The 144,179-nt window shown below is 30.9% G+C and overlaps 10 protein-coding genes across 18 annotated transcripts; 9 read left to right on the top strand and 1 right to left on the bottom strand.

Moving 5' to 3' along the window:
- The first annotated feature begins 22,586 nt into the window (after window positions 1–22,586).
- Window positions 22,587–27,940, top strand: LOC129309974 (uncharacterized). 2 transcript variants are annotated; one of them, XM_054951775.1, is made up of 9 exons: window positions 22,587–23,267; window positions 24,714–24,917; window positions 25,014–25,256; window positions 25,615–25,681; window positions 25,769–25,951; window positions 26,111–26,202; window positions 26,683–26,862; window positions 26,941–27,080; window positions 27,214–27,940. In XM_054951775.1, exons 1-9 carry the CDS (start codon window positions 22,770–22,772, stop codon window positions 27,398–27,400), a joined length of 1,794 nt encoding a protein of 597 aa, XP_054807750.1. In that variant the 5' UTR covers window positions 22,587–22,769; the 3' UTR covers window positions 27,401–27,940. The 2 variants fall into 2 exon arrangements, with proteins under 2 accessions (XP_054807750.1, XP_054807751.1); XM_054951776.1 differs by lacking the exons at window positions 26,941–27,080; window positions 27,214–27,940 and having other exon boundaries at window positions 26,111–26,206; window positions 26,683–26,848.
- Window positions 27,941–29,616: 1,676 nt separating this feature from the next.
- On the top strand, window positions 29,617–31,324 carry LOC129309975 (histone H3.3). Its single transcript, XM_054951777.1, has 5 exons — window positions 29,617–29,704; window positions 30,365–30,436; window positions 30,537–30,613; window positions 30,705–30,795; window positions 30,889–31,324. The coding sequence occupies exons 2-5, from the start codon at window positions 30,365–30,367 to the stop codon at window positions 31,057–31,059; spliced, it is 411 nt and encodes a 136-aa protein (XP_054807752.1). The 5' UTR covers window positions 29,617–29,704; the 3' UTR covers window positions 31,060–31,324.
- A 2,183-nt stretch (window positions 31,325–33,507) lies between these two features.
- Window positions 33,508–35,186, top strand: LOC129309976 (histone H3.3). Its single transcript, XM_054951778.1, has 5 exons — window positions 33,508–33,595; window positions 34,176–34,247; window positions 34,361–34,437; window positions 34,549–34,639; window positions 34,724–35,186. The coding sequence occupies exons 2-5, from the start codon at window positions 34,176–34,178 to the stop codon at window positions 34,892–34,894; spliced, it is 411 nt and encodes a 136-aa protein (XP_054807753.1). The 5' UTR covers window positions 33,508–33,595; the 3' UTR covers window positions 34,895–35,186.
- An 11,530-nt stretch (window positions 35,187–46,716) lies between these two features.
- LOC129308807 (pentatricopeptide repeat-containing protein At4g02750-like) lies at window positions 46,717–50,818 on the top strand. The gene is made up of 3 exons (XM_054950198.1): window positions 46,717–46,833; window positions 46,972–47,914; window positions 48,622–50,818. Exons 2-3 carry the CDS (start codon window positions 47,074–47,076, stop codon window positions 49,572–49,574), a joined length of 1,794 nt encoding a protein of 597 aa, XP_054806173.1. The 5' UTR covers window positions 46,717–46,833; window positions 46,972–47,073; the 3' UTR covers window positions 49,575–50,818.
- Window positions 50,819–52,608: 1,790 nt separating this feature from the next.
- Window positions 52,609–55,157, top strand: LOC129308808 (L10-interacting MYB domain-containing protein-like). Of its 2 annotated transcripts, none has more exons than XM_054950199.1 (3): window positions 52,609–52,958; window positions 54,051–54,372; window positions 54,453–55,157. In XM_054950199.1, the coding sequence occupies exons 2-3, from the start codon at window positions 54,055–54,057 to the stop codon at window positions 55,062–55,064; spliced, it is 930 nt and encodes a 309-aa protein (XP_054806174.1). In that variant the 5' UTR covers window positions 52,609–52,958; window positions 54,051–54,054; the 3' UTR covers window positions 55,065–55,157. The 2 variants fall into 2 exon arrangements, with proteins under 2 accessions (XP_054806174.1, XP_054806175.1); XM_054950200.1 differs by lacking the exon at window positions 52,609–52,958 and adding an exon at window positions 52,970–53,653.
- A 1,291-nt stretch (window positions 55,158–56,448) lies between these two features.
- LOC129308981 (transcription factor RAX1-like) lies at window positions 56,449–69,385 on the top strand. Its single transcript, XM_054950332.1, has 3 exons — window positions 56,449–56,515; window positions 68,545–68,674; window positions 68,767–69,385. The coding sequence occupies exons 1-3, from the start codon at window positions 56,449–56,451 to the stop codon at window positions 69,383–69,385; spliced, it is 816 nt and encodes a 271-aa protein (XP_054806307.1).
- Window positions 69,386–77,623: 8,238 nt separating this feature from the next.
- On the top strand, window positions 77,624–81,194 carry LOC129309160 (serine/threonine-protein kinase SAPK2-like). Of its 2 annotated transcripts, XM_054950563.1 has the most exons (9): window positions 77,626–77,897; window positions 78,015–78,089; window positions 78,182–78,283; window positions 78,554–78,607; window positions 78,683–78,775; window positions 78,869–78,961; window positions 79,125–79,229; window positions 79,395–79,493; window positions 80,749–81,194. In XM_054950563.1, exons 1-9 carry the CDS (start codon window positions 77,778–77,780, stop codon window positions 81,031–81,033), a joined length of 1,026 nt encoding a protein of 341 aa, XP_054806538.1. In that variant the 5' UTR covers window positions 77,626–77,777; the 3' UTR covers window positions 81,034–81,194. The 2 variants fall into 2 exon arrangements, with proteins under 2 accessions (XP_054806537.1, XP_054806538.1); XM_054950562.1 differs by having other exon boundaries at window positions 77,624–77,897; window positions 78,683–78,961.
- An 11,773-nt stretch (window positions 81,195–92,967) lies between these two features.
- On the top strand, window positions 92,968–102,228 carry LOC129309217 (uncharacterized). The gene is made up of 15 exons (XM_054950653.1): window positions 92,968–93,285; window positions 93,372–93,460; window positions 93,729–93,795; window positions 93,884–93,999; window positions 95,074–95,140; window positions 95,287–95,335; window positions 95,532–95,617; window positions 95,812–96,062; window positions 96,167–96,222; window positions 97,489–97,574; window positions 98,676–98,768; window positions 99,912–100,239; window positions 100,446–100,960; window positions 101,482–101,716; window positions 101,804–102,228. The coding sequence occupies exons 1-15, from the start codon at window positions 93,106–93,108 to the stop codon at window positions 102,058–102,060; spliced, it is 2,475 nt and encodes an 824-aa protein (XP_054806628.1). The 5' UTR covers window positions 92,968–93,105; the 3' UTR covers window positions 102,061–102,228.
- A 2,504-nt stretch (window positions 102,229–104,732) lies between these two features.
- Window positions 104,733–107,594, bottom strand: LOC129309549 (ras-related protein Rab11A). Its single transcript, XM_054951160.1, has 2 exons — window positions 107,188–107,594; window positions 104,733–105,373 (listed from the first exon to the last, which is right to left on the bottom strand). Exons 1-2 carry the CDS (start codon window positions 107,424–107,426, stop codon window positions 104,929–104,931), a joined length of 684 nt encoding a protein of 227 aa, XP_054807135.1. The 5' UTR covers window positions 107,427–107,594; the 3' UTR covers window positions 104,733–104,928.
- Window positions 107,595–119,237: 11,643 nt separating this feature from the next.
- Window positions 119,238–129,371, top strand: LOC129308407 (polyadenylate-binding protein 2-like). 6 transcript variants are annotated; one of them, XR_008592609.1, is made up of 9 exons: window positions 119,238–119,446; window positions 119,673–119,775; window positions 120,365–120,435; window positions 123,334–123,525; window positions 123,615–123,742; window positions 125,071–125,228; window positions 126,504–127,348; window positions 127,531–128,482; window positions 129,035–129,371. XR_008592609.1 is itself a non-coding variant. In XM_054949518.1 (7 exons), the coding sequence occupies exons 1-7, from the start codon at window positions 119,324–119,326 to the stop codon at window positions 129,112–129,114; spliced, it is 855 nt and encodes a 284-aa protein (XP_054805493.1). In that variant the 5' UTR covers window positions 119,238–119,323; the 3' UTR covers window positions 129,115–129,371. The 6 variants fall into 6 exon arrangements, 2 of the variants coding, with proteins under 2 accessions (XP_054805493.1, XP_054805494.1); XR_008592610.1 differs by having other exon boundaries at window positions 126,504–126,860; window positions 126,943–128,482; XR_008592608.1 differs by having other exon boundaries at window positions 126,504–128,482.
- Window positions 129,372–144,179: the final 14,808 nt, after the last annotated feature.

Here is a 144,179-nt window from a genome sequence, read left to right on the forward strand (position 1 = left end):
TCTTTCTCTTCTTGTCTGAAATCCATCATCTGACTCCTCTCAATTTCTCACTCTCCACATCACTTGTGAGCTCCTTTCTTGAGGGGATCACCAAAGTGATGAGATTTGAGATTTAAGGGCAAGCTAGCTCTCCTTTCCCCTCTAATGCCCATCGAGCAGGCGTCATTGAGATTTAAGGGCATAGAGATGTACATGCGTCAGAATGATAACAAGAAGAAAAGGGACGACGCATAAATAGATAATATCAAAGAGAAAACTGAGAGAGGTCCAATATCTGCACATTTCACCAAGGCATGAAAAGAGAGGAAGAAGATACTGTAGAACGCAGAGAGCGAGAGACAGAAGGAGTAGATGAAAGGTTGAAGATGAGGCCGTCTTGAAGGTTGAAGCACGGAAGGGGAAGCGAAATGACAAAAATATTTTTTTTAAAAAAAAAAAGCCTAGGCAGATGCAAAAGGGAAATCTTGTGTTAAATATTATTTTAAAAGCACGGAAGGGTAGCTTCATATTTTAATTTGTTTGTCTTTCTATTCAGCTTGTCAAGGAGCTGTGTAAAATAATTCAAGTTTTAGACAGGTTCATATTTTTAAAATTAGTTGTTTTAATAATCAATTTAAAAAGCCCATTAGCCAGACAATTTAATTATGAAATTGTCACCGCACTTATTTTCAACTGGTTTCCTAACAAACAGTTTAAAAGGGCGCAGCTTTAGAGAACCTTTTTTACGCTAGTGGACCAATCTAGTTATTTTTAGATTATATATATAGTAATATATTGATGTGTTGGCGTCGTGGGACATAAACCTAAAGTAGGAAATAAGGACCAAATCTAAAAGATTAAGCTTGGAAGTCTTATTTAAATAAGTGTTTAGGTTTTAAAAATAATTTTTTAAAAAGTAATTGAGCTTGAGGGCTTGACCCTGATAAACCTTGTAAAATAAGGCTCGGGCCCGGGTGGTCCTTCAAATTCTGTTATATTATTATTATTATTATTTTTAGTTGAACACGTGTTTGAAGCCAATCACCTGCTCACCCGATTCTACACACATTATCTTATTATTAATTTTAATTTATTCTAAAATTAATTTAATACTTAATAAATATCAATATATAGTATAAAATTTATGATATTTTTTATTTTTTTATAATTATTATGTTTGTGTATTTATTAAAAAAATGAACTATTTTTTAATCAAGATTTAAATTTTATTACTAAACTTCTAAATGTGTGTTATTTAATTTCAAAAAAATTATAAGGATTTTAATTTTTTTTAATTTCAAAATATTTTAATTAATTTATAATGTTTAATTTTATTTTAATTTTTTTATTTTTGAAAAAAGGTTTGCGGGTCTGGCTCTGAGCCCTAAGCATAAGGGCCGAATTTGAGAAATGAGATTCAAAATGAGGAATTGAGTTTTAAGGCTCAGGCCCTTTAGGGCCGAACCCGCCCGTATTTCCAACTCTACATAAACCATAATTTTCACTAAAGACACCAAATATTTTAATTTCTAAAACAATCATTCTTGTAAATAACAAAGTTTAGGGTTATAGTTCCTGTGCAAGGATAGAGAATCATTACTTTCCAGGCCTCCTCGTCATCTTTTTCCACCATTTCTTTGTGGAAAATTAGTGGTTTTGCTTTAACAAGTGTTTTTTAAGCCATTATTAAAACCACACACACAAGGACAAGTTAGTGTCTAAATTAGAGAAAGAGCGTAAGAATATGTCTCAGATTACATGTACAAGTGAGTTCTATGTTACAGTTGTGGCCTTTAAAAAAGTAATGTGCAAAACCTCATCATCCACAAGTACAAAAAATAAGAAAGATAGTTTTATGAATGCGCAAGTTCAGATGCTATCGAAAATCAATTCAAAACCAAGCATTCTGCTGGCAACTATGAGGAAATCATGATGCTCTTCAAATGAAAATCAAAAGCTTTACCCGGAAACGATTGGAAAATCCCAGGCAGCAACAACTTACAGATAATATTGCAAACAACAAACAAACAAATAAATAAAATCAGCATCCAAAAAAATGAAGGCTCAAGGAATGAATACACACGACGTCTCGGGCATCATAATGAGAATAAGTCGGACAAGGCCAACAATGCACCAAGAAGTAGATAGAAGACAAAGTTGACATGTAAAGCAGTCTTCAATCTTTCTGATGCAGTAAGGTCACCAGCATCTTCAAAACCTTGAATAAGGGGCACCACAGCCCTGCTTAGGATAACATAATTTAAATAGATGAGGAAGTGCATCCGAAATCCATTAGCATCCATTAAAAGTATCTCTTGTTAGGCTCGGGGGGCATCTCAAAAGAGGAGAGAACACAGCTGGATCACCCAATAGTTTTAAAAGAAAATATACAAGTGAGAATAATATTACATCTTAATTTAAAAGGTCAAGACATTGAGTTTATGTGTCTTTTCTGCTTGCATACATCTTCTCTAACCCAACTTTATCCAATGTAAAGCTTTTCTTCACATCAAACTAAGTTTACTCACACTTAACAACCCAACATCTTCACACTACAAACATTACATTAACAACTCAAGTAACAAGGAAATTAGTCAAATTACCATGACGGCACATGTAGAAGGTCACCTCAATTATTATTTTAAAAAAAAAAGTGTAACAAACAGCAATATAGCCTACAGCATACTATAATGTGTTCCGCAATACTTATTCCAATAGGGTTGAATCGAATGTGTTTCAATGTAGGCTAATGAGAGCATAAAAGAGTGGTTTGTGTCACTGTTGAAAGTCAGCATTTGACTATTTGGGTCAAAATTTGTTCTGTTTAAACTCGACCAATTTTGGCCAGTTTTACATTGGTGGTTAGTCATATAAGAATGGATTATTAGTAAAGAGGTCAATGCACTGGTTGTTCATCCAGCCGTCCAATCCGGTACTGTCAATCGTGACCGATAATAAACCAGACACGTTGAGCTGAAGTTATACACACACACACACACACAACGCACACATGTCCACGTGAGGAAGGTGATAGTGATGCAAACATATAATGATAAAAAAGAAAGCATAGCGAGTGAGGAAAAACGTACTCCAATGTGACCAGATCCAAAAGAAAGAAATACTCCCATTACTTAGATCATCTGTATGTATAGGAATTTGAAAAAAAAACATTATAGCTCAAATCGCAAGAATTAAATCAAGCGCATGATTTGAAGCTTTAGATTTTAGGATAAAGAAAATAAAAGCAATAAACCGAAAAGAATTAAACGAAAGGGAGACTAGAGAGGAAATCGTACCTCCCAGATGTCAGCAGGCATGAGGATGATAGTGGAGAGGGAGTAGAAAAGAGGCATATCCAACGGTGAAGAGCACGCAGCGAGGGACCTATTGATTGGAGAGGGTGAATAGCACCAATCAAGGTATCGGAAAAAGCCATATGGGGTGAAAATAAAACTAGGCTAGACCCAAATCGAGGCCTTTTTTAAACTCAACTTAATCTATTTATTAAATAAAATTAAATTAATTTCACGTTTTTGATTAGATTTATTTAATTAAATAAGTCAAATTTATTTTTACAAGGTCTAACGTAAGAATCTAATAGACCTAACTATATATATATATATATATATTATATATAATAAATTACAGACATATCAATTTTATCATTTATTTTTTAATCAATATATTCTTTTTATTTTTAATTATGTTTTTAACTAATTGAACTTATATATTAATTTTAATATTTTTATTTTATTGTTGTATTGTCTTATAATTGTTAAGTCCTATTAATTATTATATATTATAACAATAAATCAAGTTATATATATATATATATATATATGCAGATTTTAATAGTATTAAACTATATTTAAGGAGTTTAAAACTAATATATAAGTCTATTTAAAATGCTTACTTTTAAATAAATTTTCAAGCTAAATCATACTTTAGGTAGGCTCAGGTCCAAGTTGTGTAAAAAAAAATAATCTTTTAATCCTTTAATTTTTAACTCACTTGTAACTCAGTCCCTCAACTATGACTCGCTGTGACTCAGTCCCTCAACTTTTAATTCACCTATAATTCGATCCTTATTTTTAAATTTTTTTAAAAAAATTCTTATCAAATAAGAGGAATAAAAAAATGTTCATATATTATTCTAAAATACCCTCCTCTTACTCATTGATGTAAGATATAAGCTAACATGAAAAAAAAATTGACAAAAGTTCAGGGACTAATTTGTAAGTGAATCAAAAGTTGAAGGACTGAATCATAGATGAATTATAGTTGAGGGATCAAGTCACAGCGAATTATAGTTGAGAAACTAAATTACAAGTGAATTAAAAATTAGAGAACTAAAAAATTAATTTTTTAAAAAAAAAACTTGATATGAGTTTCAGGCAAGGCTTAAATCTCTAATCTACCATGTAGGTTCAAACCTACATAGTTAAGGCTTAATTATTCCACCTAGCCCATTTTCATTTCTAGATATAAGGTAAAACATCCACTTCTCTTTCTCCAGTATCACCGGATGCATTTGGAGAATGCTGACTTTCAGACAATGATTCTTCAGCCGCGGCAAATCAACCAGACATTCCTGAAGCCTGGATTGTTTTGATTTTCATTTTGCCCGGACCGTACCTCTACAAGTTTGATAAAATTATTATGTATTATATTTTTTCTAAAAAATATAAATGTGTTGACAACTTGACATCCATCATTTCTTTTTCTTTTTTTTTTTTGGCCTGACATCTAATATTTCCATTATCATGTGTTAATGTTATTTTTGTATGCTAATAAATAGCTCCAATTAAAAGTTAGGTATTAAATTTGAACACCTTTTTCATTAATATTTGCACCTTAGTTTAAGTTCTATCCAATCGAATTCCCATTCAAGGTTTTTTTTTTTTTTTAATCATGCATAGTATCCTCTTATTAGAGGATATCTATGCCCTGGTGTCAATGTTAATTCTTTCTTATTATTTTTAGAATTTATTTGTTAGAGACAATTATGTTTAGACACAATGATACATCAAATATAAGCACTTCTCAATTTGAACTGAAAATTAATCACTTCTATTAATCCAACCCAATGGTATCAATGTTCCTTAACACCACAGTATCATTCATATTTTCTTGGCTAAAAAGAAAGTAGTCAGAGTCAGTTCCGGTTCTATCAGAAAGCCCATTAATGTTGAGCTCAAGAATGGCCCAATTAAGGTTGGACCAGTCTTGTTTTTGGGTCCATGTTACTGGTGTACATTCTAAGGGTTTTTTTTTTTTCGTACTTAAAATAATAGTGACAGCCATAAATTCCTATTTTTGGGAAATGTCATTCTAAGACCATAGTAGGCAAATATGTTCCAATCACATCCAAATATTGCTGAAATAACATTGTAGGTTTTGAAGATCAACATGAAATTAAGTTTCGTAGCGAAAGGACATTATTACCCCTAGTATTTAAAAAAAGTAAGCAGCATCTAAGAGAAGTCAATTTGAAAGTAACATTATACATTTAACAAATAATATATGACAAGTGACAAGCAATACGACGTTCTATAAGTAACATTAATAATAATAATTTAATAAGTCATTAATAATTTTACATAAGACTAATAGTGCACAAATAATATTTGAGTCTTAGCAATTAATATAAGAGAATTTACAAGTAAAGTTAAGAAATTTGCATTGATTTAAATAAAAGTATATTATTAGACTTTACAAAACAATTTATTTGCAAAGTTAGTAATTTAACAAGTTATGTATTGATTTACACAAGTTAGGTATTTGATAAGTAATATCTTGAACTTAACAAGTAACATAAAGCAATTTACAAATGATATTAGATGTTCTACAAGTGACATTAGTAATTTAATAAGTTATGAATAGTTTTACACATAATGAATATTACATAAATAATATTCCTATCTTAACAAATAACGTGAAGAGATTTACAAGTAAGATTTCACAATTTATATGAATATTCTCTCATTATTTGAAATCTCTTCTAAACATTTATTATTTTAAATTTCTCTTGTGTTCTCTATCCCACTCGTGGCCAAGCCTAGCAAAATTTTGGATGACAGTCCCCATTAATTATCTACCATGAAAGTGATAACACAACAGGTTAAAGCAGCTACTCATCCAAATTTTAGGTTTGCAATATTATATATATTAAAAAAACATAACTTTAAATTCTTGTACTTTACTCGTATTTTGCTATTAGTTCTTGTACTTTTTTTCGATGTTTTTTGTCCCTTTTTTTTTATTATTTTAGATCCCTCTATAAACAAAGTATAAGGACTCTGAAGAGACTTAAAATAATAAAAAATAAAAATATAGGAACCAAAAATACAAAAAATGTACATGAATCAATAACAAAATGTGAACAAAATACAAAGACAAGTATGTGCGAGCAAACAAAGTACAAAGACATTTGTGTATGTGTGTGTAAAATTGCAGACATTTCCGTGTGTGTGTTTATTACTCCTTCCGTCCCTATATATAAGGTGTTTTTAATTGAATTTTACATACTAATAATGGTATGTTATTTAGTTAAACTCACATAATAACACAATATTTTCTAGTTTTATTCTTAATAATATTATAATTAATATCATGATAATGGTAGGGAAAACATATAATTAATGATCTATTCTATTTTTCAAGACAAGGGTAAAGTTATCTCATTACTCAAAAATATTATTACCACCTTTTATATTTAAAGATAAAATAAATTTTTAAAAAATATCTTATATATAAAAACGGAGAAAGTAACTTGATGTATAATACAAATATCTTTCTCATTTATGCACTGAAATGAAAATATACTGGGCTTAAATCTATGAAGATAATATTCCTTGGATGAAGTCCAGAGTAGCATATTAATGGCCCTTTTATTTTCTATTTTTCTTTTCTGCTCTCTCAAAAATGAATAATATTACTCCTTCTAGTCTTATATATAAAAGGAAGGAATAGTATGGGTATTATTTACAAGTTCCTAAAAATTTCTGAGTAACTATCTTATTTTGTGGCACTCTTCTATCATTTGTTCAATGATATTCATTTTATCATTTTTCTTGGAAAAATATAAACAAAATATTATTATCTGTCCATTTTAAAATTTTTATTGGCCGATAAGACAGGTAAATACAAAGCAATAAAAAATTAAAAAGAGAATTTTATTATGGTAATTTGAGATTTCTTATACAATCAAAACAGAGAAATTTAATATTAAAATTTAAAATTTTTGAAACTATCCAAATAAAGCATTTGAAATACAAGGATTTGAAGTATAAGATTTTACATCCTAATTTCAAATCTAGATACACAAATCTAAACATTACCTAAGGGAATTTATATTAATTTAAAGACAAGTATATTACTAGACTTTATAAAACATTTTATTTTAAAAATTATTAATTTAATAAGTCATGAATATATTTACATTAGTTAGATATATGACGGACTTGACAAGCAACATAACACAGTTTACAAGTAATATCATATGTTCTAGAAATGACATTAAGAATTTTTTATGGAAGATGAATATTGTACAAGTAATATTTCAATCTTAACAAGTAATATAAGAAAATTTAAAAGTCAGATTTCATAATTTATAAGCGAAGTTATGAAAATTTACATTAATTTTAAAACAAGTATATCATTAGACTTTACAAAATATTTCAAACCGGTATCTATGATAGTATGTCAAAATGTGCTATAATAAAATCACACATCAATTTAAATATACAAAAAAGCTTACATATATGACACATTTAGAATATTACAACCCATTATATATATATATATATATAACTATATAGGATTATAGGTTGTGTATATGTACACAAGAGCTATTCCAAAAACCAACCAAAAAATCTAAATTGTGCTTTATTGCAATCTAGGTGTCGGCAAACTTTGTATATGTATTGGCCAAAAAAAAAATTGTATATGTGAGAGATGTGGTCCAGTTTGAATGGGAGTGGATAGAGTTACGTATTTTATATCCAAATCTCATGTTAGTGAGCTTTTATCTGAAAATGTTTGATCTATCCTGTAATCAATGAGTTATATTAACTAATTAACAACTCATATTGTGAATTTAATAACCGGTGCAAGGAATTTTACAATTAAACATAAATATTAAAAAATAATTATAATGGTTGCAACTTACACTTGTTAGCTGTCAAAATGTGATGGTTGTCGAAACTGAGATATATATATATATATATATATATTTTACACTTACCATCCCTTATGTTATCAGTCTTCGAAGATTCCAGCAACCTAAGTAGCAGAGAATAATCATACAACCTACCAGCTACTCTTGCAGCATAAAATGAGAGGGACGTCACAGCGAAGATTACATATTAAATGTTTAATATCTCCATTCATAGGTCCTCAAATCAGAGTTTTTCCAATATTTTTAAATATATCACCTTTCGTATTTAGATATTAATTGAACCTATGTGATTTTTTATGATACCAAATGTCCTTGAATAAAAGTGATAAAGTGGCAGATTGCCAAGAAGAGTGGTGAGTTCATCGACATCCCTTGTCCTTGTTGGAAGCTAATATACATTTTATATTGCCCTTATTGACCATACATGACTTCCTGTCAATCACGTACGTTACATGTTTTTCTTAGGTAGGAGTAAATAGGTAATTTCTTAACAAGAATTAATTTCGTTTTGGTCCCAAATACTATAGAATTATTTTAAAATTTATTAATCCTTTTATAAAAATATCATTACTTCAGCAATCCTACAGTGAAATTCTCCTTTTATTTTTTCACTGTGCACAGTATCCTCTTGTATCATTTTTAAATACTATCAAATACTAAATATAAGTACCTTTTTTACAAGAATTTTAATATTCATTTATCATGTTGTAAGGGGTTAACCTCTTAAAATTAGTCATAAATTTTTAAACTTTTAGAAAATGTATTTTTTAAAAAAATTTACTTGATGTTTTATTTTTTAATGCAAAAAATATTTTACAAATATCTGTTTTTATAAAGCCTATCATTTAAAAAAATGATAAATTTTAAGTTTTAAGTCTGATTTAAAGCAATTCAAACGTTATCATAACAACAAGAAGAGGAAGAGCATTGAATCATCATATCAACAAACACATGAAATGTCATAAACAGTACCCTAAATGCAAAAAGTGTAGGGGCTGTTTATAAACAATAGCTATAGTCTCTCAGTCTCTTCTTAGATCGGTCAGTTGTAACGGAACCCTGCCCATCAAGCCAAGCTTGATTCACGTTCAGCTAAGTGATCATGTGAAAAAGTGGTTCAGACTCGAGATAATCTCGTGAGGTCGGCCTCACTGTTTGATTTTGATGTTGTCCAAGTCGGATATAATTGACTTGCAAATGGGGTCAAATGGGGCCAGTTTTTGTCCACTGTGTTTTTTTCTCAACTATCATTCTACTATAAATTTAAACTGTTTAAAAGTTTAAATTAAATTTATATTTTTAAAAATTATTTAATTTAATTTAATCATCCTGCAGTGTATCCTCCTTTGCATAGAAGGAAATTTAACTCCCTTGCAAACATGGCTTTAAGTAAAGCTGATATGGGTGAAAACCAAGGTCATATATTTGGTGGGATGGGAATGGAATTAATTAAAAAATAAAAATAAAAAAATCACAATTTTTCTAATAATAAATATGATGAAACTCAATATAACATATTATAAATGTGAAAATGATCACTCCCCTCCACAATTTTTATGAATCATAATTCTCAATACTGTTAACTAAATTATCCTTTTACATAAGCATGGTTCACCTATCTCCCTTTCATATTTTAATCATTTTTTCTTTCTTTTATTTATTTGATTTATTCAATTCTCATTCTTTCTATTAATCAAAAGGACCTTAAATGTTGTTCTTTTTCGTAATAATGGTTCTGGATTTACATGTGATGAAAAAAACATGATGTTTGCCTTTAAAGTTTCTAAATGTAGTTCTGAAAATTGTGCTCTTGGTAATCACTCTCAACAAAATATGGTTTGTATTTCAAAACCGTTGTTTTCATTTTCCGAAGCAAGACCGACGAACCAACCAAACAAATAAACAGAAAATAAACTATAATATGAAGTGAAGTATTAAAAAGTAAGTTAATTTTGAAGTTAAGATTCCTGTAAAATATCTTCCGATAGTACATGCTGTGATGGTCCTGCTTCAAGAAGATAAGATTTGAACATAAGGAGGATGCTGGAAGAGGTGATAGCAATTTGCATAGCGTAAAACTCAAAACCACTTGAGCTTCACTCTTTATCTGTAAGAGAACTTTTTTCGGCTTCTTCAGGGGAATGCAGGCCCACGGGCCGTGCACATTAAATTCTGCGAGTTTAAGGATCGACACAAAATGACGAAATTCGAAGCTTCATTCCCTTTCTTCATCTTTAGAATCATTTTATTCAATAACCTTATAGCTCAGTGACATAAAAATTCTGTTATAAGTGGGATATCACGGGTTGAATCTCACTTATAACCTCAAGCTGTTGGTACTTGTTCCTTTAATTAAAAAAAAAGAATAATTTTACTCATGCCAGGAGATCATTTGGATTTTAAAAGTCAACAAGTATCATGTATTCTAAACTGTTAAGTAAATAGTATCTTGAATCGTGAAATTTTAATATGTGCAAAAACTTTCATCAATTTTTAAATTTTGAGTCGTTGAAATTTAACCATTTAGTTTTAAAAAAAAAGCAGTCATTATTTTTAAGAGTAAATGTGAATAACACATTGGTATGCAACTAGACTCTATAACTACAAAAGTAATAATTATTTTTTTCAACTTAATGATGATATTTCAAGCGCTCAAAATTTAAAAGTTAAGAAAAGTTTTTCTACATTTTAAGAGTTCATGATATAAGATACTATTCATGTAATAGTTTAGGATTTAGAATACTCATTAACCCTATAATTAATTATAAAAAATTAATTAATATGATTTATTTTAATTATAATTGATTATGTTATAATATGATTATATTTGAATATTAATTTTTTAAAATTAATTTTGACATAATTGAAGATGATTAGATGATTGTTTAGTCAAAATCAATTTTACACATACAAATTACTACAAAGGACATTGTCTTTTAATATATAAATATTAATATAATTGCATATAATATTATTAAATTTGTTAAATTCTACTTAACAAATAAAATAAGTATAATAGTGATCCAATTAATATTTATATAATATTTAACATATATATGATTAATTATGAAAATTATATTTGAAAAATCATATTAAAAATAAAAGAATCTTTTATAATTTCAATGATTAATATTATAATATGATACTATGGGGCCTTGGTACGAGAAGAGGCTTCACGGTAGCAAGAAATAGGAGACGGACGAACCTGCACATGTCTACTAGAGTGAGAGGGATTGCTTGAGAGGTTCAAGGGACACGCAGGGATCCATTTGGCAAGTAAAATTTCTGACACGTAATACATGAGCCAAAAAGATATAATTGTGAAAATCAAAAGCCGCCTCTAATTGGTTAGATGCTAAACGGAGTTTCATTATAGAAAATTGATTATTAAAAAATGAGAATGTTTGGATTCTTTTTATACCAAAACCATGCTTTCATGACACATCATGGATCACAAATAGCTATCCAAACAAACACAAGGATTTAGTTCACAACCCATGAAATTGTGAATTCAAATTCTGCAACTGGTGTGAAGGTATTATTTTATTTATAAGTATTGATATTCTTTTAAAATTAATTATAAGTTCAGAATTATAGTTTTAAAAATTTTTATCCAAACATCTCAATTTTTTCAAACTCCATTTAAAATAAGTTAAAATTTAGTTCATTTTGAAAAACTAATTCTAAACATTATTAGTTTGTTACTTTGAATAGTAAACTTATTCACTTAAAATTGATTCTAAAAAAATTATTCAAACATCATCAATTTTATCATAATTAATTTTTAAAAATTTATTCAAATATCATCGTATTTTAATAATTAATTTTTTAAATCGAAATCCAAACACACGAATCATTTCAGGGTATGCTCATTTCATGAGCTTTTTCCTTTAGGCCTTTGCATCCTCCCTCTTTTGACTCGTAGAGGCTCATGTGTACATTACGTACTTTAGAAGATTCTCAAAACCATGCTGCTTTCACTACCTGAATTCAACCCTCCCAAGGCTGCTTTGCTTTTTTATTTTGTTAGACATGATGACCATTCCGTGCTTTTAGCCTTTTACTTTCTTCCTTCCTCACGCCCATGTTTCGTTCTCACACTCCCAGCACTTTCAATATTGATGACGAAATTTAAAAAAAAAAAAGCTTAAAAATTATTAGTTCTAGTTAAAAATTAAATAAATTTTTAATCTTACCATTATTCATACTCATATAACATGTTGGGGGAAAAAACCCATATATATTGAGTAACTTTAGAAAAATGAACCAACATTAAAGAGAAGCAACATGTGAAAGATGTAACAAATATCTTACATGGTATCTTATAATAAGAACAAAAAATTCCTCCTCTAGGTACCTTGTAAAAATGATCAAAGAAAGTCATATTTATGACTTGTACAAGGGATGGATATGAGGGAGGTGATTGACTCGCACATCAAATGCTCTTTCTTAAAAAATTATGAAAATTACGTGAAAAATTTATAACATATTTAGTTTTCTATATTTATCATGCTTATTTTTAATTAAATCAAGAAATATAGACATTTATATTACTTATTTGTATTACTTAGACATTTATATTTCATTTATTTATAACGAAATCTTGTTATTAATATTATTAACACATCAAAATTTACCTTTCTTGATTTGATTGGTTAAAGGTATATTTAGTATATAAAACTAAGTGTTTACGTTAATTTCTCAAAAATTAATTTTTTTCTTGTAAAAAAAGTTAAAAATAGATTGTAACCCCTCCATTCCATATATATTTTGCAATTTAGCCCATAAAATCCAATTAGTCAATTTCTGCCTTTTAACCTGTTGCTAAGGACACACTTATCGACAAGCTTGACAAATGTAGATAGCTGTGTTATGGATGACCTAAAAGAAAACTCATTAATTACATGCCTTTTCTAGTCATAGAAAGAAACTTATTTAATGTTTAGGTGCAACCAGATCAAAGCAAATCATAAATCAAATTATAAGAAACAACTAAACATCATATCTATGGACCACAAGATTATAACAAAATCCATAACTATAGGGATAGGGAATTTTGCAATCTTGCTAATAGGGCACATCCCTTTAAATAAAAAAAGTTAGAGGTAATAGTGGCTAGAGGCAGTTAGACCTTTACAAACAAAGGTAATTAGTTAGCGACAACCAATAATGACAAAGAGTAATGATAGATGACGGTGGTCAATAGTGATAACTAATATGATAATGGCCAATTACAATGACTTGTGAAAAGTGGCAACCAATAATGACTTGGCCGTAAGCAGTAGAGGCTAGTGGTGGTGTGTGACAATGGGCGGTGGCAATAGGCATTGATGACATTAACTTCTAATGGTTGAATATAGTGTGTTTTTAAAAACAAAGGGAAAAAAAACAAAAATAACCTTGAGATATTTCTATTTTTTTACTTTAAAAACAAAAAATTAGAAATCAAATTAAACCAACCCTATGTGATCCACCTTTTTTTTTCATGCAGCCTTGTTTGATAAGATTAAACAAATCAAATTTTCACATGTATTTATTAAACAAGTTTATATTTATTAAACAAGTTTATTTTATTTTTTTGCCACATCTATAGGATTATTAAGGTCTGAAAAATTAGTTGCAAAATTTTCATATTTCAATATCAAATAAGATTAAAAATACCTTGTCTAACTAATATTAATATACAATTTACTGAACACCTTCACATTATTCAGTGGGATTTCGTATGAGCTTAATTTTTTTTTTTAAAAAAAAAACACATACTCTCTTTTTCTCCACGCACACGCATGATGTTTTAATTTCTTTTTATAAAATATAAAAGCTATAGCAACTCATTATTTATAAATCATACATGTTACCCCCTCCGTCTTGAATTATAAGACATTTTTAAAAGAGATTTGACATCCTAAAATATAAAATATTTTAATAAAAATAATGTTTTATTAATAATATTTTTATAATATTATCATTTTCATATGTTTTTTCTTTTTAATATTCTTTAATAGATGGAATATTAAACAAAAGACATTTTGAAAGGTTATATCTTTATTTTTTTAAAAAATAAAGTTTTAAAATATATTTAATAAGGTTTAATGATACGCATGATTTGTCTAAATGGGCCTTATAAATTGAGATAAAAGGAGTACTATTTATTTAAAAATTCATAAAATAGGTAGAAAAAATTGTGCTTACTTCAGATAGGTAAAAGTCATTCTTGGTGTTTTTTCTATTAAAATTTTACTGCATATTGAAACTCATAAATGCTTCTACATCTTAAATTGACTTGTTTTTGCGCCAAAAAAAAAAAAAACGCTTCTACATCTTGAATAGCTGTTGCGAGTAAAGAGAACCACAAACATTGTGCTCTGCTTAAAGTTTAAGTTTTATGATCAATAATTTATTAATAATATAATCTTTTATAAATTTTGTGTTTTAGATTGATATTGATACTTGTGTGTGTGTGTTGATATTGACACTAATAATGCTCCGTGATAATATTCATAATTCATAAAATATGGTTAATAATTTATTTTGGATCGTCACACGACTTGACATGTCCCATAAAAGGCACACAAAATTGGAGAGTAGATTGGAGAAAGCTTCTACCAACTAAAGCAAAAGAAAATGACTTGTATTGAAACTTGATAAAGAAAACACGCATTGTGGACCAAACTTGTGTGACTTTTCAATACCATTCAGCTAAATTATAAGCGTTTATTTTATATTTAATATTAAAAAACAACTTTATTACCACTCATTAGCCTGTAATTTTAACTTTTAATAACAAAACAAAACAAAAGGTTATTTGCGTATGATTTAAAAATTCAGGAAATTATTTATTACACAATCTAATGTTTATGGAATTTAATTATTAAGAAACATAATTTAATATATGATGTTGTGAAATGAAAGATTAAATTGTCGGTTATGTTTCTAATTTAGCAAATTGTCATCCTTCATTAGTGAAAATAACATATTGATTAACGCTAGTAGAGTTATTTACATAAATGAAAAACTAGTAAAAAAATAAAAATTGGTATCAAGTTTTCAACATTTTCAGAAAATTAACATGCAGCAGCTTTAAAGCTTTGGATTAGTTTGAAACGGTAAAAGAAGGACCAAAGTTATGTAGAAAAGTAGTATGCAAAACAAAGAATTATGGGGCAAAGAAAAATTACCCTAATTTTGTGAGACAAAGCATATATGTTTTCTGTCTCATGCTTTAATCAATCTTTATAATATAGACACATAAACAGAACAGAACTGCCCAATGATGTGGATGTGTTAAATTGAAAAAATAAAAGTGCATTATTTTGTGTGGGGCACAAATATAGTGGGAATTTGAATGAATTTAAGGCTCTTGATCATTGCACTTTGTTTATATCTCAAAGTCAACCCAGTCCATTGACAAATGATCAATTGCGTCCAAGACTTTCTTGGATCCCATTTTGCCAGATCAAATTTAGTCCGTTGGAATTTTGAGACATGATTATTAATTTATTAGGGTTCTTGGAAAGTAGAGGTTGATGAGCAAATACTTTTTGGAAAACTTTGATATAGTAATTTCTTATAAATTTATTATATTGTAATTTTCATGTCAAAAGGTGAAAGAGTTTTAATTAACTGTGTTGAACTAGACTTTTAAAAGAGATTTTCACTTGCAAGCTTTTTAAAGAACTTGAAATAACAAATATATGATGAAAAGGTGGGGTTGTTTTTTAAAGAGACTTTGGTATTGATATTTAAAAAAAAACGAAAAAGTACTATTGAATAATAATTGCAATGGTTATAAATATCACTGAGAAATATTAAAAAATTAATAAATAATTCCTTCAATTCTATTTATTGTATAATTTCTCTTAATCTTTAAGATAAAACACTTTATAAAATGTAATAGAATATATTTAAAACGGATTTTTTTTCAAAAAAAAAATTGAAATACCCATTCCCAATTTCATTAAATGAAAAAGTCAATGAAGTGGGGATACCATGACAGCAGCACAATGAGAATCTGAGACATTAGGAAGAAGATGCCCCTTTTTTTAACTCCTATAAAAATATGATGTAAATGGATTTTTATCTTTTAACTTGATGAAAGGTAATTCTTGATATTTATATTTTTTTTGACAACTGACTTATTTGCTTAATATATATATATATATATATATATGGAGTAGTTAATAAAACATTATAATAACAACAAGGACCAAAACTAATTCTAAAGTTGCCTATCATCCTTGACTTAAAAATAGTCAAAAGTTCAAGTGTGAGAATGGAACAACATTGATGGTAATGGTAAGCCTGGAAATATCCTATCTCACTTTAATCCGAATTAGTATGGATCTCTAATAAGTTCCTAATAGGTCTATGATATCGTATCCCCCACTCAAGCAAAAAAAGGAAGATGAGCTTTTTTATTCAGCAAAAAATAAACATCTTAATTTTTTGTTTGGACTAGAAAGAAAATAGAGAATAGAGAAAATTAAAGGGGGGGGGGAGGGAGAGAGAGAGAGAGAGAGGAAATTTTACCTCTTTAGCTTAAAGTTTTTCTTTAGTTTTTCCTCCTAGATATGGGAAAATTAGGACAAAACAGAGGTAAAGAATATTTTTTTCCTCTATTTTTATCCCTAATTTTATCTCTTCATTATGGTTTATTTATTTTACTTAATAATAGTTTCCCCCTAATTTTATCCCTTGCAACCTGCCACAATGAAAAAAATAATCGTGACAAATGGTCCAAACAGTGACCATTATCATAATTTCCATCAAAAACCAAGGTTGCACGAAGATCAAATCAAACATGGTCGAGCATCAACTCAAGATTTAGTCTGAAGATATTGTAGACTAGATTTGCGGTTTGAGGGTTGGTCTAAGAACAAACCAGGTACTATATTAGGTTGGATTTAGTTTCTTGTGTTGGAAGACCATTTTATTGCCATTGATGAAAGGACAAGAGAGGATATGAATAACCATTTACCTATATGCGCACTTGCACAATTAAATTCCTGGCAAAAACCAAAACAAAAAAAGCCAATTAAATTTTTTTTGAACTGTGTAAATTAGTTAAAATTTATTACATTTAAATACGGATGGAGTAATTGGTAGCTACCCCCTCTTGTTTGCGCACATTAATGTGTGCAACTAACAGGGGCAGTCTGAGAAAAAAATGATACATATTAGAAATAAATAAAATTGAGATTTTACATTTAAATTTAAAACAACTAACTCTTATATTTAGAACTCGAACACAAAATTTGTATATTTTAATGTCACATTGCAACACCAAAAGGAAGTTTATATGGCTGAGCATATGCTTAAAACATCAAAACTAATTACCATTGTTTCCATTAGAAACTATGTACAAAGATCAGACCCAGCATGGCTGAGCATCAACCTGAGATCTGGTCTGAAAATGCTCTAAGCTAGACTTCGCATTCTGAGGTTTGGTCAAGCTATAAACCCAGCACTACATTGGGTTGGATTTACTCTCCTGGATTGGAAGACCAGTCTCCCAAACCATTTTGCCATCTTTTTTCTTTTTAATTGCCATTGCTAAAAAGACGAGAGAGAAGGTGGACAACCATTTAACCATACACTCCCTCCATCATTTTTTGAAGAATTAAAAATTTAAAAATATAAAACATTTTAAATTTTTTAAAATATAATCATTATCTTTTTTAAAAAAGCATTCTATTAAATAATATTTAATCGAGGTAAATATAAAAAGATAAGATTAATTAAAAGATAAATAACTATTTTATTAAGAAGTAAAATTTAAATGAAGGGAGTACATGTTTACGCAATCAAATTCATGGAAGAACCAAAATAAAAAAATCAGTTAAAATTTATTAAAACGTGTAAGTTAGTTGAAATTTGTTTAAATTTAAATATAGATAATGCATTGGGAGCTACCCCTATTAATAACACATTAATGTGCGCAACTAATAGGGATGGCTTGAGAAAAAAAATAATAACTGCTAGAAATAAATGAAATTAAGATTTTATATCGACATTCAAAACAAACTTGTTAACTAATTCTTCTTACCTATAATCCTATATAAAACCCGAACATATAATTTATATATTTTGATGTCACATCACAATACCAAAAGGAAGAGCATATCGTATTCTGTCCAGCATGCAAGCATAGTAATAACAAGCGCAAGTGACAACATAGAAAATTACAGATTGGAAGCATGTGGTGGTGTGTGTGTGTGTGGTGGTGGTCGTGCGCGCGCGCGCGCGATCTCTGATAACTTTGTTTGGGTTACCTGCTTTTGGGTGTACCACACTTCCAATGGAATAATAAATAATGTGGAGCAACAGTCACATGCACAGTGCCTATTCCCATCTTCCTTTTTCCCCCCTTTTTAATTGGTTAGAATTGGATCTTCTTTGACACTACTACACAAATAATTTCTCCCAGACATTTCAAAACTGAAATTAATTCTCTGAGCTAACGTCCAGTAAAAATAACGTGCTATTATTGAGAAAAAATACTCCTTCCTTAAATATTTTTTAAGAAGTTTGATGGTAAAAAATATAAAATATTTTTAATCTTTATAACTATTATTTTTTTTTCAAAAACACCTCTATTGATAAATGTCTTTATTTTTATTATAGGGTATTTAATATGAGTAAATATAAAAAATAAAGTTAGTTTGAAAGGAGGTAGCTACTTTATTAAAGGTTGAGATTCAATTAAAAATGCTTTATATTTTTAACTAAGGGAGTAAAAAAATAATTTAGAAAAATAAAAAAGGCATATTTCTATTTTTTAAATAATATTTTTACATGTTAAACATTGCATAAAATATGTATTAAAATCCACTCTCTCTGATTGTATTTATAGGACAGATAGAGAAGATTTTTCTGATCTCATTTATAAATTATTTCATTAAATTTTTATTATAAATTTTTTCTTTTGACTTCCATTAAATGTTGGAGAAAGAAAATATATTATTAATATATATATATATATATATAATAAGGATAAAATTAAAAAATTATTAAATTTTTAGACAGAGCTAATGAGTTTTAAAATTTTTTTAGTTATGGTGAAACATATTGAAAGTCTTTTATAAATAGAATTAGAGGAGTAGTCTTTATCATTACTTTAATAAATTTTAGACTGTATTTATATTAAATATACTGAAATTTATTTTACCAATATTTAATGAGAGTTACAAAAATTTTGCAACATAAATTTTATGATCCCACTTATCAATAGAATTAAAATTCTTTCTCTATTTATTTTATAAATAGGATCTAAGGCCGTATGTATATAACTATATATATATATATATATATATTATAAATTCTATGTCATGAATGAAGGTGCGTATGGAGATTGGAGAGCGTCATTTGGAGAAGAATAATTGAGCGAGAAAGATTAGTCTTAGGGTTGACAGTTGTAAAATATTTGGGAGAGATTTTTTTGTTTTTTAAATTGTCCACCGACCATCATCTCCCATAACTTAAAAAAAGATAAAAAGGGAAGAAATGATTACTGAGAATCCGAAGTGAATGTTGAAATGCATTCCTTTACTAAAGACACTCCGTATCAGTCCATATTGGATTAAGCATTTTAGCACACAAGACAATATAGGATTCACGATGCTCCCCGTCAACTTATGGGGCTGTCTCATAGTTCAATCCCTGGAATTACTATTAATTATTAATTAATTTATTGATTGATTAATAATTAATAATATAGTACTCAGGCGAGAAATTTGAGAATGATTAATAATAATATTATTATTATTTACATCATTGACCACATTATGCACAAATCTTCATGCACCAACCCATTAGCTAGGGGCTGCCTTTATGCTTCCAAACTCATTATTGCATAAATTATACCAATATCGGGTGTCCACATGCAATTCTTTTTTTTGATACAAAGTGTTCACATGCATTTATCCTCTGCCATTTCTTCAATTTTTTTTTTTTTTGGCTGTGTAACAGTGTACTATGTCCTTGAATGAATAGAGTGGAATGTATGTCTTTGGTTTGATTTTTCTCATGCATTTTATTATTATTTTTATTTTGAATAACTTAAAAAATAATTGATACTCCTTACTATTTGTAATATATGAAAAAATTTTTTCTTTTGTTCTTAACATAATACTAAGTTAGAGTAATTAATATTTTTTAATTTTACCTCTTATTTATTTATCTATTATGTTTTGAATTTCTAAATAATAATTTATTGTGATTATTAAAGTTTGGATGATGATAGAGCAAAATGATGTCATACAATCTATTAACCAATTTATTTAATGGAATACAACTTATTGTAATAGCAGTAGTATTAATTGTAAAAGTAGGGTAAAAATGAAAAGTTACATATTTTTTATGATATTAAAACAAATTTTATTTTTTATGTAATTACTTGGTATCTAACACGGCCAAATATTCCAAATTTGGGCATCATTTGGCTTAAACAAGGGATAGTTTTTCTCAAAAAATTTTTAGTTACCATTAGTATAAGTTACATGACCTTAATTGTAAATTTCCCTATTGATTATATCTATTTATTATGGTCACGGTCACCTATGTCAATTTTTATTTCTTTTTGAAAAAAAAGGAAGGATAATAATTGGTGTTGGATTTATATATCTACATCCTTAGCACGATCTCTAACTTTTTTAATTTTAACACTAACTTCAGTGAACCATCTCTATCCTTAATAATGTCAACTTTCTTTAAACTTGATAATAGAAAGAAAACAATAGTCTTTTCTTTTCTATCTTTATTGTTCTTCTTTTTATTCCTTTATTTTTTCTTTTATTTCATGCGGGAGAAAAATTGTGCATTGTGTGAAGTTCCTTTCAAATGTCAATGCATGTGTGAAAATGACATATAACTAAAATTCAAATTAATTGATTGCAAGATAAATTTTTTCAAGGACCACACCCACCTATAAAAATTATATAGACATTTATTTATTCACGGTGTAATGAATGAATGGTGGACCAGTCAAGCTAATTCAGCATTCAAAATAAAATGTCTGGGCACTGCAATGAGTATGAGATTTTGCGTCCAGTATTTAAGATTAACTTTAAAATGATTAACCATTAAATAATTACACAATGATTTAGTATGTGATTTTGCAGTTTGACTTGGCTTATATTTGGACTACTCAGAATTTAATCTGATTTTAGATACGAGATGATTTTTTTTAAAAGAAATAAACAGTGTATATATTTTGAGTAGTTTGTTATATTAAAAAGTAATACTCCCTTCATTAATAAATGTAAGATATTTTTTAAGAAGTTAAATATTAAGAAATGTAAGACATTTTTAGTCTTTTGAGATGTAGTTATTGTCTTTTTTTTCAAAAGTGCCCCTATTGATAATGACTTTATATTTATTGTAGGGTGTTTAATATGGATAAATATGAAAAGATAATGTTAGTTGAAAAGTAGGTAACTATTTTATTAGAGGGTGAGATTCGATTAAAAATGCTTTATATTTTTGAACGGAGATAGTATATAGTTTGGCTTGGCTTATATAACAAGTAAAAAGTTATATTTTTTATATAAGTAAAATCATATATTTCAATAAACATTTATTATATATTTTTAAATCATTCCTCATAATTTATATTAATGAAAAATTAATATATGCTTGTGTTGATTAACATAAGGCATTTTAGACCAACTTTTTTATTTTCAAATATAATTATTATAAATTAACTAATTTTTTTAAATTGTATGATATAATTTTTTTTTCTTATATATAGAAATGGAGGGAATATATATGACACTTTGTAATAATTAAATTATTTTTTTAATTTTACCTCTTTTTGATTAGTGTGAAGATAGTTAATGTAGTTATATTTATCATTTAAAATTAATGATAAAAAAAAAAATACATATCACTTTTATAATATAAAAAAATTAACTTTTTTAAAGATGCATAAAATGGTTGAAAGTGTTTTAAGATAAGGATTGGAGGGAGTACAAATTAACTTTTGCTAAAAAAAAATCAAAACATTAGTTAGAAAACTATGTTATAAAAATAAAAAAAAGTCTTAACGTTGAACAAATATAGATCAGGATGTTGAATTTGGCAAGTGAACCTTGACTCCTCTTCAATTTTTTTTTTAACTTTATTTTCACTTCTCATCTTATTCTTTGAATCAAACAGTTAAAATTTAACATTTTATAAAATTAAAATTAAGATTTTTAATAATAACAAGGGGAAAGAAGCCGTCACTATATTTTCTTTTCTCTCCTATGCCCTCTCTCTTCACTCTCCAGTCTCCACCCAGACGTCGCTACAATTTTTTTCCCCGTTAAAACTAAAATTAAAAAGAAGCGAAACAATAGATAATAAACTAACAATAATTATAATAAATATATTAGTATTAGTATTTAGTAGTATTATATAGTCGCCACCATTAAAATAAAACTGCAGTTCACAACATTCACAACAAGAAGTCCAACTGCTCCTCCAACTCTCTTTCGGAGTCTTCCCTTTCAGACTATTAACTATCAAAACCTGTTTTTTTGTCAGCCGATTTTCTCCCTTGCAATTACCCAACATAGTTTTCCCATGGCCGACGGCGATAACAGCTTCTGGTCGGAGAACTGACGCCTCCGGCATGTCTGACAACGACCCTGTCTTCGAGACTTTCCGAGCTCTGGTGGAGAGCGCGGACCGTAAGTTCGCTAGGGTTCGCGACGTGCCTGCCTATGGGCGTGTTAGCCAGAACCACTTCTATCAGAAGGTTTTCAGGGCATACACGCGGCTTTGGAAGTACCAGCAGGAGAACCGCTCCAAACTGGTTCAGTGCGGTCTAAAACGCTGGGAAGTCGGCGAGATCGCTAGCCGAATCGGTCAGCTTTACTTCGGCCAGTACATGAGGACTAGTGAGTGCAGGTACTTGGTTGAAGCATATGTGTTCTATGAAGCGATACTCAATAGAAGGTATTTTGAAGGATCCGAAGGTTCGCCAAAAGATCCGGGAATCAGATTCAAGGAATTGAGGTTTTATGCGCGGTTTTTGTTGGTGTCGGTGATTTTAAACAGACCGGAGATGGTGAAGCATCTCATGGACCGTTTCATGGCTTTGCTTGACGATTGTAAGAGCAACTGCCGGGTAAACATGATTTCTTTTTTCTTCTTTCTTTCTTTTTTAAATTTCAGGTAAACAGCTATAACGCTTAGAGTAGTGAATTGCTGGAAGTGGCACTTGTTACCCCTTTCCTTTCATAGGTTTTTTCCTTCAAAGTTGGTGTGCTGTTTTGTTATGAAGCTGCTCTGTTTGTATCAATCACTTCCCGGTCTTCCTATTAGAAGAAATAAGTTTCTTTTGAGGGGTATGAAGAAAATAATAATATCTCCTATTGTTGATGTATTGGGCTACACAATTTTTGTTCAATTACATATAAAATTACTAATTTTCCCCTATAATCAGCATTGGAACTCCTGAAAGTCTTAATTGATCAGGATGTGTTTGCCGTTAAATTTGAACCGAGTGGACGTTGTCCTTGAATGGAATTTGATAGAGCAGATCAGGTTTATAAACTGAGTCACTTATGGGAATGAAAAAATAGATTAGGTACCAGAGATTGCATCACGTGGTTCGGGACTAGATTCCTTAATCAAAGTCTTCGCTCTAAATTTTGTGAATGGAAAAAATTGCCGCCGGAAAAACTTTACACTTATAGATGCAGCATGGGTTTTGGGAACTGAATGCTACTCACAAAAAAAGGAAAAAAGGATAAAATAATGGATAATAATTTTTAAGCTGAGTTCTTCATTACTGCGTCTAAAAAATATCTGTGATTCTTTATAATGTGTCTGATTATTTTCATGGGTATAATCTTTAATTTCTTTCTTGGTTATATCAATTTTATATGAAGGAAACTGGTGGTGTTATAAATAGGCCAGATCAATGTTGTCGGATCTACTCAATTTTACTTTGCTAATGAACACCAAATGGTGTTAACTTCGAAGAAAGTAGTCCTTGGTTCTAGACCTGATGCAATTTCGCTTTTTTCCCCGGATGTTGGGGTGGGTGGGGGGTGACCTGATTCAATGCCTGAAATATCTCATTCGAATAGAAACTCCTGTATGGTATATTTTTAGTGGGGGATATTACCAAGTTTTCCAAACTAAAAGTGGCAGTCTGTGGATGTACATGCAAACCAGTTTTTCTTATCATACTGATAACTAATGGTGTGTTTAACTTTCTAGATTTGTAAAACTGTAAGATAAACTTATTTTGGTCTGAAACTTTAGTCATCCTTTGAAAGCTCTGCTGCAGGTATTTCTTATTTCCAAATCTATCGCACAGCATGATGGACATGCTTAATCATTATTTTCTCCAATTCAAAATCAGAAGTTCTGCATTTTGATCCGTTATTTTTTCTATTTTCCCATACATGCTTCATTGTTAATATTAAAATTAAAGTTTTCCCGATTTATATAAAACATCCAGAATACTGTAGTACTATATACATAGTTTTTCCCCTTTTGATCCAATGAATGAAAGGTACGCATTGCATCTGTAATTTGATGAATGTGATCTACTACTTTTCAGGAAACTAACTTAAAGGAATGGAGGCAAGTGGTGCAAGAAATTGTCCGATTTACAAAAGCAGAGAACGGCTTTGCTATCAGGCCTCTACGTTATTGTGCCATAACTGATACTCACCAGGCTTCTCTTCCATATGTAGCTCGTTTTCATGCAAAGAGGGTTTTAAAATTCCGGGATGCCCTTTTGACAAGCTATCATCGGAATGAGGTTAGTTAATGCTAGTTCATGTCACCAGTGTGGTTCTCAAATTATGGTAGCTAAATTACCTATAATTGATGGAGGGTCATATGTTCTTATTTTCAGGTCAAATTTGCTGAGCTTACATTAGACACCTACAGAATGATGCAATGTTTAGAATGGGAGCCTAGTGGATCCTTCTACCAAAAGCCTATTGTTAAACCAATTGAGAATGGGGACTCCGTTGATCATTCAGGAACTTCTGGGTTAATAAACATGAACCTAGCTGCAGATGTGACTGATCCAAATGTGCCTCCTAATGCAAGAAAGGCTGTTCTTTATCGTCCATCTGTAACACATCTGATAGCTGTGAGTTTTCAATCTTGTTACATAGCCACTGTAATAATGCTATTCAGTTTCTAGGGGTCAAGCAAGTAGCATTTTTGCTTCATGAATTGGGAGAGATTTTTCATTACATGCTTATTTCCCCATGACTTGATATTCTGATATGCCTATTCCTTACTCTTTGTTTTTAATGTATTTCATTGATTTACTATACAGTTTTATCTCATAAGTGTGTTTTACTTCCTCAATGTAGGAGTGCCTAAACTAAGAATCACTTTTTAACTAGTTAAAATGGAGTCAATTATGTCTTCCTGATGTACAATCTGTCACATGATGTTGAATAAATAATTAGTCTGATATTGAGCTTCATGATGCTATGCAGGTTATGGCGGCAATTTGTGAGGAACTGCCACCAGATAGTGTGGTGCTTGTATATCTATCAGCCTCAGGTTATTTGATTTTTTTAAGTGTGGAAAAAAATTCAATCTATTGGTCTTGTTATGCTATGTTAGTCACCTTGTTTATCGCTTACACAGGGAAGGCTGGTTATAATAATGCCCATCAGTTGGAGAATTCTGGAGGGTCATTGAAACATTCTAGGCACAAAGTCCTTTCTCAGACTTCCCAAGAGCTGAGTAGTGATTCTCAAATCAATGGCAAGAGAGAATCCAACTCCTATTATGACAACCATCTGTGGTTTGGTCCCAAGGGCAGCGAAGGTGGGTCTCTGCAGTGGGTTTCTTCTCCACTGTATTTCTGTTGAGAGCGTTTGTTCCAAGTCCATTTACAAGATTTATTTTTAATAATCTTGATTTATGTTGCAGAAGAAACCTGCACTGTTGTCATCTCCACTTACTTCTTCTTTCTTGAATTATCAGGTTCAAACAATCTTTACCCTGGCGATCTTATTCCTTTCACCCGCAAACCTCTTTTCTTCATTGTTGATAGTGATAACAGCCATGCATTCAAGGCAGGTTTGTCAAAACTTGTGCAAGACTTGCTGGGGGAATTTGTTGGGTTGTGCCGTTCTCTATATTTCTTGAATCTGATTTTTGATTTTTCAAAAGGGCAAGAAATTTGTAGTTATTCCGTTTTCTGCATGATCAGGTTTTGTCTTAGCATTTCAAGATGATTTCTGAGACACTAAGTTTTGAAAACCCTGCACGTTGGAGGAGCCAAATAGACAGATCCTTAAATTAGTAAATGTTTTTGTCTAAATTCCTGGCTAATTTATAACTGCCAGAATGTCAAAGAAGCATCTTTCCGGATTAGGGATGAGGGATGCTTTTGACATTATTTTCTTGGTGGAGCTAGCACATCATAAGTTAGACTATTGTGTGTGTGTGTGTGTTACCAGCATGTTGAGTCGTAAGGAATTGTTGGTCCTTTGTGTATTTCTGAAGGAGAATGCTATACACAGAGTTATCCTAATAGACATAATTGATTGCAGGTTTTGCGTGGTGCTGAAAGGGGGGAGACAGCTGCTCTGTTTCTTTCACCTTTAATGCCAGTTTTCAAGAATCCAGCTGATGTGAATTTACATAATGGAAGCCAGTTTACCTTCTTCTTGACCGCTCCTTTGTCAGCATTTTGCCAGATGGTAGGCCTGTCTCCCAGTGAGGTTGACAAGGTTGGTTGATCTGAATAGTCCTTGATGTGTCTTAGTGCACCTTGATTCTTGGCATACTTATTGTGTGTTTAACATCAGGATGTCTACAACCAAGCGGAGAACATTCTTGCCAACGCCTTTGCTGAGTGGGAAATAATTCTGTGCTCAGCAACTACTAGCTTGGATTTAGTATGGGCTCAAATTATAACTGATCCATTTTTGCGGCGGCTTATTTTAAGGTGTTTTGGTCTTTAAGTTTCTGGTGGATTAATAGATATTTTTGTTTTGAATTTTGCAAATGACTTCAATTTTGACTATCTAATGTGCTGGCGAACTGATCAGACTTGGTCGTGTGATGTGTGATATTTCCAGATTCATTTTCTGCCGGTCAGTGATCTCTTTTTTCTGCCCGCTTGAGGAAAGCGATCAGTATCTGCCGCTTTGCTTGCCTCACTTGCCCACAGCCGTTGCACCGGGTTCTGGAGCTGTACGTTCTGCCGTCGTTCAAATTGCTACACACTTTGAAGTGGCTGATTCCTTTCGCTTTAGTAATGCCTAAGATGAGGAAGCTTAAGTTGAAAAAAAAATAAAATCATGCTTTGGGCAGGGGAGCCAAGGATATTCACTTTGACAGGGAAAATTGATAAAAATACAGATGGACTTGTTTAGTCCTCATCACAAGAAATTCTTGGTGGGGCTCTGGTTGGCACTATGCAGACCAAATTTTCGGCCGTGGTTGACTCTGCATGTTCTATTGCCTCGATTCAAGTTCAACTTCTCTGCTTCATTCGTCTATACTGTATTTGGTGGTGGTTTATACTTTTATTGTTATAGTTGGCATTGGGTCGGTGCCTGATGAGCTATTTTTCGTGTCTGGGCGTGGCAAGCTGATATTTAGTTTCGAATTAGTTTTATATTATGTATCTGTTCATATAAATGTAAAAGAAGAGTCAGGAAAGTTTTATTTGCCCCCCTTTTTGAGCAGAATCGGACAGCATTGAAACAACATTGAAGGAGGAAAGAAATGTATTCCAGTATGAATTTCACCATGGCACTGGATGATAAAAGATGATGTACATTATTTTGATCTGTCTGTTTATTTTGATATCTATTTTCATTTGAAGAATTCATTATAAGGTTGCGCAATTTAAAGCCAATATATGAGTTGTGTATGGAATCTTAAAAGTGAATACGATAGCTTAATTTCAAAACAATCCTCACAATCAAAGTAGTTTTTAAATATATTGTTTTCTTCAAAAGCCTGAGATTTGATATTTTTTGAGTATTATGTGACAAAATTATTTTTAGCTGTTTGATTAAATTAAATAATTGCTGTCGCTCTACTCATTAAGTGATTGGGTTCGTTTAGGTATTGGGTTATTTCTATCCCTCTTATATTTTACCAGCTTATCAGTCTACTATTTCATAATATTTATTTAGGCGAGAACCGAGCTTAAAATAATGAGAAATTTTTGTATAAAAAAGATTTAGGTCTAATTCTTATAAACCCTTTAAAAATTGGTTCAAGTTTACTAGCCATTTCAGGCACTATATTTTTCTCTCTCTCTCTTTTTTTCTCTAGTCAGCATATGGTTAAGATTGTTAAAAATTGTTTAGTTAAAATTGTTAATATTGCAAAATAACACGTTTGAAATTATTTGGCTTATTTTAATTTTTGAATTAATAAATGAAAATTCCAAGCAAAAAATAATAAATGAAAATGACTCAACTCGGTAAATTGTGTGTATTGTATTTTTATTTTGGGATATGCATTATTTTGATTATATGGTGTAGCTTATTATTGTTCTTTAAACATTGAAATGAGGTCCTCACCTCATAAAGCTTTTATATGAATTAGCATAACTAGAAAATAAAAATAAAAATTATGCGGGTTTTTAAGCTTGACCTTGAGTTGATAAAAGCTGCACTTGAGAAAAAAAAATGATAAATTTAGACTTGAAATAAGTGAACTTATGAACTTAAATCTTTTAAGGGTCAGGGCATTATTTGTTGACAATTCTAACAGGATTTGAATGGCGAATGCCAAATATAGACTACATGCATGGACTGAGACACTGGTTTATTGAAGTTTGAAGACTCCTATCTCAAAAGACTTATAATTTCTAAGTGGTATATGATGAAAGATTTCAAGGTTTTTTCTTTTGTGATTTCCTTTACTTTGTCTGCAACTGTACTTTTCTATTATCAACAGATTCCTCTCTTAAAAAAGAATTCAGAATCAGACGTCAGTCTATTAGTTAAAAAAAAAAAAAATTCAGATCGATTCAACGCGCTTTTTCCTTTTTGGGCTTATAGACCTCATGTTTTAGCCCAAGAAAGAAAAAGTCCATTATGCCCTTGGAGTCATGCGCTGGAAAAAAATTCTTGAGTTCTTGCCCCAGAGGCGCCCACAATAATTTACCCTAATTAAAAAGTCAAAGCAGCCGTTAATTATTCAACGCTACTTGCTTCTCACGCGTTTTATGTAGCAAGAGACGCGATTATAATTATAATTATAAATATAATATATTTTTGCCAATTCTAAAAGTGTCTATGGAAGTTGGAAGCAACCAATGGGGAGCGAGCAATAATAAATCATGATCCGTGTCTTATCTCTTTAATGAAATCGCAGCCGTCTATTTAACTCTAGAAAACACAGAAAAGCACTGTAGCAACCGTCCGATTCTTCATAAAGAAACACACGGATACTGGTTTCTAACCGTCCGATCATTCATTGGTCCTCGTCACAACACGCTATTTATAGCCCGTCAGTATGGAGCCGTTCGGAACTTTTTGATTCTTCTCAATCAGATTTAGCGAAGGATTCAGGAAGGAAGGGAGAGAGAGAAGACGCTTGCACGAGGTGAGATTGCATCTAGGATTGAGGAAGTTTTAGGGTTCAAGGTTAAATTTGTTTTGGCAACAGTTTTAGGAGTTCTTTTTCTTGGATAGTATAATTAAGTAGCTCAATTCTGGAATTGCGTTGAAATCCGCGTACGAATCTTGAGTAGTTTAGATACATTGGTTGAACGGTGATGTTTTCTTCGCTGAATCGCTTATCTTCTTGTTACTTTCTCGTATATGTCCCTTGGAATTGCGCGGATATCTTGCGTAATTATATTCATTTGCACTGCAATAGGATTCATCTCACAGATATGTATAATTTCGCTGGCAAAAGGGAGAGATGTCATTAATCAAGCATGAAAATTTAATGAGATCAGTATTGCAAATTTTGTATTCTGTGATTTTGTTGACGTGTTTGTGTTTGATGCGGACTTACGATTTCTTGTGTCTATGCGTTCTTGTGATTTCGTCCATTACTTTTCGTTCTCTTCCTTCTCCTCTCGTATAGCTTAAAATCATGCGAAGCATAATTTGTTTTGTGGCTGGGCTTCCTAATTTCCCTAATGGTTGGGATTCTTTGCGTTCTTTGCCGTATTGACGTTTTTCTGTCGGGTTAGGTGAAATAGTTTTTGTTGGTATTTAATTTAGTTGGATAATTTGTTGTCTGTGTGTTATACAGATGGCCCGTACTAAGCAAACTGCTCGTAAGTCTACCGGTGGTAAGGCACCCAGGAAGCAACTCGCCACTAAGGTTTGATTACATCAGTATTACCATTTAGAAATTTCCTTTTCCAGTAGGTTTTCGTGTTGTGTTACAACCTGCTTATTCCATGTGTTCATCATGGTTTTAGGCTGCTCGTAAGTCTGCACCAACCACTGGTGGTGTCAAGAAGCCTCACCGTTATCGTCCTGGAACAGTTGCTCTTCGGTGAGTTCAGAGAATTTTTGTTTGGTTATGGCGTTTTATTTTTAGTTTGGTATTTTAACTGGACTGACTATCGTGCTTTTTGTGATGACAGTGAGATTAGGAAATACCAGAAAAGTACTGAGCTCTTGATTAGGAAACTCCCTTTCCAGAGGCTTGTTCGTGAAATTGCTCAAGACTTCAAAGTATCGTGTGACTATTTCTTGTTAGCATTCCTTGTTTAATACATAGCTGGTCCTCATGGAAGATATTGACAGTGATTGGTTTTTTGATGGCAGACTGACCTCCGTTTCCAGAGCCATGCTGTTCTTGCATTGCAAGAAGCCGCTGAGGCATACTTGGTGGGACTGTTCGAAGACACTAACCTCTGTGCAATTCACGCCAAACGAGTCACAATTATGCCGAAGGATATTCAACTGGCTAGGAGGATTCGTGGGGAGCGTGCTTGAATTGTTTTACTTGTCGTTGGGAAGTTAGGATGGCTGCTAGATAGTGTTTATTTGTCAGTTCTATTTGATTGAAACAAATTTCTGTTCCTAAGGCATTTACTGGCCGGTTAGATGATGAATTGTGATAGGCAAGTATTGTGAAAAAAATATACAGCGGTTAAAGGATGTGTTTTGTGTAATGTGGTTAGAATATGGTAGAGGTGCTACAACTGGACTTTCTAGTTCTTAATTATGTGTGCAGCCACGCTAAATTTGATTTGGTTAACATTTTGTTGCCATCTAATCTTTTAGTGTAGCTTTTTCAAGAACGGGTTTTCGCGCGCGTTATTAATTCTTTTGGACAATTCTTGGTTGGATTGGTTCTAATGTGTACATGGTGGTTTCTAATATGTACATCATGAACAAGCTGCGCGAACTTGTATTTCTGGATGAAGAACGTTTTATGATGAGCAGCCCTTAAATGTGTACTAGGGTGTACCAACTTGTGTTATAAGCGTTGGCAACTCTTTGAGTTTCCATTGGAATCGGGAAATAGTATGGAAAATAACACCGAGTGAGAATAATTAGTTTGTATCTCTCTCAATTTCTACGGTTATTTACTTGGTAAATTAAAGAAAGCCAATGAAGGTAATGTTTGTGGGGGCTGGCTTATTTATCAATAACCACGGTGTCATGCTACAAAATGTATGAAAGTGTGTAGTGACTTTGCTGGCTAGAGGGTGCTCTGGTTTTACTCTTTCCTGAATTGGAAAAGGTTAACATCTTATGCATTGTTATGGGGTAATATTAATTTATTTTAGCTGAAATGAATGCAAACATATAGAATTTATTTGATGTTATATATTATTTTCATTTCAAATTATAAAACACTGTTAAAGAAATTTTAAATAAATTAATATTTTATTAAATGTATTAATTTTAATATTATTTTTTTATAATTAATGTTGGTTTTTCTTTTCAATATATTAAATGAGGGTATTTTTAAAAATTTATATTTTTATTTTAAAAAGATAAGGTTAATAAGTGTATTTAATGAGATTTATTGATATGTGAGATTTTATTTAAAAATATTTGATAATTTAGAATGGAGAGAGTATAATTTAATCCAGAAACTCTCTTTTGCAATGATCTGAATCCCCATACAGGTGGTCTGTTGCATTTTTTCAATACAAAAGTTTAGGTTAGTTGTGTTTTGAAGTTCATTAGAATGAGAACATGTTTACAACAAACCAGTATCCTGATTTGATTGGCAAATATAAGCTTCACGCAATTATTTGGGCCACACTTGTTAACCAAGAAAGGAAAATAAGAGCGCTGAGACAGCATTGCAGCAAGTACGGAGAGGAATATGCTATAAATTCCTCAGAGTAGGAGACTCGAAGGCGCCTCCAATAAACACGATTGATATCCGTCTCATTAATGTTAACAAGATTATGTTTTTCGGAAAAAAATATATTACATGATTATGTTTATGAAAAGATCATTATTGTATAGATTTCATACAAAGCTGCACATTTTATAAATCATAAATAGTATTTGCAATCTTATCAATAAATTATAGGAGTTACACTAGTTTTCTTTAATTAAAATCATTCTAATTGCTAATTACTATTACTACTATTTTATAGCTAGAGTTATTCTGAGGCAGTGAATATTATCTCTTCATAACGATTAATCAATTACAAGACTAAAGTTTGAATTCTTGTTAAGATAGGTGCTTACATTTGGTGTTCAACCATGTTTTAAATTGAATTATTCTATTCAATAAAAAAAATTACATTATCTCTTCATCATGATCAATCAATAGTTTTTATTACAAAAAATAAACGCATCGCCCAAAGTAGACTATTAATCAAGTTAGAGAATAGAGTTGATATTGGTATATTTATAATTTATGAATTTATGAATTATGACTACTACGACTTTGTTGGAAAAAAAAAAAGACTTAGTATGATTTTCAATTAATTAATGCTATTTGAGGGCGAACAAATTAATTTATATTGTATATATTTGGGCATTATTTGCCGCCGATTTTAAGTTCTATAATGTAAACAAACTATAAAGATATAACAGACATATATATATGTGTGTGTATCTGTGTGTGTGTCTATTGATAATGATAATTGATAATGTAGACGCAGATAAATATGGTGAAAAAAAAAGATGAAAATAAATATACACAATAAAGATATAATGCACAGAAAATAAAATGACAATTTTGCCGGTTCTAAAATGCGTCAGTGGGAGCAGCCAATAGGAAGAGACGAATCATAAATCCGGATCCGCGTCTTCTGTCTTTCATGAAATCGCAACCGTAAATTTGGCTCAAGAAAACACAGAGAAGCACTGTAGCAACCGTCCGATTTTTGAAAAATAAACACACGGATAATGATTTCTATCCGTCCGATCCTTCCGTCGCCCTTGTTAACACGCTATTAATAGCCCATCGTTAGTTGCCCGTTAGAAACTTTTGATTCTTCTCAGACCAACTCGGCGAAAGAAGGTAGAAAGGAAGAGAGAGGTTAGCGCGCTCGAGGTATGGTTTCTTCTGAGATTTAGGAAATTAGGGTTTAGTTTAAACATTGGTATTGGCTATAATCTTGACTTCTTTTTCTCAATTGAAGTTTTGTAACCTTAATTTGGGATTACGTTGAGGAAACCCGCGTACGTATCTCGCGTAGGTTAGCTGAGTTGTTTCTCCAGTCGCTTCTCATTCCATTGTCTTCTTTGTTGATGTTCCTTGAAATTTTGTGGGTTTACTGGGTGGTTCTGGTCGTTGATTCGGCAATGAGATCCTTGTTATTAAAATTGTATTCGGTAATTGGGCACACGGGTTTTTGTTTGATTTAGACTTGCGATTGCTTGGGCCCGTGCCTTGTTTTGGTTTCGCTTTTTCTTTGCCTTCTCTTCTCTTCTAGTAGTGCTTCAATCATGTGGTACCTCGATCATTTGTTCTTAGGATGGGCTTCAACTTTTCTAAATGGTTGTGGTTTCTTTCCTGTGTTGACATCCTCTTTTGTTGAATGGAATATTGGCTCCTTACTAATATGGTTTTTGTTGGTATTCATGGCTCATAGTTTAATAATTTTATAATATTATGTCTCCATTTTATGTAGATGGCCCGTACGAAGCAAACTGCTCGCAAGTCAACCGGTGGAAAGGCGCCTAGGAAGCAACTTGCTACCAAGGTTTTTTTTTTTTCGTCGTCGTTGTTATTACGCTTATTATTATTATATATTTTCGGCAATTTTATAGGTTGGTTTACATCTAACTTTCTCGTGTGTTTATTATATGGTTACAGGCAGCTCGTAAGTCGGCCCCAACCACTGGTGGTGTCAAGAAGCCTCACCGTTATCGCCCTGGAACAGTTGCCCTTCGGTGAGTTCGTGTGTCATCTACATATACATATTGTGTGAAGCCATGATTATCATTGTTGACTTTTTGGTTGTTTGTATGTTTCTGACGATTATTCTTTTGTTGTGATGACAGTGAGATTCGGAAGTACCAGAAAAGTACTGAGCTCTTGATCAGGAAACTTCCTTTCCAGAGGCTAGTCCGTGAAATTGCTCAGGACTTCAAGGTATTTTGAATGTCTTCTTAGAATTCTTCTTAAGTGTTGCTTCTTCATGAAAGGTATTTACTATACCTTGTGCTGTGACTGCAGACTGACCTTCGTTTCCAGAGCCATGCTGTGCTTGCATTGCAAGAAGCAGCTGAGGCATACCTGGTTGGACTTTTTGAGGACACTAACCTTTGTGCCATCCATGCCAAACGTGTCACAATTATGCCTAAGGATATCCAGCTCGCTAGAAGGATTCGTGGTGAACGTGCTTGAGTTGTCCTGCATGTTGTAGGGTGGCTGCTCTCATGTGTTTATTATTCAGTTTTATTTGATTTGTGAAACAAATTTTAGTTGTGCCTTCTGAAGGTACTTCATTGTCTGGTAGGTTAATTATGATAGGCAAATACTATGAACATATGCCGTTTAAAGGATTGTGTTTTGGTTTTTTAGAACTGGGTAAACGTGTCCAAGTCTGCGTTGTCTATACCATGAGTGCAGCCACACGCTAATTTGTATTTGGCTAACATTTTGTTGCCATAAAATCTAATGTAGCCTATTCCAACTATTGTTTTGCCGAGGTTTTTTGACCTGATTCGTCACTCTCCTGTGGATGAGTCTTGGGTTTAGGCCATAGATCTTGTTTTGTCATGCCCTCTAATTACAATTTAGGCACAGGGTACTCACTGTCCGTCGTTTTTAATTGGATCATGAACGTGTGGTGATATGTTTTCTTAATGTCGTCATAAAATTTGTTTCTTAATCTCCTCTCTTCCAATGTGGGAGGATATTATTCTCAACACCAACATGACAATGGAAGATTGACTTGCATTTGAATATCATAACCTTTAGGGAGCTGTGTTTTTTTTTTTTTTATTTTTTGTGTATTGATAAAGGTAATAAAAACTACACCAATATTGAACTGGCTAAGATTAGATGTAAAGCAGGTTTTAAAAGAGCAAAAATTACTCTGCTGGCTAAATGTATTTTGATATTGCATTGTAAGTTTTTAAGAGTTTTTGTTGCAATTTTTATATTTGGAGTGAGAGTATAACTTTACTTTTATGTGATTTAAGAATTTAAAGCATGTATAATGTAACTTTTATGAATGAATAATATGATGTTCATGAATTTTTAAAAATAATATTTATGTGTGTCTAGTTAATAAATAAGTTTAATAAAATATATAAATAATATAGATAATATATAATATAATATTTATATATTTTCAATTGAATGTTTATATATGGACATTGTATGATACATGTTTTATATAATTTTATTTTAATTAACTTTTAGATACATTGAACACGTATAAACATTATCTTAAAGATTCGTGAACATCATATTATGTATTCATGAATATTATGTTGTTGTATATATTTTGTATGACTTATATATTTTGACCTACAACTTCGCCTATGTTTATAGTCGGTCCTAAACTCGGGTAAAGGAGGAGGATTGTGTTAGGCTATCAACAGTCAATGTAAAACTTTGTTGAATTTATTATGAACATGGATAATAGACGTTATAATGTTAATGCTAGGTCGTTGCTCGTAAGTAACGCGCTGCACGGCTCGAGTATAGTGATAAGTGAGTTAGAGCCGCTGCATCGGCGTCTGAATGTAGTGTTAAATGAGTAAGGGCTACCGCGTCATTCTGGACGCACGCGGCTAAAGAAGTTAGCCCATAAGAGCAAAATTAGATTTGGTACTTGGAATGTTAGGATATTAAATTGTAAATCTGTAGAGGTTATAGGGGTTATGATTCAAAGGAAAATCAATATTCTTTGCCTGCAAGAAACAAAATGGCGTGGAGAAGAAGCTAAAGATATTCAAGGTTTCAAACTTTGGTATACAGAAAAAGTAAGTGCACGCAATGGAGTAGGCATCATTATAGATAAGGAGTGGAAGAAGAGCGTTGTAGAAGTTAGCAGAATTGGAGACAGAATTATTTCCTTAAAAATGATAATTGGACGTGAGACTGTTAATATTGTTAGCGCTTATGCGCCGCAAGTCAGGACAGAAGCCAATTTTAAGGAATTATTTTGGGAGGATCTGGAGGGGTTGATTCGACACATACCACAGAATGAAAAGATTTTTATTGGAGGAGACTTTAATGGGCATGTCGGGAGAGAAACTGGTCAGTATGCGAGGGTACATGGTGGTTTTGGTTTTGGAGAGCTAAACAATGAAGGACAAACTCTTCTTGATTTTTCATTGGCGTATAATTTTAAAATTGCTAACACTTGTTTCAAAAAAAGAGATGAGCATCTCATCACTTACAAAAGTGGAGCCTCAAGGTCATAGATTGATTTTCTTTTGGTTAGGAACACATATAGAAGACTTTGTAAAAATTATAAGGTGATCCCCGGAGATGCTGTAACAATACAACATAGGGTCCTAGTCCTTGATGTGTGTATTATGAGTAAAATCCAAAAATGTCGACAAGTAGTAGCACCAAGGATTAGGTGGTGGCAATTAAAAGGTGAGAAGCAAGATATTTTCAAGCAAAATTTTTTGGATAAAGGAATTTGGGAATCTCAGGGAAGTGCTAACATCATATGGGAGGATATGGCTAAAAAGATACGGGAGGTTGCAAAAGTAGTTTTGGGAGAATCAAAAGGTTCTGGTCCGAGAGATAAGGAGTCTTGGTGGTGGAATAATAGTGTACAGGACAAAATCAAGTATAAGAAGAATTGTTTTAAAGCCATACATTTGTGTAACAATGAGGAAAATTGAGAGAGGTGCCGTATGGCTAAGAAGGAAACTAAGAGAGCTATGGGTGAAGCTCGTTCTAAAGCTTTTGAAGAATTTTATAAGAGCCTTGAGACAAAGGAAGGAGAGCGAAATATTTTTAAGATTGCCAAGAGAGGGAAAGAAAATCAAAAGATCTAGAACAGGTAAGGTGTATTAAGGATGAAGAGGGAAGAATTTTAGTTACAGATGATGAAATTAAAAATAGATGGGAGACTTACTTTTCTAAACTTTTCAATGATGGAGAAGATTCATCTAGTAACTTGAAGGATTTAGTAACTGGTAAAAGAGAACAAAATTTGTCATTCTATCGAATAATACGTGATAAGGAGGTAAAGGAAGCTCTTAAGAAAATAGCAAATGGTAGAGCCAACGGACTTGATTGTATATCTATCGAAGCGTGAAAATGTTTAGGTAAAGAAGGGGTGAGATGGTTAACTAAGTTATTTAATGTGATTTTACGGTCCAAGAAAATGCCTGATGAGTGGAGGAGAAGTACATTAATTCCTATTTATAAAAATAAAGGAGATATTCAGAATTGTACTAACTATAGAGGGATTAAACTCATGAGCCACACAATGAAATTGTGGGAGAAAGTAATTGAGCACAGGTTGAGATTGGAGACAAGTATTTCTGAGAATCAATTTGGTTTTATGCCAGGTAGATCAACTACAGAGGCAATTTATCTACTAAGGGGATTAATGAAAAAGTATCGTTGTAAAGATAAAGATCTACACGTGGTTTTTATTGATTTGGAAAAAGCTTATGACCGTATACCAAGAGAAGTGCTTTGGAAAGCGTTGGAAAAAAAAGGGAGTACGGATTGCTTATATTAAAGCCATACAAGATATGTATGAGGAGGTAAAAACTAATATAAGAACGCCTAGTGGTCAAACAAAGGATTTTCTATAAAGATTGGACTACATCAGGGATCATCTTTGAGTCCTTATTTGTTCAACTTGATCTTAAATATTTTGACGGAACATATTCAAGGGGAAATTTTGAAATGTATGCTCTTTGCGGATGATATAGTTCTTATAGCAGAGACAAGAGAAGAGGTTAATTGCAAACTTGAGTTATGGAAGAGGACATTGGAGTCGAAAGGTTTTCGTTTGAGTAGAAGTAAGACGGAATATTTATATTGTAAATTTGGTAAAGGACTATTCGATAATAATTTGGAAGTGAAATTGGGAGATCAAATTATACATCAAGTGGAAAAGTTTAGATATTTGAGAGCCATTATTTAAAATGATGGCGAAATCAGTGGAGATATTTCACATAGAATTCAAGCTGGGTGGTTTAATTGGAGAAAAGCTAAAGGAGTTATTTGCGACTGTAAGGTGCCTAATAAACTTAAAGAAAAGTTTTATCGCACTGCTATCAGACCGGCAATGTTATATAGTAGTGAATGCTAGGCTCTAACGGGACAGCAAGAGCAAAAAATTGGAGTAGCAGAGATGAGAATGTTACGATGGATGTTCGGACATACACGTAAAAATAAAATTCAAAATGAACACGTATGCAAAAAAGTGAGGGTGGCACCTATTGAGGAAAAATGGTAGAAAATAGGTTGAGATGGTTTAGGCATGTACAAAGAAGACCAAGGGAGGCACCAGTGAGAAGAGTAGAACATATAACTTTGAGTCCGATTAAGAGAAGTAGAGGAAGACCTAAGAAAACACTATTGGAAGTTGTTGAACGCAATCTCTTAATTAATAATATTCCTAAAAGCTTAATAAATGATAGAGCACAATGGCGTCTTGCAATCCATGTAGCCGACCCCACCTAGTGGGATAAAGGTTTGTTATTGTTGTTGTTGTTGTATATATTTTGACCTACATATCAAATGAATATGTGTGAATATTATATTGAAAATTCATAAACATCATGTTGTGTATTTATAAATATTATATTATATATGATTTGAGTTTTTAAATCACACAAAGATAAAATTATACTTTTATTTTTTAAAAAAATTGTAATAAAAGTTGAAGCCTGTTGAGCAATATCAAAATGTATTAAGTGTAAAAGTGAAATTTTTTGTTGTTTGAAGGGTGATTCACCCATTTTACTAAGACATGTGCCTATTTGTAGCTTGTACGATTATTTTTTTTCCCTATTCAATGTAAGGGTGTTCACGAGATGGGATGGGATCGGGACACCCTCATCCCGTGTCCTGTCCTGAAAAAAAGATTGTGATTGAATTTTGATCTCGTGTCCCGTCCCGTTAAGAGTCGGGATGAGATCGGGACAAGATCGAGACGTCCGCCGTTTCGATAAATGGAATAATGTCAAAAAAAATTTAGATAATAACGTTCATTAAAATTTTAAATCATATAATTTATTAAGTTTAAAATCAAAGCAACACAAGCACATAAATAACAATAATTTAAAATAATTATTGAATTATATTAATTATAACTACATATTATAATAACAAATACAAGTAATCTTTATACTATAAGATTAGCAACAACAAGCAAGTCAAACACAATATCAAATCATTATTTTTCTACTTTAGTGAAGATGTACTAAGCTAATTATTCTTCTAAAAATAAGCAAGAAATATGTTATAAATAAAAGTTATTAAATAGATAGATATAAGAATAAATTATATTAATATAATTAATATATTATAAAGAAAAATATCACCGTGTTTATTCTATACCATTAAAATTATTAATATAAAAAAAATTTAGTTTTAAATAAGAATTGTAAATATTAAAATTATAATTGATATACTTAATATAAGTATAAATTATATTAATATAATTAATATATTTAAAATAAAAAAATAATATATATAATATTCGAAACTGGACAGGACGGGATGTTTCGATGGTAATTCCATGTCCCGTCCCGTCCCGAACCCCTTTCCTGTTTCGCCCCGTAAAATCCCATCTCGATTATTTTTAGGTCGGAACAAGACTCGTCCCGATATGATCGGAACGGGTCCAAACTGAACACCCATTTTCAATGTATGTATGGCAGGCAGACTTGGGGAAAAAATATACACATACACGCACCAATCACCTCACTTTTTAAACTTCCCTTCATATATTGGTCTTCACCCATTGGGTCCAAGTCTAACTCTTAATTTCTTTTTTTGCCTTTCTTTATTTCCATCGTCTTCTTCCTTCATTTTCGATAGAGATGGAAGAAGCTGCTGATGAGGTGATGCCTGTTGTCGAAGATGCTAAGAACGTGTGTGCGAAGTGAAACTCTGAGGATTGACATCTGCTTTGAGGATTGAGGACGAGAGAAGTGAAGGGGAAGGTACGAACACGTGCGATGCTAGGCTTCTAATTGTTATTTTTTTATTTTCTAAACCCAAATATGAGGTTGTTTTGAGATTAATTGTTTTTTTTTTAAATAAAACCTGTCCACAAGTCAGGCGGGTTAATCCAGACTAATTAAGCCAGGTCAACCAAAGTCACATCAAAATAAAAATCCGGACCGACACATGACTGGATTGTTGGTTCACCGGTATAACTGGTCGGTTTGGTCAGATTTAGTATCAATATTGAGGATAGACTGGTATTATATAGGCAACTAATGCATGGCGCTCGTTTGGGGTCGACCTCAAAGAACCGTACCGTGCTTGGCAGCTCTTGAACTTGTGGTACTTGACCACATTTCAAACTGGCGTCCTTTCGTGAATCTTTCGTCTAATTTGAGGTTTAAAGGGGCGGTACTTGTTTGAGCTCTGATGATGCACATTTCTTTGGTTTCAATTTTCTGGCTTAGACCTCGAATGTAACTTCCGTTTCGATGTTTGATCTTTAGAGTTTTGAAGATGAGTAGATGAGAAACGAATTAGCGGAGCGAAAATCCGAATCTGAAGGGAGTACGTTGTGAAAGAAAGTTCGGGTGTACTCCCTGGAATCTTCCATTTGTTCAAAGCCACATAGGGGTCGCAGACACAGAGCAACGTTGTCAGTAGATGGAAACCGTCTTAGACCAATGCTTTAGAAACTGTCCTATACTTCGGTCCCTCGAAACGCTGAGGAATACTTTTTTATTGTAAATTTTATAAGCTAGTTTCTATTTTTTTTATAAAAAATTTTTAATTCTTATAGTTTTATCAAAAAAAATTTTAATCCCTGTAATTTTTTATTGTTTTTTACTCCTATATTTTTAAAAAAATTGAATGACTTTTATTTTTTAAATCTCTATAATTTCTATCTTTTTAATGGTTTTAGTCACTATCTGAATTAAAAATATTAAAAAAATGATAGAGATTAAAAGTAAAATTTAATGAAATTATATTGGTCAAAGATTATATTTTTTTATATAAGTCATTTTTCTTGATTTTTGTAACTTTTGATATATAATTCTAAAAGTATCTTTTTTTTTTGCAAATTCTCAAAAAAAGTATAATATTTTAATTTTTAAGAAAATCCTTCTCACACATCGCTCTTTTAAATGCGGAGACAAAATTAAAAAGTAATATATTTTTAAGATAATTTTATTATTTTAAGTAACAAGTGACTTATGTAAATGATAGTAGCAATTAATATCTAATTTTTCTTTCTACCGCACTCAATATATGGTTGAAGATTTGTCTGGAAAACAAAGAAGAATTAAATAATTAATATCTCATTAATTTTTGTCAATAAAAAAATTAGGTGAGTTGGATCTTAATAAACTCACCAGGATTAAGGTATACCTTGAAGTTTAAAAAGCATTTACAAAGGTATACAAATTGCCTACCAACTAGTTTCTCACATGAGCAGTAGGATTTAAACCTTTAAATATCTCATAATTTTGTAAATTATTGATCAAATTCTTATTAACTTGATCAATTTTTATGGTGTCTCATCTCATTCATTTTATGTTTCTTTTGGCCGAATCATTCATTTTATTTTAATAACAAATATTTCCCTTCTGTTTTTACAACCCATACAAAATCTTTATTTAAGAATATATATTTTTTAATCCAATCATTGACTGACTATTAAATTATTTTTTATTAAAATATCTCCTCTTTAATATTTTTATGTTGTTTAAAACTTGTTTGGGTTATTTAAAATAATTTTAGTGCACACGTTTCTAAACTTTTTTCATCAAATTTTAAATTTTTGTTATGGAAGCTTACTTATTTAGTAAATTTTTGAAGTTTAAATATATAAAATGGTTAAAAAAATACTATTTCAAACGCGCATACAAGATAACTTAATGAATTATGAATTCAATATAATGAAGGATAGACTGATTGATATCGTTTATGTTTATGTTTATTTTATATTTAATTACTTTTAATAAAATGTAAAACTGTTATTTAGATGTTACCATAATTATTTAAAATTCTTTAACTGGAAATGGGGGAGAGATTAGACAATTAGATTGCGTAATTTTTGTAAAACTAAAGGGGTGTTAGTGTATTTTAGTTAAAAAAAAAAAAAACACATCTATGGCAAGAATTCAATTGAGTCAATAATCTCTTTCGTGTCACGTGATATACTTTCTTGGTGTGAAGATCTGAGACACTCATTGAATCCAGATTTCACAGCGAAAGCATTTGGTGCTTGGTGATAAAAATGGCGCAAATTTATTATTTGTCTCTTAACATGGAACTAATATGGACTCAAACTTATTTAGGGTCTAAATTGAGAGAACTCTTCTAAAAGTATGTTCCCTGTACATATTTCAAACTAATGTAGTGGTTATCATCTACTATATATATAGAGGGAGAAAATAACAATAAAATTTTAAAATTTGAAATTTAGGACAGTTAACTTTTAATAAGATTTTCTAAAAAAAATAAATTTTAAATATTAATCCAAATCATTGTAAATAGTAATCTCAATTATAAAATGATAGTTATATTTAAAATTTAAATATTTTATTTGCTATCAGAACTTCTAAATTTATGACTATCTAACTTAATATTTATAATTAATTTTTTTAAAATTTTATCGGAGACCTAATAGTTATAAGCTCATTATTTTAAGACTTTAATATAATTCTCTCATGCTCACGCACGATGAATCTTGTTTGTACGAGAATGGCCAGATAAAATAAATCTTTTTATTTTAGATCTCATCGTAGGAGAATATATTTATATAGAATGATTGATATTGGTGATTAGAAAACTAGTGAACCTCTAGCTTGTAGCTAATAAGGTAATGTATTGATTTTGTACCTCTTGTTATCCTGTAATTCTTGAGCATATATTCTCTATGTATCTAATCACAATGTCGTTTGAAGTAATGCCAAAATACCAGAATCAGAGCGCCACCTTGTTATAGATTGGAGAAATGGAGGAAAATGGAAGGAAAAATTGGTGCAAAGGATCATATTGAAACTAAAATTATGCTTAAGGACCAAAGTTCATGAAAGAACCAAGCCTATTATTTTATTCATAAAATAATTTGATCAAATGATAAAAATGCCCCTCCATGTTAACTAAAAAAAAATAAGAAAAAGGCACAAAATTCAGTCACCCAAGCTTTGGTGACCTCCGACCAAAGCTCTAATAGTTGATGGCGTGCATGCCAATAGGTGAAGGGTTGCCAGAAAAATTCAAAACTCATTGATTACATGTAATCATCAAGGATTACATGTAAACTCAACAACCAAAAGGTGTAAGGCTTCTAGCTTAAGGTGCAAGGATTCTAACTTGAGTGTAAGGCCTCTAGGTTGGGGTGCAAGGTATCTGGCTTTAGGTGTAAGGTTTCTGGCTTAGACAATTATATATAATTTCTAACGAATTATATATAAATCAAACATATAGAGAGCACCCTTGTCAATCCCTCAGAATTACATGACAACGATTATGGATTACATGTAAATCAAACAAATAAAAAGCACCCCCTATCAATCCCTCATAATTACATGAAAAATGATTGTGGACTACATGTAAATCAATATGTGAAGAAACTCATGAGCATGATTAAGGAATGATTTACATGTAATCTCTAGCAGATTATAAATAAATTAAAGATATAGAGAACAAGCCACTGTCAGCGCCCTTATATTACATGAAAATGACTACGAATTATATATAAATTAATATATGAAAAAATTTATGAGCATGTCTGAGGAATAATTTATGTGTAATATCTAGCGAATTATATGTAAACCATTGTTAATGCCCCTGAATTATATAAAAACAACTATGAATTACATGGAAATGATTAAGCCAAAAGCTTTGCATCCTAAACCAGATCTCTTGCACCTAAACCAAAAACTTTGCATTTAAGCTATACCCTTTGCACCCAAATCATACCCCTTGTACCCCAAGCCATAAAAAAGTGCACCTTAAGCTAGAAACCTAGCACCTATAAATCAATAAAGCAAAAATCAATGACATGAAACATTTTTCTTATATTGTAGATTGAGTCATAAATGTCATGCTTGATAGCTTTCAACTAAATCTAAGGTAACAAAAATAAGTAACACAGCGAGGCAAATTGATTTTGATGGCCACTGAGCAACCTAATATTTACACTTTATCAAATAAAAAAAAATGCCATAAATTTGGTTTGGAGAATAAGAAAAAGAAACCAGTCCCTGTTAAGTGGTAATAAAAAAAAGAAGACTCACTATTTAGCCCTCCAAGCTGTGCCATAGCATCAACAAAAAAGAAGAAACCAGTATTAGATGTGAGGATCTATTGCACTACCACCACAATCAAAATGCTAGCCATTAACTAATAAATTGCTATTAGCTAGACTTGAATTAGAAACAATCTTTGATTGATACATTTGTTATTTAACTGACAGCAGTAAAATAAAAATCAACAAAATGAGCCATAGGAATTAACAACAAAATTTCACATAACCACAAGCATCAACTTACAAGTGCAACCTAGAAAAGTAACATTATGAAGAGTTATCTAAAAATTTTTAAGTTGAGAAATGCATACTTCTCAAAATGTCAGCAAATATGACATTTAGTTATTCATTAAACTAGGATTATAAAGTATCAGCACAACCTAAATAACAACACCAATGGCTTATGCACCAATTTAACCTGATTTCCAAGGCCTAAACTAAAATAGAATAATTCACAACTAGAAGAGAGAAAGTTGGTTATATATAAGAGAATAGGTTCAAAGCCTTTATCAAGCGATAATTTCACAGGCAAGTAAGTAACTAACTTGGCAACAAATATATAAATTTAAAATTCAAGAAAGGATTGCAAATTGTAGATTGCATATTCACCAATTCAATTTCAAACCATAAACCTTAGGGATGAAAGAAAAGACAACATTAACAATGGCCATGCATTTGTAAACAAAGAAACTCATTAGCTTTTATATGGAATCCATTAAAGATCTACCATCAACATAATTAGGGGAAAAACAAAAAAGTCCTCTTTTGCCTTGCCTAGCTAAGTACTGACTTATTGCTAGCTTTCTACAATTTTTTCAAAGTAGATTTTTGCAGTTTGTCATTCTCATCTTCACTTTCCCTTTTAGTTAACGCTACATCTTTCCCTTCCATCTCTTTAGAAGATTATGAATCTTTAGAAGTGTTTTGCGTCTCAACAATAGTTTTGGATGCTGTCTTGGCAACTACAACAGCTTATCTTTGTTTCATCCTTATAATCCTTCAATTATCAAAAAGTGTAAAACTTAAAATAAGCATTTCAATAATTACACCACAAAAGACTTTAATATGCAAACCAACAATTACAGCAAACTTAATTTCACAATTACAACAAGTTCATATTTCACAACTCCAACAAAAATTCTGCATAAAAGACTTCAGTTTGCAAACTCCCACTACAAATAAATAAATAGTACAAAATTCAAAAAAATTAGATTCACAACGCACTCAAATCAAATCAATACAGAACTTGCAGATAAATTAGTACAACAAGTAGGAGGGAAGGAGTGACCAAAAACTTACAGATTGCAAAGAAGAGTCAAGGCAACAGTTGATAAGCATTCAGGAGGAACATGCTTCACTGGTATGCATAAAAGAATGTAAAAGAAATGAAGTTTAATTTTAGTCAAAACTTGCAGATTGCAAAGAAAAGTCAAGGCAATAGTTGATGCGTATTCAAGAGGAACATGCTTTACTAGTATGTATAAAAGAATGTAAAAGAAATGAAGTTTAATTTTAGTCACTTTAGTAGGAACATGTGCATTTAGGTCTTACATTCAATGAAATTATATATGGTCAGATTTTTCTTCAGTTGTTCTATTTATTTTCATAATCCATACTTCTTTTACGAATTCATTTTCTTCCCATTGATAAATTACTCAGCTAGCTAAATCTCTATTACTCACCTAAACTGAGTGGGAAAGGAGAGAGAGAAGCTGCGTTGAATTGTTTGCGACGGACCCACAAAGGTGAATCAGAGTCAACATCGAACGCTGAATGTTGAGGGCGAAGAGAAAGACGAAGGAAATCTAGAAATGAGAATGCCGACAGCAAGATCGGAGAAATCAAAGAAAAAAATGAAGAAAATGAGAAGAAGGGATGCCAAAAAAATCATCTCCGATCAGTATGTTTTCTTCCAAAGCATTTTGGTCAATTTCCTTCATCTTTTTCTGAATAAAATAATTAATTTAATTCTTTAAAAGTATTTAATCCTTAAGAATAATTTATTTTTTAATCTAATTCTTTTTACCAATTTTTTCAGGAAATGAAGAGGAAAAAATGAAGAGACCCTTATCTTCACCATGTTAACTGTTTTACTGGCTTCGAAGTTTTAACACTTGTGCGTTATTGGCTTTTTGTCCGCATGCTGCTTCTCTTTCTCTTCCACGTACCCACCCTCAAGCAGGTGTCGCTCTTACCCATAATTCAAACTCGAATCTGCAACAGTGGAATCTCAGTAGACTCGACGTTATCCTCCAATATTGAGCGCCGATTCCTACTTTTGAAGTTCATTTCGACTTGGGATGTATATCGTTGCAACCTCAAGATTGGTGCTCTTGCGCGAGAAGGAAACCCTGGTGCTGCACGGAAATTGTTCGATGAAATGCCCAAGAAAGACGTGGTTACGTGGAATTCTATGGTGACTGGGTACTGGCAAAATGGTTTTTTGGAAGAGTCGAGAAGGCTGTTTGAGTCGATGCCTGTGAAGAACGTGGTTTCTTGGAATTCTATGATAGCTGGGTTTGTGGAGAACGACATGGTTGACGATGCTTCCAACTATTTTCTGACAATGACAGAGAAGAATACTGCGTCATACAACGCAATGATCTCGGGTTTTGTAAAATTTGACCGGATGCATGAAGCACAAAAACTTTTTGACGAGATGGCTTCTCGGAATGTCATTTCTTACACGGCAATGATCGATGGGTATGCCAGGAAAGGTGAGATCGGGCGCGCAAGGGCACTGTTTGATGTCATGCCTCGTAAAAACGCTATCTCTTGGACGGTGATGATTAGTGGCCTTGTGGAGAATGGGTTTTATGATGATGCAGGGAAACTGTTTGAACGAATGCCGCAGAAGAATATTGTTGTGAAGACAGCTATGATAACGGGTTACTGTAAGGAGGGGAGAATGGAAGACGCTAGATTCTTGTTTGAAGAAATCCGTTCCAGAGATCGCATTTGTTGGAATGCAATGATAACAGGTATGCCATATGAACATTATTACTGTGCGTGAGTTAATTTGTTGTTAGCTCACTTTTAAAATTTGAAGCATCTATATGCTAACAAAGTCCCTTTGCTTTGCACAGAGTATATGATATATTTTGCTGGCTAATATTAGACTACTTTCTGTAATTGGATATGTATACTTTTTGACTCCTTTACTCTATCTTGTTTTGTAAAAAGCTGCTGGCGGCTTATTTGCAGCAATCCTGAAAGTATGCAACAATTTAAGACTTTGGATCTATCAATATTCATATGTGGTCAATCAGCTGTTATTTGCCGGAATATTCTTGGTTACTCTTCTACTTCTAGATGCTAAAAATTTTGGCTAGCTTTTTAAGGTAGTTCTCATCTCCAATGGGCTCTCTTCAAAATCCGAGGATCGGTACATGAGATGACATGTGCGAAGTAAGATGTGCCTAGTACTTCAGTTCTTGACAGGTGTATTAGACTAAGGCATAATGAATAAAGCTCAAACATTTGCTTCCTTTAAATTCTTCAAATATCTGGCCATCATGTATAATGGGCCGGACTTTAAAGGCTAATTTAGATTTTCCTTAAGTTGAAGGAGAGGCGAAAATGAAATTAGGATTTGCTGTAAACATATCAGGCTGTTCTTTCTTCTGCTATTGTGCTTGGTTTCCCTGGTGGAACTTGCCTTCGTAACGAACTGTCTGACTGTTGGCAGGTTATGCTCAAAATGGGATAGGGGAGGAGGCAATGAATTTGTTTTCACAAATGGTCAAGACTGGGATGCAACCAGATGACTTGACTTTTGTTTCAGTTTTTACTGCCTGTTCCCATCTTGCATCACTTGAAGAAGGAAGACAGGTTTATGCTCTAGTAATTAAGCATGGGTTTGAGTCAGATTTGCCTGTATGTAGTGCCTTGATTACTATGTACAGCAAATGTGGTGGAATCGTTGATTCTGAGTTAGCTTTTCTACAAATTTCTCATCCAGACCTCGTTTCATGGAACACCATCATTGCTGCATTTGCACAGCATGGTCTATATGACAAAGCCTTCTCCTACTTCAATCAGATGGTTTCAGTCGGTGTTGAACCTAGCGGGATAACTTTCTTGAGTTTGCTATCTGCTTGTTGTCATGCGGGGAAGGTTGAAGGGAGTATGAATCTGCTTAATATGATGATCCATAAATATAATATTTCCCCAAGGTCTGAACATTATGCTTGTTTAGTTGATATAATGGGTCGAGCAGGTCAGCTGCAGAGAGCCTTCAAAATAATCCAAGATATGCCATTTGAAGCAGACTCCGCCATCTGGGGTTCTCTTCTTGCTGCCTGTAGTGTTCATGTAAATGTTGAATTGGGGGAACTGGCAGCTAAAAGAATTCTGAATTTGGATCCTTATAGTTCTGGTGCTTTTGTTATGTTATCTAATATCTATGCTGCCGCTGGCAAGTGGAAGGATGTCAATAGGATCAGGATTTTGATGAAAGATCGAGGAGTTATAAAACAAAGAGCATGTAGTTGGGTGCAGATTGGAAACAAAACCCATTGTTTCCTTGGAGGGGATGCATCTCATCCAAATATTAGCGATATTCATGTTGTGCTAAGGAGGATTACCCTACACATGAGGATGCATGATGATGCTAAAATATTTCGTTGTAAGAAACCGTGATTTTTATAAGGCTACAAATTTGCAAGGGAAAATACACGTTTTTAAATGTAGGACAAGGAATTCAAGAATTTGAGAAAAGTGTATTGTTCTGGAAGCTCACTTGGTATTGGCCAGGAGCTCAAAGAGAGTGTATTCATTTGGATAGTTTTGAAGAAGCCCCTCTCAAATCTCGACTGACACAAAAAGCTCGTGTACTGTGTGGTGGTGATGTTGAAGACTTGAAGCATGTACTGTGCACCTATATACATGCATAAAATGTTTGGACCTTGCTGGTTCGAAATGAGCTTCTTTCCTTTATGAATGAGAATTTTGGTAGCTGGTTGAATAATGATGACCAGAGGGGTGGGAGTATGTGGTGATGGGTTGTCGCTTTTGGCTTAACAATATGGAAGTTACGGGATCGTAGGAAGGTTTGCAGTCCTCAAAGAGCTGGGAAGGTTTGATTTTTTTTTTTTTTTTCCCTGACCATCAGAAAGTTTGATTTTAATGAAGAATCGTTATTGCGTGAAGAGAAGTTGATGATTCCTTAATACCCATATCCAAATTTCTCCCGCATACCAATTGAAGCTGTAAGTTTCTTCCTAATAAAATTTTATTGTTGATTAAGCCGCCTTCTGTTGTAGGACTGAGTCCTAACAATTTGAGTTTAGAATATTGGGATAGATCGCAATATACGCTGCACGGAGTTGTGAAACAGCAAAACTGGGTGGAAGCTAGTGGTATTCTTGTTGTGCCTCTGCAGGCAATGGTTAATGAAAAATCCCCTTTCAAGAATCAATTTTTCAGTTTTACTAGAGCTCAAACATGTAGAAAACAGTCATATCAATCCAAAAAGAATAACAATATCTATGGTGATTGGATGAGGAAGAACGGATCAATGAACTAGGCAGGTAGAGAACAGAGATGCAGGTTATTGGAGTTCATATTGCTTTTTTGGTAAGGCAACATCGAGGAAGTATATCTGGCTGTTCTATGTCTTTTTTTTTTTTTTCCCAAGTTTTTAATGCTTAATCCTTGGTTGATGATTGTAAATTATGATAGTGCTATGTATCATTTGCATTATTGGGATCATGCTTTCTAGGAAGGACTTCCTAGATTGTTGTTTATCCGTGGGAAAATATTATAGCTCTATATTCAATTGTGGGGTAAAATTATTAGATGATAACTGTAGTAACCTTATTTCTTAATTTCAGTGTCTGGTAAATGGTCGTATCCTTGTCCTCTATCCAGATTTGGTCTTGTCATTTATGGTTCATTACTGGTAAACAATCCTAGTCTCATTCTGTTTTGCCATCATGGGCCAATGTGTAATTGTAATTGCGGTGGCGTGCATAAACAACAAACTTACAGCTATTATAGGTTTCACCGTGTGGATTTCGAACATTCTGAAAAGAATTTGGTTCTTGCTTGGTTTTTAAGTCAAATGGTATGAGGTAAAGAAGACCTCAATTATTTGTTCGTTCCTGGTGCTGTCCTCCTCATGGCTCAATGGATGTTAATTGTGATGGTGCCTTCCACAAGGCCACACACCGTGTAGGTATTGATGCCTTGTGCAGAAATCACTATGGTATCATGATGAAGGGCTGGCATGAACCTATCAAAGCAAATTCAAACTTCATTGCTGAACTTTTGGCTGTGAAGAAGCCATTATTTGTTGCTGCTGATTTTTCTGATATGACTGTGATAGGGGAGACTGATGGCGCTAAGGTCTTCAAGTAATTAATTAATTAATTATCTGGCAAGAATGTTGCATCTTGCGATCGGAAATACAATTGTTTTTTGGAAGAGGTTTACAACATGATCGATTCTCTGGGGTCTGTCTTTTCCTCCAGCATCTCTTATTCTCAGAATTACATCTGTTGCAAAAAGTCTTTTTACTGACCATACCAGGCACTGAGTTGCTCTGATTGAGTGTTGCATTTTTGCTCAGCTGTTTTGTCTCTTTTCTGCGTTGTTCTCTTGCTGTCTCTCTGTCTTCCTTTGTTTGTCCTCCCTTGTCATGTCTCTTTTTAAGATTATGAATAAACCCTGATTGTTAAAAATGAGAGAGAGAAAATGGTATAAACTAAAGGTTTAATATTTCATTCTTACTAATTGCATGGGAGAAAAATTTAAAATGAATACGTACGCGAAAAAGTGAGGGTGGCACCTATTAAGGAAAAAATGGTAGAAAATCGGTTGAAATGGTTTGGGCATGTACAAAGAAGACCAAGGGAGGCACCAGTGAGAAGAGTGGAACATATAACTTTGAGTCCGATTAAAAGAGGTAGAGGAAGGCTTAAGAAAACACTTTTGGAAATTATTGAACGCGATCTGTTAATTAATAATATTCCTAAAAGCTTAATAAATGATAGAGCACAATGGCGTCTTGCAATTCATGTAGCCGACCTCACCTAGTGGGATAAAGGTTTGTTGTTGTTATTGTTGTTGTTGTAATTGCATGGGAGAACTCTTTTGGAATGAGCTAACCTCTTATAATGTAACAAATCAAAATTTAAATTCTAATTAGAGGATGTTCACGTATAGTATTTGACTTGCATCAAATAATATTTCTCACAAGACAACTCATTAGAAAGAAAGGAAGAAACTAATGCTAGTGGATAATTTATGCTTCACTTGAAAATAATATAGTTTATTTTATTTTAATATTAATATTTAAAGTTCACAAAATTTATAATAGTATTCATACCATTTAGTAAATAATAATTTTGATAAATTAGAGAAAGTGACAAAAGTAGAGGAGGTGATAAAAGTTTTTTTTTTCTTTTTGGGTACGCGAGGAAGTGATAAAAGTTTTATCTTTTTTGATAATATCAAATTTTGATATAAAATATCTAAATCAAATCAATTATCGAAATCAAATCAATTCTCTGAAAGTTACTTTTTTTTCTAAAAAGAATTCAAACAAAAATGACAATTAACCAAATTAATATTTTTATCAAAATCAACTCTAAAAATCGAGTTTATTTAAAATTACGTTTCTCTAATTCCAATTCGAACCTGGGTCCGCGTTTCTAGCCCAAAACGTCATTTACAGCCCAAAACCACGTTAAGCCAGCTGAAAACTGAACGTAACACCCCCGAATTGCTCTTCCTCCAAACCACGTTACAAGCTTCCCAGACCTAGCTTCGGTCCCGTCGTCCCTTTCTCCGTCGTTCCACCTCTCATCTTCTCTCTCCGTTCTGGTGGCTTTCCTTATTCGCTGATTTGCTTGGCTGCCATCTGGTTCGTGCTTCAGTGTTGACCGGCCATCTAGTGCCGACCTGGTTGCGTCTCCTTCGTTCTGCCATCTGCTCCGATCTGGTGTCGATCTGGCATCTGGTTCTTGTTTTGCTCCTTACTTTGCTCGATCTGCATTTATTGCCCAAGTTTGCTACCATCAGGTTCGTGTTTTGCTTTTCACCTTCTCTGTTTTCAGGTTCATCGATTTTTATAAATATAAATTTCAATTTTGAGGAAAACAGTGGGTTTTGGATGCTAGTTCTACTTCTAATGTGACTAAGCAAATGATAAGCTATCAATAGAGAGAAGAGATCTTTGGAGGGTGTTTATAAATTCACGTCTAGAAGATTGGGTTTTGACGTTGAAAATCGCAGGGTTTATTTACATGTTTTTATTTTGCTGATATGGATCATAAGATTTTGTGTGAGGTGTTGCTATAAATCTCTTATAAGTTTGTTACACGTTGTAATTTTCAAATGTTGCAACTATTACACTTGCTGTAACCTGTAAGCTGATCGTAGTTCAAACTTCATTTTCCTATAACTTTGTTGCAATGATAAAGGGGTCCTTACTGTTTTTCTGACGTGTGAGATTACCTTATGACTTTGTTAAAGTCGTGTAAATGGTTCAGCTTTATCATTGCAGCTTTCCGTTTGTTCATGTGGTTGTTTCTGCATTTTGTTTTTCCCCGATAAGTTTTCGTGAATTGAGATTTGGGGTTTTCATCTATTTGTTGAATTGAATCATCACAATTCTTGGATGTCGGGTTGTTCCATCGTCATGTTATAAATTGAAGTTTTTTGTTACTTTCTTGAAGGCATAAATTTAAATTGCCCAGGCTGTTTCATCTCGCCCAGTAAGTTTCAGCTAACCTGAACGTTCTTCCCCTTCTTGAATTAATCATTCCTTCTACTTGTTGCTGGTCTTTTAAGATACCTTCTATAGCTTTCATATTGAATTGTTTACTTGGTGACAGAGCTTCTTTTTCTCGTCAGTTTTCATTAGCCTAATTGAAATTAAATATAAATGCCTTTTAGGATGTTCATTATTACTTTATAATCTATCTTCTGCCCTTTTTGACCTTTTGTTGTGATGGCCTAGACATAGGCTCTTGATAATATTTAAAACCTGATTGTTATTTTGGAGTTTTATTTAATTCAAGTGTTAGCTTGTATACATTTTCATATGATACTTGTGAATTTGTGGCCTGCTGTGTTGGTACAAAAGTTTTTCTCATGTGCATTTCCTTGTAGCAAAATGACCAACGACAAGTCAAAGGCTACATGGGATACGACAGCAACTAAGATGTTTATTGAATTATGCTTGGAACAAGTGCACAAAAATGAACGAAAGGGCGGTACCTTTACAAAGAAAGGGTGGAAAGATATCAGGGCTGGATTCAATGAAAAAAGTCGCAGACAATATGACAAGACTCAATTAAAAAACAAGTGGGACAACCTTAGAAAAGAATGGGTACTATGGGATAAATTGTTTGGTGAAGAGGCGGACTTAAAATGGGATAATGCAAGGAATACGGTAGATGCACCAGATGATTGGTGGGCGAAAAAGCTATTGGTATGAAGTTTTTATGTCAAGTTACAATTTTCATCTTTCATTTGTCCATTATGTACCATTAATTAGCTGTATATGTGCAGGAAAATCCACAATATGAGAAATTCAGATATAAAGGACTTCCATTTGCCCAAGAATTAACCACTTTGTTCAAGAGTGCGCCGGCTACAGGAAATTTGGCATTGGCACCAGCACCGTCTTCTGGAACGCTACCTAATGACACAAATGCTTATGTGTACCATTCACCGTTGAATGATGGCTGCGTGAATTTGGACGAAGGAACAGGGGACTGTGATGAAAATCTGGGGAATGCTGCCGGACTTATTGCTGAGGTACAGAGTGTTAATTTAAACACTTCTCAGGGAAACAGTAGTGAAGGCAATGGGAGGGGCAAGAGGAAGAGAGGTGAAGCAACTGACAAGAAGATGAAAGTTCCTACCTCAAAAAAGATAGCTGATGCAATAATTAGGATTGCCGCTGCATCTGAATCACGTTCACAAATGATTGCTAGAACGTCTATCAGTGAAGTGATAGCTGAACTTCAAAAAATGGAGGCTATCACAAGTGATCCTGACTGGCATTCCCGATGCTGCCAACTCCTTCTGTCTCAGCCTGAAAGGGAAATGTTTATAGCTTTGAAGCCGTATGAGGAAAATTTGTTGAACTGGTTGAAGTTTGCAGCTTATAGAATTTGATATCAGTGCAGTTAGTCGTTAGTCATGTAGTACTGTCAAAACTCCTTGTAATATTTTTGATTTGATGTTGAATTTATGTTTTTTATTTTTTAAGTAATTTATATATATAGTAAATTAAATTGTATATTATATGCTACATAACCGTGTGTCTTTTTTTTTTTTGAAAAAAAAAAATAGTTACACATATAAAAGTACTTTCCAATAAAATCATCTAAACATGTATTTGTCAAAAGCGATTTTGATATAAAAGCAGTTTAATGTAAATCATGTTGCAACAAAATTAATTCTATTTGAAATCAAGTGTGAAAAAATCAATTTTAAGTAAACTTAAATTTGCATACTTCAATTCAAGCTAGATTTTATACCTATACGCTGCACGGATATTAATTTTCAGTTGCAATATAATTGAATAAAAAGGAAAGAAGATTTTAATGAGCGCAATTTTAAAAAATGAGTAGAAGATTAAAATTTTTAATATAGATAAAATATAAAGGAGGCAAGTAAATAAAATTACTAACAAATTTTAAACTACACATGTCTATATAATTATAAAATTTATTCAATACCCTACATTTTAAATTAAATAAAACTTTTAAAAAATATTTTATATTGTGATTTGGAGAGAATATTTTTCTATTATTGATTTCATATTCACTACTCATTTTTCATTGTAGGTCTCATATCCACCTTATTGTAAAGCCTTTGTAATCTTTTATTTTTATTTAACATAAAATAATAAAGAAAATTACTATAAAAAATATTTGAAAAATACATCAGATGCCTGCCATAATACAATAAAGGGAAGATTTTTATATAACCTGGGCTCACACAAATTTTCCTACCCTGTTTTTTTTTTAATATTAATACTGTTGCCTTGTTAATTAAAATGTTTTTATATAACTTGGGGTCACACAGATTTTTATGATCTGTTTTTTAATGCTAATACTGTAGAACAACAGTAATAGAATTTCAAAGGAGTGCGATTGTGGGGCACTGTAGAAAAAACAGTAAAGATATTGTAAAAAGATCAGTAATCCAATGCAATTTACAAAAGTAAAGACGTTGCATTATAATGGTAGTCTGGTAGCCGCCAAGCATCTTGTCAGTTATGCCTAGATTCTGTGTTGTGTAATGGTGTCTATTCTTAAAGTAACCTTTTGTCATTAAAAAAACAAAAAATTAAAAAGAATTTTAGAAGTACTGCATCACCAAGTTCACTGTCTTTTCATGGTTAGAGTTTAACTTAAAACAGGCTTGAACACTGACACACAGCAAGTGAGCAATACAGGTTAGCTTGTAGTAGTAACTCCTACGAAACTGAAGATGAGCTTATTCTGTGAAGGGGTGTGAGTAGCAAAGCTCAAGTACTCCTCCAAGTCACTGAATGATTGTTCAAACTTCTTGGTCCCTTCTGAAGAAGTCTCAGGATCTACTTTGGATCTTGGAGAAAGGTTGGCACTTAAAAGCCACTTTTGGATATGAATGTAATGAGAGCTATAATTCTATGTTAGAACTTGTACATCCTTGGGGCTTGGAGGCAAAGGTATCAATGTCTACTTGAATTTTATGCTACGTTTCTTTCCTCTTTTTTTTGGGTCTCTAACAAAACCCTTTTTCATAAAAAAGAAAGACACCCATATCCACGAATATATACATATAAACATTTCAACCTTAGATTTAAACCCAAGACATCTTTCAAGTGAAGGAGATGATGTTATTACTGGAGCAACTTGTTATTGACACGCCATGCGTACTTGGAATCTTCTTCATGTGTTTTAGGTTTAGTTCTTGGATAAAGATGCAAATTTCTTCGTGTATGTTCTGTTACCTATTGGTTAACATTTGTCACTTAGTCACAAGGTTTTTAAGACGTCTCATTTATGTTGTGGGCTAGATATGACTATGGACCATCGAATTAATATACCTATAAAATTTTCATAGCGAAACCGATGATCTAACATAAAAAGAATAGAGACAAACCAGTTATAAGTTATGTATCATATGTTATGAGAAGCAGTGGTGAGCTCAAGTGTTCCTTCAAGTCATGGAATGATCGTCGGGGAAATTACATTAAAGAAGAAAAGATTGAAATATATTTAAATAAAAATCAAAAGAACTGGAAATTAAAAATGAGGACCAAATGTTCTTCAATGACTTGCTCTAAAAGTGAGAATACACACTAACAAATGTGTTTTGATAATTGCAAACTAGGAAATGAGCCTAGGGCAAATTACTGAAAGTATATATTGATATGTTTTACAAATTAACAAATGTTACTTGCAAATTCATATTTCAAGAGCTGCAATTCAAACCAAAAGGTAGCAAAAAACTATCAAAACCATGATATAGGGCTTGTTTAGGTACTGTTCTCATTTTTTTATTTTTCAAAATAAAAAAATATGTTTAATTCCATCAACTCAAGACAGTTTTAAAATCAATCAATGGATCAATAGTGATGGTCATCAATGGTTAATGGTGATGACTTACGGTAATTAGTGGTCAAGACTTAAGATAACTATAGTTTTCAATAATAAAAATAATAAATTTTGAAAACAAGAAAAATAAGATGAAAAAAATTTAAGATGTTTCTATTTTTTGTTTAAAAAAATAAGAATAGTTTTAAAAACAATTAGATTCAAAATGCTCATTCAAATAAGTTTTTTAAATTTTTTCTTTTAAAAACAAAAACCTGTTTTTGAAAACAAAAGCCAAACAAGCCTATATTTTAGAAAATGTATTCCCACTTTTCTTTTACAAATTAATGAATGCTACTTGTAAATTCATGTGTTGAGTTACAAAGTATAAACCAAGGTATAAAAATCTACTGCTCTATGATTTCCAATTTATTAAAGGACCTTCTATCTTCATTTTTTTATTTCCAATTTTTTATCTCTATTTAAATTTATTCAATCTTTTGATTATTTAATGTCATTTCCTTATGATGCTTGACAAATAATTATCACTCTCTTTCATCAACTCTTCTTTTTACCCATCCCATCACCCTTGTTTTTAATTAAGAGAAAATTAATCTGCAAATCTTTATAGTTTTATTTAATTTTAAATTAAGTTTTAGTAATTTATTTTATTTTAATCAAGCCCTTATAGTTTAATCTATTATATATGTTAACCATACCCCGATTAAAATTAAAAAAGAATTATTAAATTTCACAAAATAGAAATGCTATTTTTAGTCAAAAAGTTTAATTTAATTTTTTAATCAAAATTGAAAAAGAAAATTTGATTTAATTCATTGTTTTCAATTTTATAATTTTTTTTACAAAAATTCTATATGTATAAAAAAATTTAGAAGGCAACCTAATTATATTAATTTTGATTTATAAAAATTATGTAATTAAGTATAAATTTATGGATTCTAACCTTTAGGGATTAAAAATTTAAAGTGATTAAATTATAAGAGTTCAATTAAAATAAAATAAACAGTAGGAATTTAATTCAAAATAGAATGGAACTATAAGAACTTGCAAATATATTTTTCCTTTTATTAATATTATTTCTTATTTTCTCTTATGAATGACATGATTAAATGAGGATATTTTATTCAGATACTAATGTTTTAAATTATTTGTAAATCTGTCATTTAGTAACCCTCTCATATTTTTTAATATCTACTCACTTCGTTCAAAAATATAAGATATTTTTTAAAAAATTATATATTAAAGAATGTAATGTCTTTCAAGATATAATCATTTTTTTCCTAAACGTATCTCTATTAAATAAATTATTTTACATTTATTTTAGAGTAAAAAACTCTATTAAATAAAGATAAATATAAAAAATAGAGTTAATTTTAAGACAAGTAATTATTACATTGAAGGTAAAATTAAAAATACCTTATATTTTTAATGGAGGGAGTATTTACAAATAAACTTTTATAAATTTATAAGTAACATTACATAAATTTATGAAATTATTTATCTATTTATAATTTTTTTTGGCCAACTTTATCAATTTATAGTTGACTTTTTCACAAAATGACATTTCTTAAATTTACTAATAACTTTTCTTAAAGAGTGACCTCCCATTGATTGTTTTAATAATTAAAGTCTTTTAATTGTTGATAAAGATTATGATCCTACCATAATATTTCAATATCAAGATCTTTAATTATCATCAATGCTTATATAAATTCTGTAATTATTATTTTTCCTTTTTATTTTTATTTTTTTTCCGTAGACAAGCATTTGATAATTGATAGGCAAGGCTAACCGGTCACCACTCGCCACCTAATTCGACCAACGGGAAAAGAAAGGTTGGGCCGAAAGAAATGCTAATTATTTTTCAAGTTTTAACAAGCTGGCCCATGAAATCAAGTTTTAGGTATACTCACTCTTGGCCAGTTTACATGCTCAGTGAGAAAAATTTTTAATTCTATTTTTAAATCATATTATTACTCCCTCCACTCAAAAATATAAAGTATTTTTAAAAAATTTAAATGTTAAAAAATATAAGATATTTTTAATTTTTTAAAGTATAATCATTACCCCTTTTTAAAAAATATCCTTACTGAATAAATTAGTTGATATTTATTTTAGAATGAAACATTTTATTAAATAAGGATAAATATGAAAAAATAAAATTAATTTAAAAATAAGTAACTACTTTATTATAAATAAAATTTGATTAAAAATGTCTTACATTTTTTAACGAAAGGAGTAAATTTTATTTTAAATTTGTTATTTTGTCTTCCATTAAATGTTAGTAAGAAAAGTACATATATTTTATATAGACAAAATTTATACCTTATTAAACTTTTAAATATAATTAATGAGTTTAAATTTTTTCTTAATTTTAATCAAATATATTGAAAATAACATGTAAATAAAACTAGAGCTGGGAGGAGTATTTGAAAGTTGAGTTCATTGAAATAATAATAAAAAAAACAGTATTTGACAGTTGACACATAATCATCCAACTGTATCTGATGATCTAACCCTAAACATAATTTGACATTGATAATTGAAATCACGGGTGAAACATAATGAACAGATAACTCCTCATAATTATGACGTTGAAATGGGAGAATTACAATCAGGTTTTATACAGAAAAATTAATTATTACAAAATCTATTAATAACTGAACAAAATTGCATTAATAATTGATTGTATTATTAATACAATTTTATTCAATTATCAATAAATATTATAATAATTAATTTTTTTATATGAGACTTTAATATAATTTTTTTCATTAAAATTAAGGACGAATAGAGAGCCCAATTCATGTGAAACTCTACAACATCCATGCAATGTGTGAATCAAATCCAATTCCATGTCATTCAGTAGTTTGCGGCTTTTGCTTCTTATTTATTTCCTTCGATTAATGTTATAAAATGTTTTTAATCAAATTATACTTTATATGAATTACTTGTTAATTATTTTTTAAATTACACATTTGTTCATGCTTGCACTTATTTAATAGATTGTCTCAATTAAAAATTAAAAAATATTATTAAATATACCTTGAACCATTCAAAATATCTTATATTTTTATTATAATATTTTAAAAAATGCCATTCAAAATGTCTTATATTTTTTATTGTAATATTTTAAAAAATACTTTATAATATTGGATATGGAATATCTATTATATTCCAGTTTCGGATATTATAGTCTTTCTTTTTACCTGTTTAGATATATACTTTGGCTGATCTTATCTCTCACTACATATCTATCATGTGCGGTTGAAAGAGAATTAATCAATTAATAATCCCCTCTCTTACTGAATTTGTACTACTCTGGATCCAGTGGGTGGCGCTAATCCATTTTCTTAATAACTAATAAGTATTTTACATGATAATAATTGATTGATTTAATTAAAAGATGTTAGAGATTTTATTATATGATATTCAGAAAATACAAATTTCAATTTTTGGAAGAAGAACAGTATAATTAAGGATTGTTATGATGGTGGTTGCTGTTTTGAATTTTCAAAAAAAAAATATATCTTGATAATTTTTCAAGTGTTGATAAAATAATGGTTATAGTTAAGACATTTAGGAATAAATGAATTAGACCACTCATCAACTACAAATCACACTCCTATTTTGAAATAATGTATTTTTTGAGAAAGTTTTTTTTAGGAAAAATTAAACTTTTAGTTTTTCAACTTTTAAATCACTTGTAACTCAGTCCCTCAACTATGACTGGCTGTAACTCAGTTCCTCAACTATGATCGCTGTAAACTCAGTCCCTCAACTATAACTCACCTATAACTCAACTCTCAATTATAACTCGCCTATACTCAGTCTCTTAACTTTTAAATCACTTACAAATAGTTCCTAACCTTTGTTAATTTTTTTTTCATGTTAGCTTATATTTCATTATAATGAATAAGAAAGAGGATATTTTAAAAATAATATATGAGCATTTTTATCCCTCTTATTTGATAAAAAATTAAAAAATAAGGATCGAGTTATAGGTAAATCAAAAGTTGAGGGATTGAGTTTTGCAGTGAGTTATAGTTGCGGGACTGAGTCGCAACGAATCATAGTTGAGGGACTAAATTATAAATGAGTTAAAAGTTAAAGGATTAAAAGATTAAATTTCTTTATTTTATTTTACAGAGGGTCCTTTTAGAGGTTCTTCACAAGTACTATTACAATTTATTAATTTTTTTCACGTTGTATCATTATTTACTCCTTCGGCTATATTATGTGTCATTATTTCTTAGGGATAATCACATTCAAGGCTCTCACATGAGAAAATAACAATAAACTCAGAACAATAAAAAGTTAAACATGTATAATAAGTAAATCGCTAGACCTTGTCTTGTGCATCGCTAAACCTTCTATTATTCTGGGTCTTCATAGTTTTTTTCCTTTTTTTTTTTTCATCTGGGGACTCTATATGAGGTTTGTGTTGAATGGAGGAGTCTAATTCAGCTGCCAGAAATTATTAGAAGTCAATTGTTGAAGCCTTGAAGGCATATGTTCATGGAGTCCATAAATGGCAAATTCCATCATCATACATTTGCATCTATGTTACACCAAAATTGAAGTGTTGCTTCAGCTCTCAAGTAACATGTAGATCAGCACGGTTTCATTGTGGATAAACTCTGAGAGGATAAATGATACTTTTATAGGCCAAAATACAAGTTATTTTTATTAATCACGAATAATCAGCTTAATTACACGCTAATAGCGGAAATCAAAAAAAAAAAACACTCAAACGTATGCAACATATTCTAACACACCAATCTGAAAACAAAAAGGAAAAAAACCACAAGTGTTTTATAAAAATTAGATTTAATTCACAACCTAAAAGAATATTGACTCCTTTCTTTTTTCTTGAATTGATACAAGAATATGGACTCTAGTGCATGATCAATGTTGAAGACTTTATTAACAGATAATTTATGAACTTTTAAAAATTTTATATTTGTTGTAGCATTTTTTTATCTATAAGACTAGTAACCCTTAACGGTAGGATATTTTACATAGCTCATATGACTTCTAGAATTTAATCATAAATATTATCACTTACAATAACCAAAATAAAAAATAATTTATACATTTTTACTATATCAATAATTCATGAAATTAAATAAATAATTAATTATCGTATGATATAGAAACTTATATTATTCATAAGCCATGAATAACATAATTCTATGCATTTTTGCTGTGAATTATTAGGTATGACAGATGTGCATGACTCAAAAACTAAAAAAAAAATAATAATAATAAATAAAAAAGCCTTCAAACAAAATCTAGGTAATGTGTATGGGTGATGTTCTGTCCGATCCAGCCCATATATAGCCCTATCTCCAGCTAGGAATAATGTGCAAGGGCATGATTATTGTTTCCTGTTGTAGATTACTTCTTCCATCCATATATATAAGATATTTTTAATTAAATTATATAAATTAATAAAAATTAATTATTTAATTAAAAGTATAGTAACATTTTGATTTCATTTATAATTATTATAAATAAAAAAATAAATTTTTTTAAAATAAATTAATGAGAGTATTTATCTTTTTTTCTTTTCAATTTAATAAAGATATAATGATCAATTTATTAAAAAATATGTTAATAATCTCTTATGTTTAAAAATAAAAAAAGTTTTAAAAAGTATTTTATATACACGGGGAGTATGTGTGAAGGAGTTGATGAGTTGTCCATGGTTTAGAGACGGCCTTCATTGACCTTCAACCTGTCACTATGATCTTTTATAATTTTAGAGAGCTATGATGTTACCTAAGTGTGTTCACAGGACAGGATGGGATTGGGACACTCTCATCCCGTGTCCTATCTCAAAAAAAAGATCGAGACTGAATTTTGATCTTGTATCCCGTCTCATTCCTAAAGTCATCCTATCCCATTAAGAGTTCGGACAAGATCGGGACAAAATCAGGACATCCCACCGTCCCAATAAATCAAATAATATTAGAGAAAGATCTAGATAATAACGTTCATTAAAATTTTAAATCATATAATTTATTAAGTTTAAAATCAAAATAATACAAGTACATAATATCAACAATTTAAAGTTAATTATTGAATTACATTAATTACAACTACACATTATAATAGCAAATACAAGTGATCTTTAGGCTATAAGAATAGCAACAACAGGTAAGTTAAACACAACATCAAATCATTGTTCTTTTACTTTAGTGGAGATATACTAAGTTAATTACTCTTCTGAAAATAAAGTAAGAAACACGTTATAAATAAAAATTATTAAATAGAGAGATATAAAAATAAATTATATTAATATAATTAATATATTATAAAAAAAAGATATTGTCATGTTTACTTAATGTCATTAAAATTATCAATATAAAAAACTTTAGTTTTAAATAAGAATTGAAAGTATTGAAATTATAATTGATATAATTAATATAGTATAAATTATATTAATATAATTAATATATTTAAAATAATGTATATATAATATTCGAGACTGGATGAGACGTCTCAATAATAATCCGTGTCCTATCCTATCTCAAACCTCTTTCCTATTTCATCCCGTAAAGTTCCATCCCAATTATTTTTGTGCCGAAACAAGACCCGTCCTGATATGATCGGGATGATATCAGGCCAATCGAGATGGGTCCAAGTTGAACACCCCTAATGTTACTAACTCCCATTCTCACTATATATATATATATATATTATTTAATATAACATGTTTTGTCTATAATAACATTAATTTTTTAACCTAATATCCCTAATTAGTTATAAAATTTCCTTAACTAATTAAACAAACTCCTCCAACGAATAACTTTTATTAAAGATAATTTTGAAATTTTAAGGGATATAACAAATTTTAACTAACTTTGTTAATTTATGTAAAGTTGTTATTAGTTGCTTGTTGAAGCTTTTTTTCATTGCTCACATATATAATCCTATTAAACACAATCATGTTCGAAATATCATCGAATACTAAATGTGAATATGTCTTTTATTAAGAATTTAAAATTTAATTTATCACGTTGTGAGAGACTAGCTCTTACTTTTTAATTTTAAGCCATATGAATGTGCAACTGTTGTTGGCAACTTTGATTTGGTGTTCAACACTTCTCATTTTCTAAAATTTTCATCATTAATATTAAATAAAGTTTTCTCAAACTTTTTAGTTTGAGTTGAGATTACAACCCCAAAGAAATTAAAACTACAGCGTAAACAAGCATACCAAATATCTTTAAAAACATTTGTTTGGAGTTTGAGGCATCACCATAGATATAAATATAATTTATAACTTATCAATATTTTTTTGTTGAATTATCTATTATAAATAATAGGGGTAAATATCTTTGATGAAGCAATCAAAAGTCATGGTGCCGCCGGATTTTGACATCTGCCGTCACCACAAAACAAAATGAATTTAATGATGGTTAAGGAAATTCTGGCTTCTTTCACTATTTTCAGGTTTGCTAGCCGTGTCTCCAAATCTTTCGAAGAGACATATAATGGTTTTGAACAAATTAAAGAATACAAAAACAGTTCACACTTGACACTGACGTTCATGTTCTTTCTTAAGAGTAAAGCATGGTTGAGTTGTGGATGACACATAACAGGGATATTTCCAGCTATTTTAATACTTTCCTTCTTAACCACGGATGCCGCCCAGCATTTTTCTTTTTTAAATCCTCCAAACAAATATAAAGTTAAGAAAATAATTATCTGATCATATAATTTTTAACATAATTATAATTTAATTTTTAAATTTTAATTTGTTACTCAACTTTTATAATTTGACTCGTATGCAAAATTTTAAAATTTTAACTTACTACAATTATATCCTTATATTCTTATAGTTTTAATAATTTAAAATTTTAATTTTTAAATTTGAAAATAACTTTTGTCTTTATAAAGTGAGTTAATGATCATTTTTGCTTTTGAACCTTAAGTTTAATGTATGCAGGTAATTGAACTCAACATTTGATTATTTATGCCCTTGAACATTTCAAATGCTTGCCTCATCACCCCATTGCTAACGCACTATAACATTTGTTTTCAGTGGAGTGGGTTTTACTATTTTTTATAATAAAACATTAGATCATGGGTCACTTTTGTCTTTAAATTTTTCTCTTACGATTTGTAATTATTCTGAACTTTTGCCTTAAAGTTTGTGAATACTCTAAACTTAAGAGCAAAAATAACTCCTAACCCAATATTTTATTATAAAAAATGTGCTATAAAAAAATAATGGGATCCACTCGACTAAAAACAAACATTATAACACATTAATGATGGGTGTGCATTTCAAACATCCAAGGATAGAAATGATCCAATGTTGAGTCTAGGGTGTCCATAGATTTTAAGGGAAAAGTTTCAGAATAAAAGAGAACCTCAACTTTTATAAATTTATTTTCTATAATATAGATACAAGTATTTTAAATAGTTAAATTATAAGAATTAAGTTGCAACAAGTTAAAAATGACAATGTCATAATTAAATTAAAATTATAAAAACTGAATTGTAACAAATCTAAATTTAGAGATTGAATTATAATTGAATTAGGACTACATAGATCAAATGATAAATTTTCAAAAAATTATATGATCATTATAATTATTATATATAAATTAATAATTTTTTTGTCTATCCTTCATTTAGACAAGTATTATCTTTTAATTTTCTTCGGGCTATCATTTCATTGGAATGGGACAATAAAAGTATTACTAGGTTATACATATTGGAGAAGTGGAGGGAAAAAGAGGGAAAAAAAATGAAAAAGCCCTTAGTCCATTTCAAACTCTAGGATTTTGGGTTGAGCGGGGATATTTACTAAATGAATGGTGATGATTGGGAAAGTGGAAGGAAAAAAAAAAAGAAATGGAGGGGCTGTTGGTCTATTTTAAATGCTAAGATTTTGGAATGATTGGAGATAGAGGTCTAATATTCAAACTTCTTTTATACTTTAAAATAGATTCGGTAATTCAGATGAACTGAGCTTATTCGAGTAGGGCTCAATTCGAGTTAGATTTATTCAGATCGGGCTTAAAATATCCTATCTATTTTAAAAAACTTATATAGACAAACTTGACTCTAACACCTTCTAGCTTCAAGCTTATTCGAGCTGACCTGAATACTTGAAACTTTTTAAAAATATTTTTTTCTTTATTTTTTGAATCAATTTTAATTTTAAAAAATTTTATTAAGTATAAAATATTATTTTAACTTTAAAAAAATAAAAAATAACTTATTATCCTTATACTTAAGTAGCTCTGTTATTATTTTATTGTATTATATATAATTTATTCTTGAATGTTTTGTTTACTTGCAAATTAATGTCTTATTGTTTAAATATTGCTCTTATCATGTCATATATGAATGTTTTATATATTTAATTAAATTATATTATTTTAATTATAATTAAGTTTATCTCAATTTAATCGCAGTTAAATTACTAACTTAAAATTATTATTTCGATTAGTTCAAAATTTTTAATAACTTTTGAATAAATTTTTGAATAAATTATACTTTTCTTTTTATGAATATAAGAAAAATAGCCATCATTATATTATATAAAAAAATTATTTAATTATAAGTAAAATATTATCTTTTTGAATCATTTTTCTTTAACTTTTTATATTGTTTAACTCTTACATATAAGAAATTTTTGCTCTTATTTATTCTTAATTTTTAATCAAATTTAGCATGAACAATAACCAAGTAATTATTCAAGAATATTATTTTATTTATTATGTCTATCTAGTAGTGGAGTCAGAAATCCATGCCCGAATTTATTTTTAAAATTATTTTTATTTTTAAAATTAATTATAATTTATAAAAAAATAGAAATTTAATTTTTTTTATAAGCAAATGATGTATAGGACTCAAAACTTTTTATAAAAAAATGGATCTAAAAAATAAAAATTGATATTAATATATATTTTAAATATTATTTTGAGATGTTTTATTAATTAAAAATATGAAAATATGAAAATATAACTATTTTTATTTTTTTAAAAAAATAACTATATTAATACACTCAAATATATAGTATTTTGATATAAAATGATATAAAACTAAAAAAAATTAATTAATATTTATCATATTTTATATATTTTTTAAAATTTATTTTTTATTTAGGTATTTAGGCCAAGCCCGAACCTGATCAAGCTTGGCTCGAATTTCCTCAAGTCGCTCGGGGTTGAGCTTGCTTAAATTTTTTCAGGCTTATTTGGGCCTCCGAATAGGCCCAAACAATAAAAAATTAATATTTTTTTAGATTTGGCTTTAAATTTTTTGGATTGGTTTAGGCTGACCCCTCAAGTTTAGCCCAAATTACTGGCTCTACTTTAAAAAAATTATCATCATACTACATATAAGTAGTTAATAAACTTTTCTTATCTAATATATAAACTGAAAAAATAGTTAATTTTACAAAACATATGTTAAATAATAAAAGAAAAAATCTAACTTCAAGTCCCTGTACTTTACTCGCTTTTTACTATTAATTTTTGTATTTTTTTGATATTCTAAGCCTTTATACTTTTATTTTTTAGTATTTTAGGTCCCTCTATGAATAAAATGTAGGGACCTTTAAGTGACCTAGAATATGAAAAAAATGTAGGAAGATAAAATATTAAAAAAAATATAGGAATTAATAACAAAATGAGAATAAAGTGTAGGAACTTAAAATTATATTTTTTTAAAAAAATATATATTACCAAAGATCTTGTGCACACATTCTATTGTAGAAAAATGAGAAATATTAATATACTCCAGTTCAATCGTATGAGTCAGTTTACAAAAATCTACAGAGAATTAATTATTTTATTTATAAAAAAAAACCCTTAATATCTGATGAAAGGATATCAAGATTATGATTTTCAAATTTAAATTATTTATTAGAGATGCAGAAAGAAATTGAAATATAACAATTCTAATCATACTAGCCTTTTCCCGTGTAGCATAAGTTCAGAAAGTAAATTGACAAGGGATTGAATCTTTATCTATATCTTTATATAGTATTGTTTTCCCGTATAGTATTTACATTACAGGCCTTCGGAGATGTGGCAAGAGTTGCCGTCTACGGTGGCTCAATTACCCAAGGCCAGACATCAAACACGGAGGTTTCCCTGAAGAAGAGGACAACATTATTTTTACCCTTTATGGGCAAATGGGAAGCAGGCAACTATAATTTCCAATAATCATCGATATTTTCCCCCATTTTGCAAGTCTTTCTTCACTTAATCACATGATTTTTTCTTGTTATTCTTTAGATGGTCGGCCATAGCCTCTCAGCTTCCTGTTAGAACAGACAATGATGTGAAAAACTACTGGAACACCAAGTTGAAGAAGAAGCTAATGGCAGGAAAAGTGAACCTCAAAACAATGACAGACAGTCGCATTAATCTTCCTTCGACCCCATTACTGACTCACAATGTTCAGACTCAAAGCCAAAATTCAGATTTTCCTGCTCCTCAAAACCAGAGTTCATCTCCCAGCTCAACTCTGCCCATCCTGACCGATGCAAATTCTGGGTTTTACATTAACACTCACACCATGATCAGTTTCGATCCGACTCAATTATACAGTCCGAGTTTCATGGATATCTCAGAAATTAATAACGCAAGCTCAAGTATGATGGCCTTGTCTCAGGAAGGTTCAAGAATTTCAGATTCATCTTTGATTGCAATGGATAACAAGTGTTTGTCGCTGCCAGATCATGCCGGCGACGAAGCTACCCAAGTATTAATGAATTTTGGGTATGGATTTCCCTCTGACGTTGTGAATAATGGATTTTACTCCCAAGAGAAAATTGGTGAATTCGCTTCAATTTTCTATACTCATGAGTTGGTTGCATTCGAAATACTATTGTTTTCCTACGGTACCATTTGACTTTTTGTACTTTTTTTTTTTAAAAAAATTTATGGTTAGGGGTAGTGGGAGTTGTGGGATCTACATAGATGTAGGTCATGTGGGCAATAGTTCAAAAAAAAAAAAAGAAGTCAAAGGGTTAATAAGCATCTTTAATTTTAAACTATTATACAAATAACATTTTAAACCCTAAACTCTCTAAACATTTAAAAACTTCTCTTAACTTTTAAACTCTAAATGCCTGAAATGTCACCGTTAAGTTAGAAAAAACAATCATTACTTTTATAGTTACGCGACCCAATTATATACTGGAGTGAAACTCATTTTAACTTTTAAAAATAACGATAATTTTTTTCAACTTAACGGCAATATTTCAGGCACTTGGAATTTATAAATTGATGAGAGTTTTTACACATTTTAAGAGTTTAAAGTCCAAGATATTATTTGCACAATACTTTAATATCTAGGATGCACATTAATTCACAACTTAACATATAAAATTTTTAATATGTACTCCTCTTCAACCATAATATGTCATTTTTTAGAAACTTACCTAGTCTAAAAGTTGAGGTATTAGGTATATTTTATATATTTTTAAATTATACTCTTATTGTACGCTAAAGATGTTCATAGGCTCGATTTGGTTTGATTTTGATCAAAAACCAAACCGAGCCGAACCATTTAGTTTACTCATAATTGAAACTTGATCGATTTTTATGAAGTTTAGTTTGATTTGGTTTAATTTTTGGTTTGATTCGGTTTGGTTAAAGTCTACATCGGGTTTCAATGCACTTATTTTTTTTTCTTTTTCCATCTTCATAATGGTGTTATGTATTAAAATTAAATTTAATTCTTTTTTGCTCCTTTTTTTCACAAATAGAGATGTAAAAATATAATAAAATTTTAATGTAAGAACAATAATTAATCATAAAAATTGGTATAAATTTTTAAGATTAAAAGTATTTAATATTATGCATTTCCATTCAAGTTCTTTGAAAATATTTATCTATATATCTATATTCTAATAAATAATGAAAAACTTATTATATAAAATTTAAAACAAAATACTTCTTGTAGATAAATTAAATATTGAGGCTTTCGAGTTGTAAATGATTAAATGATAGTCATAGTATCATTATTATAATTATTTAATATTATGCATTTTCATTCAAGTCCTTTAAAAATGTTTATCTATTACTATAAAAGATTTAAAATAAAATGCTTCTTGTAGATAAATAGTTATATATTTTATAAATAAATAAGTGATATTTTTTAATCAAGTTTGGTTCAATTTTTTATACTCAAAACTGAATTTGAACCAAACTAATCAATTCCCATATCATAAAAAACTGAAGCAGGCTTGATTATTGTTCAGTTTTAATCAGTTTGAATTAGTTTGGATCGGTCATTTTGATTTGGATCAATTTTGAACACCCTTATTATACGCTCACTCTTGTTCTTATTATAGAGTGTCCCCTAGAAGAATTTGTCGGTTGTTAACATAAAGTACTTAATCAATTATTAATTATATTTTTATAATATTACTTTAATTTAAACTCATTGTTTATAAGAGAAGATGTGTTTTTTTTTTAAATTAAAGTCATTAAAATATCTCTTCCATTTCATTCCTATCCATTTTTATCAAATCAAAGAGAGAATTAATGTTCCGTGCATCCACGGGTGCAATATTTAATTGCAATGAGTGCTAGACGACAAGCCGCGAAGATTGGCACGTGGATGTGGTATTAACGAAACGTGGCTAATAAGTTGACCGATGACCGAAATTCATGACAACGAAATCATTTTTCTTTTTCTTTTTTTTTTCTTTTTCTTTTTGAAAGGAACAACTTATGAGGAAAGAAAAAAAGAAATATGTAGTTCCATCCGTTTGAAAATTGAAACTATATAGAGTGGGTTTTTTAAGAAAAAATTGTTTAATTTTATTTTTACAAAATATAAAAGTATTTATTATTATTTTTCTTTTTATACAATTATTTATTACAATAACTTGCAATTATTAAAAATAATTAGAGAGATGTTTGGCAACGTAGTCACTACTTTAATATATTAATTTTATTTCTTAATCTAATTCTTAAACTTTAAAAAGTTAATATTTTAAAACTGAAAGGTAGCACTTCCTTTATTAAAAATATAAGATATCTTTTTAAGATTGGATTATGTTTGATCGACCCTGAAAACACATTTAAAAATTTTAAATAGTATTTATTATATTAATTAAAATGGTATTTTCTATTTCACCAAAAAAAGTATTTTCTGTTAATATTCAAATAATTACACATTAATATTGAAGGAACGAATTGTAAAAAAATTGAACAAGTTAAAATTTGGAAATTGAAATTTTTTTTAAATATTAACAGGTCATATTTAAATATTGACAAGTGATTATTTTGATATATAAAGGAACTCATCCATAATTAATAAAAGAACAAGAAAATGATTGAAAAATAAATTTATAATATATATATATACATGATATATAACATAAAATTGATCACTTATCAATATTGAAGGAATAAATTATGAAAAATCCAACAAATTGGCATTTGAAAATTGACAACTTTTGTTTTTAAATAATAACAAGTCATGTTCAGATATTGATAAGTGATTGCTCATATATTAACACATCTTCCATAATAAACAAATGCCGATGAAATTTTTTTTGAAAAATAAATTTATATTATATATATATATTATTTAATATAATATTAATTACTTGTTAATATTGAATGAAAAAGTTGTTAAAAAAAATCAAATAAGCTAAGTTAGTCTTTGAAAATTGATAATTTTCTTAAATATTAACAAGCCATATGTTCAAAAATTAATAAGTGATTATTCAAGCATCAACAACAAGTCATTCAAAATTTACAATGACCAATGGTGATATTTGAATATATATATATATATATACACTCTTTTTATTTAAAACATAAGACATTTTTTAAGGAGTTAGACATTAAAAAATATAAAATATTTTTATTATTTTAAGATGTAATCATTATATTTTTTTAAAAAGTGTCCTTATTAAATAAATCACTTTATATTTATTTTAAAATAAAATATTTTATTAAATATGAATAAATATAAAAAGATAGAATTGATTCAAAAATAAATAACTATTTTATTAAGAGTAAAATTTAATTAAAAATATTTTATATTTTTTAATATAGAGAATATAGTATAAGGGCTTGCTGGTACAATACTCTCTTATATTCCGGAAAATCTCCTATTGGCCTTTTTGGTCCAACCACTTGCGGTGGTAGCCTCCTGCAAATGATCGAGCTTCGGCAGTCGATGATCGTGACAATGTTTTTCTTCCCAAAAAAAAAAAAAAAGAAATGAGCAGGGCATTTTAATAATTGACACCTAAAAGGCCAAAACATTACATTGAAATGCGTTGGGCCTACAATGTATTTTCAAAATGTTTTGGGTCTCAATAGTTAGTATGTTCCTTGGAAGGGTCCCAGTGAAATTCTCCTTCAAATAAAATAATTTAGAATAAAATAAAAAGGGCGGACTTCGGCTTCCCATCCGCACAGGCTGATGATTGATGAATGATGGTGACTACAACATCGTGATGCACGCACGCTTCTGCTTCGCTTTCTTCCAAGAGATATCCAACCAATTTACATAAAGAGAGGCCCCACCTTCTCCTTCCTAACGTTAGTGGTGGGCCCCACACCCACCGCCCACCATTTCACCTTCCTCGTCGCAGCTCCTTCCACGTCATCATACCACCTCTCCTCCAACACCAACGCAATGCAACGCAGCGCCCTTCTCCACCGTCAAAACTCCCACCCCCCACCTTTTTTTTTTTTTTAAAAAAAAAGAAAACTGTATTTGTTAAGTATATTTGTCAATTGATTGGATTTCAGATCAACTAGTTCGTTGGCAAAATAAATAAATAAAATATCTAATAATTCGACCACCATATTGCCTCATGATGAACGAATAAAGTTGTCCGGTACCATGTGTATGGTATTCATGGTTAAGTGATTGCTGCCAGTATTTCAAATTAATCATCCCTTAAAATTTTCCATACATATTAAGTAAAATATGCTCACCTCCTTTCATTTTTTTTAAATTATAAAAATATTTTTTATTTTCAAAATCTGCACATGAGTCTAGATTGTAACATTATTACTAAGAATATTTTGTTAAAAATTTTAAACACACTTTTATTAATTATGAATTTATTAATAAGATTTAAAATTATGAATATGGCATTATAATCTAATTATATAGTATCATGATTTATATATATTCATTTCGTTCCTGCATTAAAGTTATCTTCTGGAAAAAAAAATTAATGTTTCCTTCTATAAATCATTTGACATGAAAATGCAGACTATTAACTATTTTCTTTCAATTTTAACCTTTTATACAATTTTCTATAAGTGGGCAAGTGATCTCAGGTTGCCTCCCAGGGATTATCCAAATGGCGTCCAATGTGGAATTTGAGGTGACATCTAAAGTTATCATGTCAACAAACACCAAGTCATTCAAGTAAATGAATATGCAAGAGAAAATCGCTATTTAAATACAAGAGATTATCGTTCGTGTTTAAGGCTCAATTCACCAAATTGAAGCCTAAGAAATAAATATATACTCTTTTAATTTTATTTATGAATTACTTTTAATATATTTTATCAGTATTAAATTTTTTTTTAAAATTTATTAACTTTATCTTAAAATTTAATAAGTTCTTAACTTTATTTTTATTAAATATACACACTTTAATGATATATTTTTTCTTTTTAATATTTAATGAAGAGTAAAAAAATTTATAATAAAAATTTAATGATGTGACTTATAATTAAAATTAAAAAAAAATTCTTTCTCTATCCTATAAAGAGAATTACAGGGAGTATCCTTAAAGAAAACAAATTGGATCATAATCTTTCATATTTAAGCCTGAATGCATGTTGTGATGAGCCATCATTCATGAACCGGAATAATAATTCAAAACAACTTCTGAATAGTTTAAAATGCTTTATAAGAACAAAGTCAAATATGAAGTCATGAAGAGATATATTGCCAAGAGTGTGAAGTTTAAGTGTCGTGGAAGATTCTTAAAGGCAAATAGTACAACGTGAGAAGTTCAAGATTAATGATATTCGTTTGTTCATTTTAATTATATTTCAGTTTTCATTTTTAACTCTTCATTTATAAATAAAAATATTATCTGCCAAACATGCAATCTCGTCAACTAAGTGGTATATTTATATTAATTTGAACTATTGTTAGGTATTTTCAATGAAGCATTAAAAAACAGTCTGATCATTGAATTGATCAAGTTATTGATTTAAGAGTTAATAGTCAATATTAATATTGTGATTAAACTGGTTATAAATAAAATATTTTGTTAAATTGTTCAAAACATTAATTTAACAGTTTATTAGTTCAACAAGATGGGTTAACCCAGCCGAATTTTTATATTGTGATTTTTAATTAGTCTTTTAATAAGAGAAGTATCTAATTGCTTATTAATAGCCCTTTGAGCTTAATGAATCAATCAGGATTTCTTTTAACTATGGTTTTCTAAATTTTTAGTTTTATTTGTCTATAAAATGTTACCTGATATTAACTTTTTTCCTAATTAAAGAGTGGAATGAAATAGAATTTTTCAGGAAGTTGATCAATTTTTTGCTTTGTCGTTATATTTAGAGTTTTCTGATATAATGTCCTTTTGATACTAAATTTCTATATTTCACGTTTTCTGGAACTCTTTCTCTGTGGGTTCAAACTGATCTTTTTGCTAAAAAAAAAAAGGCATATATAAATGACCTAAGTTTAGGAGGGAGATTGAACTTATTACCTCCTGCTTATAGGTTACAAGACCATTGGAACTAAAAATATGTATTTTCTTAAATGATTTATTTAATAAGGAATTAAGAACAAGTTTTTTTTTCTTTTCTCTGATAATATTAAAGATTTAATTACTTTTTCTTAATTTTATTAAAATATTTTATATATAAAATCAGAAAAAAGTACTCTTAAAGATAAAAGTTTGTAAACAACGCAACTTTCTTCTCACCACTTTGTTGTCGTGTTCAAGAGCTCGCTGTAAAATATTTTAATTAAATATTTTATATAAATATATAAATAATTAAAATTAAAATTTTAATTAACTATTTTTTTAAAAATAATATAAATACAAATAGTGGTCCCTTATTTCTCGCAGCTTACTTTTACGGAATGAAAGCACTGCGGGAAAGTTGCCAATTGCGAATTGCTATCCTCACCCCTCTCACCCTATTTTATGTTTCTTGGCTTCTCCTTAAAAGAAAATAAGAAAAAAAAAGTAAAGAAATTGATAATAAAATTTCACTTTAATATAGAAACGATAATTAAGTTTTTCAAAATATTATAATTTCTTTAAAATTTTTAGATATCTTTATGACATTAATAATTTTAGTTTAAATGATTAAATTGCTCCTTATTTAAAATAAAAAAAATAAAAATGTTCACGTGAGAAGTTGTGGTTTCTTATTTAATTTTTATATTTTACATAATAAAATTTATGATTACTTAAATAAAAGTTATAATTGGTTATTTTTTAAACTTGAATTTCAATTATAAAAGAAATTTTACATGAAAAGTTATGATTTTTTGTTTAATTCTTACAATTTACATAATAAAAATTGTGATTATTCAAACACAAGTTATGATTGGTTATTTTCATAACTTGAACTTCAATAATAAAAAAATTTTATATAAAAAATTGTAATTTTTTATTCAATTTTTATAATTTATATAATAAAAATTGTGGTTGTTTAAAAAAAGTTGTAATTAATTATTTTTATAACTTAGACTTCAATAATACAATAAATTTCATGTGAAAAATTAAAATTTTTTATTCAAATTTTACGATTCACAAAATCAAAATCATGATTATTATTTAAATAAAAATTATGATTGATATTGGTTATTTTTTAAAATTTATTTATTAATTATAAAAAAATTTACATAAAAATTTATAATTTTTTATTTAATTTTTATAATTCAAAAAACAAAAATTATTGTTGCTTATATAAAACTTATGATTAAAAAATGGAGTCAGACCCATTATTTATATTTTAAATAAAGGATAATTTAATTATTTAATTTAAAATTATTAATGTTAGAAAGGTATTTAAGGATTTCACAAAAATTATAATATTTTAAGAAATTTAATTATTATTTATATATTTTGATAATATTTTATTATTATTTGTTCAATAATAGGAGTTTTGATTTATCCATTCATTCATTCCTTCGATTTTGACTCAAAAGTTGAAACAATTTAGTATTTATAATAAAATCAGTCTTTATAACTTAATAAATTGTAAGAATTAAATTGTATTGAATAAAAATTTAAATCCTAATTTGTCTGAATTTATTAAACATTTTTAGGAACAATAAAAATTTTAAAATATAATACGCTTTGACAAAAATAAAATTTAATTAATAATATTTTTTAATATTAATTTTAGTATTATATTTTTAATATTATTTTAAAAATAATTAAATGAAGGAAATTTTTAAATTTTTATTTTTATTTTTATTTTTTAATTAATAAAATTATAAATATATTTAATAAATTTTATTAATATACATAATTTTATTTAAGAGTGTCTCATGAAAGTAAGACGGAAATAGTACTCTCCCTTGAAATAATATAGGTTGTTTTTTTAAATTTTATTTAATTTAAAATACATAATATTAAGTAATTTTTATAATTATTTTTTAAAGTATACATCTACTTTATTTATTATTCTTTTTAAAAAAAATGATACTTCAAAATTTTAATTATTATTACGAAAATATTTATATATGATATTTAATGAAGATAAGATTAAAAAGATATCAATTTTTTTAAAAAAATTAAAATCCTAACTAATATTTTTAAAAAAAATCATAAATTAATTATTAATATTTCATATTTTGATCCACAGGAAGTATTATTTTAAATATTATTGTGGTCCGTGCTTTCGCCGTTGGGGAGAAGCACGTCAGAGAGTATTAAAATATTGGCCATTGGATACTCGCATTTATGATACGAGAAAATGTTCAACGTCATAGGCTAACGAGCACTCCTCTATTACCTTTTTCCCACGCAAAATAACCGAGCAATCAAGGACCACGTCGGATAAATTGTTTTTTGGCTGCTTCCAGTTCCCACCACTCAACTCCTTCCACGTGTCATTTTGGCGGTTCTTGTCATTCTGCTCTCTCACTCAGCATCCTTATGCCCGCGACTGAGTCCCTATTTCTCAACGCACCCGCCTTCCGCTCACACTCAACTCAAGTCCTCTTCTCAAATCCCAATACTCTCTCTTCTTCTTCTCAACTCGATTCTCCTCCCAATCACGTCGGATCGAAGCTAACAAGAAATACAAGAGAGATATTTGCAATGGAACGGTATGAGATTATTAAAGATATTGGGTCTGGAAATTTCGGTGTTGCCAAGCTGGTCAGAGAGAAACGAACCGGCGAGTTCTTCGCCGTCAAGTTCATTGAGAGAGGCTGCAAGGTTCTTCGTTTTCTCTCTTTTAATTTCTCCATTTTCTCGTCTTATTGAATTTCCTTAATACTCGGATCCTTCATTCTCCTTCTTCTTACCTTCTTCCCCATCCCTATGATTCTGCAGATTGACGAGCATGTACAAAGGGAGATCACAAACCATAGATCCTTGAAACATCCTAATATCATTCGATTTAAGGAGGTATGAGCCATTTCCGATCTCAACTATTAAACTCTGAAACACGAGTTTATATTCCTTCTCCGTACTTGATGGAATGGCTCTTCGTTGCGCAGGTTTTGCTGACTCCAACTCATTTAGCCATAGTCATGGAATATGCTGCTGGGGGAGAACTTTTTGAAAGAATATGTAATGCGGGAAGATTCAGTGAGGACGAGGTAGTTTAATTTTAGTTAATTAAAATTATAATAATTGATAATTGATGACCCAAACCTTCAATCACTCTACTTGATAGTGCTTTTTTCAAACAACCCATTATATCTATAAATATTAGTCAACTGATTTTTTATTCGCAAACAAGTTTAAAAAACCTGCACACAGAATCACACCAACTTATCATAGTCTCTGTTATATTGCACGGACACACACAAGTGTGTTTGTGTGTGTACATGGACATCTCAGTATCGTTTACTTTTCGCTCTACACAGGCAAGATACTTCTTTCAACAATTGATCTCTGGCGTGAGCTATTGCCATTCCATGGTACTTCTCTTGTTGTAATAATTCTCATGATTGGCGTGTAGAGTTTTTCTGTATTGAAAAATCCATTTGCTTCAGGAAATCTGTCACAGAGATCTCAAGCTTGAAAATACACTGTTAGATGGAAGCCCAGCACCAAGACTCAAGATATGTGACTTCGGTTACTCAAAGGCAAGGATTAATTTACTTATTTCATCTCTTAATCTTATCGATGAGACTCAATTATTAAGTTTTGTTCTGTCACAATCTTGTTTCTTTATGCAGTCTTCTGTTCTGCACTCTCAGCCTAAATCTACAGTTGGCACACCTGCATATATTGCCCCAGAAGTATTGTCAAGAAAGGAATACGATGGAAAGGTAATTTACTTATTTTACATCAAAATTTTGTTTCTTTTTCTGTTAATTTTAATCCAAAAGGACGATTCTGATAATCCCATTGAAACATCAAACTTGGAATCTTGTGATTAGTGGCCAAATGTAACTGATGAACACATTATTCTTATCCATTGAGAATAATTAGGTTGCGGATGTTTGGTCTTGTGGGGTGACTTTATATGTGATGCTTGTTGGTGCTTATCCTTTTGAAGATCCAGAAGACCCAAGAAACTTCAGAAAAACACTTCAGGTAAGTAATTAATTAGTTGTGCTACCAAACACGTCCTTTAACAAACTCTTATCATGATTAGTTTGGCCATTTAATTTGGTTGGACTTTTCCAAGTGTATTATTATTCTTAATCACTCATGTATTGTTGTTGTCTGCAATTGGTGTTCTGGTGATATTTTTGACAGAGAATCCTTAGCGTCCACTATTCTATTCCAAATTACGTTCGTGTCTCCCAAGAATGCCGACACCTTTTATCCAGAATATTTGTGGCCAACCCTGAAAAGGTAAACATTAATTCATGCATTTAGCGTCAGCACTTTTTTTTTTTAAATATAATCTTTGGTAGAATTGAGAATATAGATGAACTCGGATCATATAAAAAAAAAAATTTCATATTGAGTTTCACTCATTTTTATGTGAGTTAAAAAAATTTTAATCCAATCCAACCGTTTAGAGTTAATGAGTTAACTAGGCTAACCTACCAATTCATTTTATTTTATTTTTATAAATTAAAAAAATACACATAAATGAAAATGATGATAAGTTCCAATATAATATTACTTCATTATTTTTTAATTTGTATAAAATATATGAATTGAACTAGTCAAGCCTTACCCATCAATTTATCAAAAGTCATGAATCGACCACAATGCCACACCTTTTTTTTTATTTTTTTTTGAAAAATAATATGAGTTAAATAGGTCAAATCTAACCGACAGGGTTAATTTTTTTAATCTAATCCAACCCTTAATTATGACCGGTTATTTGGACTAATCTATGTAACTCAACCCATACCCTGACTCTAGTATTTGGTGATATCATTCCTAGCACTTTCACCAGGCTTAATGAACAGAGTAATGAATTTCCATATGCTTGTTTTCTTAATTTTTTCAGTTAGGTATGAATACTTCAAAATATTATTTTATTTTGCTTCCTTTTATTTTAAACAAAATAAAATGTAGAATGAGAGATGTTCTATATCTGTCAACATGAAAAATAACATTTAAATTTTAAGCATTTATATTATATCTAATTTTTTGGAAAAAGATTAGATATATTATTATTTAAAAAAGAAAATGGACTCAATTTTAAATAAAACGACAGAACCAGCAGACATTGGTGTTAATAAAAAGGCTATGATTGTTTAAACATGAGTCTCACGTTTGAATTCTCATGAATGCAGAAAGCCTTTTGAAAGAATTACCCCTGTATGTTAATGTTAGATGGTCATGTAAAAAAAGTACAACAATAGAATTATTTTATTTTATGTTTGAATTAGAAGGACATGCATTAATGGTTTGAGGTTATAAGCGGATTAAAAACACAACCTCCGCTTTACGGAAGAGCTTACATGCTGTTAGACTATAAGATTATTGGCTTAATTATTTTATATATTCGATGTATAGCAGCTGAGAACACATTACGCGCAGGTATCGTAAAGAAAGTCTCAGTCCTAAGTTAATATACATCTTGTCAAAACGATGTAGTGTGTTGTCATTAACTTAGAAGTTTGTATTTGTGTGTGTGACGCATGTGCAGAGAATAACGATCCCAGAAATAAAAAAACATCCATGGTTTGTGTATAACTTGCCAATAGAGTTCATGAACGAAGAAGGGGATAGTGGTGACGAGAGGAACATGGAAGCATGTCAGAGCTTAGAAGAAATACTGTCAATAATTCAAGAGGCTAGAAAAGCAGCAGATAATGGTCCTAATAAAGTTGGAGACCACTTTGTTGATGGAAGCATGGATCTTGATGATATCGACGCCGATGCTGACATTGATGATGTTGACACCAGCGGTGATTTTGTCTGTGCCTTGTAGTAGCCGTAGTAGTGCTTTCTTAACTTAGCTTCGCGTCATCATCGTGTGCCTCTCTCTTCACTCAATGGATACTTTGTTATTGTAATAATACACTGCCATATAATATTTGATCTTTCATATTTTAGCATGGAAAATATGAGAATTTATCTTTATAGTTTTAACTTGTTTTTATATAAATTTTTATAATTTTTTTATTCTTCCAAGTCCTTTTAGTTTATCTCATCTACAATATTAATATTTTTATTTTTGAATGTGTCTAAAAGAATGATGAAATGACACTAACAATGTTAAAGTGTGAGTAATGTCATTAACATATGCACCCTGAAATTGTGATTTCATATATTAATAGTGTTGTCTACTCTGTTCCTTTTCAGATTTCAATCTGTTGAAGTATAATTCTAGATCAGCACAAAAGATTCATGGTGTTAGTCTTCAACATTTTTAATATTATTAGTACTATTTCATTGTCTTTCCAGCATATTAAAAAAATAAAAGGATAATATTATAGATAAGATAAATTAGAGGGACTTGGAACAATAAAAAAACCTATAAAAACATATATCAAAACATGTTAAAACTATAGAGATCAATATTTATATTTTCCTTTTTAGTATTAGTAAGTTACAGTAAAAGTATAAATTAATCTTCAAAAGTTAGCTTTGGTAGCGCACAACTATATATTGTAGAGTCATAATGAAAATAAACAGAGCTATATTCGTTCTAGGGCTTGTTTGATTGTGTTTTTTTGTGTTCTTAAAACAATTTTATAGGATAATTTTTAGAAATAAAAATGAAAAAAATTGTTTGGATCATTATTAAAAAAACATATTTAAAATGGTGAAATAAAAGTAAAAAATGTTTTTTTTATTTTTCAAAACAATTTTGTTTTGAAAATAGGATATCAACCAAGCTTCTCCTTTGCCTGAAATTTGTTTGATAGAGAAAGGTTTGATATGAGATCAACATGTAATTACTCCGGCTTTACATTTAAGTCGTTTTTAACAAACTTAGTGAAATTAATGAGTCATAGTTAAATTGTAGATATTGTTTGAAAAACATAGAAAATTTTAATTTATCTTTGTTAAATACATCATCATTAAAAATAATTTTTTTTTCACATATGTAACATTTTACTATATAATCATAATGATTATTTTTTATGTAAAGTAAGTTATAAAAAAAGTCATCAATTTCTATCATAACGTGACTTAGATATAGGATTAGAGGGAATATAATACACCAAGTAATTGTTAAAATTAAACCCATTTGGTGAACAATTAAAAGAAGTGACCAGGCTAGATTTTGAACAGTATAAAATTGGAAAAACATCATCTAAAGATCTTGTTAGTTTTTTTAATAAGGGTTAAATGGCAAGCTTGTCTTGAAACTTTTTTTTTCAGAGACACTTGACATCCTAAACTTTTTTATGGAGCCTTTTTGCACCACCATTAAATATAAAAAAATGTTGACTATTAAACTAAAGTTTGACCAAAAGTTAAATGGTATATTTGTTTTGAAATTTTTTCTCTAAGAGTGTTGGGTATCCTGAACTTTTGTTTGAAACTTATTTGCCCTAAAAGTTTCAAAAGGAGAGCAATTTTGCCATGCCATCAGTATTGATCGTTAGTTTGACTTTAATTGCCATTTGTAGCCATACAGTATTTTAAAAAAAAAATAAAAAAAATCCACCTAGATAGAAAAAAACACCTCCATTAGCTTTAATAATAGCAGCAAGAACAATTCCGTAAAAAGCAAGCAAGAACAACAACATGTAGTTCCAAATCATCCAAACCCATACCTATACCCAAAAATGATCAACTATTTGTTGAGTCAATTCAAATGAACTTAGCCATATGAAAGCTTTCTTCTTCTATATTTGACAATTCCACAATCTTACTCAACTATGATGACTCTGCGGACTTCAACTTTGACTTAGACGCTTTTGAGAGCTTCATAGCATCAAACTTGACCACAACAACAGTAGCAAAAGCAGCAGCATGTTATGTGAGGAGCACATGGCAAGTTAAGGGAGAATTATGGCAATCTAGAGAAAGTTAAGAATGGATTTGCCTTTGATAGATAGAGCGGTGATGTTGTAGGCTTAAGCAGTCATTTCCACAGGCTGAAAGTGCTGAGCCAAATGCAAGATTTCTTGCGAGGCTTGCAAATTTCGAACACCCATTTTTTTTTTTAACTTCACATTTGGACTCAAATTTATGGTAGTGTGAGAGTAACTGGTAGAAGAGGAGGAGGAAAAGGAAGAAGAAGAGGATGATAAAGAAGACGGGAAGACAAAATTGTTCCATTTTTAAAAGTTTTGATGTAAATAAGCTCCAAATAAAAGTTTAGGATACCCAAATCCCTTGGGAAAAAAGTTCTAAAGCAAATATGCCATTTAATTTTTTGTCAAATTTTAATTTAATGGTCAACATTTTTTATATTTAACGGTAGGGCAAAAATGTTTTCTTTTTAAAAAGTTTAGGGCAAAATGCTTTAAAAAAATGTTTAGGTTGTCAGGCATTGCGCTTCTAAAGAAAAAGTTTCTGGACAAATTTGCCATTTAACCCTTTTAATAATAAAGAAAGACATTATAATTCTAAAAAATTACTGCCTTCCTGGGACATAATTGAAAATGAAATTTAGGGAGAAAAGACCTAGTCAACCCTGTTAAGTGAACATGAAACATGGTTGAACAAATGTCCACTTGATATGAACTTATAATTGCTTATTACTACTTGAATGGTTATTTGTTTATTCATGATCAATACTTATACAATTAAACTTGTTCTATCTATTTTTCTAAGTTGTTTATTAACTAGATGGGGTAAGTAATAATTGTACAAGTATTAATTCCAAATAAATAAGCAATCTTTTGGATATTAACAAGTAATTATACATTAGTAACCAACAGATATTCATTCAGCTATGTTTTTTGTAGTAATATGATCTTGCCCCCTAAATTTTATTTTCAGTTAGATCCTAAGAAAGTGCGGCAATATTTCAGAATTATAGGATCATTCTTTGCTATTAAAAAGTTATAGGGATCCTTATGTGATATTTTTCCCCATAAAGTTTTTTTTTTAATAAAAAGACACAATCAAGACCGTGCTAGGATTACAAAATTTAAGACATATCAGAGTCCAAGATGTTTTTACATCCTATAGTCAGATCATTATAAATAGAGAGGTCATAGTTATCATGTAAAGTTCTCAGCGTGAGCAAATTAATACATTTATTTACTTCTTTAAAAACATGATCAAAAATAATCATCTAATTTTTTATAATAAGCTCTCTTATTTTTTTGGCGGTGATGCTTCCATAAAGTTATCACCAAAGACATTTTGGTGGTGATGCTCTGCAGAACAGTTCTTTTTTGGGAGAAAAAAGCACTTTAAGATAAGTTCTTTTTTTTTGAAGAGGTTGGCATAAAAAGCTAATGATCCATTCATTGGGTCGAGGATTAGAACTTCAGATTTTGCTTTCCGGATTGTGATTGGAAGTTGCTTGTCTTGGTTTCGGCATAAAGTAGTGGGGATTGGGTGGCATCGCTTTCGTTTCCCAGAATTCTGATTTATATGCATGGACGTCTTCTACTTGCTTTAATGTGTTTTTGGATTTTAGGTTATCAGAAGTTGATTTCTTAACAATTTATTTGACAAAAGTGAATTTTTTTTAGAAAAATAATGTTAAAATCCCACATAAAAGAATTCATTACTTTAAGATCTATTAATAAGTGAGTTTAATAAGTGAGTTAAGGTCATTTTTTCTTGTATAGGACCTATATATAATTCTTTTTTTTTATTTCCTCGTATATTCTTAGCCAACAGTTTTGAGACTAATATTTTATTAAATTTGAGTTTTATTTAACCCTTAAATAGTGTATGTTTAAGTTTTTTAAAAGATTAATTGCAATTTCAGGTTGTTAGATACGTCGAACAAAAAAAAAATTGAAAGTTAGTTATTCATAACAAGATTTGTGTTTATATATATTTTTTCAAAAATTAATTTAATAAATTGAAAGTTATTTAGATGATGTATAATGAAATATATTTTTAAAGATATAATTACTAAAAAAAGACATGGATCTTATGGTATGTAATTTTTATTATGTAAAACTTGATTTGTCAAAAAATATATAAATAATATAAAATTTGATGTGATAAATAATATATATAATAAAATAATGTATAATTAATATAAAATTTAAATTATAACAAGATCAAAATTTATTGTGAAATAACAAGATTACATTTATAATATATCAATGATTAAAAACCTCTACAATCATACTTTTTTTTAAAAAATATAAGTCTTATGTTAATAAGAAGGTGGACTAGAAGAAAGTTTCTGTTCAATGGTGGGAACAAAATATAATTAGCTGCAAGATGGGTAATACGGATAGTTAATGAATTAATATCACTCATTACACAAACTAAAAATGTAAAAGCTACCTCCAGCAGCGTTGGATGAAAGTACTTTGGCTTCATATGTTATTTGTTTTTTAATTAATAAAAAAATCCAAATCCTATGCTTGAATTTTATTAATTTTTTAATTTAAAATTGTTAACATGTCCTTATAAAAAGAAATGGATGAAATGATATTTTAATCATGTTTTTTTTTTTGGTAACCTGAATTTTAAGCATGTTCGACAGGCTAATAATTATAAGAGGCAATATGTGCGTAAGAAAAATAATTCATCTCAAATGCTTGTTTGGTGCTTTTTTTTTTTTTTTTAACCCCCTGATGTTAAATGAACATACGCTATTTCTTTGCCCTTGACAATATATGTTTAGTTTGGGAGTGAATTTTTCTTCAAATTAATCATTCTTTGCCTTTATGTCTGAATGGCCTTAAAGAAATCAATGAAACTGGCTGTAGACTTGGGGTATGAAAAAATTATTTTCCAAAATGATTGTATGACCCTGGTAAATTGTGTGGGTGATTATTGACTCAAGCTTCGTGAATGGATATGTATGGGGTGTGATTTTGGATAATATGGGGACTTCATGATCTCCAATATTGAGTATTCTGTTTTTTTCACTTAAGGCAAAAGTAATAAAGCGGTTGATCACCCGATTGACACTTGTAAGAATATGTATCGTTTAAGTGGTCAGTTCCTTTATTTAACATTCTAGTAATTGATGTCATGGTTGCTGGTTTCTTTGAATCTAGGCCTACATTTACATTTAGGGATGGATTTGAGATTGGGAATTGGGTGAGATTTTCCCATTTTGCTTTCTTTTGTTGGGCTGATTTTGTTTGTAACTAATATATTGTTGTTTTATTTGGCTCTGTAGCTTTTTGTGACGCCTTGACATATTTGCTTTACCATTCAATATTTATCAATTTATTTTTTTTATGCAATATTTTTTTATTTTTTAAATTTTTTAAATAATAATATTTCTTTTTATTAATCCATATTATTGTTATTAATAGGAAAAATCACAGTTAAAGACCTTTGGAGTATTTTATATATAGAAAAGGATCAAGTGATTCTAAATTCACTTCGTAGGACCAAGAGGTTAAAATGTAATTAAATTTTAGTATAAAAAAACAAAACTATCCCTCATTTTTTTTAAAAAAAACTCCTCATTGTGACAAGTGTGGTCGTTTGACCCTCAAAATTAAACAAGAACTAACTCTAATATGGTATAAGGCCAACTTTAGGTCTTCTTACAAGGAGATGATTCATACTACCTAAACAAATTAACTTGGTGAATAGATTAACCATATGACTAAAATTATTACCTAATTAACTAGTGAATTAAAATTGAAAACTAAACTTAATTGTGATTGGTGAATTTTCCTATTAAAGTAAGAACCCTAGGACATTGTTAATGGAAGAATTCGAGCTTCTAATTGATTATGACAGCTCACTCAACTTCTCTCCCTTGGTTGAAAAAGTGATAATTCAAGACAACTATCTTAAGCAATCTAGCTTTGCCAATTCAATTTTTCAAGTGTTAATTACAGGCCTTTTAAGTAACATTGCTAGCTTAACTTAGAGATTAACCAAGTGTTTAATCAAATCTTCTCTCCTAATGCCATGGTCAAAAGTTGTACTCAAGCACAAAAACTTGACCAATGCGTCAAGTATTTACCAAATAATTATATGTTAAGTCAATACAAGACACTCACTAATTAAAAATCATATATTACAATGTAAAATCCAAGGTGGTTGAAATTACCATTAGCAGAGGAAGAAGAAATTCAAGCCAACAAACTTATTTTTTAATACAAACCTTTACAATCCAATCATAAAACTAGAGTCAAATTGAATTACAATTAACTATAATTATAGTCTACTAATGAAATTGAAACAAGATAATGAATAAGTTAGTTTAGCCAAATGTAATCTTCAATGCTCCTCTCCTATCAACTCTTTCCTAAGATTTCTTGGAGAATTTAGCTAAAAAACATTAAGAATATCTTGCTCTTACAAGAATTCCAAGAGGCCGTGTGGTTCTCCATCGCTCTTGATGAATTAAAGTTTCAAAACTCTGTGAAAATGGTTGGGTTGGGTTCGACCTTAAGAAAAGAATGTAATAGTGATGGTTTTGTAGAAGTTTGATGGCTAAAAGTAGAGATAAAGTGGCTAGAAAACTAAGGCTTTTAGAGAAGAGGAGAAAAATGAAGAATAAAATGAGCTACAGAGAGAGTGTGTAAGAGATGAATGAGTATGTGTTAAAATGAGTGTTTGAATAAGAATTATGCAATAATAAAAGCTGAAGGACGTGTTTCCCATCAGATTTGCCAAAGAAAATAATTCCAAAATGAAACTAAAATCTTAAGAAAGCCTCACATTTCTTACACATGCCTTTAGGTGGCACATTCTCATTAGGTGGGTGATAATTTCTATACTAATATGAATAATTTCATGATTTGCATTTAGAAAATTTGACCTACCCCATCCATTAGGACATTTTGCATGCCAACTTATAGTCCTTAATGTCCTCGCGTACCTTCTTGACCAATTGATGCAAGTTTAAGTATGCATGTGTTACCTATGTCACATAATGAATGAAATTAATTAAATAAATGCATGTGACATAATAACTCATATTTTGGCACATAAAATTAATTATTTAAATGAGAGAGAAATAATAAAATGCAACCTAAGGGCTATCTCATGTGAAAACCATGCACACACACATGCATAATATTTGATCTTTCATATTTTAGTATAAGAAATTATGAGAATTCATCTTTATAGTTTTAACGTGTTTTGGTACAAGTTTTTATAATTTTTTTTATTGTTTCAAGTTTTTCTAGTTTATCTTGTCTACAATATTATTCATTCTATTTTTGAATTTGTCCAAAAGAATGATGAAAGGAGACTAACAATAATAAATATGTTGAACTGTGAGTAACATTATTAACATGCATTGAATGAAATTATGATTTAATATATTAATAGTATTGTCCACTCTGTTCTGTTTCAAGATTTAGGTTTCAATTTGTTGAAGCCTAATTCTACATCAACACAAATATTAATACTGTTAGTCTTCAACATATTTAACACTGTTAGTGCAATTTCATCATCCTCCTAGAATATTAGAAAATAGAGGGATAATCTTGTAGACGGAATAAATTAGAAGGATTTGGAGTAACAAAAAAAAAAAAAAACTATAGAGACACATGCCAAAACACATTAAAACTATAGGGAGTAATACTTGTATTTTCTTTTTTAGTATTAGTAAGTTATAATAAAAGTATAGATTAATCTTCAAAAGTTAGCTTTGCTACCGCACAACTCTATGTATTAGAGGCATGATGAAAACAAGCAAAACTACATTCGCTTTTGGGCTGGACTGATTGTGTTTTTTTATATGTTCTTAAAACAATTTTGTATAATAAGTTTTAGAAATAAAAATGAAAAAAAAAGTGTTTGGATCATTGTTCCAAAAAACATATTTAAAGTGGTGAAATAAAAGTAAAAAACATGTTTTTTTTAATTTTTTATTCTTTAAAACACTTTTTTTGGTCTAACTTCAAAACAATTTTGTTTTGAAAATAGGATATCAAACGAGCTTCTCCTTTGTGTGAAATTAGTTTGATAGAGAGAGAAAAGGGTTGATACGAGAATCAACATGTAATTACTCCCGTTTTATATTTAAGTCATTTTTAACTAACTTAGTGAAATTTTAATGAGTCATAGTTAAATTGTTGATATTGTTTGAAAAAGATAAAAAATTTTAATTTATTATTGTTAAATATCTCATCTTTAAAAATAATTTTTCTTTCATATGTAACAGTTTACCATATAACCATAAAAAGCTAAGGAATGGTAAAATTAAAAAAGTAATTAAAAATTATTTTTTACGTAAAGTAACTTATAATTTTTTTTATCAATTTCTATCATAATTAAATATAGGACTTGAGGAAATATAATACACCAAGTAATTGTTAAATTAAATCCATTTGGTGAACAATCAAAAGAAATGACCAGGCTGGATTGACAACATAAAATGGAAAAATATGACCTAAAGATCCTTATAGTTTTTTATAGAAAAAATTGGCCCATTGGCCGAAATATAGCTATTGTCCAGGAAATATGGACTAAATTTTTAAAAATTTGAGAGTATGATCAGCTTACATTAGTATATCATTGATAAACTTCATTAATAACAAAATTTCAACAAAATTTATAAAAGTCGTTATTGTTAATATACAATAATATATCAATAAGAAATATTAAGCTGTCACGATGCAAAATATAAGAAATATTAGGATGTTATCTTGATTTGATCTATATATGCAAAATCCCATTTTTAATAATAAAAAAAGACATTATAATTCTAAAATATCACTGCACTCTAGGACCTAATTGAAAATAAAATTTAGAGAGAAAAGAGCTAATCACCCTTCACTCTTGTTAAGTGAACGTGAAAGATGGTTGAACAAATGTCCACTTGTTATTCACATATAATTACGTGTTAATACTTGAATGATTATTTGTTTATTCATGATCAATACTTATATAATTAAACATGTTTTATTAATTTTTCTAAGTTGTTCATTAACTTGATGCGATAGATAATAATTATACAATTATTAGTTCTCAATAAACAAGCAATCATTTGAGTATTAATAAGTAACTATGTATTAGTAACAAAGGGACATTGGTTCAGTTGTATTTTTCGTTCACTTAGCATGGGTAATATGATCTTGGCCCCTAAATTTTATTTTCAGTTAGATCCTAGGGAAGTGTTGTAATATTTCAGAATTATAGGATCACTTTTTGCTATTACAAAGTTATGGGTATCCTTACGTGACATTTTTCCCCATAAAATTTTCACCGAAGACATTTTGGCGGTGGTTCTCTGCAGAACAGCTTTGTGTGTGTGTGTGTGTGTGTGTGTGTTTGGGAGAAAAAAGCACTTTAAGATAAGTTCTTCTTTTTCGAGTAGGTTGGCATAAAAAGCTAATGATTCATTCATTAGGTTGAGGATTGGAACTTCAGATTTTGCTTTCTGGATCGTGATTGGAGGTTGCTTGTCTTGGTTTCGGCACAAAGTAGTGGGGATTAGGTGACATCGCTTTCATTTCCCAGAATTCTTATTTATATACATCGGCGTTTTGGAGTAGCTTTAATATGTGTTTAGATTTTAGGTTATCAAAAGTTGATTTGTTAACAATTTATTTGACAAAAATGAATTGTATTTTTACTAAGATATTCTTGCAGCCGATGATTGTGAGACTAATATCTCATTAAATTTGAGTATTATTTAACCTTTAAATAGTGCATGTTTAGATTTTCGGAATAATTAATTTCACGACTGCCGGTTGTTAAGATACTTTGAACAATCAAAAAAAATTGTAAGTTAGTTTTCATAAAAAAATTTGTATTAAGATATATATTTTTTTAAAAAATAATTTAATAAATAGAAAGTTGTTTGGGTGATATATGATGAAATATATTTTAAAATGTATAATTACTTAAAAAAGAAGACATAGATTTTAAGGTATGTAATTTTTATTATGTAAAACTTGATTTGTCAAAAAATATATAAATATTGCTTCTTCTGTCTTAAATTATAAAATACTTTTAAATAAAATTTCACATACTAATAAACCTCATTAAATACACTCAACAACCTTATCTTTCTAACATAAAAATATAAATTTTTAAAAATATCTGAAAATTAATTTTAGAAAAAGAAAGGGTAGTATTTAAATTGGTATAATTAATGAAACCTTAACCTACCCAAAGTATATTATATTTTGAAATAAAAAAACTTATTCAAAAATATCCTATAATTTGAAACAGGGGGAGTATAAAATTTGATACGGTAAATAATATATATAATAAAAGAATGTATAATTAATATAAAATTTAAATTATAACAAGATCAAAATTTATTGTGAAATAACAAGATTAGACTTATAACATATCAATTATTAAAGACCTCTAAAATCATATCTTTCAAAAAAAAAAAGTCTCATTATACTATTTGTACAAATAGCATGAAGAAGGTGGACTAGAAAAAAAAGTGTTCAGTGGTGGAAAAAAAATGTAATTGGCTACAAGATGGGTAATATGGATAGTTAATGAATTAACATCACTCATTATGCAAACTGAAAATGTAAAAGCTACTTCCAACAGCATTGGGTGAAGGGACTTAAGCTTCATATGTTATTTGTTTTTTAATTAATAAACAATCCAAATCCTATGCTTGAATTTTATTAATTTTTTAATTTAAAATTTTTAACATGCCCTTATGAAGAGAAATGGATGAAGTAAATATTTTAATCATGTTTTTTTTTTGGTAACCTGAATTAGCAAGTTCGATAGGCTAATAATTATAGGAGGCAACATGTGCGTAAGAATAATAATCCATCTCAAATGCTTGTTTGGTGCTTTGTTTTTTTTTTTTTACCCCCTATGTTAAATGAACACACGCTATTTCTCCGCCCTTGACAATTTATGTTTGGTTTGGGAGTAAATTTTTCTTCAAATTAATCACTCTTTGCCTTCATGTCTGAAGATATGGCTTTAAAGAAAGCAATTATGCTGGCTGTAGACTTAGGGTATGAAAAAATTATTTTCCAAAGTGACTGTATGACCCTGGTAAGCTGTGTGAATGATATTATTGACTAAAGCTTTGTGAATGTATATGTAGGGGTGTGATTTTGGACAATATGGACTTTATGACCTCTAATACTGAGTTTTCTATTTCTTTCACTCATAGTAAAAGTAGAAAAGCGGTTGATCGGACGACTGATACTTATAAGAATATATATCTATTTATGTGAATGGAAACACCATCATTTCTTTTATCTAATGTTTTGGCAGTTAATGTTATAGTGGCTTTTCTCAATCTAAGTCTATATTTAAGGATGGATTTGAAATAGGGATTGAATGAAACGTTTCCATTTCTACTTTCTTTTGTTGGGCCAATTTTATTTGTAGCTAATTTTTTTTTTGTTTTATTTGGCTCTGTAGCTTTTTGTGACACTTTAATATATTTACTTTACAATTCAATTTTTATTAATTTATTTTTATTCCTTGTTTTGTTCTTTTTATTTTTTTTATTTTTTAATTTTTTATTTAAATAATTATATTTTTTCATTAATTTATATTACCATTAGTAATATTCTGTTATTTGTGTTAGCTAATGGTAACAGTGTTATTTCCTATTTAAATAATGAAGATCAAATTAATAATTAGAGAAAATTTAAAGGGCTAAATTAATAATTGAAACAAATTTAAAAAATTAAATTAATAATCGAAATAAATTTGAGAAAATAAAAGTTTCACTGTCATTTAAAATTTTATATACCACACACAATTATCAGGAGGCGCTAATTATTTTTTGGGGTTATTATCTACACACCCTCCCAAAAAAAAAAAAAAAAACACAGCGTTTTCACTCTACATGTATTATGACCTTATTGACCCTTATTCAAAAAAACAAAAAAATCAAGAGGTGTTAAGCAGGGACGTGCAGAACCCTAACCAAGGAGAAGGGTGGTTAACCCGAAGCATAGCATTGATCGAAGTCGTATTGGCCACTGGGAGTCCAAGTCAAGAACAAACCAAGCCGTTCAAGCCTTCAAGGAGCAGCAGTATGGGCGGGCGAGGCAAGTCTCGCACCCAACGAAAGCATTTCCGGCAGAGCAGAGAGAATGAGTGGAAACGTTCAAAACCCGATCCTTCTTCTCAAGACCCTGACTCCACCACCGACAATCCCAATTCTACTTGGACTCCCTTCGCTACTCAGAACTCTACTTTTGATGAGTATTACAAAGTTTGTTTTCCCCCCTTCATCAATGGCTTCTTTTCTGAAGATTGCTTGTTCTGTTTTCATCACGCTTTGTGCTAATCCCTTTGCAGGAGCAGGGCATAGTACCTCCAGAAGAGTGGGATGCATTTGTTGCAGTTCTCAGAACCCCATTGCCTGCTAGCTTCAGAATTAACGCTTGGTAATTACTGGCCAACAAGTTCTCTACTCCATTACTGACTGCTAATGTTGATTTACGTCCATTTTGTGGTTCCACTTTCTACGAGAGGTTGGGTTAATAGCGGCATTTTAATGCTTTGATATTCGAAAATAAATTTGGAGCTGAAAAAGCATTTGCTGTGCTGCCGTGTTCATCTTTTTGACATTTGAATTTCATTGAACTGATTGATTCCTTCAGTTTCTGTTGATGCATTGTTACATTACATTGTCATTTCTTTTGCCTCTTGCAGTAGCCAGTTTTCTGCTGATCTTAGGTCGCAATTGGAGAAGGATTTTGTGCAAACTCTTCAGGCTGAGGTTAGTCGGCAATTATATTATTATGATCATTATGCTACCCTTTGTTTTTTATTGTAAATGTATTTTGGTTGTTAATTATTCTTACTAGGTTGTTGAAGGGGATGAGGCAGAGGCCATTAAACCTTTGCCATGGTATCCTGAGAATCTTGCTTGGCATTCAAACTTCTCCCGTATGCAGCTGAGGAAGAATCAAGCGCTTGAGAGGTAGATCAATTTTAATCTGAGGTTATCTAAGTTTTTTGCATGAAAAGTGGCCAAAGTTGTTTTTAAACTACATTGTACATAAAATATGAGATTGAAGAATTCATACCTTGGAGGGGAAGAGTCCTCTTCTTAATACATTTTTCTTATCTTTTTTTAGGAGTGGGACGGTTCATTATTGTCTGTCCTTCTCTACCTAACCTTTTCTGGTCTGCATATATTCATCTAAAAATAAAAATTACTTTGTGGCTGTATGGCATAGAATTCAATCCACAAGAATATTCTCCTATTACTTCAACAGTCATTGCAAGTCATGGGATTTCCATTTTATAGTTAAGAGGAATCCATCTCAACGTCTATTCTAACAGCTATAGTTCAGTCCATTAGAGAATTAGTTACAATCGTACCTTCTATTAGTATTTCAACAATTATTCTGTAACGCTTGACCTTCTTTTTCCATTTTTCTTTCACTTCATCTTTCACAGAGAGAGCGAGTAGAATGTTGATAAACTGGTTACCAAATATAACTTGGGATATTTGACGAATTGAAAACATAGAGCAAACCAAATGATCTAGTTATAGGCGTTCTCCTAGAATCTAAATACGCTTTCTTCAGCATTAAAGATGATAACAAATTCAGTTGCATTTCCTTTCATTTTTTGACTAATACCAGATTTGTCATGTATTAACCTTACCATGATGCAAAGCTATAAATACCCATTCACTTTTCCCCCTTTCCCTTAGAACGTTATCATGTGGTTTGTGATTGATTTGTTGTCTTTATTAGTCAATAGGAAACTGAAGAATTCCCGAAGTCTTTTGTATTTGTTTGTCACTTTAGGATTGGATATCAGTTCTGCCAATACAACACATTTCTAAAATAGGACATCTAACTGCAGGCAATTCTTTAAGTCACTGGTTATTGCATAACTCCTGCAGTAATTAGATATGTGCTGTTCTCATCATTTGTGTCTGCATGCATGGTGCTATTGGCCAATTAATTGAAATGAATCACTCATGAGTTAGTTTTTAAAATGAATATTCCAATTTCTGTTTCTGATTATATTAATCTCTCAGGTTCCATGAATTCTTAAAGCTAGAAAATGAAATTGGAAATATTACAAGACAGGAAGCTGTCAGCATGGTGGGCCAGTTTACATTTTGTCTTTAAATCTTCAAGATCATACAATTATTCTTTTCTTTCTTAGAAAGCTGAATGGTTCGGTGCATGTAGTTTGCTCTTGCTTTCCAATAATTTAGTTTTAAGTAAAATGGCTGGTTGTGATGCAGGTGCCTCCCCTCTTCTTGAATGTGCAGCCAAATCATTTTGTGCTTGATAGTAAGCAATTTCTGATTAACTGAAGTAATTTTATTTTTACTATTCTTGTTTATTGTATGTTTTCTTTTTGTAATGTATATTTTCCTAATGCTAAAAATATACAAGTTTGGCATTTCATTAGTTGTTTACTCTGATGCTTGATTTGTTATTTTTAAATGTTTCTGACTTTTTTCCTTATGACTTTGCTTTCCTTTAGTGTGTGCGGCACCGGGTTCGAAAACATTCCAATTGCTTGAGATTATACATCAGTCAACTAAAACCAGTTCTCTTCCTGATGGAATGGTTCTGCCCTTTTACTCATGCAATGCCACTCTATTTTTCTTACTACGTTCTTTTTTTTAGTTTGTATTATGTATTGGTGGCTGGCTTCATCATATTTGATTTTCAAGAGCAGAAGTTGCATAAGTATTAGCTATTTTTCTGATCACATCAGCTATGATGCAACTTCTGTTTGATTAGACTCTTTTCATTATTAGGTGATAGCAAATGATCTTGATGTCCAAAGATGCAATCTTCTCATCCACCAAACTAAACGGATGTGCACAGCCAACCTAATCGTCACTAATCATGAAGCTCAGAACTTCCCAGGCTGTCGTTTAGTCAGAAATCATGAATTGTTGGAACTAGAACAGCATATTGGCCAACTTTTATTTGATTGCATTCTCTGTGATGTGCCATGCAGTGGAGATGGAACCCTTCGCAAGGCACCTGATCTTTGGAGGAAATGGTAGTATAGCTTTCAATCTTTTTCTCTTCTGTATTCCTCTTCAATTACCATATTTTCTCCCTTTTTCTGTCTTTTTGGTAAACATTTGTTTGGCTTGTATGCAGGAATACTGGAATGGGCAATGGGCTTCACAGCCTGCAAGTTCTAATAGCTATGCGAGGTACTTCTTGATTGTTCTCTTGTTAATTTTATGGGTTTCCACTGTTATGCTGTGCTTGGCTTACAAGGGAAAATAGTGAGAAGAGAAGATGTGAGGAGAGAAAATGGAGAGAAAAGAAAAGTGGAGGGATGTAATTTTTTTTCTCCATGCTTGGCTGAGTGAGAAAAAATGGGAGGAAGAAAAAATTGTTAATTTTATATGGACAATAATAACATCATTATTTATAGAAAAATATTTATATATAATAAAATTTGATATCATAACATATTTATATAATTTTTATTGCATATTACTGATTAAATGAAAATATAATTGTCAATTCTTTTATCCGGTGGTAGCAAAATAAATTACTTTGTCCAATTTGTATTTTTATTTCTTAAATTATTAAAATATAATAATCTAAATTCTAAAGTGGAGGGAAAATTAGTATGAAAATAGATGGAGGCAACAGGGGAAACAAAAAAGATTCGTGGTTAAATTTGAAAATTGAGTTTTCTTTTCAAAATCTCCTTATATTTGGAGACAAAAATTGGAGGTAGAAACATGTGGGTCTCACATGTTATTTTCCTCCCAATTTCCTCTCCTTATCATTTTTCCCTCCTTAGTCAAGCAGGAGATAATGTCATTTTCTCCCAATTTTTCTCTCACTTTTCCCTTCCTCCTACTTTTCTCTCTTGCCAAGCACAACATTAGACCTGGCATGATATTTCCTTTGATATTCTAGTAAAAAAAAATTGTATCTGTGGCCAATGCTGGTTATGATAAAGCTCAGGTCCAGCCCATGCTTTCATGTGTTGCATTAATTAGCAAAAAGTTAAAGCACAGAAATAAATTTCTAAGCACTTCACTGGCCCATGCCAACTCAGTTTTCTCTACAGGAAGTTCTCTGTGGCTTAACATTGAGGTTTTGGTTTTTATTTCTTTTTCGGATCAAGCCATATCATATAGTGCAACTGTATTCTTTAATCTTTGACTAATGGAAAAATAGCTTTCATGTTGTTTAGCAACCCAACTCATAAGTTTTAAGGACTGGCCTAGTTGGTTGTTGTTTTGTTTACATTGCTGTGTTTTGCTCTTTACAGTGAGTTTTTTTTTTTTTTTAATTGAAGAGTTTAAAACTGACTTCCTTCGGTTGCCAAAGTTCAAAATTTTTGATAAACTACTGGATTCTTAATTGTCCTAGCTGATTATACATTGGCTAGGGTTGTCAAGACTTGGTTTTTAAGATGATTTTGCCTAACTCAGCAGCTGTATTGACTTTCTCAGGCTTATCTTTACTTAAAGTTGGTGGAAGAATGGTCTATTCAACCTGCTCAATGAATCCAATTGAGAATGAAGCTGTGGTTGCAGAGGTAATCAGCTTTGGGTGCACTGGTCTTTTCTGTGTAGCCAGGAGCCATGTTATGTAGTCTGTCTGTTTACATAGCACTACCCTTAGATACTGAGCAATGCCCATGTTTAACATGTGTATTGTGTGTAACTAGACATGTCACTCAAGTAGTATGTGGACTCTTAAGATTTTTACGTATCATTGTTAGTGTGCTTGATTTTTGGCTGTTTGGTTGTGTGCTTGTACTTTGCGTTTATTTAGATGAAGTAGCACATTTTTATTTGAATGTCCATTCCATTGGTGTTTGTTCTTTTACTTACCATGTTCAGGACTATCACAGTTCGTAGATCAAATTGTAAACAATAAAACAAAATTACTGCCTCAAGAGGCAAAAAAGAGAAGCAGAGCATTTCTGTATATAATCATGTCATGTTGACATCTAAATGTGTACCTGTATATGAGTAGCTGGTATCAATGATACAATGCAGATGACCCATTTACTTTTATGCAATTGAAGCCCTAGAGGTTTTAAAATGTCTGAACACTCCATCGTTAATGCTAAGCATCTTTATGTATGTCTCTTCTCTGCCAAATCATGTCTGCTGTTTCAAATCACCTTATCATGTTTTTTATCATGTCATCTTAAATGCTTTAATCCTGGCTAAACCTCTGCAACACATGAACTTCTTTGGTTGACTGCCTTGAGGATGTACTTATGTACTTTACCTTATGATATTGAAGGAAGTACTGAGAAGTAATATTTTGATAGCCAAATTCTTCCCCTGGCAGTATTATTAGGGACTTCTGATAAGTGTTTAAATGCTTCTTTGTGCTTATGACAATGCATTCACCTAGAAGCTTTCGTTAATCCCCCCCAACACAAGGGTTCACAAGCTTTAGTTTGTAGATAGTATTTTATAGCATTGTGTAAATTCATTGATGGAAGATAACTGGTGAAATGACTAGTTCTAGAGTTAGCTGTCATTTATCTATTTAATTTTTTGATAAACCATTTATCTATTTATTTTAATGTGGATGAACCACTCATGCCTCATAACTTGGACTTTTATTCTGTGAAGGGCTGTGGTTAATGCTCTTTATCTAATTTTTTGATGAACTGCAGGTTTTACGGAGGTGTGAAGGATCTGTTGAACTTGTTGATGTCTCAAATGAGCGCCCTCAACTTTTGCGTCGGCCTGGTCTCAAGAGATGGAAGGTTTGTGTTTTTCCAACCAAATCTTTCCTTGACTTGTTTGTTAAATTCAATCATTTGAAGATGATACATATAATACAAGAATTGCACTTTTTTTATTTCCTACACAAGTCAAAGTGGAGCTGCTTGAGCATGTTAGTCAGCTTTCTCGGCTTTAGTAAGAGAAACCACCCTCTTACAAGAGTATTTAATATTTATACATCAACGTATTTTACTCTGTCAGAGTCTAGAAGTGAAAAACTCTTCTGGCTCTGATGTTTGCCCAATGGATCCTAGTTTCAAGGAAAAGTAAAAACTAGACGGGTGACGTTTTGGGGGCTGGCTAGAGGTATAGCTGTGCTGGAAGTGGCATGAGTTAATATTTGGTTTTTTTGAAGGCCTTTCTGCTGTATTGAGGGCCCATATGATGTATTTTGAAAACTGAGTGTGGCGAGGAGAATATGGCCTCTCAAATGACCAGTAGTGTGGGTTGATTTTGTTTCAGTATTTTGCTTATTTTGCTGAAGTTGATTTCCGTATTGGATGTATTAGGGAATAGGGTTATGGCCAGAATCAGCAAGGAACATTGTGTAACACTGATTTGGTTCCTTTTGACTTCTAATAGTAAAAACCTCAGTATTTCCCCTTCATTTACTGTTGTACATTTTTCCTGTTCAGGTTGCATTTCCCTTTCTTTTTTCGCACAGCAATCCAACGGATCTTGAAGCAAACTTGTGTGATTGGGAGGCTTTCTTAAGTTTCTGTCTTTTACCCTAGTATTCCAACACAGCATCTTTTGCTCTTGTTGACAAAATTCTTTCCAAAGCCTAAAAGCTTTGTCTCTTTCAACTTGGAACTGCTAGTATAAGTTGTGTGTGTTTCTATCAAATTAATGGAATTGGACTGTTGTTTAATCGGTTGGATAATGTTTGGATGGTGTCTTGGTTGGTGATTTTTTAATTAAATATATCATAATTACTAAGTTGTCTGTCCATCTAGTCTTGTGGAATGACAAAAATCTAGTCCCACAATTGCTTTTATCTCTGGTAGAAGCTATTAGATATGTAAACGAGTGCATGAGATTAGCTTTGCGGCTTCATTTGTGGAAGGATTTGTACAGCAGTAGGTATTTTGATATTTCTGAAAGGGGTGATTTTGGAGATGCAGGTACGCGACAAGGGCTTGTGGTTGGCTTCCTATAAAGATGTTCCCATGCATCGAAGAAGTGCAGTTCTTCCCAGCATGTTTCCTTCTGGCAAAAAGTATGAGGATCTTGTTGACAGTAATCATAAGGCGGTGATGGAAAATGATATTGATAAGGGTGTTTGTGTAAGCTCTGAAGACGGCAATCGAGCAGCAGAGAACCCTGTGACTTATAAGTTTATTGAGGAAGTTTCTGATTTACCACTAGAGCATTGCATGAGGATAGTGCCTCACGATCAAAACACTGGAGCTTTCTTTATTGCGGTACTGCAAAAGGTTTCTCCTCTTCCAGGTAATTTTAAACATGACGTTAGTTGTCCCTATGATTATTTTTGTTGATGATAGTCGAGAATTCCTGGTTATCATGGTACCGATTCTTCTGTCAGTAGTCATATTTTCCATATTACATTCATTCTTACGCAGATTTTCCTTCCTTGTTGGTTGTGTACCATAATTGATTTGTCAGTATTTTCTTCTTTGCGGTGATTCCTGTTCCAGAGAAACGCAAAAATGGAATTGATAAGCAGCATGGAGAACCAGAGAACCAGGACATTGAGGATTCAAAGGAATTGCAGGTCGATTCATTAGAAAATACACGTGAGGAAGCTTTGGAAGCGGTTAATGTAATTAATAACAGACACAACACAGAAGATTTGGAAGCTAGTCCTTCTGGTGCATGTTTAGAAGGGGATTCAGAGGAAGTGCATAAGCCTCTTGAAACAGAAAGCATAGTAAAAATGACTCCAGGGAAAAGAAAGCTGCAGATTCAGGGCAAGTGGAGAGGCGTTGATCCTGTTTTCTTTTTCAGAGATGAAGTCACTATTAACAGCATAAAAGATTTTTATGGTATTGATCAAAGGTTTCCATTCAATGGTCATCTTGTCACTAGAAACAAAGATAGAGGCCATGTGAAAAGAATTTACTATGTCAGCAAGTCAGTCAAAGATGTTCTTGAACTGAATTTCTCAGTTGGGCAGCAACTCAAAATAGCATCCCTTGGTCTGAAGATGTTTGTAAGTGTATTTAAGTCTTCATCGTTGAAATTGTGATATGGTTAGTGGTAGTGTTGTCTAGCCTCCTTAGTTTAAATAAAACAGTGCAAGCTTGAGATAAAAAAATAAAAATAAAAATAAAAAACAGTGCAAGAGCCTATAGTGACCTTTTGGTTTGACAAGGCATGAAGATCAGGAGAAGGTAGAGCTAGAGATTTATGTAAGCAAAGGATATATATATATATATATAGATCATGGTATCAGTGGCAGATTTAGTCAAACAGCTTTTTTCTGTGCACTAATTAAACCGATTTTAGTTAGCTAGATTGTGGCTTATTAACTTTTTCACATTATAATATTGAATTGAAAATTTTAGTACCTATGACTTAGAAGATGGATGATTTAAAAGAAGTATGATGTATTATGGCTTCTTATTGCTAATTAGATAGAATATTATTGCTTAGCCTGGACTGTCTTTGATGAAAAGCTTGCTTTGTTTTCGAGAAAAAATTAAACAAAATTACCTTGCTCTGATCCTGCAGGAAAGACAGACATCAAGAGAAGGAAGCTCAGCGCCATGTGCTTTCCGAATATCATCTGAAGGATTGCCTCTTATTTTGCCATACATTACTAAGCGAATTCTTTGTGCATCTCCTGGAGACTTCAAGCATCTTCTGCAGTACAAAACAATAAAATTTGCAGACTTTGTTGATGCCGGGTTTGGCAAAAAGGCAGAAAATCTAACGCCAGGCTATTGTGTGGTAGTTCTAAGCAAAGGCATGTATCGTTTTATCATACTGTGGGGAAGGTGAATAATGCCATATGACATCTTTGTTTACCCCGGCCCTCATCTTTTCTCTGCAGGGCGAAGAGAAGCATCAGAATTCATTCAGGTGGACGAGTCTACCATAGCCATTGGATGCTGGAAAGGTAGGGCCAGTTTGACAGTAATGGTAACTGCCATGGACTGCCGAGAACTGCTTGAAAGACTTTTAGTGAGATTCGACACCGGAAAGGGTTCCTCCGTGCGTGAGAACATGCCCTCCAGTAATGCCTTTGATGAAATACAGGGCCCTAACGTCATCGATGACTCGGCAGCTACAGGAGGCGACGATAGCTAATAGGTTTACTTGCATGCTTATGAGTAACATTATCGTAAATTTTATTGCCATCGTCTCCATCAAGTTTTGTAAAACGAGGTTACAGTTTAGGTATTGCTTCAACTTCATATTATTATTTTTTTAAGTCTTGTAAGTTAAAGAAATTCTGTTTCTTCGGAATTGCTTTGATTTGGATGAGTTTTTATTTATTTATTTATTGGAGATGAAAGGCAAGATACACTTGAGAAGAAAATCGCAACTTAGCTAGATAAAAATTCCAACGAATTCGATAGGGATGAGGTTTTGCATGAGATAGTTCTACCGAATCAAAATCCAAATCAGCTAGAAGTCCTGGATTCTAGGGAAACTAAAGTTTTGGCTTTTTTTATAATAAATTTAATACATGGCCACGAAGAACCATGCAGGAAGAAGAAATCAAGCTATGTCCAGACTCAAGGATTTGACATCGTGGAGGTGGATCATTAAAAATCAATATGTTAAGGTGGTTTGAAATCTGATGAATAATACAATCTGTATATTTATTGGTTTCTTTGAACACATGATTAAAAGTAATAATTCAATCCTTCATGGTTAGGCATATGATTTTCTTTATAATTTTGTTGAGGGGATGGTTCAGGTTGAGGTAATGTTGAATAAGTATCAAAGCTTTTAGAGAATTATAATGAACGTAAACATTGGTGAACTTATTTCTCTAATGAAGGTTGAGACTCTTGAGAATGTCCAAAAGTTTAGTGGTAGTGCTAGGATGATAAATAAAGTATTTGATAAAGCCTTTTATCTAGTTACTTTGGCCATCACAAAAGAGAACTCCACAAGCAACAATTATATTAGTAAAAATTGAGCCATCAATGTCCAACATAACATAGCCAAGTTTGGGTGGGATTCATTTGGCTAGTGACTAGAGATCTATCATGATCCAAGTGCACATTTTCAAGCCGTGATTGAAAATTAAGATCATTGATATCTTGTGAGCAAGTGAAAACATTATTTTTGATTGAGATGTGTTCCTCAGAACAAATTGCTTTGTATCGTTCTCTCCAAATGTTCAAGCATAAGTGAGCAAAAAGTCTTTTCCATAAGGTTTTTCTAGTATTTGGACCTCCAACAGTATTCGATGTTCCAGAGTATCTAGTCCTGCAAGAAAAAAAAAAGAAAGTGTTAAGTTTGGATTACTTAACCAATTTCATTCATATTTCCCTTGACTTTGTGTAGTCATGCAAAATGTGGATGGAGGAGTTAGGACGAAGCGGGGAGCTTTTATGAAAGGATTTGTATCACCAATATTGACAAATTTGGTGTGAAGGCAATCCTACACTACTTTTCAAAGGAAGAATTTAATTTTTTCATAAGTGAGTCATTGCCATATTATAGTCCAAATTTTAGAATTAGTATTTCCACCACAATTTTTAATAGCTTTATAGGCAAATTTAATGAAGAAGTTACCATCAAAAGAAAATCTCTAATTGAGAACATTATTATCTTCATGAGGGTTAGGAGGTTGAATAAGTAAAATGGAGTAGACCACATTAGAATGAAGATAGTGATGTATTTTTTCAATATTCTTTCCACTTGTAGCTGAGCAAAAATTTGAGATTTTGGCATGAAGAATGGCATCAACTTTAGAAGAGGCATAAGTCACAAGAGGCTTGAGAAGAGGTGACCACTTATCCACATCATAAGGATATTTGATCTTTCCTGCTAACTTTCCAACCAACATGTGCTTTAAAGGTATCTCATACTTTACAAATACTAATCTATGTGTAAGTAGGTGGACTAGTTTTGTAGACCATAAGGATAATAGGTTTATCATATTTGTATTTATTGTGAAGGACCTGATCCCAAAGGCATGCCTTGTAAAGGGAAGATTGAGAGTAACACCTGCATATGAATAGAGAATTGTTAATTAAAAAAATCTTATTATCTCCTATAAGAAAGTCTTTAATATTTTTTTCAAAATAAGTATATAATCATTAGGGATTGTTTGGTTGAGGAAGGGAAGGGAGGGATTTTGCTCCTTTTCCTTTGTTTGGTTTGGCAAAGTGGACGGGAGGGGAGAAAAAATTTTGTTACGCGATGACTGAAATGTCCCTTTTTTTAATTGTTATTCTTTATTTTTTTAATTAAGTTCAACAATTGTATATTTTTAATAATATATTTAATAATGATAATAACTCTATATACTTGTAATTACATGTTAAAAACATTCATAATCATATTTTATTAGAAAAAACAATTTTAATAATATAAAAGTAAAGTCGTCCATATATAATTATTTTTCCTCTTCTTCCCTCCTAAACCAAATAAGATAATATTAAAACCCTATCTTCTCTCCATTAAAATCCCTCTCTTCCCTTCTCTTCGAACCAAACAGGCCCTTAAGACAATAATATCAATGTTAATTTGGACAATAATTGATACCTGAAATGCTAGTAATGAAGTTAATTTCCTTTCAAAATTTAACATCAAGGTTAATATCTTGATTTGGACAATAATAATAATTGGGATGTTAGATTGTTATTTGATTTAAATATTATGACGCTGAATGTTTCGGTCTTTTATGAATGCGTGTTTTTGTGTATGCTAGATTTATCGATTTCTACCGATACTTGCGGAAGGCCCCTGACAATCCGTACCACAAAATTGAACAGAAAATGAAATATGACCTCAGCAACTATCAAAGCCACGCCCATATGGGCAAATATGGACTTGCAACACCACTATATTGCATAAGGTAACTTGCATTATCGGCTTCAAGCAAAATAAACTAATTGATACAAATGTGCACAGGAAATGCACCAAACCTTGAAAAATTGGGAATAGGAATATCGTATAATGAATAAGGTAAATTGAAAACAATTATAAAGAAACTCAAGATGACTGGCAACACATACTCCTCTTAGGAGGAATTTCTTGAGCAGGACCTGGGATAATAATTTTCTTGCCAGAAGGTGGCGCCACGTTGCCATTTTGATTTTCACCAGCAGCTAGGCTTTTCTTGTTGACAATGTTGAAAATTTCTGTTAACACAGTCATGAAGGCTGTTTCGACATTTGTTGCTTCCAGTGCTGAGGTCTCTAAGAAGAATAATCCTTCTTTTTCAGCAAATTCTTTCGCATCCTCTGTAGGCACTGCACGCTGGTTTTCAAGATCACTTTTGTTTCCAATCAGGATGATGACAATGTTCTTGTCAGCGTGGTTACGTAGTTCTTCGAGCCACCGAGGTATGTGATCAAAAGTCTGACGTTTGGCGATGTCATAAACTAGCATTGCCCCTACAGCACCCCTATAGTAGGCACTTGTAACTGCTCTGTATCTGTAAAATAGATAATAGATATATATCTGGAAAATCAGCAATATGCACCTGCTATTTGATTGTTCAAGCCATGATGTACAATTACTAATGCAAATATGTGAATAGATCTAAATCACAAATTCATCCAGGAATACAAAAGCTAAATCAGAAAATTAAAAATGATTACGATAGATGAGGACAACATACATCCCTCTTGGCAAATATGACCAGAATGAAAACAACATTTAAATCATATGGCACGAGTTAAGTCAAACACAGTCAAAACAACTAAAAACAACTATAGAAGCCCTCAATGAACATAACAAAGTTCTCAAATCCAAATGAAATATCAAGGTCAGATCCTGAGTTATTGCTGGTTTAAAATATTTAGTAATTTATATTTATTTATCCCAACACCCTCACCCTCTTCAATGCGTGCTCCCATTACAAAAATTGCCTAGCCACCTTCTTCGATGGATAATCCGTCAAATGAAAACTAATGATTTGTGATTGAATCTAAAGGTGTGAGTTCCAAACTGAGATTTCGACGTTGTTTAATATTGAGAAATCAATTACTCTAGACGGTCAACACAAAGGAAAATGGCTACGTATAGTAAATTACGAAAATAGAATGGGATTTGATGTTTTTCTTAATGCTTGAGAATTGAGATTCTCTCATTTAACGAAATGTGCACACAGCCATGATTTTGCAAGCTCTTCCCAAATAAATATAAAACAGAACAAAAAACACAGTCCCTAAATTAAATTTTGCTTTCTTTTGCTTTTGTCATTTATTTGCTTGAGAGTAGAGAGTAGAATGAGACAGAATGCAGAAAGGGCAAGACACCGGATCTTTAAAACTTACAAACTCCATAGGATATCATTGACTGTATTGGAATCAATTCCTATAAAGTCAATATCACGGTGCAACTGACTAAAACATGAAAGAGCACAGTAGTTCATATTCAACTTCAATGAGATTCCTTGATATTCTTTTAGTTCTACACACATGTTAACATATTAATAAGGCTCACCACTATAACTGTCCATTACTTAGAACTGATATTTATCAATATAAAACTTGTAAACGAGGATACCTAATACCTAACCAAGTTCTTGTTAATCAAGTAAATGAAAAAAATATAATTCCATTGACGTGAATATGACAATCTTATCTCAACTGACGGTTAACATTACATGGCTAATTGTTTCAGCAACAAATAAGTCAATTTGGACTTCGTGAAATTAATATATAATGGAAAATTTTCTTATATTATCTTATATCACATTCAAATAAATCATCTTCAACAAAGCCTAAACTCAATACAACATGAGAGGGAAAGATTGTCAAAGTCAGTAACATCACCTCTTCCGTGTCCCACACACATTTGATGTTGAACTTCAGTTTGACGATTCATCACTCGAATCGCACACTAACAGCCTATAGTTATAATGATCACCAAATACATGGGATCTGACTATAATAATAAAGTATAAACACTTTATAGAACAGAATTGAATTAGTATTTATTTCAGATTTTGTATCAGTAGATCACTTCAACAAATTAAACCAAATAATCAATTCGCAGCACAAGAGCATTTCTAATGGACATTGGAAGTTTATTCTCGCATGAAACGAACTCTGATCCAAAAACATAGCGCATTTAACTCCTGAACAGAAAGATCCATAAGCATCCGCGAAGACAACAAAAAAGACAATTTCAAACTTCGGAACCAAATCGCGGGGCGACGAATAGAATAAACAAAGGCAAAACAGCTCAAAGTAGCATGCAAGAAAGCGAAAATATAATCGTGAAAGTAGCAATAAAGAGTACCGTTCTTGGCCAGCCGTGTCCCAGATCTGAGCCTTGACGCTCTTGTGGTCGATTACCAAAGTCCGAGTCTGAAATTCGACGCCAATCGTAGCCTTGGAGTCCAAGCTGAAGTCATTTCTGGCAAACCGAGCTAGCAACTGCGACTTCCCAACCGCCGAATCTCCTATCAGAACCACCTTGAAGACGTAGTCTATCTTCTGGTTCGCATCTCCATACCCTCCACCTCCTGCGCTCGCCATTTCCACCACCTCTCTCTCTCTCTCTCTCTCTCCCCCCTTCTTCGCTCCCTCTCTTTCACAGTGAGATCGGCGAACAATAACAGAACAGTGGATCTTTGCCTCTGCTATTCAACTTTTTGTTTCTGCTTCAAAGATCAAAACCAACATATTAAAACAAGTAACGAGAGTGGGAGATTGTGAAAGGTGCTTTGGTAATAAGTAAACCCTGGCTTTTCCCGGTCCCTACATCAAATATATTAATTAATTAATAATTAATCCATTAAATAACATCTGCTTTTTTTTTTTTTTAATGCCAATTGAATGATCTCTGTTTGGAAGGAGGGATATGTTGTCACATCCTCTTTCATCAGTTGTACACTGGCCAATGAGGATAAAGGTTTTGTCATCGTGGCGTAATATCATTGGATAAATGTTCTTCCAAATGGGAAGATGGACAAATGAAACAAGGAGGATAGAAAATTTTATTTATTTTTATTAATATAACAACTTATTTAAAAAAAAAAAAAAAGTGGATTGAATTATTGACACGTTCCGAAGGCCTGCCAAAAAGAGCTGTCTGCGTGTGTCTCGGGTGAGTTATCTCATTGGCTTCTTGTAACGGCAATTTCTGATATTGTCAAACCTCAAAGTGGCAAAAGTTGTTTTTGAGACTTCCGAGTTCAGACACAGTCCGTTCTATTTCAAAGAAAAAGTAGCTTCAATTAATTGCAAAATAATATTCAATTTATTTAAAAATATAAAATATGTTTAATTAAATCTCACCTTCAATAATAAAATAATTTACTTATTTTTAAATTAAATCAATTTTTTTATATTTATTATTATTTAATAAGATATTTCACTTTAAAATAAAATACAAAGTAATTTATTCAATAGAGACGAATTTAAAAAAAAAGTAATGATTACACCTTAAAAGATTAAAAATATTTTACATTTTTTAACATTTAATCTCTCAAATTTTTAATGAATAGAGTATTTTCTAGAGTTTCCGATCAAATTTTGTCCTTAAATTATAATTCAAGAAACATTGAGCCTCCAAAATATTTTTTTAAATGTTATTCTTTAATTTTTAAAAATGGTGCAAGTTATTTGTATAGTTAACAGATATTAACTTTAATCTATAATTGACTTGAGAATTATAAAAAAGAATTTAAAAATTATAAAAAGGATAAAAAGTAATAGAAACAGACTTAGAATTACAGACAAAGATCCAAAAAATTATATAAGGATCCAAATAATTATATTCTATATTTTTTGTTAGCTAATATTCAAAGTTAATATTTATAAATGATATGAGCAGTATTGCAGCATTTTTAAAAGTAAAAAAAAATATTACACTAAAAATGAGTTTGAGGTTTCAATTAATTCTAAATTTAAAGTTTAGATGTTAATTTGTTATTTATTTAAGGGTGAGCAAAAACAAACAAAACTATTTGCACTAGACCAATCCAATAAAGATCAAATCAAATCGATTATCAGTAAAGCTTGGTTTGGTTTTATAAATTAGAAAAGCTGAATATTTGGCTTAGATTTTGGTTTTTTTTCCTTTGAAACTTTAACTAGATCTGAACCATATTTTTTATACTTCTAAATGTATTTTTTTATAATTAATATTAGACTATTAGTATTTATTGTTATTAAAATATTAACTTTAACTAAAGTCCAACCTAAACCCAAAATTTATGTAGTATTTGTAATAATGGAGTTTTGGATGTGGTTCAACTCCCTCATTTGCGTGCATAAAAATTTATGAATTTAAATTTGATTCAAATTCAAATCTAAATCTATTTCATATTATAGTTCTTTTAAAGTTTTAAATTCCATCACACCTTGATCTTTTGAAATTTTAATCATTTTAAATATCTCGTTTTCTTCATGTTTTCACCATTAATACCTACATCACTCTCATATCTTTTCTTATATCTCATTTTAATCTCTCATCAATTAAAAAAATCAAGATAAACTTGTTGTTCTCAATTTTTTATTTTCATTCCAAATCTCAATCTATATTCTTCATTTAAAATTTTTACATCAGTCAAACTAATAATTTTAAATACAAGAATTTTAAGTGTGAGATTTAAAATGCAACATTTTAAATCTAAAATTTAAATCTAAGTCTATTAATCCAAACACAACTTAATAGAATTCTTAACCATTTCTTTCTCAATTTTGCTATTAAAGAGTCAAATGCATATAATGGTGTTACTTCGATGATGATTTTTTTAGATAATTTTAGATATAAAATTTTCCTCTCTTTATCCAAAATGAGTTACTTACTTTTCATTATAAATTGTTAGCAACAACAGTTGAAATCAATTTAAGTTGTGTATAAGGACACTATTTTTAAGAGCTATTATGTCATGCTGAATTGATTGTGTTACAACTTTCTATGATTAAACGAAATTTTCTTACAAAATGAACATGGGCATAGAATAATGAAAACTAATAAAATATATTGCAACACAAAAACAACATTGAAAAGGAGGAAAGAAATGACTTCAAAGCTTAACAATCTAGCATGGATGCACTGTAGTCCCTAGAGGGGGTAATTGCCCCCACTAACCTAAGAAAAACTTACTTTAGATTAGCCTAAATAATTTTAGCCTCCTACAAAATTTTAATTGCCCCTTTGATTCAAAAAATTTCACTTATCCCTTTATAAAAGTTTACTTATCCCATTATCTAAAAATTATATATATATATATATATGTGTGTGTGTGTGTGTGTGTTATAAACTTAAATAGCAATAATTTTAAAATGAAAAGGCACAAATTTAAAAAAATTGTTTATTAAAAAATTTATCACAAAAAATTCCCCACCATGCAAAAAAGGTATATCAGTTTTATTTAATAAAAATTAAAAACATGATTATAATAGATATAAAAAATATCTATATAAAGAGAGTATTTTATGCTATTATAATGTTATGTTTTAAGCATTTTTTAATATTTAATTTTATTAACTTATGCCATTAATATAATTTAATAAATATTTAGAATTATTTATTTTTAAAAATAGTAATATTTATTTTAAGTATATAAATTATACTGCCATTGATTAATTTTTCTACATCCGTCACTAGGCACTCCTAGATGAATGTCAGACGGCCTTAATCAACAATTAATCACTAGTTTTACAAAAATAAAAAAGAATAAAGCCACATTATTTCGCTGTTTTTAAACGATGAGGTGATTATAAAAATTAAATCTCGTTTAATGTTATTAAACTATAATTGTCTTGTGTTAGCTTATTTTGTGTGTGCAAGCCTAATTTTTTTTAAATCCATTTAGTAGCTTATTTTCACTCTTAACGCATATATATTTAGTGTGTGTTTGATTTTCAGTTTGCCAAAAATCAGTTTAATGAAAGTTCACTTGACAAAAGTCAGTTTGGTGAAAGTCAGTTGTTGTAACGAAATTTATATTTAGATACATTTTTTTAAAAGTTAGTTTGACAAACTGAAAGTTATTTGGATTAACAAAAATTTATTTTTTTTAAAATGTACTTTTTAATATGTAATGACTAAAAAGGACATTAAAGAATGATAATTTATAATTTTTATTATAAAAATATAATATATTAGCAATGTTTGAAAAATGTGAAACAAATTTAAAATAACATAAAATTTAAAATGTTAAATAATAAGAAAAAAATATAAAATTTAATTTTGGAAAAATTTATGTAATAAATAGTTAAACATTCATTAATATTGAATAGTTACATGATTAATGGTTCGATCTATAATATATAATCTGATCTCTAATAGAATCTCGAACCTATTCATCTCTCCATCAGAAGCTACGCTTGAAATTATACTTGAAATTGTTGATGAAAATACATGCTTATTATTATCATTGTTAGTATTAATCATATTTTCATCCTCAAAATGCCTAAAGTTAGAATCAGTTGCAGATTTCTTCTAATAAAATTATGTATAGCCATTGTTGCACTAACGATTCGAACTTGCGTCACAAATGGATAGCTAGGCATGTGTCATAAGATCGCAAATTTGTTTTTCCAAACCTTGAAAGTCCTTTCAGTCGTGGTCCTTAAGCTTGAATGATAATAATTGAAAACTTCATTATTATTTGCAAATCCAGATGAATACTTGAAATCTAGGAGGTAGTACCTATAAGATCTATAAGGACCTAAATATTTATGTGGCGTTGGATAGCCGGCATCTAACAAATAATATTTACCTACTAATAAAAAAATAAAAATTATAAGATCCCAAAAAATATTGAGTAAATTATTTTAAATTAGATAAATATGAAATATATCTTGGGGTAGATGTGAAAATTTCATGTCCAGCCTTATGAGTGCATAGTCAAACAAGCGAGCATCATGGGTAGTCCCTTCCCATCTAGCCATGACATAAGTGAAGCACATATCTCAATTACATGCAGCCATTATATTTTGTGTTGAAATACCTTTCCCTTTTAATATATTTTCCTTGCTCTTCAACACTAACCACGCACAGGATATGTGTTCCATTGATTGCTCTTATAGCATCTTTAAAAAATGGCCACTATTGCGGATCACCTAAAATTTTTGAATGAATATCTTGAAAAGTGTGATCTTTTGGTTGGATATATTTCTTTGCTAGCTTCTCACAAGCACGTAATACATTTTTAAAATGTCTATGAACAGTTTCTGCTGAATGTTGAAATCGTTCTTGTGCCATCCCATTCCCCATCCCATGTCTAATGTAACATCCTAATTTTTAGATAAAAAAATTTATGAAATTTAATTTTTTTTAAAATGATGATAATAATAGGAATTTATATTATTTGAGGTTATTTGAAAATAATAATATGGTTAGGCATTTAATTATGAATTAAAAACTTAAGTTTAAAATTATATAAGAAATATTTTGTTAAGATATAATTTTAAGACTTTAAAAAAATTTATTATTAATGTGTGTGTGAGTTAAAAAGAAAAAAGAAAAGAAAAGAAAGTAAAAAAAAGGGGGGGAGGGGGTTTAGTTCCACATCGGTTAGATGTGGGAATGAAAGGCACCTCCTCATGTATAAAAAGAGGGGGTGCATTGTGAAGGAAGCATGAAGAATTTTTTTATTGCAATTTGTGAAAATTGCAACTAAGGGCCCAAGATGTAATTTGTAAAAATTACAAGTAATGGCCCAAAGGTTTGAATAATTAAATTCAAACCTATAGTTTTTTTTAATATAATTTTAGGACCACAATCCCATTTTTATATTATTTTTCTCTCTTCCTCTCATGTTGCTCGGCGTTTTCTCGCAAGGGGGGATTATTTTCTTTTTCTTCAGGTATGTTCTAACTTTCCTGTTTAGATTAGCATTTAAAAATTTATTTAATCAAAAAACTAATTTTATAGTTATTTTCTAAATAATATCAGCTTTCTAGTGATATGATTATTTTGTAGGATAGAATAAATATTCTGATTAGGATTTTTCTATATGATAGTTAATCTGATGATATGATGGATTAAAAATATATGTTAAAACTCTTAGGGATATAATAAATATTATAGAATATTTTTTTTTGAGGTTGAAACTCATGTTTAAGAATTTTTGAGTTAAAATCTAGATCTATATGGTTGAATTTATGTGGAATCTGAGATGTAGGGATAAACCTATGATTATTAAATATTTATTTAAGTATGAATAGGTATTTTTGAGGTTATAGAAAGGTGATTTGAGGCTTCAGGATAATTCTAAAATTTTTAATTTATTTTTGGACGAATTTTTAGAATATAGAAGGATGAAATTGTGATACGAAAAGTGATTTGAGGATAAAAAAAATAGTTTATTAGGGTACGAGAATTTTAGAAAAAAGAATTTGAGAAGTTAAATGAGGCATAAATCTTAAATTAGTGTTAATATGGATTATAGATCTAAGACTTTTTAACTCTTTAAATTAGAGTTATTTATTTTAATGTAAAATTAATATATAGTATTGTGAAATAATTATGTAGATTATATTGACAAAGATAGTGGTGAAAAAGGAGTTGTGAAGGGGAACTTGTTATTCAAGACAGAAGGTAACCATTATTAATGTGTTGTGATGGGTGTGTTTGTGAATGGTTATGTGTTCTTTTATTGTTTGAAAAAATTATGAATTAATGAAAATAAATACTGTATATATATACTTGTTTGAAATTATTGCCAAGTGGGTCAAAAATTTATTTTTTGTTTATCATGATGAGATATTATTGTTCGAATATATTCCTGTTTGGATATTTGAATGATGCATGAATTGTCAGGATATTTTAATATGTGGTGTTAATGAGAATTTCTGTTCGGTTAATTATTACCACATGGTAAGCCCTCATTGGACCCAATGAGTGGCGTGTTGCTTGGTCCAACTCACCTTTGGCCGGGTGATTTGGCATCCGAGCATGGCGAAAGGAGGATATAAGGTGCAGTCATACAAATTAAATACTTGTTTGGTTTGTTTGAAAGTATTGTTCGGTTAAATGTTTTGTGTGCCCACTTAGCAATCGCATAATTAGTTACATCCGCATGCATCATTACATATTAATTTTTTATTACTGGGACTTTTAAGTCTCATTCCCCGTGGTTAATATTTTTACAGGAGCGAGTCCGGCCGAGAAAGCACCAGAGGTGTAATTGTAGTGTATGAGACACCATCTTTTACGTTGCCTCTTATTTTAAATTATACAATGTATCTTGTGCCAACTTAGGACATATCTTCTTTGTGAAGCATGTAAACTCTAATTCTTTTTATTAAAAGTATTTATATGACCAAGAGGATTATGTCTGTCCCTTTTGATTTATGATCTGATTTAAATAACATGCTATGAGGATCATGTCTGTCCCTCATGGTTCTAATTGGTTTTTGAGATATTTTAAGACCTGTGGTATATTGTCTTGGATGTATCATGGTAGAAATTTTTCTATCATGATAAGGGTTCAATGAAAAAAAAAGTAAAAAAAAAGGATTTGTTGAATTAATAACTTGCGAAAAATCGGTCTGTAACTTTGAGGATATTACATCTAATAATATTTAGGAACATACCGACCATTTCACGAATCCCTGTTCTTCTTGTTGGACATAAACCATGTTATACCAGTTCATCACAAAGTTGAAAAAACATCTTTTTCCATGCAAAACATGTTATAACAACACTGAGGATGCCCTTGCAAAATTTCTTGCACACATGCATGACCTGATTGTGAACTAGTTCTACAAGACTCTTTTAATAAAGTTATTAGGTAATTAGATACTATTGCAGTAATAGCCTTAACCTCATCGTCTTCTACCTGTACAAGTAATTGTAATAAGCAAGATTGCGTATTGTCATCCATAAAAACTGCATAGCATAATTAAATAACCGTTACACTATTGTCCATGACTTAACATAAGAAACACATAACACAAGAGTCAAATAACACAGTCAGTTTCAAAACAAAGTTAACAACATGAACGGCACTAGCTAAATTTAAAACATTGAGAAGGTAAGCTAGGATTGATCTAATCTGCTTTTTTGCTTAAGCACTTCAAATAGGCCACTGAAACTCTTCTGTTGTCCCTAAGCCCAATATTCATGTCCCTTGCGGTCTTATCTAACAAAGCCACAGCATACTATCTAAGAAGTGCCTCATCATAAGCAATCTCCTTAATTTCATAAAGTTCCTTTGCAACATCCACTATATTTTGATCAATTGGTTTTGTCCCACCCTCTATGGAATTAAGAATTGACTTCACTGTTGAAACCTATCCTTTTGTGTGAACACCAATCGACTCACTAGATCAACCATCACAGTTGCAAGACGTTTTTCCTTCTTGTTTTGATCACTTTCACCTCTCTTTCTCTTGCTCCCCGAATTAGTACCACCACTGTATGCATTGTTCAAGTTGACCTGCCCAATTTCTGGGAGAACTCCTCCACTAATGTTTCTCACATCATCACTATCTCTTGATCCTTCAGTCAAATCCAGTTGAGGCCTATATACATCTTGTGGGTCATCAGTTGCAGGTGTCCATATGTAAGTACCCCGTGCTGCAATTGGCTAGAACAACTGTGTCAATTCTTGTACATATAGAGGTGGTCTATGTCTAAATTTTCTATACTTAGGATTCTCCTACACATTTATAAGAACTAAGTTCAATATATTTACAAAATAAAGCATCAAATATATAGCATGCCATATATAATTTTATACCTTAGTCTTTTGATTCCACTACTCATCAAGTGCTGATATAGTATTCTTTTTGCTATCCCATCCTAAGCTGGTCTCTTTGTTTAGCAATTTATCCCCTATATTCTAGTCTTTCCTCAAATTGTCCCATTTGTTCTTCAACTGCTTCTTATCATAGCTTCTAGAGCTCAGAGCATTGAACTGTTGTATTAGCGCTTCCCAACCTTTCTTTGATAAGGTAAAGCCTTTGCACTCATTTTTTTTAACTTGTTGGAGAGCTAATTTGATGAACAGTTTAGTCTCTTCGGTAGTCCATAATGCCTTCTCTTTACTCATATTTACTATCAAAATATTACATTCTCAATAATTAATTAACATAAATTAGACCTATTTGTCAACGCACATTTAACAGGAAACAAAGCAACTAATAATTAATTAAGTAAAACCATTCAATGTTCATGTATGAAACCAGACCAAAACTCATAATTCAACATTAGTTTGAACAAAAGAAAACTTGAAAATACACACATAAACACACATAAATCCAGAACAATTCACTAGTAATTGAGCACGAAAAAATTTTAAAACACACACATTCTCAAGACAAGAGATCAAAACCCATGAATCAGTCATTGATTATAAGAAAATTTACAAACATACACACAGAGCAGAGATAATTTTGAACTTAAATAATTTAAGATATGAAAATAGAACCAAGCCACTAATGTTCAGATTTCCACCTTTTCGGTTCCTATTCATTTAGCATGAAAAAAGTTTGAACCATACACATAGAGTAGAACTACGTTCAGATTCACAACATTCCTGTTCATTGAGTATGAGAAAAGTTTGAACCAGACCTTCTTCTTCAACATTTAGATTCGCAACGTCTAAAAGCTCTCAAGTTTTAGATTACTAATGCAAGTGGAAGAAACGGTCAAACAGAGCAGAAGTGCCTTTAGTTGAAAAAAAATAGAGCATAACCAATATGGAGAAAAAATCAGAAGACCATCGAGCATCCAAGACCGAAAAGAAACTCGAGCGTCCGAGTTCAATTCAGGTCTCAAGTGTTTTTACTTTTATCAGCTTCGCAATGCTGTCCAAGACCTAAAAGAAGCTCAATCCGTGAGCTACAAATAGAAAATGGCAACTAGAATGGTGGGGAAGGACGACGGAACGAGACCACGAGCTTGGTGAAGGAAGAAGTCATATCTGTGAATAGAGATGGCGAGGGAGAGACGAAGGAAAGAAGGACGAGAGTCACCAGAGATATGGAGGACAGATGACGGAATAATGGCAGGACGAGGCGAGAGCACAGAGAAGAGAGAACGAAGGTCGGTTTTGAAGAAATGCGGATGAGTTCGGGCAGGAGGAAAAGACAAACATGAGGCCAAGGGTATCATGGTCATTTTAAATAATAGGTATCACATCTTCCTTCAACTGACTTTTTAAAAGCTATTAATATCAGCTTTCAAATTTTTTCGTGCAACCCGGGTCTGAAAAGCACAATCAAAAAGTCAATTTTACACCATAAATAATCTCCAAATACCATTTAACTTTCCCAAATTAAAAAACTACTTTTTGAATGTAAAAAGCAGCTTTCCCAAACGCACCCTTAGAGCTCTCTTGAAGTAGGCAATATGGGATTTTTCCTTTTGACACATCCATAAAAAGCCTCAACACACAACATACACACCAAGACAATTTGTAATAAAATTTAATTTGTGTTATTTACAAATACATACACTATGATGTTTATTAATAATGGATTTAAATATTTTTTATTTTGGATATGATATTCATTTTCATTTATGAATATATAATTGAGAATGTGACTTAGTTGGAATATAAAAGAAAAAGATAGAATAAAAAATTATGCTTTGCCTTAATTTATAATTTTATATATTAAAAAATATTAAAATTTGATCCATGTATAAATCAAATTAAACTAAATTGCTTAAAAACTGAATCAAAATAATCCTAATGAAGAAACCAATCAAGTGTCCTTTCTTGTACAAACTAGTTATTTTTGTTCAGTTTATGTTTTGATCAAAACCAAAACCAAACTAAACCATATCTTTAATCTCTTTTACATTTAACCATATTTTCAATAACATGTATATATTGATGCTAAAAATATTAATTTGGTTAAACTCTTTTTTTTTTTATTGGACAAAACCATATGAACTCACGGAAGGTATTTTTCTATTTATAATCGTAATTTTAAGTTTTTTGCCACATCATTCTCGAGAATTATGTTTTATTCTTTTCCCAGTTAAATTCTGCCATTCTGCCTGAAGTGTTAAAAAGATTATATTTATAGTGTCCTAAAACAATGTACGTAGAGATTCTTCTAACCTTTTGTTAAATCACCTATTCTTGAACAATAATAAATTTGTGGCCAAATACCCTATCCATTGTTTTTTTTTTTGGCCACAACCCTAACCCTTGTTTGGTTGCAGCCAATGGGAGAGTAAATGAGATTTTAATAAATTTGATTAAAAAATTGAAAATATAATTTTTTTTAAAAAATGTAAATTATAAGAGTCAAAAAATTAATTAAAAACTTCAAATCACACATCTCTCTCTTTTTAAATCAAACTCATTGAAATTTCTTGTTCACTTCTAGCCAAACGTACCCTAAATAAAGTTTAAAAAGCCCCAAGTTCAAGAATTGATATTGGTAATCTAAAAAAAAAAAAATCAATCTTAACGTTTTTTCTTTATGTTGCCTGTTTGTTTAAGTTTTTTTTTCCATGAAAAATTACTTATTTTTTAAAAAATTTATTTTATGAAATTTTGTATTATTTGTTTAAAATTTTAAAAGTAATCCAAATCTGAAAGAAAAGACAAAGTTCTAATTATTTTGAAAATTTATTTTTCAATAATTTTTTAAAAAAATCAAACGTGTTAGATAAGCAAAAATGCCATAAAAATATAAATATGCAAAGTGATATTATAAATTTTACAATAACTAAATAATAAATTATTTATTTTATAAATAGAGATCTACAAAGATATTATAAATCTAAAAATAACTAAAAATAATTTATTTTTATAAAATATCTATAAAATAAATATATTTTTATAAAATATTCAAATTATCTAAAAATTATTTATTTTTTAATTTTAAATAAACAACCCCGTGTCTATAGGAGAAACCCCATGTCTATAATTACGTTTTATAACATCTCTACTCTTTGCTTCTCATAATAATAATTTTTAATTTTTGGTAAAAAATAATAATAATTTTTAAATACTAGCTTTATGAAATTCTGACAAATTTTTGAAAAAAAAGTGTTATTTCTTTTTTTAAATGTATTATTACAATTTCTGAATTATACAATTTATTATTAATTTTATGTTTTATATTGATATTAGTATCAATATTAACACTACTATTTTGTTGGAAAAATGTTATTATTAATTGAAACATATTACAATTGATTGATCTTGAGAATGAAGATTTAGTTATTGGTTGATCTTGATAATTAATTCATGAATTTTATTATTAATAATGATAGTGATCTTTTTTTTATTTTGTGGGGATAAGAATGATAATGATGATATGTGCCGTCTTTGGGCTTTGAAGCCTCAACTTTGGGCTTTCAGGACTTACACCCAACCCAACTACAAATAAAGAAAAGGCTTTCGCAGTGCAGGCATTGTCATCATCTTGGCAAGCTGAGATCCTCTACAGCTAGCCCTGTTTGTAAATTGGACATCTTGCAGAGAGATAGCTGAAGGAAAGGGAACATGGAGGAGGAAGAGCATGAGGTGTACGGAGGCGATATCCCGGACATGGCGGAGATGGAAGGAGACATGGATTCTCACCATGCCGATGTCGATATGTCTGCTGCTGACGACGATGCCGTCAAGGTCTTTCTTCCTTCTCTTTCACCTTTTTGCCCCCCAGTTATCTGATCCAAGCCGACTTTGGAAATATTGAATACCTACTACGTTCACCAGGGGATGGATAGTTTGACGCTGCTAGAGAATGAATAAAATGGGAACTTGATATCTTGATCTGACTTTTGAGAGAATTTAAATTTAAATTTAATTTATTATTATTATTATTATTATTTTGTCTACTTGCTTGCTGTAGGAACTGGACGAGATGAAGAAGAGATTGAAGGAAATGGAAGAGGAAGCGGCAGCTCTCCGTGAAATGCAAGCCAAGGTCGAGAAGGAGATGGGTGCAGTTCAAGGTCTTCCTTACTCTTTCCCTGTCTCTCTCTAATAATACTTTTGTGTTTTCTCCCCTTCCGCTCTATTAAGCTATTTATTATTTAAAAGCACAAACTTGATTCCCCCAAATAGTGAAGATTCTAGAATCTCTTTTTGCAAGATTTTTAGTTAAGGTGGATGTAACAATTTTGACTGATACAAGTTAGTTTGAATGCAAAATTGTATGTTTCAGAAAGTATTATGATTCTATGTATGCTGATCGTTTTTAAATTGTCGTGTACGCTTTTTTGCTGTGATGGCTTTGTCTTCTTAATTTACTAACCTTGTCAATTTTGCTCTGTCTTGTGTTTTCTGAATTGGTGCTTTTGATGATATTAAGCTATGTAGTTCTTGCACAGTTTTCTGTATTTCTTTGTTCTCAAGCAATGGTTTTATATATTTGACAGAGCACTTGTCTTAAAAGTGTTTTTCTCAGCAGGGACTTCCCCTTTATTTTTACGAAACAAATTTTGTTATTCTTGCAGTTGATACCCCAGATGTTCTGGCTTTTATAAAGAGTAAATAAAAATGATTCACTTGTTGACTTCTTGAATTGAATCTTTGATGTAGATCCTGGAAGTGCAGCTGCGTCTCAGGCAAGCAAGGAGGAGGCAGATTCTCGATCTGTTTTTGTTGGCAATGTATGAATGACCCACCCTGCTTTGCTTCGCTGATAGTTTTTTTTGAACTAGGCTTCCCCTATCAATCACTCCCATGATATAAAACAATAAAAATAGCAGTGGCAACTTGTCACATGGGCTTGTGTGAACTATTTATTTTCTTATCATTACTCTTGTTCATGCATTATTAGATACTATATAGTTTTCCACTTTTCCTTGCAATCTTTGTAAATTCTGTAAGCAAGAGCAAAAATGCATGATCTGAAGTTTTCATAATTGGCATCATGACAATCTAATTTATATTTTGATTGAAATTCACTTGCTATTTGAGGAAACATTGTTTTCAACCGCTAGGGAGATGGATTTTTTTGTTAAGCCGAAAATATTGTTTGGTCGTTTCAGCTTAGGCTCCAAATCCTCTAGACACCTACCTCTGCAATTGCCGGTTGAGTTGCATTTCAAACATGTGGATGCTCAAACATAATAGGCTAGATTTCTTAGATTTACATGCTGCGTTTGTTATGCTGGGTAACTGCTAGGAGCTACAAAAAGATGATGATTATGATGATCAATAATAATAATAATAATAATAATAATAACAATAATAATTTTTGGGATGTGGAGTGGGCCTGGACCATCTAAGTGTTTAAGGTAACTTGCCTTTTGATTTTCTTGAAAAATATTCCCAATATACTATATTTTTGGGGGTTTCTGTTTAAATGATATTAGTGATCCTTATATTTTAACTTATTGCACTTGCCTACCATTAAGACAGGCTTTTTTTATAACAAGGCTACCTGCTCTTTGGAATTCATCTTGACCTACAGTTTTGGCTTGGTTTTGAGGGGTATATAATTCTGTCATTTGAGATCTATAATCTTTCATTAGATGAAAATTCTATGGGTTAAATTTGCAATTTTTATTTTATTATTGAAAAGGTTACGTGTTCTTATTTTTTTGGAGAGAATACTGTTCATCTGTGGGGACAGTGCTTGACTTGATGTCTCACTATGATCGCAGGGTCAGTCTTACCACTCAACTCCTATAGTTTAGCACTTGGATGCCATTCTTTGTATCTTGTAGATGGGCCAAATTTAAATGGGATGTTTCCTTAGGCTTGTGCTAGAGAGGAAAGAAAATTTATGTTGTGCTTTTGAAATTGAAAAAGATATCAAGAGGGGATGAAAATGTCAGAAGAGAATCAGGAGTAAGAGATTGAGAGTTCTTGAAAAGGAAAAGGAAAAGGAAACATGAGAGCAATTTCCTGAAAAAAAAAAAAGAGAAAAGGAAAAATACAATGAAGTTGAGAAAAAGAAAGAAAGGAAAAAGAAAAAAAGAAAAAAAAAGTAATGCATAATGTTTCTAGTAGTACTATTAAAAGTAGACTCGTGCCAGTAAACCTATGAAAGCATCTCAAATGGATGGCTGAAACTGGAACTGCTGGAGGTACAAAGTGCTAAAGATACCTCAAAGGAGACAACTTATGGTTCATCAGAAGACCATTCTGCAAGTTCTGGGGATGCAATCTCTAGTCATAGAGCCCTGCTGCTGACTGCAAAGGTCTATGGTACCTTAGTTGTGTGCCATTTAGCTGACGTGCCAAGGGTATGCAGTTGCTGCTTCCCTGTGGCCTTTATCTCTGTCGTTTCACCTTTGTGAATAAGATTATCTGATATTTTTGAAATGAGGCATCTTGTTCCTCATTTCATGTTATTTTTCCCTGCATTGAGTTCTTATTATGCTTTCATTTCTTTCCACATTTCCCTTTTTTAACACTTTATTGTTGACCCTTTAAAAGCCATCATTGGACCATTTTACAAAAAGAACTACAATCATCAATAATTCATATATAGTCTTGTGGTTTTTCTTTTCTTGTTTTTAAAAAATACCAATGATGCATTTTTTAAAATGGGGAAAACCAATCATTCAGTCTCTATAAGTATGATTTAGTTAAAACTCAATCCCTAAACTTTGATTCATTATAACCCAATCTCTATAGTTTTATCTATTTAAAATGTTGGTCCTTGCATTTTAAAAATAAAATTATAAAGAATTAAAGTTATTATTAAAGCTTGGACACTAATGTTTTAAATGACAAAAAGTAAGGGGGCTAAGTTGCATTGAGTTAAAATTTAGGAACTGAGTTAAGTCAAACTATTGGGATAATGTTGTACTTAGTTAAAATTTAAGGATTGAATTACAATCAAGTCAAAAGTATCAGAACCAATGATTAATTTTCCTTTTAAAAAATACATGTGTGTATCTTTCAATCACAACTTCCTTTATAGTTGTGGTAGTTCTTAGGCCAGTAAAATTTGGAGCTGTTGTAAATTTTCTTTTGGGGAAGATCAGTATAATGCACAAAAATGGTTTCTCTGAAGATTGAGAAGCATGATGCCAGTAGAATTACTATAACTTGAGGAGTTGTAGCAAGCATGCATTGCTAGTGGGCTACATGCTTGGTTTAGTCATGTATTTGGAATATATCTTTCTCTAGTGGGTTAATTGGACAGTCTGATCAGTAACTGGAATTATTCCTGTGATGTTACTGAGGACTACGAAGAACTGTGAACACTTGTTCGTGGAAAATGAATGTCATGCAATGATTTAGAGTACTTTTTTGATGGCTTGACATCCATTGAGTTATCCAAGTCTATTTTGAGGTTTTCTTATTTCCGGAGATGAGCAATGATTAAACATATGGTATGATAGAATGGTATTTACTCAACAAATACTGCTTTAGTGCATAAGTTATTATAAGCATCATGAACTGCATTTTGTGGAGCTGTAGCTGAAGCGGTGGTATGATAGAATGGTATTAAAAGGAACAAGAATTGTGTGCCTCTGGAGTTCCTTACTCTAATATCTATTTTGATCATTATAGGTATCTAGTCTTCTAAAATAATAAGGATTTTGCAGGTTGATTATGCATGCACACCCGAAGAAGTTCAGCAACACTTCCAATCATGTGGGACAGTGAATAGGGTGACTATTCTTACAGACAAGTTTGGTCATCCAAAAGGTTTTGCTTATGTGGAATTCCTGGAACCTGAAGCTGTCCAGGAGGCTATTGTCTTGAATGAATCTGAGTTGCATGGTCGTCAATTGAAGGCATGTCTTTTCAACTTCTATTTGAACTTTCCTTGTGATATTTCCTCTAAGTAAAGTAGCTATAATCTTGTGGATTCACATATTTCCAGGTTATGCCAAAGAGGACCAATGTCCCTGGAATGAAACAGTATCGCCCCGGCCGTTTCACTCCTTACATGCCGTATCGCTTCAGGAGGCCATTCCCTTCGCCTTACTTTTACTCACCTTATGGATATGGGTATGTTGCTTACAGGAATCTTATTTAGATTACCCTCTCTTTTTTTGAATGGAAAGTGGATCCATATATTAGCACAAGAAACTATTTACAACAGAAAGTTAACAATAGAAAGCACTACTACCTTTCACAATCTACACCCACAAAAAGGCACCAAAAGAATCAGAATTGTTAAGGATCTTAATATAATGAAACCAAGCAATACTCAGGCCCAATAGTTAAACATAGACTTTCTTGTATAGGGATTATTTATTATTCATCTATTCTTTTTATTTTGTATTTTGTTGTATATGTGGCCCTAGGCCTTATCATATAAGGAGTAATAAATCTAGGGCATTGTGTGCCTTCTTTACATATTTTCTATTCTCCTATTATTTTATCTTGGTATCAGAGCCATAACTAGGTTGTGCCGCCATGGTCGATAGTTCTTTTGCCAGCTCACTGAAAACTCCATACACCTTAACCAACAGCTCAGCTCTTGATTCTGTTGCTAATCTTGTTAAGAATCCTTTGGCGCCATCAACTCTGTCACAGACTATTTCTATCAAGTTGGACAGAAATAATTATCTTCTTTGGCAGACTCATGTTCTACCTATTCTTAAAGGGTATAAACTAGAAGGTTTTGTTAATTGAACTAAGGCATGTCCTCCTCAGTTTATTATTGAAAACAATGAGACTAAGCTTAATCCAGCATTTGAGGATTAGGTCTCAGCTGATTAGTTAGTTTTTGGATGGTTATTAAATACCATGACTCTCGAAATCTCCTCTCAAATGACACAAGTTGCTTCTGTTGCTGGCTTATGGACTGCTGCTCATGAGTTGGCTGGCTCACAAAACTGTGCTCGTGTTCTCATGCTACGTTCCAAGCTCCAATGTACCAGGAAGGGTGTGATGATTATGGTTGATTATTTAGGCAAGATTAAAAAGCTTTCTCAGAGTCTTGCCCTAGCGGGCTCTGCTGTACCTTAATCTGATCTGTTTATGCAAATTCTACGTGGGCTTGATGGGGAGTACAACCCTATTGTTGTGCAACTTACTTCTGCCAAAGAAGAAATGAACTGGATTGAGTTTCAAACTTAACTTCTTACATTTGAAAGTAGACTAGAGTAGCTGACCCATATGTTGCAACTCAGTCTTTCTACTCAGTTTGCTCATCTTGCTACATCTGATGGTTCTCGTGGAGGCTGGTGAGGTTCTTGTGGAAGGAGTCAGTGTGGTTGTGGTAGATCTGGTCATAGTTGTGGAGTCTCGTGCCAGTTGTGTGATAAGCCAGGTCATACTATCAAAGATTGCTTCAAGCGTTTTGACAGGAATTTTAATCCTCCTTGCAGCTCTCGTCACACCTCAAATGCTGGTTTTTCATCAATTAATGAAGCCTTTTATGCCACTCCTAAGACTGTTGTAGATGAATCTTGGTATTTGGACAAAGGGGCAACAACTCACGTGACCAATGATGCTTCTCGTTTGAACAACTCAGTCCCTAATGGTGGTAAGGCTAATCTTTTGGTAGCTAATGGTCAAAATCTCAGTGTTCTTGAGATAGGTTCTTCTCAGATTTCTAATGTACCTAGGCACTATGTTCAATTGAATAATGTTTTATATGCTCCTAAAGCTAAAAAGAATTTACTGAGCATACCCAAGATTTCTGATGATAATAATGCATTGGTTTTATTGAATAATCGTGCTGCTGTGATTAAGGATTAGGAAATAGGGACAGTCCTACTATAGGAAATGAGAAGTAATCTTGGGCTCTATAAAGTGGATGCTAAAAGAGTAAGGAAGAGGAGACCCTCTCAGTTTTGTCAAAAGCAAGATTTGCTATTTGCTGTTGACGGAGAAGTCATTTTTGACAATTATAGTATTTCTAAGGCTAGTATTAATGTTGATAATTCTGATATTAGAAAGTTATGGCATGACAGACTTGGCCATCCTAGTACTAGGGTTTTGAAACAAATTATTAGATATTATAATCTCAAAGTTAATGATAATTTTGAGCTTATGTTTTGTGAATCTTGTCAGTTTGGCAAGTCTCACTCTCTTCGTTTCAAACTCTCTACTTCTCATGCTGCACATCCACTTGGTTTAATCCACACAGATCTGTGGGGATCCTCTCCATTATTGTCTTTGAATGGATTTCGTTATTATATATTATTTCTTGACGATTATAGTCGCTATTCATGGATTTATCCTTTGAAATCTAAAGATGAGGCACTTCAAATGTTTTTTCAGTTTAAGACCTTTACTGAAAAACAATTTGATAGAAAGATTAAAGTGGTTAAAAGTGATTGGGGTGGTGAATATAGAAGTTTTTCTAAATTTCTTCAAGAATGTGGTATTAAATTTCGACACTCATGTCCTCATACCTCCCAACAAAATGCCAGGGTAGACAGAAAGCATTGCCACATTGTGGAGACAGGTCTCACTCTTCTTGCACAAGCTAAAATGCCTCTCCATTGTTGGTGGGAAGCATTTCATATAGCCACTGAACTTATTAACAAACTACCTAGTGTTGTTCTAGGAGGTGGTTCACCTTACTTAAGGTTATTTACTAAATAGCCAGATTATTCTCAGTTTAGGGTGTTTGGGGGTGCTTGCTACCCATGCTTAAGGCCCTATAATCAACATAAGTTGCAATTCAAATCAACCAAGTGTGTATTTCTGGGTTACAGTAATTCTCATAAAGGATATAGATGCTTGAGTGCTACTGGCAGAGTATATATTTCAGGACATGTTCAGTTTAATGAGCATGATTGTCCTTTCTCAGCAGGTTTTATTAACAAAAAGAAAGTTCCTGAAGGTGTTAATATTGGTCCAAAGGTCTTCACAACCCTACTCTTTGGTGTTCCCACTACTTGTTCATTCTCCTCAAGTCAGCACTAATGTCGTTGCTAAGCCAGAGAATAATTTTCCCAATTGTCCGGATTCACGATCCATTGAGCATAACTCTGCAAGAAATTTAGGAATGTCAGTACACACTGATTCTACTGAAGCTTCTCAATCTATGCCATCAAATGATATGATATCACAAGATGATGATTGAAGTACAAATAATTCAACAGCATCAGAGACTATCACTCCAGCATTAGAAAATCAAACTACAACTCATAATAGGCATCCAATGGTAACAAGAAGTAAGGCAGGTGTCTTTAAGCCTAAAACTCAATTTATTGGGCTTACTAAATCCTCATTTGATGATTTTTCAGAACCTCAAACTATTTCTGCAGCATTACAATCAAAGTTGTGGAAGAAAGCTATGACAGATGAGTTCAATGCTCTTGTTACTGACAAGACCTGGGTTCTTGTTCCTTTTATAGGAAAGGAAAAACCCGTTGATTGCAAATGGGTTTTTAAGACTAAAGTGAATTCTGATGGATCTTTCTCACGGGCAAAAGCAAGATTAGTAGCAAAAAGGTTTCAACAACATCGTGGGATTGACTATGAGGAAACATTTAGTCCAGTCTTGAAACTTGTCACTTTAAGGCTTATTCTTAATATTGTTGGGTGTTTCAAATGGCCAGTTAGACAACTTGATATAAATAATGCGCTTCTCAATGGTTATCTACAAGAAAGAGTTTACATGAAACAACCTGAGGGTTTTGCTGATAGAAGGTATCTTAACGCTATTTGTCTGCTTAACAAAGCTATTTATGGTTTAAAGCAAGCACCTATGGCTTGGTTTGAAAGATTGAAGAGCACACTTTCTAACTGGAATTTTAAACATTCATAGTGTGACACTTCTTTATTCTTCTACAAAATAATGACTAGCATTATGTTTGTCCTTATTTATGTAGATGACATTATTATCACAGGGAACAACTCAGTAATGCTCAAAGAATTTGTCAGACAACTAAATTCAATATTTGCTCTTAAGGATTTGGGTTGTCATTATCATTTCCTAGGCATTGAAATCTATCGAGACACTACAGGTTTGTACTTAAAACAAGAGAATTGTATTCTTGAACTACTCAAGAAATGTGGAATGACTAATTGCTCACCAGTGCCAACACCGATGGTGGTTAATAAACTTCTCTCAATTGATGGAGTTCCTCTTGCAAATCCCACTACTTACAGACATTTAATTGGGGCTCTACAATATTTGATTAATGTCAAGCTAGAGCCTAGATATCTTGTTTGTAGTAAATAAGCTTAGTCAATTTCTTCATCAATCAACAGATCAGCATTGGCACGCAATCAAACGTGTACTCAGATACTTAAAAGGCATAGCAGTTCTGATGCTTCAGATTAAACCAAGTGAGCGTTTTACTCTCGGATTCTGATTAGGCTATCTGTGTGGATGACCGTCGCTCAATTGGAGGGTATTGTGTTTTTCTTGGTGATTCCTTGGTTGCATGGTCGGGGAAGAAGCAGAAAGTTGTCACACGGTCAAGCACTGATTCAGAGTATCGTGCTCTGTTTGACCTCACGATGGAATTTGCTTGGTTACAGTCGATTCTTATTGAAATTGGCTTCAAGCTTTCTCAGATTCTGATTGCGTGGTGTGATAATTTGAGTGCATTTGCTTAAGCCTTCGATCCGGTCTTCCACTCTTGGACAAAGCACTTTGAGTTGGATGTTCACTTTGTTCGTGAACGACTGATGTCTTGCCAGATGTTCGTCAACTATGTGCCATCCGCAGATTAGATTGCAGACTTATTTACAAAGGCCCTTTCTCATTCTAGGCTTTTAGACCTCAGAAATAAACTCAGCTTGGTTAGACAGACGCCCAGCCCCTCGTTTAAGGGGGTATGTTAAGGATCTTTAATATGATGAAGCCCAATAATGCTCAGGCCCAATAGTTAAACCTAGACTTTCTTGTATGGGGATTATTTATTAATCATCTATTCTTTTTATTCTTTTGTATTCTGTTGTATATGTGGCCCTATGCTTTATTTTCTCTCTATACAAGGAGTAATAAATCTAGGGCACTGTGCGCCTCTTTTACATATTTTCTATTTTCATATTATCTTATCTAGAACTTGCTAAACCTATCCTCATCATTTCTCTTACATAAATATTACTAGTAGCTGTGGAAAAGTTCAAAAGTACATCCCAGTCTCATGATTAATCTTCTAGCTTGATTTAGGATGTCATCCAAAGGATTGATTGGTGAAATGTCCCTGTTCAGCAGATAAAACTTTCAGCACAATTTAGGTCCACCTCAATAGTTTTGTGACCTCTATCTAATCAGTGGTCAAGTTCATAAATTAAAGCTTGAATAACAGCAGTATTTGTATTACACTTATGCCAAGTTGTGTTAACTGATATTTCCTGTTTTCTTTCTTTTGTCCACTGCAGGAAGGTTCCCAGGTTCAGAAGACCAACTCGGTACATGCCATATTATTAGAAGTCAGTGTGCAATGATGTTACAGTTATGATGATGAGCATCCCAGGACATTTTTTTGTGTCTCTCATTTCTATTAATTTTCGGATTTGGTCTGTCAGTGGTTTGAGTTTAGCGTTGCTATTCACTTCATCTGCATCTGCATGCTATGGGATTGTGGAGACTTGTTTTTCTTTGTTGTCACCGGGCTAGTTCCTAATGTTGTATGTTGATTACTTAGATTAGAACCTGACGCAAATAGTTCGGTGTTTCAAGTTTCCATTGAATATCATATCATTGTGAGAACCCTTATATTTAGGGAGAATGAAAATTAGGTCATGAAACATTGAATTAAGGGAGAATCACATGAAAGGATGATTTAAAAAAATTATTTACAAATAGAGATCAATATAAAATAGGTTGTTGTAAAAATGGGATGTGATTTTTTTTTTTAAAAAAGAGATTTCTTGCTAGTTTTTGTTTGTGAATAATTTTTTTTAGTCCTTAGATGTGGTTTTTTCTTAAATTAATTATAGTTAGATCTTTGATATTTTTTTAAAAGAAAAAATAGTTTATAAATATTAATTTCAGATATAATTTGAGAGTTACATTTGAAATTTAAATGTTTTATTTGCAATTATAATTTATCAATTTATAATTATTTGAAATGACATTTTTAAAATTATTACACTATTATTAATTCAATATTTTAAAATCTAACTATTTTTCTTCCTTGTATTTATGAGCTCACTTCTTGCATGGACATCGCCTAAGAAGATTTACTTTTTTTTTTGGTCAACTTCATCTGAAAATGTGTCGCATAAGAAGTGAGGGTTTTTGGGGTTAATTTCAGAGTACTAATCATTCAATTCAATTAATATCATACAATAATAAAATTTACTCATTTAGTTCATTAATAATAAAAAATATAACTTTTGTTTAGTTGTCCTATTTAATTTGTTTGCAACCATTGAGAAACAGTAATTAGATAGTAAAATATTAAATTTTATGATGGATTTGGTTTTAATTTACGCTGCATGTTCATCTTGATAATGATAACATAAAATGTATTGCCAAATTCTGTCAATTTTAGTGATTTAATGCTAATTTTTCTTTCTAACTTGTTATGGATTGATTTGCAATTTATATAAAATAAGTCTCGGTCTGGAATTTTTCATTGTTTTGATCGTAAGATAATAAATTTTTGTATGGACAAAAAGTACTGCCTTATTCGTATTTTTTCTGGATAAAATTATATCAATTCAAATCAAATAAAATTTTATGTCATTAAAAATGATTTTATTTTTGGAATATAGTGATGAATGCCTCTTTAATTTATTAACTTTTCTTTCTTTATCGTTATCAATAGCATAAACAATTTACATTTACATTTATTTGATGTGACATATTTTTATTAGATAATATATAAATGAGTTAAGCGTTAATTTTGTTCCTCTATGTGAAATGTCACAAATAATTTTAAACTTAACTTTAAGTTAAACTTGTTCCTCAACTTATGAAAATTTGTTAGTCATGCCCTTGATGTCAAGTTGTACACTATTCTTGTCATGTGATTTCACATTTAATTTTTTTTAATAGTTGTTATTATAAAATATTATTTAATAGGTCTCACTTTTTTTAAGTATTTTTTTATAATATAAAAATATCTCTCTCCCTTCCATTCATCTCTGTCTCTATTGGTGAGCCTAGACAATGATTTCTCTCTCCGTCGATTAGACTTAGACGGTGCTTTTTACTGGATAGCTGCCCAAACAAGCAGGGTGATGTGAAACAAAACAGAATATTTCATTGGTTTAAAGATTGCCTTACTTGAGCTCACAAAGCCACACGAAATCATATTTGTGTGTGCACTATCATCCCAAAGAAATAACCCAGGTTTTAAATAGCCAAGTCCAAGAAGAAAATAACGAAACAAATACAAGAAGAAAAGAAGGCTAAGACAGGCTCATAACACAAGCCCAAATATTTAACTTTCAACACCTCCCCTCAAGTTGGACTTGAAGATATTAAATGTTTCTAACTTGTACAACATGCGCTCATGCATTTTTCTACCAAGAGCTTTGGTTAAAACATTTACTTCTTGTTCTCTTGACATCAATCCTTTAAATTGATCAACCCACTTTGAAGCTTTTCACATACAAAATGACAGTCAATCTCAATGTGTTTCGTTCTTTCATGATGAACCGGATTTGAAGCAATTTGGATTGTAGCTTTACTATCACAGTGAATACACATAGGAGCTAAGTCAGAAACATGCAAATCTTTAAACAAACCAGTAAGCCATATAACCTTAGACACAACAATTCCTAAGGTCCTATAATCTACTTTAGCATAAGACCTTGAAACAGTAGTTTGTTTCTTCGATTTCTAGGAAATAATAACCCCACCTAGTTTAACTAAACATCCTATAATAGACCTATGAGTTTTTGGGCATGAAGCTCAATCTGAACCACAATATCCTTCTAGCTTCATATTTCCAAAGGAAGGAAAGGAGAAACACCTACCAGGATCTTTTTTAAGATGTTTTATAACATTTAAAGCAGCCTTAGATGTGATTTTTTAGGACTGCTCATGAATTGACTCAATACTTATATATCAGGCCTAGCTATGGTCAAATATAACAATTTTCCTATTAATCATCTATATCTAGTAGAGTCTTCTAACAAATCATCTTTCTCACCCTTTTTAGGCTCACTGTGAAGCTTTAAACTTGAATTTATAGGAACATGACTTGGTTTTGAGGCTCCTAAACCAGTAGTAGCTATAAAGTCTAAAGTGTATTTCCTTTGATTTAGTCTTAACCCTTTTTTTTATTTAGCAACCTCAGTGCCAAGGAAATATTTTAGTAATCCCAAATCCTTCATTTTAAAATTAACATGCATGAAATCTTTAGTTTTCTTTATCCCTTCATGACTACTTCCAATAATAACAAGGTTATCGACATAAGCTAGAACAATAATAAAATCACCTTTATCTTGTTTGGTAAATAAAAAATAATTATATTTGCTTTGAACAAAACCACCAAAAATTAATGCTTCACATAATTTTACATTTTATTGTCTAGTTGCTTGTTTTAAACTGTATAGGAATTTATTTAGTTTGCAAATCTTTTTCTCCCCATGTTTACTAAACCCCATAAGAATTTTCATATAGACTTCTTCAACTAAGTCCTCTTGAAGAAAAGCATTATCAACATCCATTTGAATTATGTCCCATTTGTTACATGTAGCTATGGCTAAAACTAAACGTATGATGGTCATTTTTACAATAGGGGAAAAGTTTCAAAATGGTCTATTCCTTCTATTTGACTAAAGTCTTTAGCTACTAACCTGACCTTCAACTTATTTAGAGTCCCATCATCATTAAACTTCTTAAAAATAGCCTATAGGTTTCTTACCTAAGGGTAAATCTACTATTTTCCATGTCTTATTGTTTTCTAAGGCACTTATCTCATCTTGCATTGCTCTAATCCATCTTTTATCTCTTACTACTCCTTTAAAAGTGTCAGGTTCACTTATATCATTTGTCAAGGCTATGAAATCTTTGTATGATTCATAAATGTTTGCATAACTAATATTATGTTGCATAGGGTATAGGATCTTATTATTTCCTTTCTTGTCTATTTTGTTTAGAAAGCCCATATCAGAGCAATCATAATCTCTAAGCCAACTGGGAGCTTTCCTATGTCTAATGGGCCTGTGAATATCTGGGTTATGGTTTGTTTTATCAATAGAATTGGCATTATTATTAGGCATGCTACTGTTTTCATCTAATTCAATTATAGGCTCACTAATAGGTTGCAAAGGAAAATCAAAAGACACAATACGACCAAGAATGTCATCAACTATAAAAGGGTCTTGTAAACATATCTAATTCTGTTGATTAACATTAGATGACTGATTAGAGAAAGGAAACTTGCTTTTAAGAAAAACAACATCCCTTTTGATTGTTTCCTAGCTTCAAATTTATCTAACCTCTCAAGAATCTTAGCATATGGACACCTAAACACTTTCATATTTAATAAATTAGGCCACCTCTTGTATAATATTTCATATGGTGTTTTAGAATTCAAGACCTTTGAGGGAATTCTATTAATGATATAGATAACAGTCCTAACAGCTTCCTCGCAGAACTGAATAGGCATATTAGCTTGAAACATTAGACTTTAAGAAACTTCTAACACACGCATATGCTTTCTTTCTATAACCCCATTTTACTGTGGGGTATGCACGCAAGTAGTTTTATGAATAATGCCATTTTCAATGAAATATGTTAAAAGATCATGATTGAAAAATTTAGCTCCATTATGACTTTGAATGCATTTAATTTTAGTAGAAAATTGATTTGTCATGAGGCAGATGAATTGTTTTAGATAATAGAAGGTTTCATGTTTGTTATGCATGAGATAAATCTAGGTTGTTTGAGAGAAATCATAGACTATAGTGAGAAAAAAATTTGTAACCTTGATAAGTAGGGTGTTTATAAGGACCCAACATGTCAATGTGAAGCAAATCAAAACAAGAAGCAATTTTTATTTGACTAGAAGGAAAAGGAAATCGAGTCTATTTTGCTTTAAAGCAAATATTACAACCAAAGAAATTGATAGAGGATAATAGCCCTTGTAGGAATTACATGCTTAAGAATTGAGTCTAATGGATGCCCTAATCTTAAATGTCAGATATTATCATCAAAAATAAATTTGCTAGAATGAATATTAAATGGTAGAGTGAGGCTTTCATCTACCAAATATAGACCAGATTCTTTTCTACCAATCATCTTGGTTTTGCCACTGAAGAGATCCTATAATACACACACATCAAGAAAAAATGCGACCACACATTCCATATCTTTTGTTAGGCAAGATATGGATATCAAGTTATAACAAATTCCTAGTGCATGTAGAACATTTTCTAAAACAATATTTTCAAATATCCTTGCACTACCAATGTAAGTGACAATGAGTTTATCAGCATTAGGAATCTTTATTTTAAGTGGGGACCTATGGTGTTTTAGATAAGTGTTGAGAAAGAATAATTTGCTCACAACATAACAAGAAGCACCTAAATCTAATAGCCAGTGTGGTTGTGTATTATGTGTAGAAGTATGAGAAAATGAATAGAAATCCGAACCTGAAGACTCGCTTAAGTCATTTATAGCTATTTCTCATACTAAGAGCGTCTTAAATTAAAGAGATTAGATTTTTTTCTTCAAATTATCAATAATCTTCTTATAGTCCTTTGGAGTCAGCAATTGACGACCAGATGAGGGGTCCTGTTGTGAATTGGACATACTGTGGGAAGTGAAAGCTTCAACTTGATTTATTCGACTAGGTTGATTTCCTCATCCTCTTTCTCCTTGAAAATTAGGACAGAATCTGATAATATGAAAACAATTATTCCTTGTTTGGCCCTTTTTGTGGTAGTAAGAACACTTATATAAGGAATTGCTCCTACCACGACCCCTTCCATATTGTCCGCGACCTCTTGTAGTTCTAGTAGCAGAGTAGTCGGATGTTTGAAGGGAAGAGGATGAAATGGAGTATTGTGCTTTTTGTGAAATCATAGAATATGCTTGATTAATAGACGATAAAGGGTTCATAAGGAGAATCTGGCTTTTGATGGATTAGTAGGAGTCATTGAGTCCCATGAGAAATTGAAAGAGTTTTTACTGCTAAACATTCTTCACATATTCAACTAAAGAGTGACATTTACAATTACACAGGGGAACAATTGTAGAATATTCTTTCCAAAGTTCTTTCAACTTTGTGAAGTAACTTGAAACGATTATATCTCCTTGATTGAGTGTGTTGATAAAATGATGGAGACTATAGATTTTCATTCCATTGGTAATATTAAATTGCTTGTGAAGATTGTTTTAAACCTCTTGGGCATTTTTAGAGAAAGTAATACTAGCTGTAATCTCCTTAGAGACTGAATTGATTAGCCAAGAGAGGATGACTGCGTTGCATCAGTCCTGCTAACTTTGAAATGCCTCATTTTAGGATTCTCTCTTTCAAGAACTGTCTAGCAAGCTGATCTTATTCTTTGCTTTAAAAGCCATTCCCATGGCGTGATTCCAAATGGCATAGTTGGTGCTTTTGATGAGTGGCTGAGTGACTAGGGTTGAAGCTTAAGTACCTAATGGGTGAAGATAGAGTAAGTAGTTCATATCAAATGCAAAAGTGGAGGATCGTAAGGTTTAATTTTTGTCATGAATTTTAGAGGAAAGAAGGATGATGATTGGTGATGTTTTACTAATTGACAATGTGATGGCTGATTGAAGAAGGATAAACATAGTAATGAAGGGATTGATGAATCAAATATTGCAAAGAAGATGTTAGGTTTAGGGTTAGGGTGATGAAACAAATCAAGTTTGTGTACTGACCTGGCTCTGGTACTATGATGAAAAACAAAACAAAACTGATTCATTGATTTGAAAATTACCACACTCAGGCTAACAAAACCACACCAAATCATATCTATGTGTACACTATCATCCAAATAAATAACACAGGATTTAAATAGCCAAGTCCAAGAAGAAAATAACGAAACAAATACAAGAAGGAAAGAAGGCTAAGACAGGCCTATAAAACTAGCCCAAATATTTAACTTTCAATACATGCACGTAATGGTGAGCTTTATCGCTATAAAGCAGACACCAAAAGTGTTTTCATTCAAGTATTATAAAGAAGTTTGTACTTTGGTGCCTTACTTCTCAAATAGGTCTCTTAACCTTAGCGCTCTTATCATAGCCCGCTTTCTATGAAGCTTTTGGATTGACGGTTGTGGAGGCCATGACTTGTGGGCTACCCACCTTTACTACTTGCCATGGTGGTCTTGCTGAGATAATTGAGCATGGTGTATTGGGATTTCACATGGATCCTTATCACCCTGACCAAGCTTTTGAAGTATTGGTTGATTTCTTCTAACAATGCAAGAAGGACCCAAGCCATTAGAATAAAATATCTGATAGTAGTCTTTAAAGAATTTATGAGAGGTATGTTTTCCTAAAAAAGAAATAAGGACTTGCAAGTGTTATGTGATATGGTTGCTAAGCATACCATATGTAGGTACACATGGAAGATATATTTTGAAAGGATCATGACCTTGGCAGGACTTTATGGTTTATGGAAGCACCTGTCCAAACTAGAGAGGCGTGAAAGTTGACGATATCTTGAGATGTTCTACATGCTTAAGTTCTATGATTTGGTGAGTGTTATTTGTCTGGTCGTTCTCATCTCATGTTTGTTTTAGGGTTATAACTTTACAATCTCTTGACTCTATGTTTCTTCAATCCATACTATTTGTGTGTGGTCTGTTAAAGCATTTAACTATTCATCGTGTAGGTTTTGCTATGGATGCTTAACCTTGCAAACCAAATGCTCCCTCTCTACTCTCCTTCTCTCTTGCTCTACTCCCTCTCCTTACAATCGTGTCTCCACTTCTTCATCATCTTCTTCTCATCTCTCTCTCTCATGTCCTCCTCATTTTTTGATAGGTCTAACTACTAGGATCAAGGTCGTGGGAGCCTCAAGGCAATTAAGACAATTGCCTAGGGCCTAAAAAAAGCCATTAATATCCCTAACATGCAGAGATATATATTTGTACAATTTTGTAATAAATGCAAAATGCAAAAACAAAGCCTTAATTCTTCTCCCTGTTGAAGAATGAAAACATTTTCACATTTCCAAAATAATATTTAATCATTAGGTTCTCCTCAATCTAGTCATCAATCATTATTTATTTTCTTTATATAAACTATAATCTCTATATTTTATAAGATCATTCAATCTATAGATATGCACATAGATGTTGCTATAAATCATTTAAAAGGCTTTATTACTTATTTAAAGAATTATAGAGAAAATGGTTTTGCATCTGTTTTGGAATTTACAAAAAATATGGCTATTGAAATGAACATAAATCCTAATTTTTGTGAAAAATGTATAAATCATAGGAAACAACATTTTAATGAAAGTATTAGTGATGAGATCATACATTCAGATGAAGATTCTTTTCATATTGGATATTTTTTATGCATTTTAGATCAATCAATTTCTTTTATTCAGAGTCAATTTGAACAAATTTTAGAATATGAAATCATTTTTTGTTTTTTATTTGAAACCAAAAAAATTAAAACTTTGGATGATGATGAATTGAAAATATTTTGTGCTAATATTGAAAAGTTATTAAGTTTTTATAATAATTATGATATTGATGGTTTTGATTTATTTTAGAATTAAAATTTTTGAGGGAAATATTAATAGAAGAAATTAATGCACCAATTGAAATATTAAACTATATCAAAAGATTATATATTTTTTCAAATGTATGTATTGCTTATAGAATATTATTAACAATATCTATAATAGTTGCCCTTGTAGAAAAAAGTTTTTCAAAATTAAAGTTGCTCAAATCTTATTTGAAATCAAATATGTTATAAGATCGATTAGGCTTATTATCTATTGAGAGTGACATTTTAGAATTACTCGATTACAAAACTTTATTAATTGATTTTACAGCTCAAAAACTAGAAAAAGTAATGTAATGATTGATAATTTATTATATGTTAAGTTTTTTTTTACTTATTTCACCTTAGGCTTCAAAATCTCTTGACATGGGCCTGACTGGGATGCCCAAGAAGATCACATCTACCATCAGAAATTGCATTGGTCTGACTTAGCTCTTCAATGACGTCACCTTCATGCAGCAGCTTGGTTAAGCTAATCTTCGGGTGGCTCTCATCCATAAGCAATGCATGCATGCATGAAGGTGGGTTAGGTAGATCTTAGGGTGGCTCGTCCTAGAATGTGGAGGGTGGAGAGGCGATCGAAGTTGGAAATGGAGTTGAGTTGGAGCTTAAAGATGTGGAAAAGGAGGAGGAGGAGGTCTCAAACAATGAGGAGAGAGACAGAGGAGGGGGAGAGAGAAGGTGTGAGAGAGACTAGAATTTTTTAAATTATTAAAAAATATAAAAGATATTTGTAGGACCCAAAGGCAATATTTTATAATAAATAAATATTTAAATATTTAAATGTGGATCCAACTAACAAAAAAAAAATAACAGTACAAATGGCAAGGTGACATTTAAAAATCTCAGTGGTTAAGAGATATAAATAACTCATAGTTAAGTTTAGAGTTATTCATGTGTTTTTGTGACTAGTTTAAGGATATAATTGACCCTCAGTCAATGTATAAATGATGTAGTGCACCAAATTCATGTAAGAATTTTTGCCTAAAATAGAAGTTTTCCAAAGGAAAGAAAGAAAAGAAAATAGAAAGTAGAATATGTAATTTGAGCCAAACTCAACGGGTCAACCTGAATAAGTCTAGAAAAATTTAGGATTGGGCTTAAAAAAATTGTATGTTTTTTATGTTCAGGTCTATTTGAGTTGGTTCAAATAAGCTAGAAAAATTTGAGCCAAGCCCGAAAAGTAAATATTAATTAATTCTTTTATTTTTAGCTTATTTTATTTTGAGAGACCATATATTTAAGTACACTATGATAGATATTTTCTTAAAAAATAAAAGTAATATTAATACTGTTATATTTTTATTATTTTTAATCTATAAAATAGCTCAAAATAATATTTACAATATATTTTTAAAAGTATATTTTATATTCCTACCTTTTATAATAAGAATAATAATTAATTTTAAAATAAAAATTGAATTTTTAAAAAAAATAAGGAGGAAGCAATAATTTGGGTATTCGGATCAATCCAAAATAAGTTTGAGGGTATTTCAGTCAGACTTGATTGTATAATTTTTTTTTTTTGCAAAAAAATCTGAGCTCGGGTCCAGCCTGATCTAAATGAGGTCATATCATTCTAATAATAAAAGACTGGTAGGGACGAGAATGCAGGGTCATATTCAGTGGCAGCAGGCTGTCTCTGTTATTTCATCAACCACATCCACAACCGTCTTTTTGCATAACATTTATTACTAATTATTTTAAAATTTCCAAATACACACGATTTAAATGCATACTAAATAAATGCGTGTCGAGAGAAGTGGTTGGAATTATTTGATGCTACTATATATTCCAAGTGAATTTAAGTGAGGCAGATCCATCTACTAATAAGCGTTGATGATGAGGTGATCACATGATGAGGTGAGGATAACGCCTGTCAATATTAGTTGGCTCAACCAACGGCTGATTCTATCTATTATACTTTGTCAATCCTATTTATAAATGAGGGAGAGAGAAAAAAATTTAACCATATTTATAAGACATTATTAATTTTTTATTTTTATTACTCATTAAATATTGATGAAAAAAGGTATTTCCTCCCATTTTTATTGATAGGCACCTTTGACTAAGTAAAAATGTTTAACTCATTAATTTTGTATGCAAATATAATAAACTTCTAATTTCACTTGTATTAAAATTTTCATTACATTCCCTCTCAACTCTCATAATTAATGAATTTAAATATAGATAATACTAAAAAATATAATTAATATCAAATCCAGTGTCATATATCAAGGATTATTAATATTTTTTAGCACCTGAAAGAGTAAATTATCAAAACATGCATGTAAATTTAATAGGTATAGAGTTGAAAGTTTATTAAATTTTAAAAGAGCGTCAATAAGTTTTATGGCTTTTTTATTCAAGTAAAACATGTTTAAAATGAATATTCGAAACTCTGTCTACATAATTATTAGCCCCTCTTTTTTACAAGTGCCTATTAACTATTTTATGGAGATTAAAATTAAAAACTACAGGATTTCAAAATTGCTCTTTGTAACATCATAAAAATTTAACCCTAATTAACTAAGCATAATTAGGGTAATTAAGTAAATTGATATCATGTGTGGCCAAAGAGGTCTAATGGGTGCTTTGGTTGTTATTTCAGCCTTAAATTTGGATCTAAAATAAAGTTGAGTCATCTAGATATCAAAAAGTGAGAAAAATTTGAGGAAGGAAACTCTGTACCATATATTGTGGCGCATATTACTTTTGCCGTGACACATGTGTGACAATGTACGATGGATTGGCTTTTTTGTGCCATTTGCTGCGTCATGTGTAGCATGTACCATAGCGCATGGCTAATTTTTCTGATAAGATACTTGAGAGTCAATTCAAAAATCAAGAAGAGGGACATAGAGAAAATGAAGGGCATACTATTTCTCTACCAGGGTTTACACCTTTGGAGGTTTGGGAGTATTTATAAGCTATCAACCGTTAAGGTAAGACTCCTAAACTCTTATCCCCTCATTCTCTTCTATTTCCTTAGAGATTTAAGTTATGGTTTATATTGAGATGATGATTTTCAATTCATAATGGCTATAGGCCCGAACCCATTGACTTAAATAGAGTTAATGAGAGTTGTTTAGATTATTTAAAACTAGTATTAATGATTTTGTAAGTATTTGTTGGTAGAGCCCATTAATGGCTGAAAATGGGCATTTATGAGGGTGATTGGAGGTGTTAAATGCCACTAATAGTGGTTTAATGATGTATTAAGGATAATGTGAGTTAGAGGAGGTTAACAAATTCAATGGGTAAGGTTGAAAGTGTGAGATTGTGATTTTGGGAGTTTAAAAGTGTTGAGATAAATATTGTGGAATTTAATTATGGATGTATTAATTATTTTAGGTGTGGTTAATTGTAAATCAATCACCATCAGCACTATTCAAGCTTAAGAAGAGCTTTAGAAGTGTATATTTTAAAGGGTAAAACTTTGACCTTTCAAAAGTTTGAGGTAATCAGGATAAATTTGGTTTATACATTTGTGTGTTGATTAGTTATATGTTAAAGTGAATTATTTAAAAACCAAGAAATATATGTGAAAAAATCTATATTTAATGCAAATTATGGCATTACGAATGAGTTATGTGATAAAATGAAATTGGTGAGTTAGGCATTTGAAAACATATATGTATGATTGTTGTCGTGAGTAAATATGAAAGTGTATATGAATGTATGTGAAAAAGGAAAATGTTAAATATAGACATGTGCTAAGTATGAATATGTTTGTGAGAGTGATGAGTACAATATAATGAGTTTGATGTCAAAGAATTGCATAATACTTGATATTGAATAATTGTGCATGGCATGATCATTGTGACCGTTAGAATTTAGAGGAAGCCATTGTCCCATGGTTATTAAGGGACCGTTCCACTTATTCATTGAGTGACTCGAACTTAACTAGTCTTTATCGGTTCATGAGAAAGCTATATTAGGGTAATGACTGATAAATCATAATTTTATATATTTTTATCCTTTTAATTTAGACTTTTAAATATTTATTTGAGGCTAATTGAGTTTAATTAGATATTATTTGATTTTATTAGCCAATATTCAGTTTTAAAATTTTAACTATCTAAATTTTTGATTTTAAAATATAAATAATATCTTTAATATTTGTGCACAGGTGTTATTTAATTTTATTTTATTTGTGCAGATTTTTTAGATTCAATTTGGAAGATATTGATAGAGAATATTTTGGATAAGAAAAATATGGACATACTTGGATATCAATTCAAGAATCAAATCTTTAAAATTTTGTTTGAATTTATTTTGGATTATTTAGTATAATTTTTACTTAGAGTTGTTTAGGGTAGTTTAATCTTTTTAATAAATTATTAAGTTTTATTAGAAAATGAGAAGAAAAAGAGACACAACACAATATATATATATATATATATAAAAAGCAAGCCGCACACACAATAACGAGGAGCCATTCTATATATAAAGGAAAAGCATGATTTTTGACAGAAGAGGACGAGAAAAAGAAAAACAAAAGCGACGACATGCGTAGGAGGAAGAAGAAAGGACAGCAGTGATCACAGTTCATTTTTTTCTTCAATACAGGGGATAGCTTGTCAATTTATCATCTCACATTATTTAATTTTTAGTTTTATGAATAGCTAATTTTTGTTGTTGTGATCAATCATAAACTATAATCTTAAATTTTAATTAGAGTCCTTGATATTTAGGAAAAATTTTATTCTAGCTTTATTTCAATTTACTCTTCTTTTCACTACATCTGAATGCTATGCTTTAATTGCTATTGTTGATTAGAATAGCGTTACTGCATAATTTTTGGGTTATAAATTTTATCTGAGGTTTTACTTGCCGTAATCGATTGATATAGCAACTTAAGAGTAATTTGATGTAGCTTGAGTGATTACTCATGCTTGTTTTTGGTATGGCTATAAAACAATTGTTAGGTTGTGGGTTAAGGGAGATTTCAATTAATCTATAACTTGATTTCTTGTTTAATTCTTAAATGATAATTTGAAAAATAAATAATAAACTAGAATAATAAAATTAAATAAAATTAATTTAATTTGTACATGAGGAAGATTAAGTTTAAGTGATTGGGTTGTGATTGATTGCGCTGCTTGTGCTTGATAATTTTCTTAGCTGAATTTTCTCTATTTATTTAATTCTAATTTAGTCTTAATTTCATCATAAAAAAATTCTCCCCATTATTTATCTTTTCATAATCATAATTCAAATAGTTACTCTATTGACTCTTAGAGAGATGACTTAGGGTGCACTTTACTGTGAAATCTAGTTTTTATTAATTTTGATGCTATTCGACAATAGTGTCAAAATTTTGGCGCCATTACTGGGGAGTCAAAAGTGTTAACTTTTTGAGTTTGGTTGTTAGTTTTTTTCTTCTTTCTCATTATTTTTATTTTTTTTATTTCTAGTATTTTTTTTATTTTTTTAGATTTATTATTATTTTTACTTGTTTTAGGCATTCTTCATTGTTTTTTTTTGGTTTATTAGTGCATGACAAGATCTTTGCAAGATAAATTAATTGATTTGAACTCTGAGATTGAGAGAACTTATCATAGTAACCATATGAAACAAAAGTATCGTAAAATTAGGGATAGTATGATTTCTAAAATCTTGTCTGACTTTGACTCTACAGTTAAGTTGAAAAACATGACTGAAAATAATAATGGTAATAGGACAATTAAAGAATTGGCTGCCCCTAATGCGCACTATCAAAATTTGTGTATTCAATATCCTAATTTAGATGCAAATGCTAGTTTTGAATTGAAATCTGGTTTAGTACATTTGCTACCTAAATTTCATGGTCTCGCAGGAGAGGACCTGAATAGGCACTTGAAGGAATTTCATATTATGTGCTCCATCATGAAGCCCTCAAGGGGTGAATGAGATTCAAACACCATAATATGATCCTAAATTTGAGAACAAGATGGAGGAGCTCTCTAGCATGGTTAGGCACATTGCCTTAACACAATAAAAATTAATAAATTCACTAGCAGTGCTAACTTTTCCACAGGTGTATCCTTCACAAATGTGTGCACAACCTCAATTTTATAATCCTCAGCAAGCTACCACATCTTCTGCTTTAGTTGGGCCTCTATGTAGCATCTATTTTTTGGCCACACACACTACTAATCAATGCCTATAGTTGGATGACAAAGTTGAGAATTGTGCTGGGATTTTTCCAACTAGACCTATGCAACAGGGCCAAAAATATGATCCTTTCTGCAATACTTATAATCTAAGGTGGAGAGATCACCCTAATTTTAGATATGAAAGAAGTCAACAACACCAATATAATGCTATAGGTCAAAATTCACAGCCTATACAAGCAATGAGGCAATCTACTCCTATTCAAGGGTCTAAAAATGATGGACCAAGTCTAGAAGAGTTAATGAAGCAAATGGACTAATAACATTCAATTTCAACAATACACTGAGACAGTAATCCAAAAATTGGAGAATCAAATTAGGCAGTTGTCCACCTCCATTAATGAATTAAAGAGTCAAGGTTCTAGAAAGTTGCCTTCTTAAACAGTTGTAAATCTTAATTGCAGTAATATTAGTGCCATCACTCTTAGAAGTGGAAAGGAGCTTCTAGAGCCCTCCACAACATCTATCAAGAATAAGTCGGCTGCAGCAACACAAGTCACACTTGAGGAGTCTAATGAAGAAAAGGAACCAAGGAAGATCCTTTCATTTTCAAATAGAGAGATTCAAAGTAAGAAGTTAAAGGAAGCTAAATTGGAGAAAGAAGTGCTTGATGTTTTTAAGAAGGTTGAAGTCAATATTCCCCTTTTGGAGGCAGTAAAGCAAATTCCTAATTATGCAAAGTTCTTAAAGG

This window comes from Prosopis cineraria, unplaced genomic scaffold (assembly GCF_029017545.1).
Source record: "Prosopis cineraria cultivar Desert tree isolate PC_DT_omini unplaced genomic scaffold, ASM2901754v1 PC4, whole genome shotgun sequence".
Lineage (NCBI taxonomy): Eukaryota > Viridiplantae > Streptophyta > Magnoliopsida > Fabales > Fabaceae > Prosopis > Prosopis cineraria.

Excerpts from the sequence above, each read along its gene's own strand:
- LOC129308407 (XM_054949518.1), top strand. The coding sequence starts at position 119,324 with ATGGAGGAGGAAGAGCATGAGGTGTACGGAGGCGATATCCCGGACATG. Across the intron at positions 119,776-120,364 it reads GGAGATGGGTGCAGTTCAAG|ATCCTGGAAGTGCAGCTGCG; the intron begins GTCTTCCTTACT and ends TCTTTGATGTAG. Across the intron at positions 125,229-129,034 it reads CAACTCAGTCCCTAATGGTG|GAAGGTTCCCAGGTTCAGAA; the intron begins GTAAGGCTAATC and ends TGTCCACTGCAG.
- LOC129309160 (XM_054950562.1), top strand. The coding sequence starts at position 77,778 with ATGGAACGGTATGAGATTATTAAAGATATTGGGTCTGGAAATTTCGGT. Across the intron at positions 77,898-78,014 it reads TCATTGAGAGAGGCTGCAAG|ATTGACGAGCATGTACAAAG; the intron begins GTTCTTCGTTTT and ends ATGATTCTGCAG. Across the intron at positions 79,230-79,394 it reads ACTTCAGAAAAACACTTCAG|AGAATCCTTAGCGTCCACTA; the intron begins GTAAGTAATTAA and ends TATTTTTGACAG.
- LOC129308807 (XM_054950198.1), top strand. The coding sequence starts at position 47,074 with ATGCTGCTTCTCTTTCTCTTCCACGTACCCACCCTCAAGCAGGTGTCG. Across the intron at positions 47,915-48,621 it reads TTGGAATGCAATGATAACAG|GTTATGCTCAAAATGGGATA; the intron begins GTATGCCATATG and ends GACTGTTGGCAG.
- LOC129309549 (XM_054951160.1), bottom strand. The coding sequence starts at position 107,426 with ATGGCGAGCGCAGGAGGTGGAGGGTATGGAGATGCGAACCAGAAGATA. Across the intron at positions 105,374-107,187 it reads GACACGGCTGGCCAAGAACG|ATACAGAGCAGTTACAAGTG; the intron begins GTACTCTTTATT and ends TCTATTTTACAG.
- LOC129309976 (XM_054951778.1), top strand. The coding sequence starts at position 34,176 with ATGGCCCGTACGAAGCAAACTGCTCGCAAGTCAACCGGTGGAAAGGCG. Across the intron at positions 34,438-34,548 it reads CCTGGAACAGTTGCCCTTCG|TGAGATTCGGAAGTACCAGA; the intron begins GTGAGTTCGTGT and ends TTGTGATGACAG. Across the intron at positions 34,640-34,723 it reads AAATTGCTCAGGACTTCAAG|ACTGACCTTCGTTTCCAGAG; the intron begins GTATTTTGAATG and ends CTGTGACTGCAG.
- LOC129309975 (XM_054951777.1), top strand. The coding sequence starts at position 30,365 with ATGGCCCGTACTAAGCAAACTGCTCGTAAGTCTACCGGTGGTAAGGCA. Across the intron at positions 30,437-30,536 it reads GGAAGCAACTCGCCACTAAG|GCTGCTCGTAAGTCTGCACC; the intron begins GTTTGATTACAT and ends TCATGGTTTTAG. Across the intron at positions 30,796-30,888 it reads AAATTGCTCAAGACTTCAAA|ACTGACCTCCGTTTCCAGAG; the intron begins GTATCGTGTGAC and ends TTTTGATGGCAG.
- LOC129309217 (XM_054950653.1), top strand. The coding sequence starts at position 93,106 with ATGGGCGGGCGAGGCAAGTCTCGCACCCAACGAAAGCATTTCCGGCAG. Across the intron at positions 94,000-95,073 it reads AAGAATCAAGCGCTTGAGAG|GTTCCATGAATTCTTAAAGC; the intron begins GTAGATCAATTT and ends TTAATCTCTCAG. Across the intron at positions 95,141-95,286 it reads GACAGGAAGCTGTCAGCATG|GTGCCTCCCCTCTTCTTGAA; the intron begins GTGGGCCAGTTT and ends GTTGTGATGCAG.
- LOC129308808 (XM_054950199.1), top strand. The coding sequence starts at position 54,055 with ATGACCAACGACAAGTCAAAGGCTACATGGGATACGACAGCAACTAAG. Across the intron at positions 54,373-54,452 it reads GGTGGGCGAAAAAGCTATTG|GAAAATCCACAATATGAGAA; the intron begins GTATGAAGTTTT and ends GTATATGTGCAG.
- LOC129308981 (XM_054950332.1), top strand. The coding sequence starts at position 56,449 with ATGATTGTTCAAACTTCTTGGTCCCTTCTGAAGAAGTCTCAGGATCTA. Across the intron at positions 56,516-68,544 it reads ACTTTGGATCTTGGAGAAAG|GCCTTCGGAGATGTGGCAAG; the intron begins GTTGGCACTTAA and ends TTTACATTACAG. Across the intron at positions 68,675-68,766 it reads TATGGGCAAATGGGAAGCAG|ATGGTCGGCCATAGCCTCTC; the intron begins GCAACTATAATT and ends GTTATTCTTTAG.
- LOC129309974 (XM_054951775.1), top strand. The coding sequence starts at position 22,770 with ATGTCTGACAACGACCCTGTCTTCGAGACTTTCCGAGCTCTGGTGGAG. Across the intron at positions 24,918-25,013 it reads CAAGCTATCATCGGAATGAG|GTCAAATTTGCTGAGCTTAC; the intron begins GTTAGTTAATGC and ends TCTTATTTTCAG. Across the intron at positions 26,863-26,940 it reads CTCCCAGTGAGGTTGACAAG|GATGTCTACAACCAAGCGGA; the intron begins GTTGGTTGATCT and ends GTTTAACATCAG.